At 35.3% G+C, this 118343-nt stretch overlaps 10 protein-coding genes, 1 non-coding gene and 2 pseudogenes across 25 annotated transcripts; 6 read left to right on the plus strand and 7 right to left on the minus strand.

Moving 5' to 3' along the window:
• Nucleotides 1-3517: 3517 nt before the first annotated feature.
• LOC142542844 (putative sodium/metabolite cotransporter BASS5, chloroplastic) lies at nt 3518-18164 on the minus strand. 7 transcript variants are annotated; one of them, XM_075649691.1, is made up of 9 exons: nt 18003-18164; nt 6509-6556; nt 6312-6412; nt 5826-5956; nt 5408-5601; nt 5093-5345; nt 4746-4999; nt 4440-4522; nt 3518-4347 (listed from the first exon to the last, which is right to left on the minus strand). In XM_075649691.1, exons 1-9 carry the CDS (start codon nt 18022-18024, stop codon nt 4273-4275), a joined length of 1161 nt encoding a protein of 386 aa, XP_075505806.1. In that variant the 5' UTR covers nt 18025-18164; the 3' UTR covers nt 3518-4272. The 7 variants fall into 7 exon arrangements, with proteins under 7 accessions (XP_075505806.1, XP_075505808.1, XP_075505807.1 ...); XM_075649692.1 differs by having other exon boundaries at nt 3520-4347; nt 6312-6403; XM_075649693.1 differs by lacking the exon at nt 5826-5956 and having other exon boundaries at nt 6312-6403; nt 6505-6556; nt 18003-18124.
• An 8376-nt stretch (nt 18165-26540) lies between these two features.
• Nucleotides 26541-27806, minus strand: LOC142541773 (uncharacterized; annotated as a pseudogene).
• A 4688-nt stretch (nt 27807-32494) lies between these two features.
• Nucleotides 32495-35771, plus strand: LOC142542845 (putative LRR receptor-like serine/threonine-protein kinase At1g12460). The gene is made up of 2 exons (XM_075649698.1): nt 32495-34072; nt 34161-35771. Exons 1-2 carry the CDS (start codon nt 32901-32903, stop codon nt 35638-35640), a joined length of 2652 nt encoding a protein of 883 aa, XP_075505813.1. The 5' UTR covers nt 32495-32900; the 3' UTR covers nt 35641-35771.
• Nucleotides 35772-42055: 6284 nt separating this feature from the next.
• Nucleotides 42056-48276, plus strand: LOC142542847 (protein TPX2-like). 4 transcript variants are annotated; one of them, XM_075649702.1, is made up of 17 exons: nt 42056-42468; nt 42889-43044; nt 44257-44346; nt 44578-44734; nt 44973-45081; nt 45526-45582; nt 45755-45852; nt 45972-46047; nt 46131-46190; nt 46302-46388; nt 46569-46621; nt 47008-47086; nt 47169-47234; nt 47311-47373; nt 47617-47694; nt 47774-47822; nt 47923-48276. In XM_075649702.1, exons 1-16 carry the CDS (start codon nt 42279-42281, stop codon nt 47819-47821), a joined length of 1467 nt encoding a protein of 488 aa, XP_075505817.1. In that variant the 5' UTR covers nt 42056-42278; the 3' UTR covers nt 47822; nt 47923-48276. The 4 variants fall into 4 exon arrangements, with proteins under 4 accessions (XP_075505817.1, XP_075505816.1, XP_075505818.1 ...); XM_075649701.1 differs by having other exon boundaries at nt 47774-48208; XM_075649703.1 differs by having other exon boundaries at nt 44266-44346; nt 47774-48208.
• An 84-nt stretch (nt 48277-48360) lies between these two features.
• LOC142542846 (guard cell S-type anion channel SLAC1-like) lies at nt 48361-51221 on the minus strand. Its single transcript, XM_075649699.1, has 3 exons — nt 50393-51221; nt 49185-49990; nt 48361-48889 (listed from the first exon to the last, which is right to left on the minus strand). The coding sequence occupies exons 1-3, from the start codon at nt 50903-50905 to the stop codon at nt 48532-48534; spliced, it is 1677 nt and encodes a 558-aa protein (XP_075505814.1). The 5' UTR covers nt 50906-51221; the 3' UTR covers nt 48361-48531.
• A 678-nt stretch (nt 51222-51899) lies between these two features.
• On the minus strand, nt 51900-52095 carry LOC142543979 (U2 spliceosomal RNA). The gene has a single exon (XR_012819949.1). It is a non-coding gene; the product is annotated as a U2 spliceosomal RNA (small nuclear RNA).
• A 1180-nt stretch (nt 52096-53275) lies between these two features.
• Nucleotides 53276-63609, plus strand: LOC142542848 (uncharacterized). 4 transcript variants are annotated; one of them, XM_075649706.1, is made up of 6 exons: nt 53276-53496; nt 58738-60420; nt 60523-60673; nt 60770-60917; nt 61008-61208; nt 61839-63609. In XM_075649706.1, the coding sequence occupies exons 1-6, from the start codon at nt 53406-53408 to the stop codon at nt 62061-62063; spliced, it is 2499 nt and encodes an 832-aa protein (XP_075505821.1). In that variant the 5' UTR covers nt 53276-53405; the 3' UTR covers nt 62064-63609. The 4 variants fall into 4 exon arrangements, with proteins under 4 accessions (XP_075505821.1, XP_075505820.1, XP_075505822.1 ...); XM_075649705.1 differs by having other exon boundaries at nt 53280-53496; nt 61008-61253; XM_075649707.1 differs by lacking the exon at nt 53276-53496 and adding an exon at nt 57637-57833 and having other exon boundaries at nt 61008-61253.
• Nucleotides 53870-55628, minus strand: LOC142542849 (putative sugar phosphate/phosphate translocator At1g12500). Its single transcript, XM_075649709.1, has one exon. It carries the CDS (start codon nt 55334-55336, stop codon nt 54281-54283), a length of 1056 nt encoding a protein of 351 aa, XP_075505824.1. The 5' UTR covers nt 55337-55628; the 3' UTR covers nt 53870-54280.
• Nucleotides 63610-64389: 780 nt separating the features above from the next.
• On the plus strand, nt 64390-72564 carry LOC142542850 (nudix hydrolase 14, chloroplastic). Its single transcript, XM_075649710.1, is given in 8 exon segments — nt 64390-64669; nt 69855-69960; nt 70451-70528; nt 70943-70990; nt 70992-71036; nt 71181-71273; nt 71528-71626; nt 72200-72564. Coding segments are annotated over 8 exon segments (948 nt in total). The 5' UTR covers nt 64390-64427; the 3' UTR covers nt 72437-72564.
• Nucleotides 72565-72908: 344 nt separating this feature from the next.
• LOC142542851 (copper chaperone for superoxide dismutase, chloroplastic) lies at nt 72909-75834 on the minus strand. Of its 3 annotated transcripts, none has more exons than XM_075649713.1 (6): nt 75505-75834; nt 75364-75390; nt 74436-74508; nt 74135-74269; nt 73736-73938; nt 72909-73341 (listed from the first exon to the last, which is right to left on the minus strand). In XM_075649713.1, the coding sequence occupies exons 1-6, from the start codon at nt 75772-75774 to the stop codon at nt 73078-73080; spliced, it is 972 nt and encodes a 323-aa protein (XP_075505828.1). In that variant the 5' UTR covers nt 75775-75834; the 3' UTR covers nt 72909-73077. The 3 variants fall into 3 exon arrangements, with proteins under 3 accessions (XP_075505828.1, XP_075505826.1, XP_075505827.1); XM_075649711.1 differs by having other exon boundaries at nt 73736-73953; nt 75505-75832; XM_075649712.1 differs by having other exon boundaries at nt 73736-73953; nt 75508-75830.
• A 1247-nt stretch (nt 75835-77081) lies between these two features.
• LOC142541500 (subtilisin-like protease) lies at nt 77082-79289 on the plus strand (annotated as a pseudogene).
• Nucleotides 79290-83689: 4400 nt separating this feature from the next.
• On the plus strand, nt 83690-86197 carry LOC142542852 (subtilisin-like protease). Its single transcript, XM_075649714.1, has one exon. It carries the CDS (start codon nt 83770-83772, stop codon nt 86026-86028), a length of 2259 nt encoding a protein of 752 aa, XP_075505829.1. The 5' UTR covers nt 83690-83769; the 3' UTR covers nt 86029-86197.
• A 10941-nt stretch (nt 86198-97138) lies between these two features.
• On the minus strand, nt 97139-98583 carry LOC142541501 (lignin-forming anionic peroxidase-like). Its single transcript, XM_075648030.1, has 3 exons — nt 98073-98583; nt 97768-97933; nt 97139-97681 (listed from the first exon to the last, which is right to left on the minus strand). Exons 1-3 carry the CDS (start codon nt 98487-98489, stop codon nt 97293-97295), a joined length of 972 nt encoding a protein of 323 aa, XP_075504145.1. The 5' UTR covers nt 98490-98583; the 3' UTR covers nt 97139-97292.
• Nucleotides 98584-118343: the final 19760 nt, after the last annotated feature.

The raw sequence follows: 118343 nt of genomic DNA on the forward strand, positions 1-118343 counted from the left end.
AATTTGAACCAAAAATCCACTCGTACAACCTTCACACATGCTAAAACAATTTTCCAACTTGGCTTTCCTCTTCATGCATGATTATGATTACATATAGATAGATGGGTCTGCAGAATTTAGTAATCATGACTATTTGTCTTATGCCATCATTACCATTCTTGAAAATTAAACACACCCCCCAACTTCATGTACAATCCCTGCGCACAACTTGCTGCATATTTAAGTAGACCGTTTTCATCCCGACTTATATTCTCGCTATATCTTGTTAGTTTCCATTCATCCAACAGTTAAACCTGCACAGATTCTTGAATTGAATCAGTATGTGCACTAGTTCCACTCAACGGTTACATCTTCACAGACATCTCTTTTCCTTGCGAAACCAGAAGCGGACTAGGGTTCACGTCCACAGGCTCACGAGGTATGTTATTTGCGACGGATACGAAGTAGTTGCTAACGAAGCGTTGTATTGAATTCGGAGTGAAAATATTCAGAAAAAAATAAATAAATAAGAAACATAGAATTGAATATGATTTTGTTAGTCTCTTTTTCTAATTTATATCACCACAAATTGTGGTTATGTATATAAATGGTAATTTGATTATGTATTCTTTTGATTAATATAGCATGGTCGTCTCACCAGACGAGTCGACGAGTCAACACTGTTTATATTTACTTATTTTATACAATGAATATATAATATTATTGATTAGGGGAAGGAAACAATGGGAAGAGAAGGTTGGAAGTGATATCCAATTAAGGAACATAAAGCTGTACATGGAGAACATCAGCATCCTCGAAGAGAACGAAAAATTAAGGAAGAAGGCCACTCTTCTCCACCAAGAGAACCTTGCTTTGGTGTCTGAATTTCAAGAGAAATTTTCCGGGAATAATATTAATCACGTGTCCATTAAAACTCCAATTAGCGATATCTCGATGATACAGAATATTAATGATATTAATTAATCATATTTAATCTTGTTTTCAGTAATTTTTCTTGATGTAATATTTTAATGCACTGTCCCCTTTGTATTTCTTCAGTTATTTCATAATAAGAGAGGGATTCGAGTTATTTTGGTTACCTTGATTTATTGTTTCAACCTTGAACAAATTAAATTATTGGTGGTGTTGCAAATTTAATGCATAAGGGACTGTTTATCTTCTGCTTATGAAAATATCTCGAAGAAATTAATTAAAGTCGTCAAATACCGACAGTATCAATAAAATATTAATATTTTTCTTCATGTTTTGTATTTTTTACATATTAGATTTTTCTTAAAAAAATAAAGAAAATGAATATCAAAAGTTTTTTTTTTCCGTAGCTTGGAAAGTAAATCATATTTAAAAACTTTGGCAATAAGTTAATTCAAAAAAATATTGATAGATGAAATCGAATTTTTAATCATTGATCTAACGATTAATTATTTCATCAACTCGGATATTTTTCATGCTCAAAAGTTAATTTTTATTCTTAAGATGTCTAAATTGTTGATTAATTTCATTTATAAACGTCAATATTATAAGGATTTCAGCAATTTTTTGTCTATGAAAAATTTTAATTTCCCACTCTATATATAATTTTCCATGTGGCATATAACAAAGAAAAATAATAGTTCTCTTTTTTAAAATATAAAATAATTGTTGTCTTGAATTAAATAAAGAATAGGTATTTTGTGAGACGATTTCACAAATATTTATCTGTGAGACGCATCAACCCTACCGATATTCACAATAAAAAGTAATACTCTTAGCATAAAAAGTAATACTCTTAGCATAAAAAATAATATTTTTTCATGATGACTCAAATAAAAGATCGTCTAATAAAATACGATTCGTGCGACCGTCTCACACAAATTTTTACCTTAAATAAGATATTATGATTTATAAGACAACCTTATCCAAAAGGCAAGGGCATCAAGAATTGAATTGAGAGGTTAATTGAAAAATGTGGAGATTTTGTATTTTTATAAATATTGTGTTTAAAATTAAATATATTTTTTAAAATTATAAATTTAAAAATATTTTATGTGACACTAAATTTCGTGGCACGGGTTTGATTTGATCATGACTCTCTGTCTAGAAGTGACTCACCTACTTCACCCAATCCTCCACCACCATTTAAGTGTACTAATTGTGATATATATTTTTGGAGTTTTCTTTCCAATAATATTTAATTGGGAAAAAACTTTTTTCATTTTTATCCGTGTTAGATTTTCAACTAATTTGGTCTTCTGATATCATTAGAGATCTAACCATTTCTTCCGAATCGAAAAGAATTCGTTACTCAATTAAATGGATAGATAATTAGATATGAGAATTTTCGAATATAGTGATAAAAGTGGATTTTAAAGAATTTTTACTAATATTTGATCCGAACATGTGGTTGAATCAATATATATTTTAAAATCTAAATGAAAGATAATATGAAATAGATTTTATACTCAATTAAATAAATAGGTAATCAGGTATGATGATAGTAGCAGATCATAAAGATTCCTACTAGTGGAAAATAATTATAGATAATAATGTGATGTTTGGGTAGGATATGAATATTTAATCATCGACTAGTACATGGATGAAGATGAAATTAAATGTACGATGGAAATGTAGATGAATATAATAAATGAGATGAGATGATGACAGATGATATAAAATTCTATCCAAAATTGGCTCATTCTATCATAATTAAATATCAGTCATTTATCTTTCATTTTCGACGATTTGATATTTATTTTTCAATTCTAATTAATATTTTTCATTCAAGAAGTTATATAACATTCCATACTCTAGTGTCACGTAGAAAACATACAACTGCAATTAAAAAAAAATTAAAAAAAAATGGAATAAAACTTAAATTCGTTAACATAAAAGACGGAATAAAATTGCAAAAAAACATCCAATACCAAATTTACAATTTTACCTATTTAATTTGTACTCGAAATTTTAAATATTGGACAAAAGATATCTAGCTCGCAAGCTTGATAGATCCACGTTCATGTTAATTAGCATAGAACATGAAAATTGAAGCTCAACATTATTTTTTTAAAATAATTTTCATCGATTATTCTTGTACTTCGGTATTTTTCTTTGTTTTGGGGAACATTATTTTTTAGTTCAAGGCGTGACACGAAAATGTTTTCTGCCTTTATTACTATTTTTTTAACACGAAATCGACAAAATGAAGCACTTTTATTTAGTGTAGAATGTATTCGATGAACCGTGCGAAATTCCTCGTGTTTGGTCGAAAGCCATTATTATAACGAGAGAGTGTTTTGAAAAATCAAACAAATTTGGACCAAAAACATTAACAACCTTTGTCAAACTAACAATCATACAGTGTAACCTTGTGTTCGTAAAACATAATTAACTTTTCCTTGACTTTATTGAACACACAGAGACGATAACTACAATATTATACAACACATGAACGTTGGTATTCAAATGATAATCTTATTGCAACAACACAGGCCGTAAAGCAAAAAACATTCGATCTTCTCCGAATGATCCCTTGCTGTTTTAGAACATGCATTACAGTGTAAAAGTCCAGAAGTTCAGTCAATACACTTGATTGATCAGCCCACAGCCATCATAAAGAAAAAACTTTGTGTGTCTAGGTACAGCTAAAGCTTGGGTTGTCATTTGAGACAAAAACCTCAGTTCGAATCCTATACAGATTTAAGTAACTAAAGATATTCCTTTTCATCAAACCAGACCGTCGAAAATAAAGAACACATCGATCCGATTCAAATATGAAATGTAAAATCTTGGAACTTTTTAACTGAATGCTGCATTAGCTACACAATGTCAAGATACATAGGCCGGAAATAGGGGTTTGTGGAGAACATCAGTCTGCCCACTTTTCAATATGTATAAGCTAGAGTAAACATGGGAAATCTAGCTGCTTCATTCTCATCCTTGCTAGTCCTACCCTGTCTGATGAATAATGAGAGTTGTACACATGATTCTCTTTAATGTCAAAACAACAAAAAAAACTGTGAAGACAGTCGTTTGGCATTCAAATGAAGTAGGTAGAAGTTTTCAGATGAAGGAGTCGATTATTTCACAGTCTATCATCTCCAGAGGGCACTTGAATGAAAATGGCAGTTGTGATGACAAGGGCGAATCATGCTTCACTTCTCAAATCAAATCACCAATCCGAAACTAGGAAAAATAACTGACTGGCTTTCAAATATTTGCTCTCGATTCTTCAAGGAGATTGCTGTCGAACAAACTCAAAAAAACTTTACTTATTAATACACCAATAGCTACTTAACCTCAATTGACAGCAGTTTCTTTCCTTTGAGCCCACAGCATGACGAGAGAAAATCCCATTAGTGACATTATTACCGTCTGTAAATTGTAATACTACGAGTTAGCCCCAGAAAAATAATCAAACATCATTGTGATTGTCACACTCTGCTATAATGCATATATAGACTTACAGAAATAGCAGGAGGTATGCTGACAAAAGGATCTTGGAAAAATTTATTTGCAAGTACAAGGGCCAAAAGACTGCTCTGCATGCCTGTAAAAAGAAGAACGAAATCACTTAGAAGTTAGACAACATCGATACTGTTATTGGAAAGCAGTGATTGCTAATGCTATCCCATGTGACTGTTTATGAAGCGATCGAAACATGACACTTAAACTGATATATAGTCAAATGTTTATTTTGTTGCAGTCGCTGACAAACGGTTTTATAACTGTAATCCGGCATTGATTAAATGATATCGTGCGGATGAAATAACCTGTTTCAAAGGATAGTGTTCTTTGCAGAGCTTTTACATCTGGAGAATCATGGAAAACAAGACCAGTGAAAGCGAATCCGGAAATGAATGCTGATGCATGAAATGCAATCACCAGCAGCAACACAGACAGCCCATGAGGAGACATGATCGACACTACATTGATAGCAAGTGGAGCTCCGACACAAAGAGCAGTCACAAAAACAGAAAGTGGAGGCAAAAATGTCCGAATTGCACTACAAATTCGGGGAAAGAATCTGCAGATTAAAGTTTATTAAGGTAAGAAACAAAATAATGCTGCTGATATCGAAGTTGATTTCAAGTGATAGCATACACGAATAAGCATTTACCTATTCAAAATTAGGCCAGTCAGAATCGGGGTTATCACAATTTGCATGATGTTGGAAACCATCCCCTTCACATCAACAGGTAGTTTTTTGCCGATAAGCAATAAGGACAAGAACGGGGTAACAAAAACAGCAGTAGCAGTTGATAGAGATGTCATGACGATGCTAAATGGGGCCATTGGTGGATCTGTAAGAAAAGTGGCGTAGTTGGAGAGTTGTGCTCCACTCACACAAGAAGTCAACATGATCCCAGCGGCTGATCCATACAACATTTAGTTTTATCGTCAATTTATCCGAAATAAGGTGCAGGAAATTCACCTAAGGAGGTTGGAAGACCAAATGCAGTCATTGAGATTGTGCCAAAAAGATACCCGAGAAGGGGTTTCACAACAAACTGTCCGACATAGCCAGCAAGAATGGTTGTTGGTCTGCTGAATGCTTCAAGAAAATACTTCTCGCTCGAGTTAACCCCAACTGCAAACATCAAAAAGCCTAATGCTGGAGCATAATACCTGAACAATTTAAACATGTGATCAAAAGCACAAGTTAAATAGATACAGCATTTTGTCATTTCATAATGAATGCAAAACTCCTAAGCCCGAAATAAATAGTTTGCAATTGTTTTATAGAAACCACGTAAGACAGAAACAACTATTCTTTTAGTAAGCATGCAGTGAAAACATGCGGATGGCATTGTATGAGTAACCAAATTCAGTCAACGAAAGGTAGGAAAAACCTGTTCGTGAACCACTTGAATGAAGGTGGGAATATAAGAGCCAAAACCGTACTTGCGATAACCACTTGAGGCAAGAAAGAATTTGTTCCCCTTAAAATGGTTATTACTGAACCTTCTTTGTTACTAAGCAGCTGAAACAAGTTAAAAAGATTAAACGTAAGAAGATCTGTTGTCTATCGGGGTAGTCAGCCGGTTCATTTTACTTAGTTGATTAAGGATGAACAACATGTTTAAAATAACCCGAAACAAGCTCATAATTGACAAGGCAGTAATCATTCGTTGATTCATTATAGTCCACAAGAACTAACACCCTCGGGTTTCATTCTACGAATTTCATTAGATATCAAGATTCACAACGAACTCATCACGTCGTTAGTTAAGGGATGCAGGAGTAATAAAAACTTCTTCTGACGAGATGCCAATCAATTTGAGATATTATGCAGTAAACCCAACTACTTTTGTGCTAGAACTACGATCAAGTGGTACCTGAGGAGACTGCGATGAACAATTAGAAGACAATTCTGGTGATAAACTATCCGGCACACACTTTCCGACCAACAATGATCTAGAAATCCCACCTAAATCAACTAAATTAATTCAACACATGCAACCGCACAATTGTTTCGGCACAGTAAACATAATAGATCAATGAAGCTAATATTTTTAAAAAATATGTAACTAACTTAAACATCCACAGCCCGGATGAATTGGGGACCTCGATAGACATAACCCTGCAAAAGAACTGAAATTCAATAAATAAAACAACAACCTAGTGTTAGACTTAATTTTGTCGTGGAGATACTAGCACAAAACCAGTAGATGCTGGCTTAAGTATAAAACCAGTAGATATAAATAAGAGAAAATCAGAAATACTTGTACCGCGCTAAAACCAGCAGCATCACTTATCAAGTACTGCTTAATCTACTTAACAAGTGACTTCTTAGCTACAACCAGAACTAGAAGGAATACATAACTTGAAATTAACACTAGCAGAATTTTGTGTATCTCAAGTCTTTAAATATTACCGTTGATCTATTAACGTGATACTAGCATTTATTGCTTCATTAAATGCCATTAAATGTTGTACGGGAACATTTAAGATGGCTTACCATTTTTGGTATGAACTGAGACTGATTGCTTTAATATATTCTGCAGGGTCCATTTTCAGCAATAAAATTGAACCACTGAAAAGTCAGAAGATCCGTTCAGATTTTAGAACGTTGGATGAAGCCTATATATGGAGACGAAGGACTTTTCAAGAAAAGAAGTGAACGAATCTCAATCAGAAAAATATCATTCGAGCATCGCTAGAACTTTTAGCTATCTCAAAAGCTCAACACTGAAAGAGCAGCACACGCTTCATTGCATATATTTGATCACTTGAGATCATATTGTGCTAGCTATTTTCATTATCTCTTCTTTAGCTATTCACTTCATTATCTCATTAATAGAAGAATCTGTAACTGGAAAAGAGTCCTTTCGAGAACTTAAGATCATTCAAGTAGTTGAGTTGTAAAACTAAGAGTTTCAGTAGGCGAAAGGTAAGTTCTGTTGAAATGGGTGTGTACAACTGTTGTACTGTATTCACCAAAGTCTTTTAGTGATACTTTCTGGAAATAGAAGAAGGGGAGACGTAGAAGATTCATCTTCGAACTTCCAGAAACAAACCATGTGCCATCTACTGTTTTTCTGTTTCATTATTTTTCACCCACTAACCAACAGATCGTTTCCACACATTATCTTGTGATTTGCTGGTCTTTAAACTTGAACAAAAATATGCTAGTATATTTAACAGGATTCTAGCACATCATTATCGAAAATCGATTAAGTTTGCCGTTGAGTTTATTCAACCCCCCTTCTAAACTCAACCCGATCCTCAACAAGTGGTATCAGAGCAGGTTATTCTTGTTCTGAAAAATATTTAACAGACATGGCTCATTTCAGCAAAATTCCAATGTTCTCAAAAGAAGACTTTGATGACTGAAAAATCAGAATGCAAGCTCATCTTGCGGCTCAAGATGATGACATGTGGTATGTCATCACAAATGGTCCATTAAAGATCTTAAAGCTAAATCCAGCTGTTGCTATCACCGAAGGTGCACCTCAGATGTTGGAAAAACCAAGATATGAATGGACAAGTGAGGACAAGAAGAAAGCCAATCTTGACAACGTTGCAAAGGACATTCTGTACAAGACACTCGACAAAAATACCTTCAGCAAAATCAAAATGTGCCATACTGCAAAGAAAATCTGGGAAAAATTGATTCAGATCTGTGAAGGAAACAAAGAAACTAAGGAAAACAAACTGTCTGTAGCCATGCAGAAGTTTGAGAATATGAAAATGAAGGCTGGAGAAACTATGAATGAATTTGATGAACGCTTCAGCAGTCTTGTCAATGAACTCTCAGCCCTTGGGAAAGATTTTGGCAACAGAGAAATTGCATTAAAGGTAATGAGAGCCCTACCCAGAGAGTGGGACGTCAAAACGATGGCAATGAGAGCTTCTAGGGATCTAAACAAGTTAGAACTGCACTGACTTGTTCTCAGATCTGAAGGCATATGAGTTTGAACTTGAAGTTCGAAGTGGAGAAGAGCCCTTAGCAATTCCACCAACTAAAGCTCTCGTAGCTACTGTTAACTCTACTGCTACAGTTGCCTCAAGTTCATCTTCTGCTACCGCTATAGAAAGCACTTCTGAGAGAAGCGCTGAACAGATAAGCAATGACGCAATGTCATTATTTGTTAAGAAGTTTTCCAGATTCATGAGAAAGAATCACAGAACATTTCAAAGTCCTAACCGCAATTTCAAAAAGGAATCACCATCTGGTGATATGGCATGTTTTAACTGCGGAAAAGTTGGACACTTCATTGCTGACTGTCCAAAACCAAAGAAAGATGACCAGAAGAAGAAGGGTGTCAAACGAAATGATAAAAAGACCATAAGAGACATGAAGGCAATGATTGCAGAAGAAAGTAAGTCCAAATGGGCAGACTTCAAGTTCCGAATCTTCTGGTTCTGAAAGCCATTCAAGTGACAGTGATGAAGATGAGATCAAATGTCTGATGGCAAATACTGAATCAACCTCGACATCCGGAGAGGTATTTGACTTTGACTCTGATGAATTTACACGCACTGATTTAGTCAAAGCATTACACGACATGGTAGAAGAGTATTCAAGACTTTCTCAATCATTCGAGAAAGTTAAGATTGAAAATCAGAACTTAAGAGATCAGAACAGTAAGTTAACTTGCTTGCAAGTAAACAGCTGTAATGATTTACAAGTTGAGATGAGAATTAAAAACTGAGAATGAAAGAGTAAAAGAAGATTACCAGACGATGCTTTCTGAAAACCAGAAGTTATCGCTACTGGTGAATGCTTGGAACAAGTCCTCTATTTCACTCAAAAAGATGCAAGAGTTACAAAAACAATCTGGAGACAGGAGTGGTCTCGGATTTTGTAATGATGAAGGCACTTCTGAAACGAATACTAAGCCAAAACTGGATATGTGCAAAGGGAAGTACATTCATTTTGTGAAATCCAGTGTGGTACAGAAACCAGAAGTACCTACTGCTTCAATTGAAAGGAATGTAAATCAGATGAACAAAAGGATGCATTATGGTCTGGGTTATGTTGAACCTAAGGAAAGAGTTGACCAGAGTTCTGGATCCAGTAGAGGATTCAACTCAGGAAGACAACCTCCTATGAAGGTTAAAAACTATCAGTACTACAAGTCTAGACCTGTTCAGAAGAGATACAGGCCAGACAACAGAAACAGAAGGGAAGAACAACATTCTAAGATGCATAATGTTAGAAATAACAGACCCTTTGTTGCACACACCTCCATGGATACCCGAAGTACAAAGATTGTACAAATGTGGGTTCCAAAGGGGCTAATAAGGCTTGGACCCAAGTAGATTGGGTATCAGATACTAAAATTTATGTTTGCAGATACAGGTGAAGAAAGCCAAGATCAGTAGCTCAACATGGTATTTGGACAGTGGATGTTCCAGACACATGACTGGACAGAAGAGTCTACTATCAGAAATAGTGAGTTGTACTGGACCAGAGATAACATTTGGGGACAACTCAAAAGGTAAAACCGTGGGTAAGGGTAAGATTATCCATGGTAATATCACTGTTAAGGATGTGTTCCTAGTTGAAAATCTTTGTTATAACTTGATCAGTATTAGTCAATTATGTGATAATGGATTTTCAGTAGCATTCCAGAAGCACACTTGCACAGTTAAAAATGCTGATGACTCTACTGTTTTGACCGGAGTTAGAAATGGCAACACCTATAAAATCTCATGGAACATAGATCATATCAGTGCTCCTACATGTTTAGTTGCATCTCTAAGTGATAAACACTGGCTGTGGCACAAGAGATTGAATCATCTGAATTTCAAGTCTATCAACAATCTCAAAAAGCAGAACTTAGTCGACGGATTGCCAGACATAAAATTTGTTAAGAATCATGTATGTTCTGCATGTCAACTTGGTAAGCAAGTAAGATCTAGTTTCAAAAATAAAGGCAGCAAATCATCCTCAAGATGTTTAGAATTATTGCATATGGACTTATTTGGTCCAATTTCTATGATGAGCTTAGGAGGAATGAGATACACCCTTGTTGTTGTTGATGATTTCTCTAGATTTACTTGGGTAATCTTTCTTGCTGGAAAAGATCAAACCAGTAGCCTCCTGATCAAACTTCTGAAAAAGATTCAAAATGAGAAATCAGTCTCTGTCATTAGAATCAGAAGTGATCGAGGTACTGAATTTACTAACAAGGCTCTTGAGATATATCTAGACGAACAGGGCATTCATCATGAATATTCAGCTGCCAGGACGCCTCAACAAAATGGAGTAGATGAGAGGAGAAACAGAACACTTATAGAAGCTGCTAGAACAATGCTAGCAGATGCAGACATCTCTCAGCGCTTCTGGGCAGAAGCTATTAATACTGCTTGCTACACACAAAACATAACAATGATCAACAAGATGAATAATCAGACTCCTTACGAAATATGGACAGGGAGTAAACCGAATGTATCTTATTTTCACGTTTTTGGTTGTAGATGCTTTGTGCATAATAATAGTAAAAATCATTTAGCTGCATTCGATTTAAAATCTGACGCATGATTATTTCTTGGATATTTAGCAGTTAGTAAGGCATTTAGAATTTTCAATAATAAAACACTCAATGTTGAAGAATCTATTCATGTTGTCTTTGTTGAAGACAGCAGTGCTACCGAGATTACTAACATATCTAATCTCAGTAACAGGTTAGACAGGGTTCATCTGGAACTAGATAGTGAAGATGATGCAGAATCAAGCATCAAGGATGTTCAAAATCCAGAACCAGACACTCATATTCCAGAACCAGCAGCTGACATTCCAGAACCAGCAGCTGACACTCCAGAACCAGCAGCTGATATTCCAAAACAATCTACTGCTTTATATAAAGATAATCTAAATCCTTTTATCTGGAGAAAATATCGTCCTCCATCTTTGGTGATTGGAAATCCAGCAGCTCCGCTAAGGACCAGAAGACAGATGATGAAGGAATACATGCATGCTGCTTTTATTTCTCAAGATGAACCAAAGAAGATTGAAGAAGCTCTTCTGGATCCCAATTGGATAGAAGCTATGCAAGAAGAGCTGAATCAATTTGAGAGGAATAAAGTTTGGTTTCTAGTACCTAGACCATCTCACCAAGCTGTCATTGGAACCCGGTGGGTATTCAGAAAAAAACTAAATGAAGAAGGAATAGTTATCAGAAACAAAGCAAGATTGGTTGCACAAGGATTCAGACAAGAAGAAGGAATAGACTATGATGAAACTTTTGCACCAGTAGCTAGGCTCGAAGCTATCAGAATATTTTTAGCCTTTGCTGCTTTCAAAAATTTCAAAGTGTATCAGATGGATGTGAAGAGTGCGTTCCTCAATGATCTACTACAAGAGGAAGTCTATGTTGAACAGCCTCCAGGTTTTTCTGATCACCTATTACCGAATCATGTTTTTAAATTACACAAAGCATTGTATGGTCTGAAACAAGCACCTAGGGCTTGGTACGACACACTTTCACAATTCTTTATTAACCATGATTTCACCGTTGGTACCGTGGACAAGACTTTGTTTACCCTAGTAAAAAAATAAACACATATTATTAGTTCAAATTTATGTTGATGATATTATATTTGGGTCAACTAACCCCAAATTATGTGCAAAGTTTGCTAAGTTAATGCAGGAACAGTTCGAGATGAGCATGATGGGAGAATTAACATTTTTCTTAGGACTTCAAATTAAGCAACTTGATACTGGAATCTTCATCAATCAAGCTAAGTATACAAAGGAACTTCTGAAAAAGTTTGGGATGGAAGCATGCTCTGCTGCTTCCACTCCTATGAGCTCGTCTACCAAACTTGATAAAGATGAAGGGGGAACTCCAGTAGAGGTAACTCAGTATCGTGGTCTTATTGGCTCATTGTTATATCTTACTGCCAGTAGACCCGATATTATGTTTGTTGTTTGCATATGTGCTAGATTTCAATCTAATCCTAAACAATCACATTTCATTGCTGGTAAAAGAATTTTAAAATATCTGAAAGGTACTCAAAATGTAGGCCTCTAGTATCCCAAGGACTCATCGTTTAATCTTATTGGATACTCAGATGCTGATTATGCAGGATGTAAACTGGATAGGAAAAGCACAAGTGGTTTTTTTCAATTTCTTGGTGACAGGTTGATCTCCTGGTTTAGCAAAAAGCAGACTTCTATAGCCACGTCTACTGCAGAAGCAGATTATCTTGCTGCTGGAAGCTGTTGTTCTCAAATGCTTTGGATACAACAACAACTTAAAGACTATGGAGTTCAAGCCTCTCAATCAGCCTATACTTTGTGACAATACCAGTGCAATTGCTATATCGCATAATCCAGTACTCCATTCCAGAACGAAGCACATTGATATCAGACATCATTTCATTAGAGATCATGTACAAAAGAAGGATATTCGTCTGGAATACATTCCTACTGATCAGCAAGCAGCAGACATATTTACCAAACCACTTCCTGAGAATAAGTTTTCGTATATTTGTAATGTTCTCGGATTAATTGATTTATCATAACTACTGTTTATTATCTTCTGTTTTCACGTGTCTTCTGTTTCTTTATTCTAATCCAGTAGAAATATTCAGAAATAAGAACAACACAAGAGGTATGGAAAAACAAAATCTTTTATTCATATAATCAGATGCATTACATTACAAGGGGTACAATTGAAGATATCGGCAGAATGATTACACAGATTATCCTACTAAGCTTTTAAGTATCATCTATCCACCAACACTCTCTTATTGCATTAGAATGCTTATGGAAGGGAATGATGCTGCAGCCTAATCCTAATAAGAGCAAACAATATTTTTGATTGTTCAAATTACAACTCCAGGAGTTTGATCCAAGGATCATTATATAAAGAACGATATCTTCAAACATCTTCTTAGAAAACGCAGCAATTTGTCTTCTGAACATTCTTGCTTCTGCTTCTGGATCAGACTCTGCTTCTTCATTCACATTAGTTTTCATTTGATCTTATGTACGATTAACTTTGTTTAACTTGTGCAGGTATTTATAGTGGTATTCAAGGGAGATAAAGATCCTTGCGACTGTTCATTATCAACGGTTCAGATTGAAAGTTTGCCAAGAGTCGTTTGGTGTTTAATATCCTTTATTACTGCATTAATTGAGGGGGAACATTGTTATGACATTTATATTAGAAACTGATTTGTCTTTTCGATAAAATAGTGTATCTACCAGAAGTTGTCGAAGTGCTGCATTTGTTTCAGCACTTTACCTTCTTCCAGTAGATATTATCATAAAACAACAAATCAGCTTCTGTTCTTTCAGCAACCGCCTCGGACAGCCCGCAAATTTTTTGTTACTAAATCTTTTTAAAATTTGAAATGAGTAGAGTAACTGACACTCCTAGTTTCTCTCTCTACCAACCATAAACATATCGACACGTGTCCCTATGTTTACTGACGGCTGTACATTTCATTCTTTTTAATCGTTCATTTTTCTCTTTCATTGCACTTTACGAATTCAGATCATTACTTTGCATCTACTGCTTTCTTGCATCTACTGTTAATCTACCTCAAATCTTTTTCAACTCAGAAATGGCCGCAGCTTATACTTTGAATGCTTATCAGGTGAACTTTGCATCTGTTCTCACTATTAAGGATGAGAACCTCGTTAAGATGTTCAAATCCTTGGAAAAATCTGGACTTCGCAAATTCCTGGAATCGCCTGCTATTATCTACAAGTCCGCTCTTCTGGATTTCTACGCCAAAGCAGAAGTTGTCGAGGGAAAGATTAATTACACACAGGGAGATGCATCAATCTCCATTGATGCTGCATTTCTCGGTTCCACCTTCTTTCTACCGATTTCTGGACCTTATGAGCTTTCGGATATCACAAAGGAAGAGATGTCTACTGCTTTGACAAACTTTTCAACCACTGGAGAAGAGCTTTCACCTTCCTGCTTCAAGAAGCTATTGAAAATTGAGTACCAGGTACTCGCTGATATCGTGGAAAAAGCCTTGTTGGTCAAGGCTGGAACTTTCGACAAACTGACCAAAGAGAAGGTTCAAGTGATGGTGGCCATCACTTCAGAAAAGAAAATGGATTGGGGTCGCTTTCTGTTTCGAATTATGAAAGATATGATTATAAGGAAAGGTACTGGATTTGCTGTGCAAATCTGTAAAATGTTGAAAGATGCTGGTTTTTCCAGAACAACAGAAGAGGATGGCTCTTCGGTCACCATGACTGATGCTGATAGTGTGCTCGCCTTAAGGCCAAAGCCAACAGTTGGTGAGTTTGTGGCTATAAAGAAGGAAATTGGGGAATCTCAGGCAGAGGGACAGAAGAAAATCAAAAGAAAAAGAGTTGAGGTTGTGTCTGATTCTGACAAAACGGAATCAGAAGAATCAGCAGCACCCACTCAACAAGCTTCACTACCTCCCACCCCATCCAAGAAGAAGCCTTGCACCACCATCCGCATCAAGAAAACAGCAGCTCTTGCTGAATTAGATATGTTCCTCTTCGACAAGTTTTTCCACAAGCTGTCCCATCCACCAAAGCAAAAACCATTGAATCAGGACCTTCAACTGCTCAATTTTTCAGACCAACTTCTGGTGTGGTCATTAGAGAATCTGCTTACTGGTTCTTCTGCTTTCAAACCAATAGTCCCTGCTACTTCTGGAAAAGGGAAAGGCAAGATTACCGAGTTGTCTCAGTCACCGGTGGCCACATCAACCATTCAAACAGCAATCGATCTTCATCTGGAAGAAATTGATAATTCAACCAGAGAAGACATGAAATTTTTTAATGATTGACTCAAGGTAAGAGTCTACCATCCAATCATCTTTTTGAACACTCCCGGTGTTTTTGCTCAAACTGTGAAAAATGAGAAAAAGGTTTTTGCTGCTGCCAAGACAAAAAATGTGATAGAAGCCATCAATCGCCGAAACTACATTCGGGATCAAGTCAAACAACAGAATATGGACACTGTTCTGAAAACGTTGAAGTCGAATTTTGACTCTACTGGTCCTACTGCGTTTCATGATCAGAACGTCATTCAACTTTTGTCAGAGCAGCTGACAATTTTGTTGTCTGAGCAAATTGTTACCAAGGAGAAGGCTTTTTCTCAGCCTTCAAAATTTAGTGTCAATATCGTCCCCGCAATTTTGAAGACTCAGTCAGTTGAGGAACCGGCCAAAGCTTCTTCTGAATTCAATGTCTCTAGTACTCCTGCACCTCAAGTAGCTCCTACTCAATCATCCTCACTTATTTCTGTTCATGATCTGGCATCGGTTGATGAAGTGATCGAATCGATTGTGCAGACTCAAGCAGCACAGGATGACTCACTGCCAGTTATTACTACTTCTGTTGATCCTCCTCCAGTCCAATCCATTCCAGAATCTGCTACTGTCACTGCTACTACTTCTTCATCTCTTCCAGAGCTTAAACATTTTTCATAAGCTCATCAAGGTGAAATGGCAACTCTGTTGCCTACTTCACCTTCTGCTGTTGAGCCGAGAGCTATTACTGAACCTGCTGCTGATTTGCAACAACCAGAAACAAGGCCAACAGATCCAACTACTGCTTCAGAAGGTCCCTCTGCCGAACCAGAACCAGCATTTATCACTCAAGCAGAAGTTGCACCGTCTACTGCTCTTATTATTTCTTCTCAGCATTCTCCTGAACGCATCGCCAGAATGGAAGATATCAAGCAACGTGCTCTTGTTGAATCTCCTTCACCTTCTGAGACCTCTGCTCTTGAACATGCCATGGAAACTCTTCAAAGAGGACTTCATAATCTATCTGAGATTATCAAACATCTCTCTTATGGACACAGTGAGCATAGCCGGTCACGTCAAATCTAGTCAAGAACGTATATCAAAAGAAGTCGCAAACACCAGTGACTCTTTGACGAGATTTTCTATCTAATTCAGTTTGTTCAAGAAGAATATTTTCCACAATCAAGGTCTCATTTTGATTGGTCAAAGTGATCTCATCAAGACCGTTTCTGATCATCACTCCTCAATTTCAGCAGTTTCTACCAAAGTCGAAGCCTTGGATTCGAAGCTGGAACTCCTTGATACCAAGATTGAATCTCAATTTCAATCTCTTACAAATATGTCAGACAGAGTTTCGAGCCAAGCACCATACTTGGAAATGCTGAATGCAGGAATCCAAACCCTCACAGGCCGAGTTGATGATCTAATCACTCAATTTAAGGATAGTGATGCCAAAAAAGGGGAAGACAATAGATTTGGAGATAGAACTGGAGCAAGTAGCAGCAGACCTCATTCTTCTGGAAGAGATCAAGATCCAGATGAAGCTATTTTCAGAGATATTGGAACAAATTAGTTTTATTTTCTTGTCTTGATTTTCTGGATACTAATTGCTTTTATCTGCTTCTCAATCTGTTCTACTAACGTTTTAAGGAATATCTAGGTTTTGGCATCACCACAAAGGGGGAAATTGTTAGACTTAATTTTGTTGTGGAGATGCTAGTACAAAACCAGTAGATATAAATAAGCAGAAAACCAGAAGCACTTGTACCGCGCTAAAACCAGTAGCAGCACTTATCAAGTACTGCTTAATTTACTTAACAAGTGACTTCTTAGCTAAAACCAGAACTAGAAGGAATACATAACTCGAAATTAACACTAGCAGAATTTTGTGTATCTCAAGTCTTTAAATATTACCGTTGATCTATTAACGTGATACTAGCATTTATTGCTTCATTAAATGCCATTAAATGTTGTACGAGAACATTTAAGACGGCTTACCATTTTTGGTATGAACTGAGACTGATTGCTTTAATGTATTCTGCAGGGTCCATTTTCAGCAGTAAAACTGAACCACTAAAAAGTCAAAAGAGCCGTTCAGATTTTAGAACGTTGGATGAAGCCTATATATGGAGACGAAGGACTTTTCAAGAAAAGAAGTGAACGAATCTCAATCAGAAAAATATCATTCGAGCATCGCTAGAACTTTCAGCTATCTCAAAAGCTCAACATTGAAAGAGCAGCACACGCTTCATTGCATACATTTGATCACTTGAGATCATATTGTGCTAGCTATTTTCATTATCTCTTCTTAAGCTATTCACTTCATTATCTCATTAATAGAAGAATCTGTAACTGGAAAAGAGTCCTTTCGAGAACTTAAGATCATTCAAGTAGTTGAGTTGTAAAACTAAGAGTTTCAGTAGGCGAAGGGTAAGTCCTGTTGAAGTGGGTGTGTACAACTACTGTACTGTATTCACCAAAAGTCTTTTAGTGATACCTTCTGGAAACAGAAGAAGGGGAGACGTAGAAGATTCATCTTCGAACTTCCAGAAACAAATCATGTACCATCTACTGTTTTTCTGTTTCATTATTTTTCACCCACTAACCAACAGATCGTTTCCGCACATTATCTTGTGATCTGCTGGTCTTTAAACTTGAACAAAAATCTGCTAGTATCTTTAACAGGATTCTAGCACATCATTATCGAAAATCGATTAAGTTTGCCGTTGAGTTTATTCAACCCCCTTCTAAACTCAACCCGATCCTCAACAACTAGTAATCAATTCTCTTCATAAAAGCGAGAAATCAAACAAGAAAAAGACCTGAAAGTTGGGAGTAAATCATCGGGGTAGAAGAAGCGGGAATCTTTGTGTGTCTGATCCTGACCCGGATAGTATCGAAGGAATAGAGGGCGTGGAAATGGTGATGCAGAAGCTTGATGTTGGCGCTCACTTTGGTGGAGGTTTCTCTCTCGAGAATGCAGAGTGAAAAAGTCGAATTAACGGCAATGATGTGTATATATATGTGTGTTTGTATATATAATTAATTTTTATAATAAAACATAAATATTTTTAAAAATGTAAAATGCATTGTATTAAATGTTATTATACAAATTATATAATCAATTTTTTCTATAAGATATGAAAATTGACAAAAACTTGTGTGAGACGTTTTTACTGATCGTATTTTTTTAGACAGATATCTTATTTGGGTCATTTATGAAAAAATATTAATTTTTATGCTAAGAGTATTACTTTTTATTGTGAATATTGGTAGGATTGACTCATCTCACATATAAAGATTCGTGAGAACGTCTCACAAGAGACCTACTCATGAAAATTTAGGTTAATTATAAATTTTATATTACGATTGATTTTATGTTTTTATTCAGAAGTTAAGTTTTTTCCACTAAAATTTTATGTATATGCTACTATTGTTAAAAATAGGCCTTTTTGGTGGGGCAGATATATAGGACAACTAGCTGAGGTTGCTTGAAAACTTTAATATCTAATAAATACCAAATTAAAGAAATTTACATAATTAAAATTTTGCATTAATATATAAACTTGAGTTTCATTTGATACATACAAATATGGATAATCAGTCTCATGGAGTTTATAAAATTGATATCACATTCTTTGAACTGGTCTTGTTCACCAAGTTGATTTTCAATCATATAACAAATTGTTTGTTCGTGAAATGTAATGATAAATTTTGTATGATATGAGAATAAAATATTGAAATATTTATATTATTTTATTAAATTTGATACGTATGTTTCATTTGGAGGAATGAATTTCGATAATAATTTTATCGTTAATAATAAAATAATATAAGTTCATCGTAACTAACATGGAATACTGTGTAAACATGCAAGAGGTGATTTTAATTTTATGGTTCTGCTTCTCTAAAACTACAAAATATATTTGAATTCATATATTTGAAATTCATCAATTCACATGAAATATAGTAATTAATTTTGGTATCATTGTATGTTTTTTATAAACCAAAACTATAATTTTTTTTCTCAAATTATAAAAAATTATATTTTTTAATAAAAATATCATTAAACTCATTTTTAGTACATTTTCATATTATCCATCTATCCATATCCTAATGATTTTTTTTAATCTATATTTGGAACTTTAAAAATAAATAATCATATCACTCATTACATAAATTTTTTTATGAAAAATATTTTAAAAAATTTAAATTTTAATACAATTTCTCAAATTTTAAAAAATTATTTAACACCAATTTATATATATGTGTGTGCGCGCATTACATGTGAAAGGGCAATAGTATACATGATAGAAGAGTATATATAACTTCTATTTTTAAAAACTCGATCCAAAAGTTTGATAATTAAAACAAATATATGAAAAGAATATTCTTGGGTATTCCTTTGGCTGCGACGAGGTTGATGGAGTCAAATTATAGTGTCTTGGTCAATGCTATCTCCAGAAAGATCACAGCGTGGTCGAAACACACTCTTTTCTATGCAGGGAAGTTGGAGTTGATTCGTTCGGTGGTCCAAAGTGTGGAGTGCTATTGGCTTTCGGTCTTGCCTATCACATGTGGGGTGATTGACAAGATTAATTCGGTTTGTAGGAGCTTTATGTGGACGAGCAAGCATCCTCCTATTGCATGGAGTAAGATTTGCTCGCCAATTGAGGATGGGGGTTTGGGTATTCGAGATCTTCGAGCTTGGAACAAGGCGCTTCTCACTAAGACCTTGTGGAATATTCACATTAAGAAGGATACATTGTGGGTTCGGTGAGTGCATCATTATTATTGGAATGATGTCATGGATTGGAGGTGAAGGAAGGATGATACTGTTCTCATTAAGAAGCTCGTGGAGATCCGTGATGAGCTTTTGGCTCGTGAGGGGAGTTGGGATGCAGTGGTGGCTAGATTGTCGATTTGGTTTGGTACGACGAGGGGTTTGTCGGAAGCCTACAAGGAATTTCTTACCAGGGGCAGGTAGATGGCCGTGGAAACCATTTTTTTGGAGACCACACATCTTACCTAAACACCGTTTCGTCCTGTGGGTTTTTGCTCATGAGAAGTGCTTGACAAAAGACAGACAACCCTATATCCTAGACAAGTCTTATGGTCTTTGTGGTACTGTAAATGAAACTGCACAGCATGTTTTCTTCGAATGTACAGCTTCTACACAGCTTTGAGTTAGATTATGGGAGTGGTTGGAAGTTTAGTGTATGGCGCGTTCTATGACAAGTTTACTTCGTCTTCTCCGCAGGATATTCAGAGGTACTACCATGCGTGCACGGAGGTGCCACTCGGGGATAGCTTCATTGGTTTATCACATTTGGAGTGCTCGTAACAGGGCACTTTTTGACGGTGAGAGGCCGGATGTGGAAGCTATCTTTTGAAAGATTTTGATTCATGTTCATCGAACGCTGGCTGCTGGATGATGTTCATATTTTGTCTCCCAGTATTTGGATTTCATTCTTGGGATATATCTATTTTTTGATATAATCATTTTCTTCGATTATGGTTTTTGAACACTGAATATGGGATCTCTGAGCATGCCCAGTGTATTTTGTATTCTCTTTATTTACCATATATGATATGTGTTCATATAAAAAAAACACATACGATTTCATCTTGAAATATTCTCCTTTGAATTAAACAATAAAATCAATTGAGCAGCTTTGGGTTCTGGTAATTTCTAAAAGAAGTTAATACACTTTCTTTTGCCCAAATGGCAAAAGAAATGAATGGTAATTTTCTTACTATATTTTTATGTCTCTGGAATATATTTGATTTTTTTTAAGAGAATGAAAAATGCATTTTCGAATCATGTGACTGATCATATTTTATTTAATTTCTGTAAAAAAAATTTATTTTATTCGGCTTTATTATCATGCAAAAAATTGTCATTTATTTTAGACCATGCCTATTTGATATTCTAATAATGTGTTGAATTAAAAATACCATATGATGTTGGTATATATTTTTGGGTGTAATAATTATTGTAGGACCGAGCGCTTACCGCTTTATCAAAAGCTATAACTAGTGATAATAGTGCAACTACAAATATTTTAAACTGCACAGCAGTACAAACGCTGTGTTTCGATTGCTCTATTCAGCAAGAATAATTATTGCACCCAACAGCTTTGGTAAAGTGGTAAACGTTCGGTCCTATAACTGGTCTCAGAGCGAAAGTTACGTGTTCGATTCTCATTCATTGCAATGAGTACAATTATTGAAAAAAATATTATAGAGTGCAATAATTATATTGCCAATTTTCAACCATCTTAAATTATTTTAAAAAGAATACCAAACAATCCCCTAAAGGCTTGGTTGCAATAAAATCGAGGGGAAAACTCTTTTTCATATAACTTTCTATGTTTTGAGTTTTAATCAACTAGATTTTTAAACTTTAGTTTTGATACATTGGCTTTACAATTTTTTAACTTTCAGTCTTATTTTGTCTGATTGTTGACATGACACCAAGAAATGCTGGAGTGACATCGAAGATTACTAGTTTGTCTTATATCACATCAGCAATTAGAACAAAATAACAAAAAATTAAAAATTATCATATCAAAACCCAAATTTGAAAATATAATGAGTTAAAACCTAAAATTGGACAAGCTAATGGACCAAAAAAATTATTTTTCTCTCGTGTCCTTCGACCCTACAGTAGGGTACTACCCTCATTGCAGATGGACAAGATGTATTCAATTTCACGTGAGACCCACATAATTTATCTGATCTCCACATGAAAAATCATGTGGTGACCAAATCTTGGTCATTTATATTCTTTCTGTATGATCGAATTTCTCCCTTTGACTTACTCGATTAACATCATTGGCATGAACATGGTCACTTAATCCCGACTCCACTCCTATAATTAGGAAAACAAGCTTGGCCTAGAGAGCTCGAAGAAAACTTAGAGCCTCAGAATTAAGTGATCAGGAGTCGAGACTGGTTTAATTCTTGTGTCACAATATTATTAGAGAAATATTTATTTGTTCGCACATTCCGAGCATTCAGTCATGTTGTCATATTCGTCTTCGAGGGTCGAAAAGCTGATATATATCCACTCCGCTCTATACATTCTATTGGTTTCAGCAATTTGCTCGGCGAGGAGCTAGACAACGTTCGGCAAGTTAATCTGCATGCAAGGTCTAAGCGTGAAATGTAAATGGATCGACTTCTTGAGTACTGTAGTAACCAGAAATGTTTCATTTCATGCATACGGAGTTTAGAGACTGATAATCCGTAGATTATAAGTCGTGGCCGAATACTCGCATCACGGTTCGGGATTCTGGTTAATGGAATGGGAATCCTCGAATTAGTTCGAGACGGGATGGGTATGAGATTACTATCCTGATCCCCAAACCCGTCCAAAAGTAATATCAATAATAAAAAAATAATAATATTATTATTAATATTGAGATCTACAATAATAAATAATAATAAATTTTGGTTTGAGAAAATCTACAAACTCGCACTCGCCTTGCCCCATCAATATTTTTGAAACGGAGAAGGAGGCGGAAGGGGAAGTTGATCCCTGTCTCCGAACCCGAAAAAACAGAGATCATGACGGGTTTAAGGGTGGGGGTGGGGATGGAATTCGGGGAAGGCAAACCCGCCCTCATCATCCCTACATGCTACATGCATATAAATCCGAGGGATTCACTATATTATCACCACAGCACGAGTGACTCAAACTATGGCACACATCCACCGAGTTCTACATTAAATTCAATTTTACTATTGTATTAGCCAAAAAATACATATTTTTCTAACTGGAAAAATCCTTTCTTAGTGAATATCGAAGCTCTCAATTTAATTTTTACAAATATCCTAGTATGATATACGTATGGTGATATCTCCGGTGGAAAAAAACTATTAATACAAACACTAACGTACCATAAAGATAAACTATTAAAAAATCATGCTCGAGTTCTATGTGATAGACATAAAAAAAAGTATTGTTAACCTCACACGACATATTTTTACAGTGTTTTCTTCAACCTCGCGCACCCGAATAGATGCATATTACACATTAACATTCATAGGTCACTTTCCTATGACATTGTGTGTCGTGTGCGGTAGTTTTTGAGATTAAGACCGAACAAAAATAAAATCGCAAAAGGTCTCGCTTCTCATTTGACTATGTTCTTTTTTCCCTTGTGCTAACGTATATGTTGAATACTATTCCTGTTTACTTTATTATTGACAGGCTATTTCATTTTTTGTCGTTTGATGTCATCTTTTTGTCTTGGATGATGGTGTCATGTTGACCCTTTAATGTGTTCCTCGAATATTGAAATATACCAATTCAAACTTTAAACATGATAGTATTATCATTAGCGCTTTGATTACAACTAAGACATTGTTTGATATGAACATTAGTTGATTATACGTCTATTTCGTTTAATCTTTGGTTTAAGTTTTATAATTTCATCGTCCTATATCCCACAAGTAAAATGGTATAAAATGTGTTGTAAATAGTTAGTAATACTATATATAACTATTCTCGCATTGGAAAGAAAAGAAGAATATGAAGAGTTAGTAAAAAAATGTACTCCAAATAAATTTAAATTAGGTCATCTCTAATGCAAAACTCTATTTTAAAGCAACTCTATTTTAAAATAGTGCAGGTTCTGCACCATATACAATATTCATCTCCAATTCATTTAGTTCAAATCTTACTCTAAAAAAGAATATTCTCAGAATATTTTTTTATTTGATTTATTTAATTTGTTTCTTATTAGTTATTAAATATGTATTTCTAAACTGGGTAAATTTGTGAAAAATCCTTATGTCAGTGTTTGAATTAAGATTCAGTACATAACCACAATTTTCTAAAAATCAGTATCTGATAATATTATACTTTTAGTTTTAACTCCCTACAAATCCAAATTATATTTTTACCATTTATTATTTAAATAAATATATTATTTTATCCACAAAAATTATATGTGTCTTCTCCATCTAAAATATAATTTTTTAAAAAATATTGTTTCTCAATTATCATGGAATAAGAGTAAATAATTATTTTGACATATAAAGTATCTATTATGGGGTTTTCAGATACTTGATTTCGCTCTTTGAATACTCCAAATGTATAAGAAAATACTATATTTTCGAGCAATCACCATAAATTCAGTTATTGTTGGTCTTTTTCATCAAAAATGCATTAGGATTACCTATTCATGTCATTTTAATTTTTTTTTAAAAAAAGCATAGGTCATCACTCATGAAATAAGATTAAGTATTTATTCTGACCTATAAAATACATATTTTGGAGTTCCAAATACTTGATTATACTTTGGAGTTCCAACTACTTGATTTAGCTCTTTTGAATACTCCAAATGTGTAAGAAAATACTGGATCTTCGAGCTATCACAATAAATTCAATAATTATTGGTCTTCTCATTGAAAATGCGTTAAGATGACTTATTCATGTTATCTAATTTTTTTATAAACACGGTTTCTTCACTCATTGTGGAATTAAAAAAATACTTATTTTGACCGATAAAATACCTATTTTGGGATTTCAATATTTGATTTGGCTATTTGATTATTCAAATATGTAATAAAATACTTGAATTTCAAGTAATATTAAGTGACTTTTGATGGTGTCGTTTGTTAAGTTAAAATGTGATACATAAATTGGTACAAAAAAATTTTAATTAGAGTTTACAAATACATGATTTTACTACCTAAATACTCATATCACATTATTTTGGGGATGCCAAAAATATAGTCTGAAGTTAATATTGAGTGACATTAATGATGACATTAGTGAAGTAAAAATGTAATACCTAAATTTATACAAATAAAACATAATTCGAGTCCACAAATACTTGATTTTACCCTTTAAATATTAAAATTCGATTATCTGAGGATGTCAAAATATATAGTTTGAAGTTAATAATGAGTGGTCTTTGATGATGAGATTTATGAATTAAAAATATGGTACCTAAATTTGTACAAATAGTACCTAATTCGATATCATATATACTTGATTTTACCATTTTAAGACACAATTTTTATTATTTTGGGATATAAAAAAATATAGTTTCAAGTAATATTGAGTGACTTTTGATGCGTCATTTATGAAGTTAAAATGTGATACCTAAATTAGTACAAAAAATATCTAGTTTGAGTGTATAAATACTTGATTTTATTCCCTAATTTAAGTATATAAATACTTAATTTTTTCTGAGTATATAAATACTGGATTTTATTCACTAAATAATCAGATATGAATATTTATGTGGTAAAATCAACTATTTGTAACTCGAATTAGGTTTTCCTTGCACCAATTTATGTATCACATTTTTACTTCACGAATGACACCATAGAAAATACTAACTTCAAACTATATTTTTTTGCATCATCAAATAATCAAATTTGAGTTTTAAATGATAAAATCAAGTATTTCTAGATTCGAATTAGATATTATTTGTACTAATTTAGGAATCACATTTTTACTTCACGAATATCATCATCAAAGACCACAATATTATCTTCAAATTATATATTTTGACATATAAATTAATTGATTTTTATTATTTAGGGAGTAAAATAAAGTATTGATATACTCGAAGTAGATACTTTTTATACTAATTTATGTATCACATTTTAACTTCACAAATGATACATCAAAAGACATTCAATATTACTTGAAACTGTATATTTTTATATCTTAAAATAATCAAAATTGAGTCTTAAAAGGATAAAATCAAATATATATGAAATCAAATTAGGTACTATTTGTACCAATTTAGGTAGCACATTTTTTATTCACAAATTTCATCATCAAAGGATACTCAATGTTAACTTCAAACTACATATTTTGACATACTCAAATAATCAAATTTGAGTATTTAAAAGATAAAATCAAGTATTTGTGGACTCGAATTATGTATTATTTGTATTAATATAGTATTACATTTTTACTTCACGAATGTCATCATCGGTGTATACTCAATATTAACTTCAAATTATATTTTGGCATCCCCAAATAATTGGATATGAGTATTTAGGGGGTAAAATCATATATTTATAAACTCTAATTAGATACTCTTTGTACCAATTTATGTATCATGTTTTAACTTCACAAATGACACCATCAAAATTCACTCAATATTACTTGAAACTCAAGTATTTTCTTACACATTTAAAGTATTCAAATAGCTAAATAAAATATTTGAAACCCCAAAATAGGTATTTTATTGGTCAAAATAAGTATTTTTTCTAATTCCATAATGAGTGAGAAACTATGTTTTTTCAAAAATGAGATGAACGACCATATTCATCCCATAAATTATCAATTAAAACATTTCATATTGCATAGTGAGCGTCTTTGTCTTTTATTTTTTATATCGAGCAAGAAATTCTCGAAATCTAATATGCTCATTGACAGTCATTTTTACAATCAGAATCGGTGCTTCCCTAGCATCTTGAATTGGTGCACTAAGATCATGTTCATCTTCGATTATCATATTGTGCATTATAATACATGCTTTCATTATTTCATTCAAATGATTTTTCTTCCGACCACGTGCTAGAGGTGTCACAATCGCAAATCGTGATTGAAGAACGTCAAATGAACGCTTTATATCTTCCCTGCATGACTCTTGTTTCATCGCAAAATATTGCTACTTTGGACCCCGCGGATCATGGATAGTTTGCACAATAGTTTTCCATTTTGGATAAATACTATCAGCTAAATAATATCCAGTGTCATATTCTTTTGTTCCAATAGTATAATGAGCTAGAGGAGCAATTCATTGTGCAAGATTGAAAAATAGACTGGAAGACTCTAAAACATTTACATCATTATTGGTTCCCGACATACCAAAATATGAATGTCATATCCAAAGATCGTAATCAGCTACAACTTCTAAAATGATTGTTGGAGAACCACTACGACCTGCATATCGTCCCGCCCAAGCCGTGGGGCAATTTTTCCACCTCCGATGCGTACAATCGAGAATTCCCAACATTCCAAAAAAATCTCGTTGTTTTCCAATATAGAAAAGTTTAGCAACATCATTGGCAGTAGGTGATATCAAGTATTGCTCCACAAAAACTTCCACTATAGCTCGACAAAAGCGCTCCGTACATTGAATTGCAGTAGATTCTCCTATTTGGATGTGTTCATCAGTAGCATCCGTACGTAAGTCATATGCTAGCATTCTCAATGAAGCAGTTGCTTTTTGATTGGTCGATAGCCCGAGCCGTCCCAAACTATCACTTCTTTGTATGAAATAAACATAATGATTCTTTACGACATCTACTATCCGAAGGAAAAGATTTTGAGACATTCGAAATCTTCGTTGGAACATTGCTTCATTATAGACTGGATTCTCAGCAAAATAGTCATTAAAAAACTTATGATCAGCAATTTCACGTTCGCGTCGGATGACTACGTGACTTGGAATTGTCCCTCCATGTGTGACTTCTTGTTCTTGTTGGATGATGTAGGCAGCAACTAAATCTTGTTCTCGAGCTGTAGTTGACAGTATTATTCTTCTTCTATTTTCAAAGTTTTCAACAAATTGAATATAATCTTCATTATCTGACAATGAAGATGACCTAGATGAGTTTGCATCAAATAGAGAATACATATTCATTTTTAATTTAGAAAGAAAGTAAAATATGTAGGAAAGTATGATACTATAGTTACATTATATAGATGTGACTTTGATTGTAGATGAGTGTGATTTGGTAGATGAGTTTGGTAGATGCATTTTGGACTGGTAGATGAGTTTGGACTTGTAAATACGTTTGTGACTAGTATATGAGTTTGGTAGATGTGTGTGAGTTTGGTAGATACATGTGGTAGATGTGTTTTTGACTGACAGATGAGTTAGGACTGGTAGATGAGTTTTGACTAGTAGATCGGTTTGAATTTGTAGATGAGTTTTGACTGGTAGATGAGTTTGGACTGATAGATGTGCTTTTGACTGGTAGGTCACCTTCCCACTATAAATAAACTTTTTGTTAGTTGATTAAATCGTAAACATTACAATCTACAACCGAAAATTCTCACTATTCAAAGAAATTCAATGGACTGCACTTTCCGAACAACTAGTTACACTATTGAAGAAGATAAATTCTCGTGTCATGTTTATCTTGACGTTTCGCAAAATCCTATCATCGGTATAAACCAATCCAAAGAACGATTTTGGAGTCGGATTGAAGAAGCTTTCAATGCTTGCAAATCGAATAACATGCAAGTATGCAATATCAGATCATTGCAATGTCGCATGCAAGTTATCCTCGGCGCTGTTATAAAATTATGTGGATGTGTTAGTATAATTGAAAAGCTGAAGCCGAGTGGCGCATCTGAAGAAGATATTGTAAATATTTATTATTATATTTACATGAATACTCTAAGTTTGTTTTTTATACGAGTAAGGTATTTCTGTGCAGTTGAACATGTCAAAGGATTTAATGATGCAAGATAAAAATTTAAATAAAGGATTCAAGTTTGATCATGTTTGGCCTATAATGAAAGATATGGAGAAATTTTCGACCAACGACAGTGCACTGATGCCAGTATCCAAACAACATGTCACAAATTTGAATTCATCACAGTCGGATACTCAAGAACCAGAATCTCCAATATCATGTTCCCCTGCAGTAAATTCATTTTCAATTAATTTAAACAGTGATGAGAATGCAGATTTCGAACTCACCTCGTGATAGTTGCTCACTAATCCACCAACAGAAGTCCATCGTACAAGCCTCTTTTGCTACTTTCATCACTTGGTAGTATTTTGTGTCCTTCCAGATCCGTTTGACAAACTCACAGAAGAATAATGAATGGCACGTAGAATCAGACTTTAAATGACAAAATGAGAAATTTCCACAAACCGACACATGACGGGAAACCAGATTCTGGTTTGTAGGTATGATGTCATGTGATACTCGCCATCAAAAAATACGTACCTTCCAAATGTTCGTTCGTAAAGGATTTGGATGAAAAAGTGTCTATTCCAAATGGTGTGTGTCTGAAAAGTTACATCATTTCTTAAATGTTGTGTATATATTATAAATACTAGTAAACTGTCACATACGTTGCGTGCTTGTACAATATTTGTTATAGTTCATTTAATTTATATTTAAATAAGTATCAAAATATAATTATAAGAAATAACTAGGACTACACTGCAAGTAGGAATTAAAAAAATAAATATAAAAAAGAATTGTATAAAATTTTAATACTTTATTAATATATATAATTATTAAAACAGATCATGACACCAAAAGTTAGTTACTCTTTGTGTCTCGAACTTAATAATATATTAGTGCATCGACGTATGCGTTGCGTGCATGTACAATATTTTTTTATAATTCATTTGGTTTATATTTAAATTAAGATCAAAATGTAATTATAAGAAATACTGAGGACTATACTGCAATTTTGATATATGAATTAAAAAAATAAATAGAAAAAAAATGAAAAACGATATAATTAGGAATTGTATCTATAACTTGATAATTAAGAACAAAATCTCTATCCGTTGAGCTAGATGTAGCTTACATTAAAATTTTAACATTTTAATAATATATACAAGGACATTGTGTTCACGCTCGAAATAAAATCAAATTCTGAATTACTTTTTATTCTCATACTTGCATTACATCTATATATTCATATACATTTATATGCAAGATACTCGTGCTCTACCATATTAATTATTTCGTGAAGTGATGATTTTATGTACATTTTAAAACCTTTGAAATGATACAAAATGTCATGATTCCACGCGCATAATGAATGCAAAAAATGCAGTTGAAACCATATTATAACAACCCATCAGAGTTTCTCTTCGCGTTTTCCAAAGTAAGCATTCTTTTTCCAACACTTTCGATTGTTTGTTTAGGGAAGATGAAGCAACATTGTGCAGCAATTCATTGTAAGTTTTGTTTGGCCTTATGTGAGAGGGAGGGACTATAGATCAAAAGGCTGCAACATGATCTCTACCTTGTGGGGATTACCAACTACCCTTCTGCCCCCTAACACTAATGCATATTATTTATGCATTTTCCAATCTTCATTATAATCACTATGCAGCACACCAATCGTGTCAACGTTTGTGTCCATCAATTAGATGACAATCACATATTGGATATAAAATTTTGATATACTTCATCACATCTAATATGTGAGTATCACCTTATTAATGGACATATATGTTGACACGATTTTTGGAAAACAGATATTTCGATCAAATTTCTAGTAATATTCTTCCAAAGAAAAAATTTGATATTGTTGGCAAAGAGTACTACTTGAAATGCATAAAATAATAAGTGATCGAATTAAATTGCACCATCCTCTTGCCCATTATTCTCATATCATTTTCAATCCCTTTCGGTTTCATATATTAAATTTCTTGTCTTCCAAACTTTGGGTGATGAAATAATTATGCATAATCTGAGGCAGTGGTGGTGGAGGTGAGGTTGTTGCAAGGAATAAATGCTACTTTTCTGTGATGAAACAGACATGACAATAAAAGCATATATGGTATAATATACACCCAAACTCTATGCAGACGAGAGTGAGTACTCTTGTTGCTTAATAAGCAAATTCACATCATCAACTCTTGTGTTTCATTTCTTAAAAAAGTAATTTTTTTATAAGAGATATTTGATGGTTAGCATGTTTAAATTCATCTTGAATTTGTTCGCATGCTCGTTATTATTATGATAACATTTATATCAAAACTTATTCCAATAAGTGATTTTTTATTTTTTTTATTTTTTGACCCCAAATGGATAGCTAGGATGGTAGGTTATACGGACATTCACAAAGAGATAAGATGTTCAAATTCTTCCCTGCCTTCTCAGTTTGAGTCCTGCAACACAAGGTTTGTCTAGTGTGGATTACGAGCTTAGTGTAGTTTGCAGGCTTTTGCATTGGTCTTTTAGATTTATCCAAATCGTACCAAAATAATAGCGACATTGGGTTCTCAAAATTTAAAAAATATATGTGTGAATTTTTATTGTTCTTTATCGGTAAACAAAAAAATTTATATTTGCGAAAATCACGTGTGACTGTCATTAGCCTCAAATAAGAAATTCAAGTTTTCATATTAATTTTTTTTCCAAACAGAACACATAAAACCATCATATTCCCCCAAATTATATTTACCACCCACCTTATTTTGCCATATATATGGTAGGAAATAAAGGCAACTACCAATACACTTGTTTATTATCAAAACCAATATAGCAATTAGTTACTTGAAATTTAAAGTGTCTCTCTTAACCTTTTCCCTCATGAAAATGCAATGTGGTCCTTTGGATTTAGCCTTATGAGAGAAATTGTAATTTTAGTTATAGGTTAACATGTTTTGCATCTTAGACTTTAATTTATCAAATTTTCGTTTTCGTCTAATAACTTGAAATTTTTTAATATTTTTTTACCGGAAGCAATTAAACTTATCGAATATTGCTTATTTGACATCAATACTTTTCTATGTGGTAAAATAGAGTGCATGTTACACATATTAAAATCATCTAAGCAATAATAAAAGAAAAAGATAAATTTTTTTCGTTATATTCTGAATATATAGATATTTTTTTGCTTTATTTTTCATCTTTGTTTTTGCTAAAATGAATGTTAATGTATGTAATATAAATTTTATTCTTAAATATAAGAGAATGTCAGTGTCAAATAAGATGTATATAATGGTTTTGGACGAAAAATGATCTAAACAAAATAAATATAAATAAAGATAAAAATCAAACTCCAATAATTTACAATATTAAAATCCAAAACAAATTAAAAATACAAAATTTCTTTTATTTACAATTGCACACTTTGCCACAATATTAATAACAAAGAGGAGGTAATTGATTAAAAAATGGTGCCTCGTGCTTAGGGCTGTAAACGAATCGAATCGAATTTTATGAAATTTTCAGTGTTCGAGCTCGAATTCGAATAAACATATTCGAAGCTCGATTCGAAACTCGAACTTTTATTATTTTCGATTCGAACTCGATTCGCACTGAGGCTCGAATTCGATTCGAACTCGAATAATATTATATATATTATATATTATAATATTATATATAAATATATATATATATATATATATATACTTAATAATATTTTATTTATTTTTTAAATATAATGCTAAAGTTCGCGAACAATCGAACAATATAATTTTAGCTCGAATTCGATTCGAAAAATATTCGAACATGTTCGAGTTCGGCTCGAATTCGATAATTTCAAATTCGAACCAAATATTATTCGAACCGGCTCGAAAAGTTCGTGAACGTGTTCGGTTCATTTACACCCCTGCTCGTGCTTCTCTTTACAGCCAGTCCACGCAATTTTTTATTGTCCATTTCAGCACTACACAAGCATGCCAGCGCAAACTCACAACTCTTCCGCTTTCTTCAGACTCGGCGAGCATTAAATTTAAGATTTTGACAACCCCCTCAAGCACAGACCACCCAAAGTTCCAAATTCAATGCTCACATAAGAGAGATCATCCCGCAATTGATTGCGTTAAGAAATTTTTGTTCCTAGCACTCACCAATGCAATTGAATTTCTTGAAGTTTTCCGGCAAGATTCAGCATTGGGAATGCTACCCATTAACAAAATATTGCCGAGGTTAATGAAGGAAAAAGCAAGGGAATTGAAGAGGCGGAGATCAGGGGGTTGCAGAACTGGATCCAGCTGATATAATGCTGAGGTTATGTAGGGAACATGAGAATACTAGGTACATATTTCTACTGCCTCGTTCTCCTTTTCGTGTTTTGGTCGCTTGAGTTTATAGTAGTTGAAGGGTCCACGATTACTGAAAAGGAGATTTTGCTTCAATTTAAGGGTAATATTTCGAATGACCCTTATGATAGTTTAAGGAGTTGGGATCCTAGTAAAAGCCCGTGTCAATATTATAGCGGTGTGTCTTGTAATTCAAATGGAAATGTGGTGAAGATTGTGTTGTGGGACACTGGTCTTGGTGGTGTGTTGTCTCCTGCATTATCTGGATTAAAGTTTTTGAAGACTTTGACCTTGTATGGAAATAAATTCACTGGCAATATTCCATTTGAGTACGGTGAGATTGATTCTTTGTGGAAGATCAACTTGAGTTCCAATGCTCTCTCTGGATCGATCCCAGAATTTCTTGGGGATTTACCTAACATAAGGCTTCTTGATTTATCAAGAAATTGGTACAATGGGGAGATTCCTTCGGCTTTGTTCAAGAAGTGTTACCACACCAAGTTCGTTTCTTTGGCACATAACAATCTTTCGGGGTCAATCCCTGTTTCTGTTGGTAATTGTTTGAATCTTGAAGGGGTAGATTTGTCTTTTAATGGTCTCAGCGGAGGATTGCCTTCAGAAATTTGTGACATTCCGGGAATGATGTACTTATCTGTGAGGAGTAATTTGCTATCAGGAAGTGTTCGAGACCAAGTTTCAAAGTGTGAAAGCTTGGAACTCTTGGATCTTGGTAGCAATATGTTTACCGGACTCACACCCTTCGAGGTTCTTGGATTGGCAAATATTACGTATTTCAACGTGTCCTGGAATGGTTTTCAGGGGGAGATTCCAAATGTAGAAGCTTGCTCTGGGTCATTGGAAGTTTTTGATGTTTCTGGGAATGATTTATATGGTGAAATTCCCGCAGGCATCACTAAATGCAGTGGCCTTAAGTATTTAGATTTGGGTTATAATAAGCTTAATGGAAGCATACCAGCTGACATTGCTAATATGAAGAAGCTCTTGGTAATTCGATTGGCGTCTAACTCGATAGATGGGACGATTCCTACACAATTTGGTAGTATAGAATGGCTTGAAGTGCTTGATTTACATAGCCTCGAACTTGGTGGTGAAATCCCTGATGAAATCAGCAAATGCCAGTTTCTTCTTGAGCTGTGAGTCCAATCCCATTTTCACATTATCTGTCTATATCTTACAGTTTTATTTTATTTTGACTGACAGAACTTTTAAATATAATTGCAGGGATGTCTCTGGAAATTATTTGGAGGGAGAGATTCCGCAAAATCTTGATAACATGACATACCTCTTGATTCTCGACTTACATCATAACCGTCTTAATGGAACAATACCATTGAACCTTGGAAATTTGTCTAATTTACATGCTTTAGATTTGTCCGAAAATATGCTCTCTGGTCCAGTACCTTCAACGCTCGAAAATCTGAAAAACTTAACTCATTTCAATGTCTCTTACAACAATCTTTCTGGTTCCATCCCTTCCTTTCAAACAATCCAAAGCTTCGGATCCTCCTCTTTTTCCCACAATCCAGGTCTTTGTGGTGCTCCATTAGAGAACACATGCTCTAGTGGTGCTCCTCCTGCATCATCAAGGAAACCGAAGCTCAGTGTTTCTTCAATTATAGCTATAGTTGCTGCAGCCTTGATTGCAACTGGTGTTTGTGTGATCACTGTTATTAACATGAAGGCTCGTGGGAGAAGAAGAGAAGATGAAACTATGGTTGTGGAGAGCACTCCATTAGCTTCATCGGACTCGAATGTCATTATCGGTAAATTGGTCCTCTTCAGTAAAAATTTACCCGCAAAGTATGAGGATTGGGAAGCTGGCACAAAAGCATTGCTCGACAAGGAATGTTTAATCGGTGGAGGTTCCATTGGATCTGTGTACAAAACAACTTTTGAAGGTGGCGTTTCGATTGCAGTGAAGAAACTTGAGACACTGGGACGAATCAGGAACCAAGATGAATTCGAGCATGAAATAGGACGTCTAGGAAACCTTCAACACCCTAACCTTGTTGAGGTTCAAGGCTATTATTGGTCATCAAGCATGCAATTAATTTTGTCTGAATTCGTTCAGAATGGGAATCTTTATGATAACTTACATGGACTCAGCTACCCTGGTACCAGCACTGGTGCCGGTAATCCTGAGTTAAATTGGTCCAAAAGATTTCGCATAGCAGTCGGAACAGCTCGAGCTCTAGCCTATCTTCACAATGATTGCAAGCCTCCGGTTCTTCATCTCAATATCAAATCAACTAATATTCTTTTAGATGAAAACTACAAGGCCAAGATTTCTGATTATGGCTTGGCGAAGCTGCTCCCTCTGTTGGATAGTTATGGACTCACGAAAGTTCACAATGCCGTGGGATATATTGCACCAGAACTCGCTCAAAGTTCCAGGCTCAGTGATAAATGTGACGTTTACAGTTTTGGAGTCATTCTGTTGGAGTTGGTTACTGGAAGGAAGCCAGTGGAAAGCCCAACTGTCAATGAGGTAGTGATATTGTGTGACTATGTGCGAGCTTCGATCGAACAAGGCTCAGCTTCAGACTGTTTCGATAGACGTTTGAGGGGGTTTACAGAAAACGAGCTGATTCAGGTTATGAAGTTGGGACTAATTTGCACTTATGAATCTCCTTCAAGGAGACCAAGCATGGCCGAGGTTGTTCAGGTTCTTGAGTCTATAAGAAATGGTTCAGAGTCATAAACAGTAACGAGGGCAACATTTACTTATTTGAATGGTACAAAGAAATCTAAAATTCTTTTGAATTTATTCTGAAGTTACTGTCATTGATTGTTTGTAATTGGCAATAATATTATTCCATTTTTTGTAGCCTATTAACCGAATTCTCCAACAAAGTGGTCTATTTTTACTTTTTGGTTTTGCTTTCCTGTAATGTTTACATCATAGAATTTTCTGAGTGTGACTAATTGCATTTAGATATATGGATTTGACGTTAGGGATTTCAAATATATAAACAAATTTATTGGTTTGTTTTGACAGATATAGAATTTGAGAGAGTATTTGAATTAAGGGACTCCATATTTAAATCCGCTGTAATGATTAAAAAATAGTTTGAATTTAAATTCATTATTAAATGAATTTACCTTGACAAAACAATATAGTTGTTATTATAGATTTGAAATCATTAACTTCAGATTTGTCGTCAATCCAATTGCAAATTATGATCGCAATTATTTTATTTTGTGTTTGGATTGATGAACTTGATTTGATAGAGAGACTTGATTTCAAGAATTGAAGGGAAATATTTATTCTTAATTTTAATTGATACATCTTATTGATTTATTTCCTTAATATTATCTATTCCTTGTTGATTTTGAATGAGTATAATATTTAATTATGATTTTGTCTTTCTAGATAATTATGTTAAGATTTAATTGTGATATAATATCTTCCCTGAATTTAATTTCCTATTGATAAGATTATGTGGAATATTGGGTTTTATTTTTCTAGATATTATCTTTGTGATAAATATCTTCTAGATATAATATTTATGATAATGATTTACATGATATGGTATTATTGATTTGTTTCTAATAGAATTCTTGTTTACCATATCTTATAGATTTCTTTATGGAAGATAAACTCTAGGAGAGATGAAAGCTATACATAAGATGTGATCAACGTGAGGTGATAGAGGGCGAATAGAGAGAAGAGTGTAGAGAGAGACGAAGAAAAATTCAGAGAGTTTTAGTGGAAGAGATTTTTCGTGGAAGAGTTTTTCGTGGGAGATTTTCGTGCTGCTTCTCCTCTCTCGGTTAATATTCACTCACGTGTGCACGTTCAGGAATTCAGAGAAAACCTATTCAAGAGACGTGGTGTGAAGAGCGTGATAGAGTGTTGCTCTGAATGTTGAGAACATCTGAGGACAACATCTGGGAAGAAGTTGGCCGAAGATTGCTTCTCGTAGATTTACCTTTTTGGATCACGTTTTTTGCTTTCTTGTTTTAGTTTTATTCTGATTGTTTGTTTTAGAAAGCATTTGTTTTCTCAACTTGTTGAGGAAATTGATTTTTGTCATAATCACTAGTGTTAGGTTTTTGTGAACGATTGATTTTTCTAGTGATTAATTTTTGTCATAAGGCACCGCACAAGTATTTATACTTGTGCAAATTTAATCTAGTTCATTTAGTTATTGAAAGTGAATTTGTGTTGTAAAATATAATATTCCGCTGCATGTTGTCCGAGATGTTGTAACATCTGGCACAACACTTAATTCTTATAAAACACAAATTTACTATTTTACATCGTATATTGATACTTTTATCATTTTGAGCATCTGTCGGACAAAATAATCCTAACAAGAATGATTTAAAAATGAATTTAAAATGACACATATCTTGAGAGTATTTGAAATCCATCATAATTACCATGAAAAATGTATGATTTGATATGATGTGGATTGAAATTCACTTTAGTATACTCGTGGAGATGAATTTGAAATTCATGGGTTTCGATTGATTTTATTGTTAACAATGAAACAATAGATTAAATTTTAAATTCATATATTACTTATTATATATTAGTAATACATACTAATAATATAAAGTAGAATGAATTTTAAATGACACTATTATTGAGTGAACTTGAAATTCATTTTTATTAACATGAAATATTAAATAAACATGTAAGAAGTATATTTGAGTTTATAATCTTATTATTTAAACAACAAATATACATTTGAATACATAAATTTAAATTTCATCCGTTCAAATATAACCTTGAATTTTGTCGATACAATCAATTCAAAAAATTTGAAATCCGCCCCCTCAAAAACATCCTGTCGAGCACAAACTGATTATCAATTAATCCCAAAGGAGTTCGTTCCCAGAATGAGCCGATATGCTTCCCCGTAAGCTCACAGCTTATATGTTTTAGACCGAGGCCTAACTAAATTCGAAATTGATCCTAAAATAATTTTATCCAATATTTTTTTAGCATTATTTGAAACCAGCAATAACAATTCTATTTTTTTTTTTAAAAAAACCCAAAAATAATTCTTCGGTTAAATTAAAATTTGTAATTTTAATATGTTTATTTTAGTTTTAATCCTATAATTTGTGGATAGTTAGTTTTCATCCATTAGTTTGGATATTTTTGTTGTTTTGATCTTTTTTTTGCTGAAAATAATTAACCTCGTCGAATATTGTTTATTTGACACCGATGTTCTCCTATATAGCTGTTGTTGCGAGAATAAACCTACATTACACATGCTAAAATAAATCTAAACAAAAACAAAGAAGAAAGCTAAAAGAAAACACCAATCAATAAATATTTCAAGAAGAAAAAACTCGTCTTTTTTATTTTTTCTTAGATAAATTTTAATACGTATATATCAGTTTTACTCTTGTATATGAGTTATATAGAAGAATGTCAATATCAAATAAACAATATTTAATGGATTCGACGAAAAAAACCAAAACAAAAAAATCAAATTATTATATAAAAATCAAACATTGACAAATTATACAAGTAAAATAAAAAATAAACTAATTTACATAACTAAAACTATAATTTGTAGTATTAAGGTTTTTCCACCGCAAATATATTATTGTAAAATTAAATAATCCTACTACTGTCCATTAATTTATTTCATGAAACGAAAGAAGAGTCAAGTGGTCAACCAGGAGCCCAAATTTCCAAAAGAGCACGAAGAAAGGAAAGGCTACGTATTAAAAATAGAAGAACGGAAAAGGCTGCCAATCTGATTCCTAAGCAATTAATGAAATCGTTAACGGACTTGGAAAATAAATAAATGAAACCCTATTCAATTATTTAATTTCTGCTCCAAATTCAATGAGCATTAATATCTTCGAGTACAAATTTGTTAGATTGGAGAGTGTCGAGTCACTCCAAAGAAAAACAACACCACCAACACCAACAGGTCAAACATAAATAATTTATACATTATAAATAGTACAATGTACGTCTAATTCACACCATTCAAGAATAAATGCTTACGGTGACATTCATAAATGTCATCATGTTCAATATTTAGTGACATTTAAGTTTTAGTGACACCTCCAACAAATGTCATCTATTCCAATGTCGTCTTAAACTTACTGACATTTTTTAATGTCATTATAAGATGTTAATGACAACTTCATACGTGTTACTAATTATTCATATAATGACAATTTTAAATGTCAGGAAAACTCATGTTTAAATACATTTATAGATGCCTTGTTATTATAGTAATAATGACAAATTTATATGTCAGTTAAAATCATTTATAATGACAACTAAAAGCGTCGTGTATGTTATTTATAGTGACAATAACAAATGTGGGAAAATTTGGGTTGGATAAATATAGGAGGAGGGAAAATTAGATAAAATAAATGTGAGAATAAAAAAACATATTAGATTAGTTATCCTGATAGTTTTAATTGATGTCATTTTTTATATGGAGGGAGACAATTATTTTCCCTCCTCCAATATTTATCTAACCCAAATATTCTCACACTTATTTATAGTGAAATTTTTTAGTTTTTTAACGATTTTTTACGATGTGGGAAAAGTAATTGTTTCCCTCCATATAAAAGATGACATCAATTAAAAATGTCATGATAACTAATCTAATATGTTTTTTTATTTTACACATTATTACTTTTTTACAAGTGTCATTATTAAGTATTTGTAACAACATTTAATTAAAAGTGTCTACAAAAAAGTGTCACAATAGCCATTTATTGTTGTAGTGACATATAAGTTTTTGCCTATCAATATTTACTTTTTATTATAAATATCAGTAAGATTGACCCGTCTCACAGATAAAAATTCGTTAGATCATCTCATAAGAGACATGCTTTAACTTCAAAGCTTGTCTGAAATGCTTCCCTTTGTCCAAAAACGGAAAAAAAAAGCCCAACATAGGTTAACCACACTAATTAAGTTTAAGTCGATTAACAAAAGTTTGGATGAAACACAAATCAATGATTTCATCAGTGAGTGATGATGTTATTGTACAATCAACCTTTTAAAGCAAAAACAAAATCGATTAATAAAGACTTCAAAATTGTTGGCATTCGAAGTTTTATGTAAAATTCCCAACGTAGTTCGTCTCCTACATTAAAAAAAAAAAAAAAAAAAATCATGGTTCCATAAGTGCATGGAATCAGCTGTCCTTGAGTACAAATCACGAGGAAAAGCACAGATAAAAACAATTTCTGTCAGTGTCAAACTGTGTCCATGCATATTTAATTAAAAGAAAAAGAATCCTATGCATTTTAAAATTTCGATGATGACAAACTAATTCAACCGTAAACATGTTGACTTGCTTGAAAATAAATGGTAAACATGCAATTGCAGTTGATTAATGCCGACGGATTAAAGTTGAGAGATTATTAGTTTCCATCAATAATGTGTTCTAATTACTTTCCCTATGGGACGATTGCTGTGCATATCAAGAATGTAAACGAACCAAACCGTTCGTGAGCTATTCGAAGCTCGATTCGATAAGGAGCTCGTTTAATGAGGCTCGTTAAGATAAACGAACCAAGTTCAAGCTCTACAATATTCGGCTCGTTAGCTCGTGAACATGTTCGTTAATAAATTCATAAGTAATATCTTAGATGAAAAATAATAATTTTGATATTTAATTTATTGATTTAACACATTAATTATGAAGTATATATAAAAATCTAATTAAATTTATTTATTATAATAAATTGACAAATTTTAATATGAATATTATATTTTTTCTAAATGTATAGTTTATTTTTTAATGAATGTAATGAATATTTAAATGTAATTCATATTTATTGAGCTCGTTTAGGTTCGATAAAAGCCTGAATAAGCTCGTGAGCCATGAATATATTTGTTAAATAAAGCTCGATCTCGGCTCGATTATAAACAAGTCAAACTCAAACATTCAAGAGTTCGGCTCGGCTCGACTCGATTACATCCCTAGTGCATATACACAATGCTACCAACTTTATTGCGCGATACCTAATCACCTTTCTTTTGGAAATAGAGCATGCAAGACACCAAACAACTTCCACTTATTACTCAACCAATAAATAAAAGATTAGCTAAATTTTTTGTTTCGGTTAAACGGATCAACTCATTTCATAGTTAAAGTGCAAAATCAAAACGATCTGTATAACAAAATTGGTTTTTGAGATGATTTAATAGGAGTTTTTGTGTAAATAAAATATGATTATAAATGTTGTAGTTCATATTTAACTTTTGTTGGATAGTAATATTACTTAATTTAATTTATATTTAAAGTGAAAAATAATATTTTTCATTATCAATTCGGGTAGGAAATCTGTTTCACAAAACTGATATGTGAGATGATCTAATAAGAAGTTTGTATAAATAAAATATGATTATAGGCGTTGTAGTTCACATTTTTTTTGTTCGATATCAATATTAGTTTCGCAATAATTATGATTAATTTAATTCATATTTTTTTTGCGTTCAGATTGAATGATTTTGATTTAAATGTTAATTTGAAATGAATTTTTATTGAAATTAATTTAAAATATATTATAATGACTCAAACAATAACAATTTTCTCAAACAATAACAATTTTGTGATTTGAAATTTATTGTCAAATAGATTATACAAATCAATAGATGTGTTATCATGTATTTCATTTTCTCGGAAGAAAAGTCATAAAATGACATTAAATAAATATAATTTCAAATTTCTCAATCCGAATAAATTCTTATTATAGAAAAAAGAGTATGTCTCTTGTGAGACTGACTCACGAATATTTATGTGAGACGGGTCAATCCTACCGATATTTACAATAAAAAGTAATACTCTTAGTATAAAAATTAATATTTTTTTATGGATGACCCAAATAAGATATCCGTATCACAAAAATACGACCCGTGAGACCGTCTCACACAAGTTTTTGCATAGAAAAATATATGTTAAAAATTATTTAAAAACAACTGTGTGAATTTTAGTTTTTTAATTTTAAAATAATTTGAACATGCAAATTAAAAGAAAGAGCTATTGGTTGTCTACACCTTAATAATGATCTAAATTAATTCAATAAACTCTTGCAAGGGACAAAATGGTCAGGTGACGAATACGATACAGTCGGATCCGACCATACCCGTGATGTTGCCCCAATTATTCAAATTTCCGGATCCTGAAGCTCCCTTCCCTCTCTCTCTGTTCGCCCAAAAACTGAAAATACTGTGCTACGCACCACAGTCCAAATTTCCATTATTTCGAGTTTCAAATAATCGATTCTCCAGTTCTCTGTTTTTCTGAATCCAGTCACTGTCTCTATGCCCTCAGGTACTTTTTTGATTCTCGAGCTGAAGTGATTTCTGCACTCGTGTTGCGTGGAGGAAGGCTAGAAATGGAGGAAGAAATGGTGGAGGATGCTGCGAATGATGATATGGTGGAGTACAGTTTCACGGCGTATGAGATTGACCTGGACTATGAGTATGATGCCGCTCGCTTCTTCGACTTCTGCCGAGCCGAGTCGAGTCTGGAGGCGCGCCAAGCTGAAGTCTGGTTCGACTTCGCCGGAAGCTATCCTCCTTCTCGTAACATTCTTCTTTGTCTCCGCACCAAATTTTTGCTTTTCAAGTCTGACGAGATGCTCGGTTCTTTTTTTTATGGTTCACACCTCGCGCTGGAAATGGAATTTTTTGGTTTTCATCTACTTTTTTCCCTAAAAATAATTAATTAATTCGGATAATTCGGAGTATGAGGCACTGACCTCTGCGTGACACTGTTGTATAGGGTTAATTGTTTGTTTTGTGATGAAGTGCGTGAACATCAGAGCGGCATTTTCATCAGCTTGTGATACTGTAATCTGGACTTTTAATTAATTTTTAAACTTTTTGGGTGTATGACAATTATAAGATTTTGGAGAGTCTTTTCCATCAGTTTTAGCTATAGAATGCTTGCTATGTTATGTATTAAGTCGAAATTAACTAACCTTTGGCAGTTTTCTTTTGCAGCTTTTGTGGCAATGTTGGTACCTAGAGATGAAATGTCGATGGAAGATATTAGTATCTCCCCCAGTGCTAAAGATGTCGAGAACATGCACTATTCTGAGGGTGACTCTGATATTGAGGGGGTGCATGAAACTTCTGTTGTGGACATGAACTACCGAGGTTCGTTTAATCATGTTTTCATCAGACATATTTTGTTTGCAACAAGAATTACGTTAATAAAACTAATATAGAACCTTGTGCATCTATTAGCTGACTCTTTGTAATGTGGATTGAAGTTTACCTCCAGTGCATACTAATGAGATTCCAAATTCATAGGTTCCTGCCAACAGTTAAACCTTTTTTAGGTGACTAGAGGAAAAATTGGTAGTTTTCTAAGTCTAGCTGCTATTTTTTTTTATTATTGATTCCCGATACACTTGGTGTAATAATCTATCCTTTAGACAATTGTAAAATTAGCTCAGCATTAGGAATTTCAGTATCTCTGTTAACCGCAAATCACAAATGTATCTATATATACCACCACGTGATGAGACTGCGTACTTCCTTTTGATTCAACTTTTATGTGGCATCCACCTAATTTCGAGACCTGCTTAGTTCAAATCTACCAGTTCTATGGCTGCTCAAATCTACCAGTTCCATGGCTGCTATAGATTTTTCAACTTGATTGTAACAGGAAAACCTTACTCCTTTCTTCATATCAAAGTTCACCCTAAGCTCACAAAGAGTTTAAGATTTGTAAGGTGTAAGCCGGAGTGCACCCCATATTCTGATATAGGGGATACAGCTGCAACTTAAACAGATCAAGGAGATCAATACATCATGTTGCTACTCTGTAATCTATTACAATGTGAACATTTAAGCAAAAGATGATTGGGGGGAAATGGGATTTAAGAGTGTAAAATGGCCTGAAAGTTCAGTGTTGGAGATGCCTCGTGGTATTGTTTTTTTGCTCTGTTGTGCTTGATGTAAAGTTACATGCTTGCATATGTAGATCTAGCCAAATCATGTGGTGAGGTATGTTGCCCTCTTGATCATCTCCTTTGGAATATGTTTAATTATGTATCCCTTCATATTGCCAAGGAAGAAGATTTGCATCAGCCTGCTATGGCTTTTTATCTGCTTAGCAAACAAGATTTTCATGCACCTGTCTTTAATTATATAATTTGCAACATGAAGAGTGTTTTAGTTAAAATAGAAGATGTGGTATATTCTCCCCGTTCTAGCATAAAAGGATGGACTGGAGAGTGAGTTTTTTTTTTTTTTGGTTACTTCTTTTTTTTCCATTCAGATGACAAGACTCTGTCATTCAATTAATTATATCTTGATATTGATGTTATTTTGTTGACATTTTAATATAACTTCATCATCTAGATGTTAAAGGGCAAAACAATGGAAATTGCACCACTCTACAAGTTGGTAGCGATCAGAAGTTTCAGGATCCACACAAAAACTTACCCTCAGGTCTTCTTTCTGCCTTGTTTTTCATTTAATAGAAAAAGTCTCAATTTTATTTTCTGTTGTTCTTCTAGTATTTTACCCATGCTTTTTTTTCCGCAATTTAGCTCCAAATGAATTGGTTATCCTCTCTAAATGAAGAATCTCGGAAGATCCCCTTGCATAAATGGTTTAGACTTTTGTTTTCTGTCATTGACATACTTTTCGATGTCTTCTCGTAATGATATATTTGTGCAGGATTAACCTTTTATAATCACATGGTGGACAATAGTACATCAAAAACAGAAACCAAGTTGTCGAAGAAGCCATCTTTCCCAAGGACTTCAACTCTTATGAAGCCAACGGCAAGCCAATTGGCCAAGCAAAATGGTCCTTTCCTGACTGGTTATCCTAGGTGATGATGATTCCTCATTAATGCAAAAATAAATTGATGTCTCCAGACTCACAGCACTTTCAGTTTCAGTATTTTGTTTTGTGTTGCCAAGTAGAACTGCATTTTGCTACGTTGTTTGACCTTAAAGATAATCAGATCATTCAAGTGTCGAACAATTGTCGGTCATAGGAATCCACCACTTAGGGGCATTTCATGTTTCATGATTGGTTTATGATATTATTTTTTGTTCAAATTCCAGGTCAAATGCATCATTCATGGAGAAAATGTCCAAAAGCTTAGGTAGCACATCTATGGTTGAGAATCAAGCTGCAAAAAGACAAAAGCTTGAGAACGGTCTTCTTCGCAAGGTATGGATAAATTTCTTGTTAGATAGCTAGTTCAGTTTTTTTTTTCTTCACTTGCTTTTTATTGCTCTTTTTAAAGATGGATACCCTTGATGTCCTGTTATCGAAAGTAATAGTGAATTTTCATGCAATTTTGCCTCTTTTGCGTGAATGTTAATTAGTATTTAGTAACTATTATTTTAAAAGGTGCAAATGGATTTCTCTGGGAATATCGAACATCCACATTATTTTACTTAGATTTAAATTATTTTAGCTTCTGTTGGTGACAGAATCTTCCCCTTCGAATACTTCATCTGTATTGATTTCTCTTGTCTGTCTTGTTTCTGCCAAAGCCGACGCTGTTTAGGCTACTTTGTCTGCTTGATAAGTTCACAAACAGCGTAGTGACTATATGAAATTATTTCTTTCTTTTTAAGGCTTCTGAAACTTTATCACCTTTCATTATAGGTCGTGGATACAATGCAGCTGCAGCAAACTAGTTATGTCCATAAGGCACCAAATCGGGTTTGTTAAATGTATTTGAAAGAATAAAATAACTGCAGAAAGTACATTGTGCAGCTTCATGTCTGCTGTTATCTTCTTGATCTATGAACTGTTGATATATGAAATGAACTTAGGGCCTACAATTGAATTACTGCAAAGATGTGGATCTAAGTTCTTTTAAATGATTTGACAGGATGGATCACTAGTTGGAAACAGAACTCATTCTAAAGGAAGAAACACAATTCCTAGAGAACCAGATCTTGAGACAGCACGCAGGGCTCTAAGAACGAGGTTGATTTGGTCAATTCATGCAGCATTTGTATTCTTAAGTTTATGTGCGCTAAGGTGCCATAGAGTGAAATTTTACTCTAATGGGGTTTTGAGAGTCCTGCTCGATGGTTGAGTTTCAGGTCAAAACATAATAAAGAAGCCGAAAATGGGCCAACATATTTTCCTAGATTCAAAGCTCTTCCTCTAAACAGAAAAGTTGGTATCTTTATTATCTTCTATAAGGGTCGGCCAGTTTCAGATTATAAAATGGTGATCAGATCCATATCTTACATTTTCAGATTCTTGAGGCACCTTCGCTTCTTCCAAAGAGAAACCCTCCTTGTCTGACAGATTTTCAAGTGAGTTGTAAAAACAGAGTTCTGTTCAGCATATTCTTGTCAAGGTGTTTATGTATAATCGAACTGACACGCATATGTGGATGTTGAATTTTCCTTGCGACTTACATTTAGGAATTTAACTTGAAAACGTCAGAGAGGGCTATGCTCCACAGCCCAGCAGTTCCAAAATCAACAGTCACGTGCCAACAGTCTGCCAAGGTTACTAAAATTAATGCAATCAATTTATTAATGCTATTGATTTATCAATATCAATATGCTTTTCGTTGTTCTTTGAGGTTTCGTATTGATTAGGGTAGACTTATCTTAAATCTAGTACGATGCACAAACATCAATTTTAGTTGAGATTAGGCGGTGTTCATTTCTGTCTAATTGTTGCAGGCCTCACATAGATATACGGTGACCTCAGAACGTGGAAACCGAGAACTTGCTAGGTAGTACGATCTGATTTTCAGTTTTGTTCTCTTTATGCCATGGACTCTTTTACCCTGCGACATGATCATCACCGTGACTTACTTTCCTAGTTCTTGATATGATATTCAGTGATTATTTTATATGGTGGAAGTGACTGTTCAACATTTTTTTCACTCTTGTTGATCATTTTCCTAGGTTAGGCTTGTTTCTTATGGTTATTCATGGGCATTGTCATCGTATTCTTATTAACCAGTGCATACTGTTTTCTTCATCAGAATGCCTGTTTGTCAGATCTTTGGATATTTTAATGTTTTTACTACTTTTGACGTTTGTTTCGGTATTTCAAATGTTTCGTGGCCACCTTTACCGTTTTTTTCACAATAAATGTTTGTGCTTTACTTTTCAGACTCAGCCTTATGAATGCTTCAAAGCCAGAGGCTTGTGGGTCATCCCATGGCTTAAAAGCTCTTTCCCTTAACAAGAAGGTAATGCCTTAGGAAAAAAATGTTAAACCTGTATATTTTTGCAAGCACTAAGGGTTTATTCATATTATTATTTCGGTCTTAGATATTGAGAAGCAAGGAGGATAGTGGAATTTTCCACAATAGTAAGAAGGAATCAAATGTGCCTTCGGTAATTACCATGAAATTCCTGTTCTAAATATAAGTGATGTGTAAAAGTGGAATAACTTGTCTTGCCTACATCACAGGAGTTCAATTTTCCCACAGACAGGAGGTGTCATCATAATCCTCCAATCGATCTATTCAGCAAGGTGAACTTATGAATAACTATCTGCTTGGTTTACACTCATCCAGCTCCTTACCACTGCTTCATTAGAACTGTTTTCAAGATGCATTTATGAATTGCTGCTCTGAATTGCTAGACTGTCAGTCTGCATCTCCTGCTCTCATTCTTCAGCAATTCATATTACTGCAAAGTAATTCTAATTTAATCAACCAATTGAATCATGGAAGAACCGTGCATTATGACTTCACAGTTTTCTTTTTGCAAACAGCTCTCTCTTGCACCTGAAACACAACTGAGTACCATTCTTGGGTCCCAACTAGCTCGGTCTACCAGCATATCAACCAAGGTTCCTTGATGTCTTTTTATCATGTTAAGAAAAAACACGATTTTGATATTTCTTTATGAAGAAATTGATTTGTTAACAGGGTTCAAAAGAGAACAGATGGATGGGGTTGCTTCCAGCAAGGAAATGAGGTAATATATGGCCCCTTTAGCTTCACTTAAAAATGTCATATTCAGTTCTTGTGCTTTTGACTTTTGGCTTTCACTTGACTAATTATATAATTCGGCACAGAGTTGTCTTCCTGTTAAACAATGACAGATTAAACAACCATCAAAACTAGAACCAGTGTTCTAAATGGCGGTCGACTAAAAAGCTGCCTCGACCGCCCTCGCCTTTGTCTAAAGCAGTCTCTATAGGCGGTCCAAGGGTATACGACGGGCGAGCAGGTGGTCTCGAAATACTCAACCATATTATAATAGCAATTTTGATTACCACACAAATGCTAATATTTGGCATAGGACCATTTTTGACTTTGGATCATTCAGCAATATAATCCTTTTTATTTTTTACTATTTTTTAGAAAGAACTGTATAACTGGAATATCTTGTTCGATGTTCAATAAAGTCTACGTTGCAGTTGCCTCAATTTGCCATTGTTCTGTGGACTAACGGTTTCGTGCTCTTATGAAACACACAGTTTGAATGGATAATGATACAGTAAGATAATTATATTAATGACCATATTCGTTGTGACAATTTTTCCTTTCGTTGATTTACTTCTTCCAATTCTTAACCTATCAATGAAATGAGGATCCACAATATTTTGTGACCATACATTTCCCCTATGTGTTTCATCTTTTATTACACTGATTAGATATTTGACACCTTTGTCTTGCTTTGCTTATTCCTCGACTTCATTATCCTTGTCAACTGAGTTGTTTCCATTAGCTGAACCATACGACAGGGGCATATTCTTGGTCCATCGTCTTATATCATACGTCTTTTTTACTGGTTTCTTCTCCCTCCCTACTTTTCTCTTTGTTATGGCGATGGCCAGGTCGTTAGGGAACAATGTTTTCCATACCAAAGCATGCAGAATAGTTGAAAAGAACAATGTAAACACTATTGTTGATGACAGAAATGAAAGTGTCAAAGCTAGTCCTTGGCTTATTACAGAAGGGACTTGTTCTGCATATTTGATTGCTGCTATTGAAGCCGTTGTCATTGGAAAGGTGTAGGACCACCATGCCACTGAAAACCTGTCAATACCATAAGATGTTAGAAGTATATATATAATTGTCACATCATAATTCAAAAGTATAATGTTGAGGCTAGATTGTTATAATTTGATACATTTCATCAATTAATTAGCCCTTTAAGATTATTACCGAATTAAATAAACAATTTCTGATGCATTAACCTACTATTAACCAATTTCTAATTTTTTGATTAAATTTAAAAGTCTGTCTTTCTGATGGCAATTTTAAATGTCAATCTACCGACGTCATTAACAAAACTCGATTATAATAAATTTTGTAAGATTTATTTGATTACCTGAATCCCCTGAAAAAGTTGATTCTCACAATCAGTGAGCAATAGAGAAACAAAGCGATGAAGTAACAAGTCCTGGCCAAGCAATCAAATTCACCATAAATTGCCCTCCATGCAATGCTTGCTGCGGCTGGAGTAGCAATGAACATAGAATAAACAGGGTGCAGCTCCTTAGGCAACACTTCACTTGTAGGTAATCTTTGATACAAAGTCACAAAAACAACAAGATAATGTGCGAACCCTATAGCCCACAAGAACTTCCCTGCCTCCTCCCACCCCACTTTGGCTGCCAAAATCGCCCCAATGAAGTTGCCCACAACCGAAAGATGCGAAGAAGGATTTGCAACTTTACACAGACGACGTTTCCCCCCTGAAAGCCATTGTCCGTATATTTTCAGGTCAAGAAATATGATAGGTGCAATGAACACGCACCAGATGACGGGATGCAGTATGTTTGGTGCCACAACGGGTGGAGCACCGATGGCTAAGAACATGCATACGATCCAAGGAGCGAAGAAGAAGTTGACTCGGACAGGATGGAAGTATTCTCTTTTCACAGCTTCGAAATAAAATATGCATTTTAGTGTGTACGTGATGAATACTAGAAGAAGCACAAGTAAGGCTAATAGCCAGATCGATAAGTTGATCAAGGGTGAAATGTGGAGGAATTTGGTGGCTGGACTTGTTGATAGAGAAAGCCAAAGAATGGCCTGGCTGCTTAAGCCCAGACATATACCAAAGCAGCCGATAGGGAACCGTAGGAGGAAGGGCCATTTTTCATCCTTGGGTAGAAGTATGTCCTCGGATTCCTGCAAGAGAAGTGTGTTAAAAATTATTACAAGTAAACTAAACCTTTTGGCAAAAATTTCAATGCATCATAAAAAATTATATAACTTAACATATACAAAAAAACATAGGCAATAATCTTGTCCCTTTGCCGCAAGTTTTTGTATGAAATGAGACTAAAAAACTACATGTGGAAGAATTTCGTTTGGGAAACTAGGATGACCAAAGTTTATCTTTTTTTCGTTTCTTCCTTTATATCTGCAAAGTTGGATGAAAGGGTTGTCACTTGTCAACCAAAAAAATATGTTAGTCAAAGGTTTCAGACAGAACGAGGAACGACTGATTCTATGTGTATAATCGAATTAGATATGCCATTGTCTCTTCCGAACAAATAAAAAAACAGAAGCACAATTATGTATATACACCTTGATTTGGTCTAGTTCAGGTCCCGTAAGAGCAGCAAAGTATCTTCCAGCGGGCACACTTTCCTCAACGGATTCATCAATCCCACCTAATCCATCACTTTGCTCAACGTTAGCCCCACTGTCCATTCTAAATGGCAACCTCGAATTCTGCCTAACGATACCAGATCTTGTTCTGAAAATATTGAAGTCCCCTTTCTTTCTTTCTGCACAACCAAATCCTCCAAAGCTATTCCCGCTTCTTTCCAATGATTGCCTATCCTTTTGCTCTCTGTTGAAAGCCGAAAAACCGGTTTCCAGGGAAACTTGCCTGCTGAAACTCCGGTATGGCCTCTTCCATTCTCGAATTTTGATTGGTTTGTTGAACTGTTTTTCTTCTTTTGCATACCCCGTTTTTGCTGTATTATTTTGTTGATGTTCTTGCTCTTGTAGTTGTTCTTCTTCTTCTTCTGGCACCTCATGGATATCAACAAATTTTGCATCAGGGGATCTTGGGAAGGTACTTACCATTTCCATGTTATATGATCTCAATTCCTGTTGTGTCCAAGTTTCACATATCAGTGATCACTATATATTATTGAATATCCAAATGGGGATCACGAGAATAAGGATCTTGGTGGTGGTTGATTACTTGTAATTCCGAAGAGAAGTTAATGGTTTCTAATTTTGGTGCCAAAAGTGGCTTTATTGTAATGGTTATCTCGTGAATGAAAACCATCTGTGGTTCAGAAGTATGGCAGCAAATACAGGTGATCCCTTTTATCTTCTATTTGCTGTAAAGCTAGGGGAGGGAGTTTTCCATTCCACGGGTTTGAATGCTACATATGCAGCCAAGCTTGTGGCAAGTAACATCTTTGAAAGCTATGCACACGATATATAATTTATATTTTATGGCTGTGGCCCGTGGCCGTTCTTTGTGTTTCGCAACATTTTTCTACTTCAAATATACAACATATTTTTCATCTCTTTCATTTAATATTTAATATTTCGCGAGACTCTCGGAACAACTGTATTTGGTGGTATATAAAGTAAACGTACGATAATACTAGATTACAACACAGAGTAAATCTATCATTTCATCTTGTTAAACATGTCAGTTTCTCAACAAATTTTGGCCAATGAGAAAGTGCAGATGGTGGTCAAAGGTTTGGGGGACAAGGAAGTAGACGTAGTAATATGTTTTTTGGTTTGTTTCCTATAGATTTTTCATATCTAACAATGTGACGAACCGTCGCATCTTCTTCCATTTTTGTTGTATGTAAATATTCTACTCGCCCATGTATATTTATTTACTTTCTAAATAATATTGGTTATTTTAATAATCTACAAATCTTGCTGTTTTCTGCATGTCTTGGGCTAAATTTGCAACACGTCTATTCAATTTTCTACTAATTTTTTTGTTGCCAATATAACACATTATACAGCCCAGCCCTGTTTGGTTGACTTCCACAATTGGTGGTTAAGTTGGTTTCCTAACCCTAGGTACAATTTTAATTTCAGACTAGATTTGATGGGGTGCGCCAGGCCAAGACAATAGTGCAACGCCCAAGCGACGCGCGAAAGCCCAGGCAGCAAGCTACCTTTGTGGGCCTTCCCCCTAAAAAAATAAATTTAATATCGTGTGAGCCATTGGCCCACGTATCAGATATTAAACTGATAAGAACAGATACTACACTTGATCTTAGCCAAAAGGCCGAGAAAGGTATGAACTTCTAAGGTCGTGGATTTCCGTTATTATAGGCATTTTCCCTCTCTGCTGCTACACATCTATCGATGTGGGATATGAAGCTGCCTTATCCAATTACATTTCCGTACTATTGCCTATGGGCCGCACCAAAATCCGAATGACACAATTTCATGTATTTCTTCTTTTTTCTTTTAGCCCATGTTTTTGGGAAATTTTTTTCCCAGTTTAATTTTATTGCAATTCTAATAAGTGGATTTGATTAATGGAAAAATTCTCGAGTTTTAGCTTTAAATACTTAAAAGAAGTTTTAAATTTTTACCTATTTTTAAATTTTAAATGTGTTACGCATTAAAGTATATATCATATTTTAAAGTTTCCATTTAGCATCGAATTTCTGGATGGAATATCCCAATTTATCCAAATTTTGTTATCAATTTTTTGTCCTACTTTTTTTGTGTCTTTAGAGAAGAGGGATTGTAATTTGATCAAATCAAACGAGGTATTAATTAACATTGTATGTGGGAGCATGAAATTCAGTTTATTTGTGTACTGAAAAAAATGAGATTTATTTAGGATTGCACTCATAATCATTTTTTTTTTAAAAATACCACTCAATAAATATTGTGAGCAAAAATTGTACAACATATTGTGAGCTGGATATCGAGTTGCTATCCTCCCATGTGAACATTGTACCACCGACAGGTGCCCGCAGAGGGAAACCAGAGGAAACCATGAAAAAAGTGAAACAAATAATTATCTATTTTTAGCAACACAATGGAACAGGCCAGCCTAACATTGGACAGCGCTCTTGAATTCTCTCTTGAATTGGAAATGCAATGGCCAATTTTAAAATCTAAACCAGACCAACTTTTGAATAACTTTAATGCTCTTGCTAACCTTTCCAAGTTTCCAACAAGATTCATCCCCTTTCAGTAAATGGTGATGGTTAACCAGGTGATGTAATTCATAAACTTTAAGACTGCATAACACAGAAAATTTCAATCATACAAGTGAAGTTTGGAATGTCAAGGGTCGCAGGTTACAACAGTGAATACAGATGGACATAGTTAAGTCTCTGGTTTTGAGTTAGCCAAATGTGGTGTATGATCAGAGAGAAAAAAATAAGTATTAAGTGTTGCTTCAATCCGGCAAGAAAGGGGTTGGAATAGAGATGCCAGGTAGCTAAGATCTCTTATTTGACTTGAGCCACACATTTAGTATCAACAGATAGATTGAAAAAAACACGTGTTCACCATCATTTTCAAAAAAACACTTTGAAACATGAACTCAATTCAACATTTTGAAGAAATATGTTGAATCAACCTGCTCATGAATCTTCCTAGATTCCAAGAATTTGATCGAAATTCCATAATGAGAATCCAGACTGTTACCGCCAACAAAAGGACAAGATCACAGAACGGTCAGCTTTTTGTTTCTGAGAGAATTATTTTTGCAATCGTTTGTTCTTTCATCCCTCTATTTTTACTGTTTAATGTTAACGTCCAAGTCACCTAGTTCCTTCACCGCTTGAACACCAGTTGGTTGAATTAATGCCTCTGTTCCGGAACTAACTGTGGTGGTTATTTGTTGAAAACAAGTGAATACGGATCCCCGATCTTTCCATCATTTGATTCCATTTAAATTCATAATCTTCATCAACCTCAACAATACAAAAGACCAGTAACTAGGGGAGAGTCAAAGTTTAGCAACAATAAGATATAGAAATTAAAATTCGCGTTAACAAGATTAGAATCAACCACAGCTTAGTAGAAAAAATTTGCTTGCAAGTGCAATAATGATGAAGAGATTCACAACTATATCCTCCAGGTAAAGAAAGATAGGTCTATGGCAAAACAACGTTGTTTACAATTTTAGTTGGGCTAGTTATAATCAATAATACCAAAAGAATCGAGTCTTTATCCGTGTTCTAATATCGTTCAAAAAAGAACGAATGGAATGACATAAAGGGAAAGAAAAAGAGAAAACTTTATCCTCTTAAACCAACCCATATCAGAACAAATATGTAAAGGAACGCAAAAGAGGTAGGAGCATTAACAGAAAACCCTTTTCCGAACACCTGCTTTCCTAGACAACTAATTATCTTTACTTTTGTCTTGGAATCGAGCTTTAAATCAAAGGCAAAAAAAGGGTCACATTGGTAAAACAAAGATTTCAACATTATCACTTCAATTTAACATTTCCTATCAATGAACCGTAGCTTTGGATCTCTTCTTGGCCTCACTGTAAAGAACCACTCCCATTATGGTAACTGCAAATCCGGTTATCCCCATTACCGTTACCGGATTCCTGAATATCAAGACCGATACAACAGCGGCCACCGCTGCCTTGGCATTCCCCAACACTTGCAATGTCAATGCGCTTGTGTGTTTCGTGACCAAGAAATTGGTTAAGTTAACCAAATACGCGATTGTAGCATTGGCAACCAACAAAAACACCATATATCCATCTACACTGGCCTTCTCCACCGTTACTGCAATTACATTTCCTTCTATATACAAAGTAAATGGCAGCAAAATCAATGCTGCCATTGGAGCCATATACAACAACAAATTCATAGAATGCAATTTTTCACCTTCAGAAGTCAATAATATCCCTTGAACAACAGATTTTAAAGCCCTGCCAGCAGTAGAGCCAACGCACACCAAGAACCCAAAAAGATGAAACAAAGGCTCACTATTACTAGCCAAGACAATTCCCAAAACCACAGGGAGAAGGGCAAAATACACCTCAGCAGATTCCTTCTTACAAGTGATCACAAAAGCAAATATGGCCGTAAAAAAAGGCGTGGTAGCCCCAATAGCCTGATTGAACGACACCGGAAGGTACCTCAAAGAAGTATTACCGCAAACAACAGAGAAACAGAATATGACACTCAAAGCAAAGATCTTGAAAAACTGTTTCCTGCTGTGTATTTGCTGGAAGGGCACGATTTCAAGCCATTTAATTGCCAACAAGCTATAAGTAGCACATGACAACATGTGCAGCATGGTCAAGAAAATAGGGTACCTATACCCGTAGAAGCTGAGGAGGTACTTATTGAGTAAGAGGACACCAATGTTCGAGAAATACCAAGACGCAATAATGGCGGCCGTCGTAATATTGGGAGAGATCAAAGATGCATATTGCTGCTGGCGGATTTCCGCAGTTGGGGTCACCGGAATATCCAAAACTTGATCGTTGCTGGGTTCCAGCCGTGGATTGCTGCCCCTTCTCGTCGTCCATGACTGTGCCTCCACCATTACAAAAGAAGATCACTTTCTTTCACCCAGCGCGCACACACCCACACGAAGAGAAGTGTGCGTATAGAGTATAGTACGCGTTTCTTGGGCGTTAACCACAATGGGTATCGATCTTCGTGGTGTTAGATACAGTGCATGACTGTAACCCTGAGAAGAGGAATCGTGTTCAAGGGGTTTAGTGTGTGATTCTGATGCTGAGATCTGAGTGTGGGATAAGATTGGCTGATGATGACGAAAGGTGAGGTGGTTTGAACTTATTGTACGGTGGAGATTTAGATTTATTAGCAGGGAGAATAAGGACCGTTGGATGAAGAATGGAGAAATGGAAATGATTAGATTTAGGCTGAGGCGGGGCCAGTGAGTGTCGGTATAACAAATGAAGTTTTGCGTCGCATTTTGAGAAATCTAGGTTTATTATCATTACTTGAAGATGATAATTTAAAAAAATGATGTATAAAAACTAGTAATCGAATTTTGTGACATCAATTAAATTTGATAAAAATTTATGTGAGATGATCTCACATATCATATTTTGTGACACAGATATCTTATTTGGATCATCCATGAGAATGTATTATTTTTTATACTAAGATTATTAATTTTTATTGTAAATATCGGTAGGGTTGACCCGTCTCATAAATAAAGATTCGTGAAACCGTCTCACAATAGATCTACTCATTAAATTTTTTCTCCTGATTTTTTCCCAGTTTGTATCAAAATACAAAGATTATCTATCATATGAAAGTAAATTTTTTAATTTAATAAAAAGACAAAAACTTGTATGATACGATCTCACAGGTCGTATTTTGTGAGACATATATCTTATTTGGGTCATCCATGAAAAAGTATTACATTTTATGCTAAGAGTATTACTTTTAATTGTGAATATCGATAGGGTTAACCCGTCTCACAGATAAAGATTCATGAGACCGTCTCACAAGATACATACTTTAATAAAAAAAATCTCATAAAAATATATTTTAGAAAAATTATAAGTTATAAATAACTACCATATCTCGTCCAGTTTTCAAAATTCAAAACTTTCATAAAAATACATTTTAGTACGTGTATGACTAATCTATAACTACCATATCTTTTAAAAAAAGGTAATATAATCAATATATTTTATCTATATTTTTTGTATAAATATAATTTAACGCCTAAACTTTTAAATGTGTCAATTTGTATTTGGAAGTGTCCATGTTCCATGGGTTTTAGGTCAACTATTTTCGTTAATTCTCAGTTGCGTGTGTCTTTTCTTCTTTTTTTGGGCAATTGATTTTTTCATCAATTCAATTAATTTATCGAACAATAGATTTTTTTTATATAAAATTTTAGATTTCAAATCATAATATATAACGTAAAATATAATGGTTTTAATATGTTTTGAAATAAATAACTCAGTTTTGTATAATTTACTCAACATATATAGTTAACTCGACTGCTACTTGATTTTTTTTTAATTTAAATTTAAATATTAATACTAAATGACCGAACTAATATCGATTCGTCTTTAGTCAAATAGTAACGACTATAAATTAGCATCTGTTGGTGAATTTATTGATAAGTATGAAGCTTATAATTTAAAACGCAATGTTTCATGAGTCAATGTTATGAAACATATATTCGATCCGATCAAATTCATAAAATATTTCTTTTTTATCTCAAAATTATTACTTTCATGATAAGTATAAATCATGTTGATTGATTTCACGAATATAGATATGAGAGATCGTTATAATAATATTTAATAATAAAAAGATTTAAGATAAGCTTCACATAATATACAAAAGAGGAGGTCTCTTGTGAGACGATCTCACGAATCTTTATCTGTGAGACGGGTCAATCCTACCAATATTCACAATAAAAAGTAATATTTTTTTATGGATGACTCAAATAATAGATCTATTTCACAAAATACGACTCGTGAGATCATAAATATTGTCTATAAAATAATGGATCGATGTAAATAAATTAAGGAAGACGCAATGGCCCCTCAAAAAACATGTGAAACATAGTTGCTGGACAATGGTCAAAGTACCAACGCTATGACGTACAATATCGTCTATGAATATAAGAAATTATAATTTATTATAGAATCAAAAGGGTGACATATTTAGTCATGTAATTAAATATAATAATATTTTGATGATTAATTCAATTAAATGGTCATAAAATTTAACATTATATTAATCATTTAGTTATATAATTAAAACGAGAATAATTAAAATGGAACATTTACAAATAATTAATAGAATATAAAAATTGTATAGTTAACAGGATATCGGTAACTGGATCCGCGCGCCAGCCAATTTATTGTGGAGCCGGGTTTATCTAGGCTTTGTCAGATCAATTGCAGTTCAGCTTTGCGGGAATTTTCTTTTTCTCCATAGTCGTCTTCTCTCTTCGACAATTTCGTCTCTCGTACCCCATCCAGTTGCTGCGGTGATTTTGCTCGTCTCTTCCAGCAACAATTGCTGGGTGGGCTTGAATTAAGGCAAGTCTTCCTAACGGGGGAGGTTGTGTATCTGTCGAAATATACATGTGTCGTCAGTAGTTTGATAAAATGCCCGAACGAGGAAGTACTCCTCAGTTATATGAAATTGAGTAAATGCTTGCCATTCGAAACCATCTTTGCTTTTAACTGGATTTGATGTTAATTTACTTTGGTTCGACTATATTTGTGCCGCCGATAATTTCTTGGGCTTTTACAATTGAAAGCGGTTTTTGGTTTTCACTTGTCTTAATCCCGGAGTTTTGTTCCCTTTGAAACGTTTTTACATTTTGTGTATGCCCGTAGATCTTTTGACAACATTTTTAACTCTCGAGGCGTTCTTTGTAAAAGGCTAAAAGCAGATGCAATTTACAAATATCAGTTCTTTAAGTTTGTGAATTTCGAATGCGTGATGCTTGTATAAATTTTTTGGTTGCTAAAAGTATAAAACAGAGAGGCATGTGGTGGCGTTACCTGAACTTGGAATTGGTGAAAAGTACAGCGAAATGTTCTTAAGTCTGGTTTTATGATGAAAATTTATGTTGTACGGCAATTAAATATTGTTTATTTATTCGTCTTAGCTGATGCAAATTTTGATCCACTTTTTAATTTCTTGTCACTAATTATTTCATTGCCGGTTATGGAGGAAAGATAAGAGTTCTCAGTTTTACCCCCTTCATCTTTGAAAATATTGACATTAGGACAATGAATAACACCCAAGTTGATTCTATATGGCTATTGCATGACTCACAAGCTAATATTTTGCATATTAAATCTCTTGTAATTGCTCGTGCTTCAACATTTACTCTTATTTAGAAAACAAATATATGACAGGAATCACAGACGAAAACCTATGTTCTAAGTTTATTTAATGAAAAATTTTAAATTCTTTTTTTGCACGTTGTAGGTATTGTGGTCAAGGATACTTATTTTCACACTTCAGATCTTCAAATGGCAAAGCAGTCTCAATATTTTTTCCTTGAAGAATGGCTGCGGAATACCATCATAACTGGTAACAACAAGAGTGGTTTGGTACATCCCTCTTCTTTCTCCGCCCAGGCAATAATTCAAGCTTGGGCTGATATCAGAGATTCACTTCAACGTCAATCCTTTAATGCTCATCACCTCCAAGCTTTAAAATTACTCATCAGTTCTCAAGCATCTCTTCACGTTGCAGATCCACAAGCTAAACTTCTCCTTTCTATTTTATCCTTGCAAAATCTGTCTTTGCCCCAAGAAACTTATCTCCTATTCTTTAGGCTTCTTTATATTTGGTTGAGGAAATCCAGACAGTCTTCTCAGGTTGTTGAATCTGCTATTGACATTTTGTTGCACCTTTTATCTTTTCAATCTCATTCTGACAGAAGCCCCCGTTTCTTATCTGAAGGGATTCTCCTCCTAGGTGCCATTTCTTTCCAAACATCTTTAACTGATAAATCCAAAAGGGTCTGCTTGGAGTTTCTTTGTAAGTTACTGGAAGAAGATTGCAGAGATATATTATTGTCTGATGAGCTTGTCTCCAATGTTCTTGCGGGGATTGGTTATGCTCTCTCCTCTTCCATGAGCATATATTTTGGAAAAATTCTAGATATTTTGTTTCGAATTTGGGGTCAAGAAGATGGCCCCTCTGGCACTATTTCTCAGGGCCTCATGCTACTACATTTGATTGAGTGGGTTCTTTCTAATTCCTTGAGGTCACAGTCCTTGGATAAAATTGATCTCGTAAAAGGGGTTTTAGAAACTGTTGTCCCATCTCATTCTTCATTTGCTGTAGTCATGGCTGCCGCTGGGACATTGAGGGCTATCAATAGATCTGGTCTTAGTGGTTTTATGCATCTTGCTAATGCTGCTGAGGGACGAATTGAAATCTTGGCAAGAGATTTGGTTTCTAGAACCGAATGTATTTGCCATTCTGAAAACAATCCAAAGCTTAATCTACTTTTGCAGTGTATAGCACTTGCTTTGGCTCGAAGTGGTTCTGTCGCCTACCGCGATTCTCTGCTTGTGTCCCTTTCATTGGCACTATTGACTGAAATATTTCCTTTGCAGCGAATCTATGATAAAGTTGTCAAACTCCCTAAGGAAAATTTAAGTTTGGTGCTTAATGAGATCGAAGAACATATTAGTAGTGTCATTTTCAAGGAAGCTGGAACAATAACTCGTATTTTGTGCAACCAGTATGCCTCAGCCAATGAGGATACCCAGGGTTTTGTAGAGAATCTCATTTGGGATTATTGTCAGAAAATCTACCTGTGGCACCGACAGGCGACTCTGGTTCTTCTGGGCTGCCAGGATAAGTTGATCAGTGAACTAGAGAAAATTTCCGAATCTACTTTTCTCATGGTAGTAGTTTTCTCCCTAGGGGTAACAAAACACAGGCTAGACTCAAGAGTAAACCAAGAAATTCAATTACAGATTTCAGTGAGAATTTTGATTGCATTTTCTTGTATGGAATATTTCCGCCGAATGCGTTTGCCAGAGTACATGGATACAATTAGAGCCGTGATTGTTAGCGTTCAGGAGAATGAATCAGCTTGTGTCTCGTTTGTGGAGTCTATTCCTTCATATGATGATTTGATACACAATCATGGTATTAATTTTGATCTTTGCAAGTAACCTTTGTTTTACCCATTTTCTTATCATCAGCTGTCAGCAGTCCTGCCACCTATAATTAATACTACATGCCTTGCAGGTTCTTCCAAAATGGCGAAGTTGCAGTCTGTCTGGTCCACAGATGAGGTTCAGACCGCTCGTATCATATTTTATATGCGTGTTATTCCTACATGTATTGAACAGTTACCAGCCCCTGTATTCAGGAAGGTTGTAGCTCCGACCATGTTCCTGTATCCTTTGTTGGACCTCTAAGTTTTTAATTGTATGTAAACTTGTCAATATCTAATTTTTATGGCCATTGGTTCCTTACATATTTATCTTGTCAGCTTTTTGGGACATCCCAATGGAAAAGTTGCCAGATATGCGCATTCGATGTTCGTAGCTTTTATATCTTCAGGTAAAGATCCCAGTCAGAATGAAAGAGATTCACTGAAGGAGCAACTCGTTTATTATTACATGCAGAGATCTCTAGAGGTATTGAAACTCTTGTAATCCACATGCTTGTTGAAATTGACTTTAGTCATAATTAAGGTTTCTGTTTGGTCAATCAAATTGGCAATATAGGCATTTCCTGGAATTACACCATTTGAGGGAATGGCTTCTGGAGTTGTTGCTCTTGTCAGATATCTTCCTGCTGGTTGTCCATCTATATTTTATTGTATCAACTGTCTTGTGGAAAAAGTTAATACCCTCTGCAGTGCAGTCAACCGTGAAGACATTGATCTTTGGAAGCACTGGGAAGGAGAACTGGAACCTTCAAAAAAGGTGCTAGATCTGCTTTTACGACTACTCTCCCTTGTTGATATACAGGTAGAACTAAACTTTTATGCTGTTTTATTGGATTGTGCTGGTGTTGGGTAAAAAATTATAGGTTCTGTTCACATGCTTGGTTTCTCTCCTATTTTACTTGTAGATTTTGGTGCTGGAGAAGGTGTGGTTAACGTCCCATTTGGTTTTTAATTGTAATGTAATTACATGTAATTTAGAATGAGAGCATCTTCTTGTGAGATAGTGTATACAATTCTCGATTCATCTCTGGTTTTGAAAAGTTATTTGAATTAGACAAATCATCTTTGGTTCAAATGAATGGCCGAAAATATTAAAGTTATTTATTTACCAGAAATGAACATTTTCATCTCTTGATGCAGTGCCTTGTTAATTTCGCTGATCAAGAAACAAATTATGAATTAATAGCAAGCATCTTGAGTTAGGCTTTCAATTTCACTTTTTCATGTTGTGTAAGTTTGTAACTTAGGATCTCGATCCTGGCAACCTTGACTTCAACCTTCGAGTATTATTAATTGTTCCCTTTGTTTCGTTCTGAAACTTCTACCTCGTTTAGTCTGTTTATTTTGGCCTTCAAAGGTGGTAAAATCCAGAGATTCCTTATTTCAGGTTCTCCCTAGTTTAATGAAGTTGTTGGCCCAGCTGATTGTCCAGCTACCTGTGAATGGACAGAACATGCTCCTGAATCAGTTGTATCAACAAATTGCAGAATCTGATGATGTTATAAGGAAGCCAGCATTGATTTCATGGCTGCAGTCTCTGTCTTACCTTTGTTCTCAAGCTGTTGCCAAAAAAGAACCTGATTTGGTTGGAGAAATAACCTCACGGCTCTAGGCATTGATGTGCAATGGTCACTTCACCATAAATGACTTCAGATTGAGATTTAGGAAGACAAATTCATGGTGGATTATACTTGGTCCCATTTGAAGATTACCTTGTTTTATTCATTAGAAAAGCATATTAGCCCAAGATGATTAACAAATTGTAGGATTGGATGTAGTGGTTTGAAAATTCTTGTAGGAATGTAACAAGAGAAAGCACTGCATGACGTGGAGCACATATATCTAGGCTCGTTCTAAGAGCAATTGAGATCTTTTCCTATTAACTTCATGAAGATCTGGAATTTCTTTGGAGCTTTCTGTTATGGGACTATACAGGATGGGACTATACAGGGACGCCCTTCCATTTTTTGGCAGTTGGGGATCAAGCTAGGGAACTTTGAGGTCAAATTTGAATTCTGCACAGGAAATTTCACTAGCCAAATACACCCCCAAAGCGCTAGGTATCTGTGTACCATTATCAGAGACTCCAACTTTTACGTTGGAATTATTCAGCAAGGAAACACCTGTCCAAGATATCCGCGTGAGTGTTCATGGATGTGAAGACTTTTTTTCCCTTTTATAGGATCAGTTGAAAACCTGGTGGTGTTATTTTGGTGCAGCTCGTAGCCATTCGCTTTGGAGTTGACATCACCGAGAGCACGATAATTTCTCCATTTTTAGGGACCAAAAAAGTATGGGATTTTTGGAGCTTGGTGATCAAGAATGTGACTCATTTTTGCATGTGGAACCTGCTGATAGACAACCCAGGCAAGCACATCCATTTCTTATTTCTCAATCTTGGAGCATGCATCTTCAATTCTTCATAAATGGGAGATTGGTGTGAAGCTTGATGCAAATGCAGTAGAAAGTAAACACCATGGCAGACGTTCTTGGAAATTACAGGTGTAACGAACTTATAATGGTCTGAAATGTAACCGTCGTTTTTGTGGTTAAATAGGAACACTTTTATAGGCTTAGCCGTTCTATGGTCATTCCAATGGTCCTCGTATGTCATATCCCATGTTCAAGTTGCCATCCTCAAGATCCAGTTTAGTGAAGTAAATTATGATTGCTGCTCCATTGATCTATTCGGTTTGTCATTGGCAGTCCATGGCGTATCATTCTCCCAATGCCAATTGAACTAAGCTTGAAATACCTGCTATGTCGAATTTGCCTTCAGCCTGCTCTTAGATTTTATAGAGAATAGCCTCTTCATGATGGCACTACGAAGCAGTCTGCACGAGCAAGCAAGAAGCTATCAGCGCCGAGTTTAATGTTGTGCAAAGGTAACAATGTTCCCATCTTCCGTAGCCTTTTCTGGCTCCTAGCAGTGGCGTGGATGTGCTGTGCAAGTAGTTTTGTCGGGTTGAACTCAATCTTGAAATTCCCTCTTATCCCATTTACTTTGTATTCGGTGAAGTTAATTTTTCAAACAAAGTTTGGCATAAACATATAACATTTTATTTTGGTGTCAAGTGTATAACAAATTACCTTTTATGCTCTTGTGCTTATATCCATCCATGCCTATCCATCTATATCTATTATTTGTGAATTTACCATATTGGTCTCATTTTTGTTTTTTCCCATCACCTTCCTAGTGTTGTTTATGTGAATTTATTGGTAGGATCATCAATTTCAATTTCAATTAGCTAGGTCTAATAAATGGCTTTGACCACTATAGTCTATATTTAACGGTGTTCGGTTTTAATTCATTGTTGTATTATTTCCCATCCATGTGTAGTTTACGTATAAACATGATAATAAATATAAGATTATTAATTATTAATTAACTATTAATAATCTATAAATTAGTATTGATTAATTAAATGATTTGCAATTATGACCTTGTACTAACTGGTTAGCTTTCAATGATTTTTTTTTTAAAAAAACCAAGTGAATAATTGGATTTTGGCTTTCAATTAGTAAAAAAAAAATCAACCCTGGTGCCTGTTCTAAAAAGTTTAGGTATTTCTAATGGTTCGTTAACGTGGAAAAACACATTTTAAATCTTTATATTTTCCACTAAAATAAATTTGATCTCTAAACAGTTTTAACTAATACTTTGGTTTCTAAATTTTTAAAAACTCAACATAGTTTGTCTACATAAAAATGGATTGATTTAATTCTTTGTTTTTACTCGAAAAAGATAATTCAAGATAAAATAGGTATTTTGTGAGATCGTCTCACGAATTTTATTCACAATAAAAAGTAATACTCTTAACATAAAAAGTAATACCTTTCATGAATGATCCGAATAATATATCTATCTCACAAAATTCGATCCATAAAACCATCTCATACACAATTTTGCTTTCAAATAACCCTTCAAAATGTTCAAAATGTAAGTCATCCACGATATTATTATTTTGATAATAGAATGTTTCTTCTTCCCTCGAAGCCTTTTACCGTTTCCAGGAGCATCAAATTCCTCAATTCCATCGCGAATTTCCCCACTTCCTCCTCCCTTCCCACTCGCAATCTTCACAGAACTCGACCTTTCTGTGCAAAAATGGCGGAAACGGAGTCTGCCTCATCCCATTTGACCATCAACCTCCCGACCCAGCTCGACCAACCCGTTACCATCGTGGCTGCCGCTGGTGTCTGTGACTCTGATTTCAGGTCTACTAAATTTAGTGTTTTTACTACTAAGATATAAATGTTGATGCTGTTGATCTCCAACCTCGAATGATTAGCCTTTTGAAGTCGGTTGCAACCGACACTTGAGATATGCAGGGCAGAACATATAGTTTTTGGGTTTGAGCTGAAATTATAGAATTGGGACCAACAATAGGTTTTATTAACAAAATGAGGGTTCAAAAGTGTATCCAAAACACTTATCAAACCAAATAACTAAAACTACGTATGCAGTGTTTGTGAAGCCGAATAACTGTTTGATGAACAACACTCTGATCAGCACCGTGATTAGATGTTGAGTTTGCGTGTCTTCAACACTTCACGCCAACACAACAATAGGCCTCGACTTGAGCACTTGATTTATTCGATGTAAATCTTTAATTCTCGTGATTGCTCTTCTGGGGCGTCCCTCAATCTCGACTTCTCTCTTATTTATAAGCTTCTTTGTCTCAAAGACAAGACTTTTATCAGAAAATAAATTCTTTTAATACTCTATCTAAAGTTCTTATCATATATATGTACAGTCTAGAATGACAAAACTCTATCATTTAATAAACACAATATTATCAAAAGGAAAATTTAATTAAAGAATAAATTTTATTCTTTTCATAATTGAATAATAAGCTAAAAAAATCTAGATAATCAATCAAATACTACTTATTTTGTCATTATGACATGTTAGGGATGAAAAGAGTTCAATAATAAGAAATTTATCATCAAATGACAAAGAAAAATGGTAATTCAAGAAATATTCACAAAATCACCCAACTTTTAATGAAATTTCCAAGAAAATTAGAAATAAGACGAGAAAACTCAAGGCAAAATCTTAGATTTTTCAGAATTTTTTTCCTAATTTCAGAGGATTTTTTAGATTGTTCCGAAAAATTTCCTATTTGATTTAGAGGATCAAGCTAAAGTTGAGAAAATTTCTTCACTCATTCTTTGTAAGTTTCGGTGGTAAGTCGCAAGTCTAATCGGTTCATTGCCTAACAATAAATATTTTTTTGGCCCCTCTCAAAATTGGGCTGTGTCATCTTTTGAGCATTCCCTCAGGTCCGGTTATGAATATATGGAAGGTGTTCGACTAGAAATGAAGTAAATCTTGGTTGAGGATTTAAAAGAAATTCTTGTTTTGTGCTAGAGCATCTAGTTTAAGTTGGTTAGTAAAAATAGAGTCTCTCTGTATCTCAAATGTGTAACTTGCTAATTATTTAAAATCTACTTTGGTACAACTTTAGTTAAGATTTTGTGGTTGATTTTTGAATATAGAAGTTTGTCCTGTGTTACTTGCATCTTGAAGCTCAATTTGGTTAATCTACCCTCCTTTAAAATAAGAGGTAACTTCATTTTAAATATAACAGAGTGCTGATATTTCATATTTTGGACCTATATTATACCATAAATTTGAGTGGATGTGTGATTATTTTTCTCATTGATGGATGGATAGAACATACAATGGTGCTGACAGAAGTGCAGTTCTGTGGTGCCTCACAACCTGTTGTCACTGAATTCCGTTATTCAATCGGTTTAGTGCCAACAATATTCTTTCATTCTTTTTTTTATAAGAAACAATATTTTATTAATAATAACGTAAGAAAGATTACATCAGTGGACTAGTGGTCCACTGTCATCAAGAAGCACATAATGTCAAGTTTATCTTAATGATATACATATTCCCAATCTCTCATCAAATCTAAAATCAAAACATTCTTAAAATCTTGATGGTTTCCAATCCACATTGCAATGTTAATCTTTATTTTTTCCCAGCATTTTTCTGCATTCTCTTCTTTGTCTTCAAAAATTCTTCGATTTCTTTCCAACCACACAGTCCAGCATATGCAATGCACCACCATTTGCCAAAAAAGTCTTCCCCTGGTACCAGTAATGTGCCCCAAATCCATATAGAATAAATCCTTTGTTGACTTAGGAATTACCCAAACCAATCGAAGGTCTTGCAAAGCTCTAGCCCACAATTTGTATGTGAATGAACAGTGGATGAGCATATGATCCTGCGTGTCTGTTTCTTTTCTGCACAACACACACCAGTTTGGGCACAAAGCAATTGAGGGCCATCTTTTTTGAATCCTCTCCGAGGTTGGTAGCTTACCCTGAGTTGCTATCTAAGAAAATATCTGGATCTTTTTTGGGACGGGAACTTTCCAAATTACATGGAAAAGAGGAAAATCTGGAAAGCGAGTATGTGGAAAAAACGAATCATAGAAGGATCTGACAGAGAAAGTACCCGAAGAATCCCCTCTCCACTCGAGATAGTCATCTACCCCTTCAACTAACCTAAAAGAATCTAAAACCCTTAATAACTTGGATAACTGAACAATCTCCTCCTCTCTCACGACTCTCCTAAAATGAAAATCGCAGGAATTGGTAGACGAGACATTATCGAAGTGGACAAAATGAGCTATAGGTCGATTGTGAAATGTTGATATTTGAAATAAAGCTGGAAAAATATCTTTAAAAGAAGAATCCCCCCACCAACAATCTTCCCAAAATCTGACCTTATTACCTCCTCTCACCCTAACTGACATTCTCAGCTTAAAAGTCGGGTATAATCGGGAAATAAACTTCCATGGGCACCTTAACGTTACGTTTCTTGCTAACCCCGCATCCCACCCATTTTCTTGCAACCCATATTTACTTACAATAATTTTCTTCCACAATGTCCCTCCTTCCTCAAAAAATCTCCACCAACACTTTCCCAGCAATGCCTTGTTTCTCAATATAATATTCCCAACACCCAAGCCTCTTTTTTCTTTCGGTTTACACACATGTTTCCACGCGACCAAGTGACTATGAACATCTCCATCCGCTCCATCCCGTAAAAAATTTCTTGAAATTTTCTCCATCGATTCCGCTATACCTCTAGGGACCCTGAATAGAGACATATAATAGATTGGAATAGAATTCAAAACCGACAAAATCAGTGTTAATCTTCCACCTCTCGACAAGAAAGCTTTCTTCCAACTTGCCAATTTTTTCGACATCTTAGCCACGACGGGATCCCAAAATGAAGCTTGTAACAGATTGCCACCCAAAGACACGCCCAAGTACTTAATAGGCCACATCTCCTTGCCACATCCCACTTGTTGTGCTAACATTTCAACTTCTCCTTGATCACGGTGAATACCCAACAAAGCAGTTTTTTTCCAATTGATTTTTAATCCAGACATTTCACAAAACTCTCTTACCACTTGCACCAGGAACCTGATGTGATCTTCATTCTGCACAAAGAACAGTGTGTCGTCCGCAAACTGAATGTGAGATATCTCTATCTTGTTTCTACCCACGTCGATCCCTCTTATTAGATTCCTTTCCTTTGCTTTGTTGATCAATCTCCCCAACACATCAACTATCAAATTGAACAAAAAAAGAGACAATTGATCTCCTTGTCTAAGACCTTTAAACGCCCTAAATTTACCTCTCGGTTTCCCATTAATCATGACAGAGAATGAAACATTCGACTCACAACCTTTCATCCAAGATCTCCATCTTCTTCCAAATCCCTTTTTCATCAGAACAAAATCCAAAAAATCCCAGCTCACATTGTCATAAGCCTTTTCGAAATCAACCTTCAAAACCCATCCCCTCTTTTTCTTTCTTCTCCCCTCTTCGAGCAATTCATTCGCTATGAGGCCACAATCTAGGATTTGTCTTCCTTCAACGAAAGCATTCTGAGATTAAGATATAGTATATGCTATCATATTCTTAATTCTCGCTGTTAGAACTTTCGCTATGATCTTATACAGACTTTTAGTCAGGCTTATGGGTCTAAAATCCTTCACTTTGTTCGATTCAGCTTTCTTTCGTATCAAACAAATATATGTTTCATTAGTAGCTCCATTTATGATCCCGCTTTGAAAGAACTCATCAAAAACCTTCATTAAATCTCGTTTGACTATATCCCAACAATCTTGAAAAAAAGCCAAAGTAAATCCATCTCCCCCCGGACTCTTCCATCCATCACACTGAAAGACCGCTTTCTTAACCTCCTCTTCCGTGAAATTTTTTTCTAACTCTCGACTTAAATCATCTTCCATGGGGCACCACTCCACTCCTTCAATACCCCAACATCTCGTTTCTGTCGAACTGTACAATTCCTTAAAGAAATTTAAAATAATTGAGACAATTTCATCCTCATCTGTTGTAATTGTAACCATCATTTCTTTCCAATTTGTCAATGGTTGCCTTGCTCTTCCGTTGATTTAGAAGTGAATGAAAAAATTTTGTGTTTTGATCCCCCTCAGTAATCCATTTGACCTTGCTCTTCTGATAATAGATTTGATTCTTACGATGTATCAACTCTTCTAGCAACGATTTTGTTTTTTTTCGATTGACATCTCTAGTGGTAAGTCGCAAGTCTACTCGGTTCATTGCCTAACAATAAATATTTTTTTGACCCCTCTCAAAATTGGGCTGTGTCATCTTTTGAGCATTCCCTGAGGTTCGGTTATGAAAATATGGAAGGTGTTCGACTAGAAATGAAGTAAATCTTGGTTGAGGATTTAAAAGAAATTCTTGTTTTGTTCTAGAGCATCTAGTTTAAGTTGGTTAGTAAAAATAGTCTCTCTCTGTATCTCAAATGTGTAACTTGCTAATTATTTAAAATCTACTTTGGTACAACTTTAGTTAAGATTTTGTTGTTGATTTTTGAATATAGAAGTTTGTCCTGTGTTACTTGCATCTTGAAGCTCAATTTGGTGAATCTACCCTCCTTTAAAATAAGAGGTAACTTCATTTTAAATATAACAGAGTGCTGATATTTCATATTTTGGACCTATATTATACCATAAATTTGAGTGGATGTGTGATTATTTTTCTCATTGATGGATGGATAGAACATACAATGGTGCTGACAGAAGTGCAGTTCTGTGGTGCCTCACAACCTGTTGTCACTGAATTCCGTTATTCAATCGGTTTAGTGCCAACAATATTCTTTCATTCTAATATCTCACCTAACACGAAATTGAATGAAAATTCCATTATCATGCTTTATTAATTTCAAGTGTTAATTGAGTGGGCTCTTTCGCGATGCTTGTTTAGTAGAGATGGTCCGCTCTGGTTTGTTGATCACTTCAGATAAATATAACTTGCTTTTTCCTCAATAGATGGCATAATGGCTGCTCGCCTGGTTTGATCGAGTTATCCACTGTTGCAGGAATGCCATTGAATCCTCCTTATTTAAACAATGGTTGAAAAACATACAAATGGAAACAGGACTTTTGGCTAATGGAGCCATGTCATTAAAGAAAGTGCTCATTCAGGTAGTTACTCAGATAGGCTTTCTAGATGGCAGAGCCAAGGAATATTTTTTAAGCAATATTACTTGCACCTACTCCTTTGTATTGAATGTGTTTTAAAGGAGTTGACTGATTGTTTGAACTATATTACTTTGTACTAACATGTAATGATATAATGTTAATGGCTCCATCCAAAAATGATTCTAGATTAATTCCTTGAATGTAATGAATGCTATAGAGACAAGGTAGGTATTGATGCCGTGTGCCTTCTATTCTTTGAAAGGCTACTCTAATTTTGGTTTAACTATGGTAAAATGTGAGGTGGAAGTGATAATATCTGTTGGTGGCAGTCCCAGGTTGTGATTGCATTCTTGGTAATCAAGCACTTGTATAATCCTTGTGACTTCGCGTACAAGAAGTTCATATTAAATGCTGGGAAACGTTGTAGGTGTTATGGACCTTTGCAGCTCATTATTCTCAAGATGTCTCACTTCTTTTCATGTTGCTGCAACAGAGTGTAGATATGTTCGGCAGTCGTTTGGGTTTTTTGAAGTTCAAAGCTGATGTAATTGATAAGGAAACGGGTAAAAAGGTATTTCACATTCACGCATTTAGATTGCTCCCAACTCATCCAACTGAATGATTACTCATATCTAAAATTGTCATTCCCCACATTTTTCATTTATGTTCCTATAATACTATTTTAGTGACAGTGCAGGATGGATTTAGATGGTCGATGACAAACCAGCTGAGATTGTTAGCCATGAGAACCTTCAATCGGCTGTTGTATTAGTTATTGATTTTGTGGGTATTAGGTTTAGAGAAATATTGAGTAGGAGGCTCTCAGCTCCTCTGTTTTCTTTTATATATCCCCATCTTAACAAATATATGATGTTGTGTCAATAGATTTTTTCGTTTATGGTCCTTTTCTAATTATTCAGAGGTGCTTCTCTATTTATTTGTCACTTAGAACCTTGCAGATTCATTCATTCACAAATTTGGACAGGTTCCTGGAATTGTTTTTGCTCGAGGACCTGCTGTGGCAGTGCTAATTCCTTTTGGACTCAGATGAAGAGACCTACGCTGTGCTGACAGAACAGGTAGTTCAGCTTATTTTAGTTTCTTTTTTTGGTAATGAAAAATTATTTTAGTTATTGTTAAGTCGTAACTGGTGATAAAACTTTATTTTAATTATTGTTAAGTTTTAACTCTCTCAACTCCGATTCAATTGAATATATTGGAAGGTTAGAGTCCCTGTTGGAAGGCTTATTTTAGAATTACCTGCCGGAATGTTGGATGATGACAAGGGTGATATAACTGGAACAGCCATTCGCGAGGTCTCTCTCTCACACACACGTGCGCATGCACATCTACAGCTCTCTTATGAATTGCTTGATGAATTTCAATTTGATGGACTTTAAATCATTGCATTTCAACCATCTCAATTTTAAGGTTTAATGATCAACAACATTATGTGCTCATGTTTCCTCATGGTTCATTCAAAACCATGATGGCTAACACGCAAAAATTCCTATACTCTTCAGGATGATATGGTTTCAAATTTCACATCTTTGTTCAGATGTCTTAACAGGTTGAGGAAGAGACTGGGTTACAATTAAATCTCAATGATGTAATTGATCTCACAGCTTTTCTGGATCCATCAACTGGATGCCGAGTTTTTCCTTCACCGGTATTGCCCTTACTATATTTGCCATCTATACGTTTTTAAGGGCGTAAAATTCATTTTAGTATACGAGATATTGATTATTAACATATTGTTAAACTAGCTATTGGTTAAATTTTATGCAAATCATCATTTTTAAAGAAATAAAGGTGTATTAGAGAGACGGGAAAAAAGTGTATTAGAAAGATTTCTCAATAGAATCTGTCTCGAAACTACTGCATGATTTCATGGCTGCCCTGTTAATTATCTTCATATTCAGTATTGGACTATTACTTGGTGTCATTGTTTATAGAACTATAGAAGTTTTAGAGATGTTCGAAAGAGGAAGAAACAAAGAATTGTGCATCCTTGAATTTCTTGATAGGTTTTCCAGATGTTGAGCCTTACTTTCTCTATGGATAGTCTTGCAATTAATGTGAGGAGTATTCGTTGTAGATACTGCCGCCAAATGTAATATGAAGATTAATATATACGTTTTCTAAGTGATGATATTTGAGCTAGCTATGTATCACATTTGATTCAAGTTATTATTTCATGTCTCTCTCTGTATGGCTGCTAAACCAACTCTTTTGGTAGTAGGGTGGGTGCGATGAGGATCTTGGTCTATTTCTGTATAGAGGAAGAGTCGATAAAGACATAATTAAACAGCTGCAAGGGAAGCAAACGGGTCTTAGAGATCACGGGGAACTGATAAAGGTACATGTAGTTCCCTACAAAACTCTATGGCGGATGACATCCGATGCCAAAGTACTTATGGCGATTGCGCTGTACGAAATGGCCAAAAGGGATGGGTTCTTGCCCCCTCTCAGAAATTGAACATGTATAAACTGAAATAGTTGTTGCTTTTCTTTTTCATTGTTTCTTTGCTACGACTGGTTATAAAGAGAGCCCCTTTTGTGAATCTTTATTTTTATTATATTAAATATCTGCAGGAGTTGCGTTGATTTAATTATTTACCCCTTGGGACTTGAGATGGTTTTAAGTATGAAAACATGAACTTATCAATGGTTTCAGGTAAGTGAATATTTTGGAGAGAGTGATTATATAAGAATATATTATTTAGAAATGAGGTTTTTTCCCCAGAAAAAAACGCATGTGATATGACTTCGGATATATGGCCAACTTTGATCGTATCAAGTAAACTTTGAGAAAGCGGTAGAAGTTCAAAAAACCAGAGATAACATACGCTAAAATAATCTGTGAAGGATATTATTGACTGCGATTTAAAAAAATCTTCAAATTATATACATTCATAAATGCATATATTATATTACGAGTTACTACTAGATTTGCATAAAATAATATTAAAAATTCTCAAATTTGGTACAACCAAACTTCTTTCATCATCCCTGTATACAAATATACACTGATGATTTTCAAATAAAAGTTACATAAGTCGTGAAAGAGTAAAGTATGGAACTCTAAAAGCACAAAATGTAAGCGGCTATATCGAAAGATTAGACCTTGCTTGGTACAAAATCAGCATTAGTTGCTTCCCAAATAGTTGTACCATCACAAGTGCACAACTTTTTGTAGTTCTCACCGACTCCAGCACTTCGAGCCACCACCGCGGCTGCTAGACCATCATCCGACCTATCTTCAGATTCATACACTGCTATGGAACGTCCGATAAGATCAGCTACTCTCAACTTTTCTTTAACACCCGAAAAAAAGGCATCGCCCTTAACATCAACATTTAGTGTTCCCAGGTCACCAAGTGGCTGAAAAAACAAGAAAACAGATAACAAAAATTCAAGAATGTCCATGAAATAAAAAAGAAACAATAACATACATGATACATCATCAATGGAGAGCCTATAAATTTTATTATATCCCTTACAAATACGCAAAGACAATTTATTTCTCGGTGTTCTCATTGATCCAAAATAAATATTTATTCAATTGCAGAGCTACCACAGCCAAGAAAGCACCTCTTAGTGTACTTTAAACCTGGTGAACGAGACAAGTCCAAAAAAGGGGGGAAAAACCTGGTGAACAAGAATATCTGGCACATTTGGGAAGAATTTAAAATGCAAAATTGCAAAAAATAAAGAAAACTCAGGCCTCATGCATTTATCAAGTAATATCTCAGTGGTATGAAACAAAATCACAAACCTCTTTATCATAGTTTGTCGGATTGAACACTTTCCCAGTGCTTGCTGCTCCCATGGTCAAATCACCAAATTCATTAATAGACCAACCGTGTTTTCCAGGTGCCAAACCGCTGAAGGTAGCTTCAATTTTAGCCAATTCCAAATTCACCTGAGCTAAACGAACTACTCCAAAAATAACTGGACCTTTGAACTCAGCAACAGCAGCTGAAACGAGAAAATCTCCACCACAAAAAAAAGAGAAAAAAGAAAGTCACCTCTTTGTACAATAAATCTTTGATGCTGCATACATATGAGAATCATGAAGACAAAAAATTCCCGAGACACAATTATTCATGATAGATATTAATTCCAAAACAACAATGGGAAAGATTCAAATTTGAAAGAGACGGTTCACAGTCACCTTCAGGAGTTCCTTGTCCAATTAATCGTGCTTTCCGCCCAGTTTGCTCCAATGCTTCAGTCAAGATCTTCACAGGTGAAGTTGCAAGAACTCGCACAACTTGATTAGTTAAGTCCACATCAATATTTTTAACACCTACAAATACAAGTTTAGGAATGACCAGCAGCTATTGTTTAATTGCCCTCAACATTGGAAGAAGCTACAAAAGTTAAATGACCAGCAGCTATTGTTTAATTGCCCTCAACATTGGAAGAAGATACAAAAGTTAAACTATAACGTAAAAAATAATGTTAGCCCTCACCATCAACAGTCTGAAGTTTAGTCTTGACCGATTTAACACATCCCTCACATGACATATCCACCATAAATTCAGTCTGTGCAGACATTAGCAATAAAACAGTTACACATCTGTAGTAAATAATTACATTACCACCAACAGGCACAGTTATATAGTTATATTATTTGCATAAATATTTAACTGTCAATAATAGAGACAAACACCAAAATACCCAATTTTTCCCACTCAATTCCAGCACATACACAGACATAAAGCAAAGAGATGTGGATATCAAATCCACATCTAGAACACCTCTTCCAGAGGACTAAAATGTCGATTGTATAATACAATTAAATATTCTTGGATAACTAACTTCAATCCCTGAGCAATTTCATTTCAGATTGGAAATCCATACACTTGAACAACTAAATATCACTAGCCCACGAGCAAATATATCTACTCGAAGATATGGTCAAGGTCTCAAACAATAGATTACAGGGGATCTCATATTTATCAATGAGAGAATGCATTCATTGACAAGCAGTTCAACAATCATCTTATAACTTCGATACTTGGTGGCAGAAGAATAAAATTGATACCTTTAAATTGTCGTTGATTCAGCGGAGCAATCAAATGAAAAAACATTAAATTTTATTTACAATTGAGAAAAGCCTAAAATGTTAAAGTTCAGAAAAATCACACCCCTCCCCAGGTTCCCTGTATCAAATCATACATACTTTTCTAAGGTTCAATGGGGTGACCATCAGAAATATTGTCTACCTTAAAAAAATATCGAATACGATGTAAAAAGATGGACATTTTACCCTCAAAATCTTAGCTGTAACACGAGGTATGTTATTGTAGTCAAAAGAACAATTGCTTACGATTTATCAAACCACAGAGCTGGGAGCAACAATTTAATCAGAACTAAGACCAAAAGATTATAACTCACCATCAGCTCCGGTATTGCGGCACCATTCTGCAGGCAAAATCAAGAGAAAAAAACCCAACATAAAGCTTTAAACTTTTCTGCTAAAAAATGCGCTTACAAAACCAAAGCCATCAACTTTACCCCCTAAATCAAAGATATTACTACCTTGGACCTTGGGTTCTGATCCATTTCAACAGTAGCGGAAGGCGGATGCCCAAAACTCTTCAAAGGACACGATTCTTCGAGCCTGTAATTCGGATTCAAAGAAAAACTGAGCGATCCAAAAGATAAGTTTTTGGATGCCCTTTTGAGAGAAGAAGAGCTTGAAAATGAAGAGGAAGAGAAGGAATAGACTGCGGCAGCCGCTGGGACTGCGGCGGCCGCTGCTATGGCTGTTGTTTTTGCTGTCAAAATTGACCGCAAAAAAGCCATTTTCCAGCCTTTTATGAGCTGCGAGTCTTTTGTTTCCTCATTTCTAAAAATTTCACTTAAGGTATGCACGTTTACGTTTTTCCAGAAATTTTTAGGTGAAATTTTATACACAATTTTTATATGCTACATATATATATCGAACAACGCATACATTATGTATATATAAAATAATGATTATTACGACATGAATCAGATATCATAGTCATGAGTAAATTATATGAATAACATTACTTATCTAAATTGATATAATATTTTTGTAAAAAACTCATTTGTGTTATATATTCAGACTACTAAAAGTCTCAACATTTATATATTAGTATAGATTTGTATATATAAAATGTGATTTTTGAATTTTTAAACTCGATTAGATATTGTAGTTATGAATAAAGTATATGAAAAATATTATTTATCTAAATGAATAGAGTATTTTCGTAAAAATTAATTGGTGTCACAAATTCAAATCACTAAGCTCTTCAACTTTTATGATTAGTATTATGTAGACTAGCGAACGACGCACACTTGATGTATGTGTAAAATAAGTACTATAATGTGTATAAATCATGATCATGATAATTAATAAATCGAGTTGATTCATAAATTTTTGTTATATTTTTTTATTATTATTTGGATAACGATAATGTAATTAGTTAAATATATAATTCGTACAAATGATATATAAATTTTTAAAATTTTAAAGTGAATAAGATATTGTATTTATGAGTAAATTATATAAAAAAATATTAGTTATATAATTGAATATAGTATCGTCGTAAAAACTAATTGGTGTCACAACGTCAGACTACTCAAAACCTCAACATTTATATAATATAAAATAATAAATATACTATATTAACTGAATTTAAACTTAAAAGACCAACTAACTTAGATATATTGATGATTTTTTTTATACTCTCTAGAATATCATTTAACCATATAATTCTATATTTTACTTCTCTTTTCATCATATTTTCTTTCCTAATTTTCAATTTAAAAATTGATAACTTTTATTTTAAAATTTAATATTTTCTATGGATTACACGTATTTCGTGTGTCATATGCAATTTGAACTCAAAAACCTCTAGGCCAAAGAACCATTTGTGACACGTTTTATGTTTTAAATGTCTTTATTATGAAAATTTGTTTTGCTCATATAAATATATTATATTTTAACTTATCTGGTCTCTCTATTAATTAATAAAATTAATTTCAGTTTAATAATTTATTATTCTGTGGGCCATCTCTCGGAAGATTCTGAATAAAAGCAATAGAGGATATATAATATGTTTAGGCAATAAATAAAATCAACTTGCCGGAAGGTCACTTTCCAGGGCAATCACGGGCTCTGGAAAGCTGGTATAGTTCATTTTTGGATGGAATACAGGATCTGAATAGGACGCCGTCTCGTATGGTGTATATGTATCGAAACGTGATCACAGGATTTGCAGCTAAGTTATATCCAAATGAAGTTAAGGAAATGGAGAAGAAAGAAGGCTTTTTGCATGCCAGGCGTCAAGAAAAATACTCTTTACATACAACTCGCAGTCCGAACTTTTTGGGATTGTATCAGAATCTTGGTACTTGGCCTACCTCGAACTATGGAAAGGGTGTGATTATAGGAGTAGTGGACTCCGGAATAACACCTGGACATCCATCGTTCAGCGGTGAAAACGTTCCCCCACCGCCTGCGAAATAGAAGGGGAAATGTGAACTGAATAAAATTTCATGCAACAACAAGCTAATTGGTGCCAGGAATTTTGCAAGCGATGATCCTGGGCCACCTGTCGACTATGATGGGCATGGAACTCACACAGCCAGCACAGCTGCCGGAAACTTTGTCCCTGATGCCGACATATTTGGCCAAGCCAATGGCACAGCATCTGGCATGGCTCCTTTGGCAAACCTTGCCATTTACAAAGCATGTGGCTACGACTGTTACAACAGCGACATATTAGCCGCAATGGATACGGCAATAGAGGACGGTGTCGACATTCTTTCTGTTTCTCTTGGTGCAGATCTTGTTCCATTTTATCGAGATGTTATAGCATTGGGTGCATTTTCCGCCATGAAGAAGGGAATCTTTGTAAGCTGCTCAGGTGGTAACAGTGGCCCCAATAAATTTTCAGTATCTAATGCTGCTCCCTGGATTCTTACAGTTGGTGCAAGTACAATCGACAGAAAAATAGTTGCTACAGCATTGCTCGGAAACAAAGAGAAATTTGAAGGTCAGACTCTGTACCAGCCGAAGAATTTTCATTCTAGGTTCTGGCCATTAATTTTTCCAGGCATCAGGGGGGACAAAAAATTCAGAAGTGCATCATTATGTCTGCCTGGAGCATTGGACGACATTGATGTGAAGGGAAAGATAGTATTATGTGAGATAGGTGGACCAATAGATGGAGTAGAGAAAGGGCATGTAGTTCGAGATTCTGGTGGGGCAGGGATGATCCTGGTGAATGAAAAACCCGATGGATACACCACTTTTGCTGATCCTCATGTGCTTCCAGCTATAGACATTACTTACGCTTCGGGAGAAAGGATTAAATCATATATAAACTCAACTTTATCTCCAACGGCTACCATTTTATTCAAAGGGACCGTGATTGGAGACAAAACGGTTCCGAGTGTTGCATATTTTTCCTCCAGGGGCCCCAATCTCGCAAGTCCAGGGATCCTGAAACCCGATATTATCGGCCCTGGTTTGAATATTCTTGCAGCATGGTCTGAATCGGTGGACCAGAACAAGAACGAACGGGCAACTTTTAACATGATTTCCGGAACTTCAATGTCCTGCCCTCACCTTAGTGGCATCGCGGCCCTGATCAAAAGTTCACTTCCTGATTGATCTCCTGCAATGATTAAGTCAGCCATCATGACATCTACCACCCAAACAAACCTTAACGAAAGGCGTATTCTTGATGAAAGAAACAAATCTGCCGACGTATTTGCCATTGGAGCCGGACATGTGAACCCAACTAGAGCACTGGATCCAGGGCTTGTTTACGATATTTCGACCCGTGATTATATCTCTTACTTGTGTTATATCTACAATGAAAAACAAGCCGCAATCATCGTGCAACAGAAAATCGATTGCAGTGGACCTAAGTACAAAGGCTTGCCTGAAGCAGAGCTGAACTATCCGTCAGTTTCTTTGGAACTAAGATATCACGAAAGACCTGTATATTCCAGGACTGTGACAAACGTTGGCGATGCAAATTCAGCGTATCATGTCAAAATTGAAAGAGTACCAAAAGTGAACTTGACCGTGGAACCTGAGGTACTCACCTTTACGAAGGTGAAAGAAAGGAAGACATATAAGATTTATTTTAGTAGACACGAGTTCAAGGAGATTTGAGTCTTACGTTGAAGGTTCCATTACGTGGGTTTCTCCCAAATACTCGGTTAGAATTCCGATTTCTGTAAAATTGGTATCGTGAACCACAAAAATTGTATATTAAAGATACGTTTTTATTGGTCTTGTATGTCTCTTATTTTTTTCTTGGTAATAAGGTTAGAATTTCCATATCATGTAATTTGAAATTAATATTATTTTTAACATTGATTTTAAATTAATCTCGATTCACACATATAACTATAAGAAGTTTAAAAAAACTATCTAGCTCGGCTCAGAGTAGTTGTTATGGTAAGTTTGCACGGGTTTACGATAAATTAATGAGTGTTACCGTTAAGATTGTGATTGGACATAATTCATTTCCAAAGTTATCTCAAGGAAGACGATTGACCAAATTATATATGCAACTTACAGAAATTTTAAACAATCGATGTGAGACACGTAACTGACCAAGTTAATATATGTAAATTTAAGAGATTTTATCTAAACGATATGCGACAAGTAACACACTCACTCACGTCTAATAATGAATATCAATGAATATCTGGAGCGTGAAGTTTATAAGTATCCCAACTACGAGCAGCCCAACAAATAACGATGAAACATGAGCTCTGATATCACGCTAAGATTACAGCTTGAACATAGTTATTTACATGTGAAGTTTTAATACTAAGACCAAGACATGCCGCCACCGCGTAATTTATGAACGTTTTAAAGCTTTAATTTGTCTTTTATCCCAAGTGGAATCCTGCCATTGCTGCTTTAAATTGAGCTGTGCCATTTCAATTATTCACCCAAAAAAAAAAATATGAATATATTTTCTTAAAATTTTTAATCTTTACCATTAATTTTGCAGTTCCCAGTGTACACCACCTCATAAATTTTGGTATCGTTATAGCTTGAATCAAAATTTAAATTTACAAGCATATGCAGAGTTGCAGTTCATTTTTCTTTTCCCTGATTTTGCAGTGTACAACCATCACGGTCATATATCTGTAGCAGCATATATCTGCTGGCCGCCTGGAAAGAATATGGATAGCAATTATCTTCAATTCTTATGTTTTCTGCCGGCATTTTCTTCTCAAGTCCAGAATACAGACAGGACCATATAAATATCCTGGCAGGGAAATTTTGAAGAACCAAATCCAGGCTCCTAGCTTTTGAATATGGCAGTGCGAGTCACTTTATTGTATGCTCTCATTTCAATTTTTGTTAGCTTCCCTGATTCATAATTCGGCAATGGATTCCCCGCCAGGGTCGAAAAAAGTGAGCTCAAGACATACGTGAAGAAAAGAAACCCGAGGGCCGTGTAGTCTCTACCCAATCCGAGGACGTGAAAACCTATCACGAGTCGTTTCTGCCTGTTATGGCTATCGGTTCATCCGAGGAGCAAAGCTAGAAATTGCTCTACTCCTACCAGAATGTTATCAGTGGTTTCTAGTCAAGACTTACCGCTGAAGAGCTTGAGCCCATGAAGGAGAAAGATGGGTTTGTTTCAGCAAGCCCCTAAAGGATTCTACATCCTCTAACAACACATTCTCCCAAGTTTCTTGGATTGCACCTAGAAACAGGATTTTGGAAACAGTCACATTTTGGCAAGTGTCATCATAGGAGTTCTTGACACACCGATATTCCCAGTCATCCTTCGTTTAGCAGTGAAGGCATGCCACCTCCAACTGCTAAATGGAAGGGTAAGTGTGAATTCAAGGCAACAGTGTGCAACTAGAAGCTTATTGGGGCAAGATAATTTGATGTGGGATCTATGAACTCGAAAATGTGCAGCCGAGTTCAGTCTTGTACGAAGCCCAAGAATTCGAAAATTTGAACACATTCAACGACTTTGTAACAGCCTATAATGGTCAATTTTAAAAAATGCAGCAACATTCAGATTGTAATAGCCACTTTGCATCCATTTAACACCATTTTTAGCAAGCCTATGACGACGAATTTGACCCAAACTTGTAACATCTCAATGGTGATTGAATATGGCCTTAAAAGTGATGATCAATGGCCTTAAAATCCTGTCCATTCAGCTGACCATTCTCTCCCTATAAGTACCACCTTGAAGATCCCACAAATCACACCAAAAACCTCACTAGAATTCAAGCAAAGAGGCTGCCAAATTCAAAGCATTCAGGAGAATTTTCTTCAAAGCATTTCTGTCAAAGTTTTGCCCATTTTCGAGCAATTTTTTTCTATTCAAGTCCAAGCAAAGTAAAGTCCGAGCTCGAAGAAGTTTCTGTCCAACTTTCGAGACAAAAAACTCAAATTTTCCAACAAGTGGAGCATAATTTGGTAAATGGACTTATGTTTTAAAATAAAAATGTATGTTATATCTCGATCGTGCATAATATGTTTTCTTCTGCTATTCGACCTTGTTCAGCCCATTTGATTTGATAAGTAAGTTCATTTCCCATTTGATTTGATAGTCACAAACATGTTACAAGTTCAAGAGAACTAATATGATTCAAAATAAAGATGGTTAAGGAAAATATTCCGAAACATGATAAGTTACAACAAGTTATTATCCTGATACAATGAGTAATAATAACCGATATACGACATCATCTTTTAGAGAAATTATATATTGAACCATAGAAATGAGATGAAGTTCAATGATATAAATATATATACAAGGTTATGTTATGATTCTGCCATGTTCCATAAGTTTTAAGTTCTATATATATACGTGTACATTATATTATTTATATGTTCAATCGACCCATATTTGTTGAGTATTTATCAAAATACTCACCCCTCACACTCTTCTCCTCATATAAGAATGAAAAATAATTAGATGAAGAGGAATAAGAAACTTTTTTGGGCTGGTGATAAATATCAAGCTAAACATCATGCAATTGTTTTAGTTTTTCTTTAGTTAAATTGTAATTGCTTATCCACTTTACGCATTTTGACTTCAGCATTGTAAAGACAATGAACTATTTTATGAAATAGACTTGTTTTAGTTATTTGATTATCACGAATCTTGCTGTTTTATAACGTTAAACAACACCGCTGTTATGTGCTCCGGAAATGGGGCGTGACACATGCCTCATCATGCACATGTACAAGGAAGGGAATTAGGCCGCGGATTATTTGGCTCTTGAGGCTCATATTTTGTCAAAGCTATTTACGCTATAAAAAGTCCTAGTTGGAGTAATTCATTGGAGGTTTGGATTAGTCCACCCCCACTTTTTGAGTTATATACAGGTTGGGGTGTTGGGGTCTGCCAAACCCTCAAACCCAGCCTGATGGTGTTTTTTAACCCAAAAAAAAAAAAAGAAGACTTGTATCTATGATATCTTTGCTGGAAAATTTCCACATAATTTGGCGAGTATGATATTGATAGACTAGCAACCTCGTCATTAAATTAAGATTAGTTGACTTTATTGACCAATGTAATAAAAAATCGATAGTCGATCGAGAATGTTATCTCTTAAAATTTAAATAGTTTATATCAGTTGGCTAGCTAAGACTAATCCTCAAAAATAACATAATCAAGGTGGGGTTGAATTCCTCAAAGTTGATTAAGAAATTAGACATCGCCTGCTTGCTTATTTTAATTGAAAAAGGGAAAATTGTGCTTAAAATTCACACCCCCATCTTTTAATAGGCAAAAACTTGCGCGAGACGGTCTCACGGGTCGTATTTTGTGAGACGGATCTCTTATTTGGGTCATCCATGAAAAAAAGTATTTAATTACTTGGAGATTTGAAATTAGTTCTCAAATGAATTTACCCAAACAAATTAATTGATTTGTCAATCCAATTGCAAGATAACGAATAATTGCATAAAAAGAAAAGGTCAATAATTGCATGCCTTTAAAGTCTAATGTTTTTTTAATGGGAAATTCCATTTATTTTCAAGTGACCTCTCTTTGTTTCATTTCTTAATGATGCAATTTGAATTAGTACAAAATATGTACCGCATACGCGTGTTTATACTCGTAACCGAAATTAATTGGACACGGTCACCAGTAGATTATTTATATTCAATCTAGTAATATTTTCACAAAAACACATATGAAAGAGTCTTACAAGTCAATTTTATGAGATGAATATTCTATTTGGATCACTCATAAAATATTATTAATTTTTATACCAAAAATATTAATTACTTTTTATTGTAAATATGAGATGATTGACCCGTCTCACGGAAAAAAAATCAGTGAGATCGTCTTATAAGAGACTTATTCCAATATTTTAGAACCCTACTAATTAGACTGACTCACTTTGGAATATAAATTCCACTAAAACTAAGGTTGAACCAAATGATTCAAGCTCGAATTCTAATATTTCTAATTCGAGTCAGAATTAAGTTGAATATTCAAAGCCAACTCAAGATCAGGCTCGAATACAAAGATAAATGCAGCATCCACGAGTTCGGACGGGTTAGTTCGCCTAGCTATCCCCTTGACCTTGTGAAAATTGATGCAAAAGCATCTGACCAAGTCGATTCCTTCAGCGACATAGTCACAGGAACAAGTCTTGGTCGGCAATGAAGTTGGAGTACTTAGTTATGTAATAATAACATTGAAAACTCAAAATTAAGGACGAAGCACTTATATAAATAGTTGACAAATCCAAAACTAAACACCAATTGCATTGGAAACCAAAGTTTCAATTACCAATAAAGGAATTAAAAACATGAGCTTCCTGTTATTTGTTACCTTTATTTGCATACTGAATTTCAGTTCATCAACAACATTTGCTCAAGATTTACCAGGTGAAAACAATTTGGAGACTTACATAGTTCGTGTCGAGGAACCTGATGCACAGCTTTCCTCTGAAGCAGGCAGCTTCGACTGGGACAAATGGTACCGGTCGTTCTTGCCAACCACCATGGCAACGTCCTCAACCAGTGGAGACCGAATGGTTTACACATATCATCACGTGTTTAAGGGCTTTTCTGCTAGATTATCTGCAGATGAAGTGAAAGAAATGGAAAATAAGGAGGGATTTATATCAGCACGTCCCCAAAGAAAATTGTCCTTGGATACAACTCATTCGCCTAACTTCTTGGGGTTGAACCAGAACATGGGGTTCTGGAGAGTTTCCAATTATGGCAAAGGTGTGATCATTGGAGTAGTGGACACTGGAATTTTACCGGAACACCCTTCCTTTAGCGATGAAGGGATGCCACCTCCACCAGCGAAATGGAAGGGGAAGTGTGAGTTCAATCACACAACATGCAACAATAAGATTATTGGAGCTCGGTACCTTGGGAAGCCTCTTAACGAGAGTCCACTAGATGATGATGGCCATGGCACGCATGTCGCGGGAACTGCTGCCGGAAACTTTGTGAAAGGAGCAAACTTTTTCGGCAGTGCTAATGGGACAGCATCTGGCATCGCGCCACTTGCTCATTTAGCCATTTACAAGGTTTGTTACTTATCTTGTTCAGACAGTGATATTCTTGCTGGGATGGACTTTGCTATTGAGGATGGAGTAGATGTGCTTTCTATCTCTATTGGAGGATTCTCTTTTGGTTTCTACGACGATGACATAGCGATTGGGGCATTTAGTGCTATGGAGAAGGGGATCTTGGTTAGCTGCTCAGCTGGAAATAATGGCCCGAGTGATAGAACAGTACATAATTCGGCCCCTTGGATTCTAACCGTAGGTGCAAGTACTACGGACAGAAAGATAAGGGCTACTGCAGTCCTTGGAAACAATGAACAGTTTGATGGCCAGTCCGCTTTTCAGCCAACGGATTTCCCAACGACACCGTTGCCTCTTGTATATGCCGGGACGATTAACAAAAGTGATTCTTTAGCTCCATTTTGCGACCCGGAATCATTGAACAGAACATCCCTCCTCAAGGGAAAAATAGTGGTGTGCGAATTAGGCATAGTAACAGCGACTGAAAAGGGAGAAGCAGTGAAGAATGCTGGAGCGGCTGCCATGATTGTGGTGAATAATGCACGGTATGCGAATACAACATTTTCAGAATTCTATGGCCTTCCAGCAGCTTATGTCAGTTATGCAGATGGGTTGACCATCAAGACTTACATAAATTCAACTTCCACACCCACGGCCACAATTTTATTCAAAGGTACTGTAATTGGAGATGATCGAGCCCCAGTGGTCGCGGCTTTCTCTTCGAGAGGGCCAAATCGGGTTAGCCTCGGCATCCTTAAACCTGACATTTTAGGCCCTGGAGTCAACATTCTCGCAGCATGGCCTACCTCAGTTGAAAATATCACAAACACAAAGTCCACATTCAACATAATATCTGGTACCTCAATGTCCTGCCCACACCTCAGTGGTGTCGCGGCGTTGCTCAAAAGCGTGCACCCTGATTGGTCTCCAGCAGCCATAAAGTCAGCAATCATGACTACAGCTGATGTCGTAAATCTCGCCAAGAATCCAATCGAGGACGAGACATTTCTTCCTGCAGACATCTTTGCCACTGGATCAGGACATGTCAATCCCTCCAGAGCAAACGATCCAGGACTGATTTATGATATCCAACCGAAAGATTACATCCCTTATCTATGTGGTTTAAACTATACAAACAGACAAGTCGGGGTTATTCTTCAACGCAGGGTAGATTGCCTGGTGGAATCAAGTATACCGGAAGCGCAGCTCAACTATCCTTCATTTTCTCTCACTTTTCCATCATTCAATATTTCAACACCTCAGACATATTCAAGAATGGTGACAAATGTTGGTGAGCCGAACTCATCTTACGTCGTTGAGATTGTCCCACCTCCCGGAATCGAAGTCCTTGTTCAACCGGCTAAGCTCGATTTCTCAGAGTTTAACCAGAAACTGCAATATCAAGTGACGTTTACACGATTGAATATTACGACCTCAAACATCACATTTGTCCAACAAGGTTTCTTGAAGTGGAGTTCAACCAGGTATTCGGTCAGGAGTCCTATCGCGGTTATGATGCGTTAACAGATCCCGGAAGATTGCATCAAATTCTTTCCAACATAACTACATATTGCATGCATTTGATGGATTCTTTATGATATACGAGTTGCTTGCGGCTTGGTATCAGTTTATTTACTAGAATAAGAAGACATGAACTTATGTAATAATAATTTAATCTGCAAAATGACTGCATATATACGACACATTTCTTCATTCAGAATTTGCCTCAAAAGCCATTACGAACATGAGTAGTTATCTTGTCAGATGGTCTCACGAATCTTTATCTATGAGACGGGTCAACCCTACCGAAATTCACAATAAAAAGTATTACTCTTAGCATAAAAAATAATATTTTTCATGGATAACTCAAATAAGAGATTCGTCTCACAAAAAACGACCCGTGAAACTGTCTCACACAAGTTTTTGCCTACGAACATTTGGCGATTCCGATCTACGTACAGTCCTTTAATGTGAATGCTGATCAAAATAATAAATAAAGAAAATAATTTTTATAATTCACAAACTTTGTCTATTTTGGGTTTTCGTACATTAATTTTTCAGATTTTGGTTTTAATATATTAAATTAGATTTAAGCTTTCAGGCCTACTTTGCTAGAGTGTTGACGTGATATCGAAAAATACTGACATGATATCAAAAATTGTTCACGTATCTAATATCACGTCATCAATTGAATTAAATAACCAAAAATTAATTTACCATAACTAAATTTTGAAAAGTTAGTAGATCAAAACATAAAATCAGACAAGATAATCTTACATCATGGTAAATTTATATGTATAATATACCCTTAGGCATACATGTTTCACATAGACATGATCATGTAGAAGCCATACATGTTTTAATAAATTGTGTACTCCATATGTCACGCCCTGGGACAGGGGTTGGTTGACACCGGCGTTGCTCTCAAATTTACATTCGAAAACAACAAGCCTCAGAAGTACAAAATTCAGAAACCAGTCTTTTATTCATAATAATCATTTTCTGATACAAACTCAATGATAAATGTTTTACAGCGGAAATGTAAAACCAGAAAATACAATGTCTGAACAGATGCAGCGGAATATAAATCAGAACTAAGAACAACGATCTTCATCACCAGCCCCAAAACTGAAGTTGCTCCTCTTCTTCTAACAACTCTTCATCGTTCTTATCTGAGATGAGTTTGGTGGGTGAGTGATATGATTGTCACTCAGTAAGCGGGGGTGGAAATAACTCCCAGTTTTCGAAATCATTTTCATACAGAAATAGTAATACGAATGATATACATAAATTCTCATTTTCATAACAGAAATCAGTATTCAGTATTCGGAAATCAGTAATTAGTATTCAGTAATCAGGAATCAGAAGTTTAACAAGTAAGCACTGAGCACGTTCGTGAATTTCATGGATAAACTGATATCAGTCCCCTATATGTTCTTTCCTCTAAGGAGTGAGGCCAGTAATCAGTACTCAGTAATGTTCAGAATATATATTCCTACCATTAGTTCACTAAGTTTCAGTGCTTAAAAATCAGATATCAGAAATCAAGAATATACTTTTGCTTTAAAAACAGAAATCATCAAACGGGTTTCAAGATATTTATACATAGCTCACTTACAGTAATTTGCTAAAAGTGTTTCGGTTGAAGTCTGAAATCTGCTTCTTCTTGCTACTGGTTTCTGCTGCTCGAAAATCAGCACTCTTTTAGCTCGAAAATTCAAGTGATAATCTCAAGATTTGGGTAACCCATTTCAGAGGTTTGAGAGTGTTATATATAGGCAAAATTCTGACTGTTAGCCTTCCAATTAATGGCCATAATCTGCCATTAACAATCTTTATTCCGTTTTAAATGCTTCAGTTATAAGTCATGGCTGAATTAGTAACTGTCTGCTGGAATTTCGTGCTGCTGCTGCTGGATTCTAATCTGCTGGAAAAATACCAGCTTCTGAAATATTAGCTTCTGCTGGAATTTTTAGCTTCTGCTGAAATTTGCTAGCTGCTGCTACTGCTGGAATTTCAGGTTCTCACATCTCTCCCTCCTTATGAGAAGTTTCGTCCTCGAAACTTGGCTATGCATGATCTTCAAAGAGGTAAGGGTATTGTTCTCGCATCTTTTCTTCCAACTCCCAAGTAGATTCTCTTTCGGTGTGATTGGACCATTGTACTTTGACATATGGAATAGTTCGTCGCCTCAGTACTTGGTCTTTGTTATCCACAATTCGAATCGGAATTTCTTCATATTTCAGCTCTTCATTTAGATTGCCCTCAACCAACAGTGGTCCAGCTTCAAGAATATGACTAGGATCGGAAATATATCTCCTCAGCTGCGAAACGTGGAATACATTATGAATTCTTGACATGTCGGGTGGAAGTGCTAATCTATAAGCAAGTGTTCCCACTTTCTCAAGAATTTCAAATGGTCCGACGTATCTGGGATTCAGTTTCCCAGCCTTATTGAATCGTATTACACCCTTCATGGGTGACACTTTCACATATGTCTTTTCTCCAATTTCAAATTCCACAGGTCGTCTTTTCTGATCAGCCCAGCTTTTCTGTCGATCTTGTGCAGTTTTTAATCTCTCCTTGATCAAAGCGACTTTATCCACTGTTTCTTGAATCATTTCGGGACCAACAATGGCTTTTTCCCCTACCTCATCCCAATACAGTGGCGATCGACACTTTCGTCCATACAGAGCTTCGTATGGTGCCATTTCAATACTGCTGTGGTAACTATTATTGTACGCGAACTCAATTAGGGGCAGATGTTCGCTCCAATTACCACTGAAATCTAGAGCACATGCTCTCAGCATATCTTCTAGAGTTTGAATTGTTCTCTCTGTTTGGCCATCGGTCTGAGGATGATAGGCCGTGCTAAGAGTAACCTTAGTCCCCATAGCTTGTTGAAAGCTCTTCCAAATCTAGATGTAAATCTAGGATCTCTGTCTGATAATATGCTAGCTGGTACTCCATGTAATCGCAAGATTTCGTTCATGTACAAGGTGGCTAGCTTGTCCAAATTATAATTCATACGGACAGGTAGGAAATGCGTAGATTTTGTGAGTCTATCTACGATTACCCATATTCCGTCATGACCTTGTCTCGTCTTTGGTAAACCCACTACGAAATCCATAGAAATATGATCTCATTTCCATTCTGAAATTTCTAGAGGTTGCAGAAGTCCTTTAGGTCTTTGGTGCTCTTCCTTGACTTGCTGGCACACATGACACTTGGAAACAAACATTGCCACGTCTTTCTTCATTCCACTCCACCAAAAATTTTGCTTCAAATCTCTGTACATCTTGGTACTGCCAGGATGGACTGAAAATTTCGACTTATGTGCCTCAGACATTACTTCTTGTCGAAGGTTATCGATGTCTAGGTACGCACTAATCGTCCTTTCATCCACAAGATTCCTTTGTTATCCGTCTCGAAATCTGGTGATTTCCCTTCTTTAACTTGCTCTTTTAGTTTCACCAACGCAGGATCTCTATCCTGACTTATCTTGATGGTCTCTCGAAGACATGGTTGTGCTGAAAGTGATGTCAGGATCACCTTACTTATATTCTTTCGACTTAAAGCATCTGCTACCTTGTTGGCTTTGTCTGGATGGTAGCTTATTGTCAAGTCGTAATCCTTCATGAGTTCGATCCATCGTCTTTGTCTCATATTTAGTTCCTTTTGTGTGAACAAACATTTGAGACTTTGGTGATCGATGAAAATCTCACACTTGGCTCCATAAAGATAATGTCTCCAAATCTTTAGTGCAAATACCACTGCAGCTAGTTCGAGGTCATGCGTTGGGTAATTTTGTTCATACGGTTTCAACTGCCTTGATGCGTATGCAATCACCCTTCCCTCTTGCATGAGTACACATCCTAAACCTTCTTTAGATGCATCACTGTAGATGGTGAAGTCTTTGCCTTCAGTTGGCAATACTAACACCGGAGTTGAGATAGGCTTCTTCTTCAAAGTCTCGAAGCTTTGCTCACAATCTTCACTCCATTGAAATTTAGAGTTCTTCTGTGTGAGTTTGGTGAGAGGTATTGCTATTGAAGAGAATCCTTCAACAAATTTTCGATAATAGCCTACTAGTCCCAAGAAACTTCTAATTTCTGTCACTGACTTTGGTCTCGGCCAATCTGAGATTGCTTCTACTTTCTTAGGGTCCACAGCTACTCCTGCTGCTGATACGATGTGACCCAAGAATGTGACGCTTTCTAGCCAAAATTCGCATTTCTTGAACTTGGCGTATAGCTCTTTTTCTCTCAGCGTCTGGAGGGTGAGACGAAGATGTTCCTTGTGGTCTTCTTCACTTGATGAATATACTAGAATATCGTCGATGAATACCACAACAAACTTGTCAAGAAATGGCTTGAAAACTCTGTTCATGAGATCCATGAATACTGCCGGAGCGTTTGTTAACCCGAACGGCATCACTGTGAACTCATAGTGTCCATATCTTGTTCTGAAGGCTATCTTCGGAATATCGTCTGATTTGACCTTGAGTTGGTGATAGCCTGACCTTAAGTCGAGCTTGGAAAAGACCGTAGCTCCCTTGAGTTGGTCAAACAAGTCATCTATCCTTGGAAGCGGATACTTATTCTTGATTGTGATCTTATTCAGTTCTATGTAATCGATACACAATCTCATGCTTCCGTCCTTCTTCTATACGAACAGGACAGGAGCTCCCCACGGAGATGCGTTTGGTCGAATTTGCTTCTTATCCAACAATTCTTGAAGTTGTTCTTTGAGTTCTTTCAACTCTGCTGGAGCCATACGGTATGGTGCTTTTGAGATTGGTGTAGCCCTATGAATCAAGTTCGGGGATTGTGCCAGGGAGTTCTTCGGGAAAGACGTCCGAAAATTCCTGAATAACTGGAATATCCTCTATCTTTAGAGTAACTTTTTTATTTACCTCGCTGATCGATCATTGCTAGTTAAACTTTCTAGGTCTGAGAAGTAGAAAGGAAGGATTTCTGTTCCTTATCTTTACCACGAAGTACGATTTCTTCTTGAATTGGGGTTTGACATTCTTACTCCGACAATCTACCATTACATGATTCTTGTCCAACCAATCAATTCCCAAAGTACACTGTATAAGATCGGCACTGAATATATGCGTATCCATACTTATTTTATTCTATCTTAAAATTAACACGATTAATAACTCAAATCTTGAAACCAATATAGAATCTTAGAATATAACTCCTTATCAGCCGATTGCTTCAAGTCCCAATAATTATAACTTAATTAAAATTTCTTTCAACCTTGAACGGAAGAAACTAAATCCTCAGACAATTCTTCTTTTACTAAATCTTTCCTTAATCAAGACTATAAGTCTAGCATATTTTAACAAGTTTCATTGGAGGTCCTTTACTTAGCATCCCAAATTTAATGTACATATCATTAATTATTGACACAAAATTTTTTTTTCTACATCTGAATTTTAAAGCTTATATAATCCTTATCTCATATTTCATAAATAATATATTATCCGCGAGTCAAACAATTCATCTTAAGTCAGAAGCTTATCTTCGATAGGTAAATTCCCAAAAATGTAAGTCAACTTATATCAGATAGGTACATTCCCAATATGATTCAACTTATCTTGGTACATTTCCAAAGAATGTTACACTTCTTTCTTTTCGTATGATAATACCAATCTAGTCTACCTTATCATATCTCCATTATCACTGTTCTTTTTCCACTACATCTATATGTACTTCTTCTTCTCTAAGTTCTTAATGTAGCTACTCTGATCAGTCATAATCTTCATCTAAAACAGGAGAGTGAATGTTCAGAATTGATCTCAAGAGTACAGGTTGAGTTATAAACAATTACTGGAATGAACAAAATCAGTACTGTCTATGCATTCAATGAAAGAAAATAGCTCAAAATTTTTTAGTCTCAGAATTCCGTGAAAAATTTACTAAAAATCCTTCACATCAAGAACATGAATGGTACCAAGTTTGGTGTAAAAATGCAAAGCCGTTTGGAAATGAAAATTCCTCAAAGTTTCGAAAAGTTGGAAAATTTTACGGAAATGATGATATCACTATCTTAACGAAGGATTTTGGGGTTCGTCGACGGTGCTACAACAATTGAATGGTTCTCGGTTAGGTTCTCCTCGTCGAGAGCTTTCCAACGCCTACTTTTAATAGTAAAAATTCCTCCTGGATCAAAAGTTATGGCCGTTTGAAGTTTGCGCGAAAAACACCTCAACTTCCATGCCATTTGCAAGGTCTACTGCATGCGCCTACTGAAATTCGCGGTCTACTGCAATTCTGATGCTACTGCAATCAGTCTGCTGCTTTTCCAGCACTGTTAGAACCAATCTGCTGCATTCCGAGTCTACTGACCCAGTCTTCTGCATTCAGATCTGCTGGTTTCCGTCTACTGGTTCTGATTTCGGGCTACTGGTTTTGGGTCTACTGGTTTCCATCTACTGATTTCGGGCTACTGGTTTTGGGTCTACTGGTTTCCATCTACTGGTTCTGGTTTCGGGCTACTGATTTCCTTTACTGATTTTTCCCAACTGTACGTAGTTAGTCTATATTTTCAGTATTTTATTACAGTAGTAAATTTTCAGAAGTCTATTATAGTAGCTTATTTCGGTAACTTTCAAGAATTAATTTCAGAACTCTATCAGAACTTATTATTTCTAGTTCCTCCTCCCCAAATTATGAAACCTGGTTTGCTCTGATACCACTTCAATGTCACGTCCCGGGACAGGGGTTGGTTGACACCGACGTTGCTCTCAAATTTACATTCGAAAACAACAAGTCTCAGAAGTACAAAATTCAGAAATCAGTCTTTTATTTATAATAATCATTGTCTGATACAAACTCAATGAACATTTACAGCGGAAATGTAAAACCAGAAAATACAATGTCTGAACAGATGCAGCGGAATATAAATCAGAACTAAGAACAACGATCTTCATCACCAACCCCAACACTGAAGTTGCTCCTCTTCTTCTAACAACTCTTCATCGTTCTTATCTGAGATGAGTTTGGTGGATGAGTGATATGATTGTCACTCAGTAAGCGGGGGCGGGAATAACTCTCAGTTTTCGAAATCATTTTCATACAGAAACAATAATACGAATGATATACAGAAATTCTCATTTTCATAACAGAAATCAGTATCAGTATTCGGAAATCAGTAATTAGTATTCAGTAATCAGGAATCAGAAGTTTAACAAGTAAGCACTGAGCACGTTCGTGAATTTCATGGCTAAACTGATCTCAGTCCCCTATATGTTCTCTCCTCTAAGGGGTGAGGCCAGTAATCAGTAATCAGTAATCAGTAATTAGTAATCAGTAATGTTCAGAATATATATTCCTACCATTAGTTCACTAAGTTTCAGTGCTTAAAAAATCAGATATCAGAAATCAAGAATATACTTTTGCTTTAAAAACAGAAATCATCAAACGAGTTTCAAGATATTTATACATAAGCCCACTTACAGTAATTTGCTAAAAGTGTTTCGGTTGAAGTATGAAATCTGCTTCTTCTTGCTACTGTTTTCTGCTGCTCGAAAATCAGCACTCTCTTAGCTCGAAAATTCAAGTGATAATCTCAAGATTTGTGTAACCCATTTCAGAGGTTTGAGAGTATTATATATAGGCAAAATTCTGACTGTTAGCCTCCCAATTAATGACCATAATCTGCCATTAACAATCTTTATTTCGTTTTAAATGCTTCAGTTACAAGTCATGGCTGAATTAGTAACTGTATGCTGGAATTTCGTGCTGCTACTGCTGGATTCTAATCTGTTGGAAAAATTACCGGCTTCTGAAATATTAGCTTCTGCTGGAACTTTTAGCTTCTGCTGAAATTTACTAGCTGCTGCTACTGCTGGAATTTTAGGTTCTCACACCATATATAGTATTTTTCCAATTAATAATTATTTTTTTCTAGAAGATATAAGTGTGTTGTATTTTCTTTAATACATTATAAATTTATTATTTTTATCAGTAATTTTATACTATTTTTGAAATTTTATAGATAATTTTTTTACATATCTTTCTGCACTTTGCGTATGTGATTTTGGCTGTTTTAGCCATTGTGTTAAACATTTAAACTTTTTTTGTTGCAAATATAACATAAATTCAAATTAGATGAGATGATATATAATATTTATCTTATCATCGAATACACGTAAAGAAATTAAATGACATTATTAACATTAATATATTTTATCTAAAAATAAATTTTTACGTGGATAGATAAATTGATTAATTAATTATTTATTTTTTTAATAGTTTAATAGTCATCATAGTCATGATTTCTACATGCAGAATTTAAAATAATATTTATGCGAAATGTAAAAAAATTATATAGTGAAACTTGTATTTATTAAACAATATTTATTATGGAAAATAAATATTTTGGTCAGTAACTTGGCTCTCTTTTGTTTTTTGTCCATGAACTTTCCTATTTTTAGTTCTGGTTCAATAACTTCTAAATTTTAACTATATTAGTTCATCTACCACCAGAAAGTTATTTTTTGTCAGAAAACGCTTGTTACACGATTACTAAAGCTAAAGCTACCAAAAATTTGTGAATTTCTTGATTTTGAAGGGAAATCGATTTATTTGGAAGCAATTTAACATTAAAAAAATCGAACAAATCAAACAAATTCTATGCATTCTACCAGAATCATCTCATGATTGTGACAAAAAAATGTGTTTTAACCATTATCTAATCAGCATTTTTTGATGAAATCGAACATTTCAGTTGTAGATAGACCAAAATAGCCGAAGTTGAGAAGTTATTGTATCAAAATAAAAAAAAAAAACCTAAAAAGTTAGTGGACCAGTTTAAAAAAACAAATTAGTGGGAAAAAATATTTTTTCCATATTAGAACATTAGAATAAGACACCGATATGAGAAAAAAATCTTTCGAGATGCCAAATGCGTGTGTTTGTGTAATATACTTTGTGTTCTCTCTTAAAATAAAATTATAAATGATGGAACATTTTAAATAATTTCTACACCTTTAAAATAGGAGTTGAAGTTTAGAATAATTGTGTTGTTTTAAGTATAAGTATAAAGGGTAAATGAATCGACTCATATCGAATATTTAAAAAAATGTAAGATTCGAATTAAGTATAATATTGAGTTTGAGCTCGATACGAAGCTTGAAATTTTTTAGATTTTTTTGGCTCGAGTTCTACTCAAATTGAAGTTCAAATTCGCGTTCGGCTTGAAATATTCGAACCTCTATTCAGACTAAGGTTCAATAATGAAGGTTCAAAAACTCGAAACGTCCGAAAAACTCGAAATGTATATATATTTAATATATAATAATATTATATTAATATAATATTAAGGCTTGCGAATTATCGAACAAAATAATTTTGGTTTAAGTTCGGCTCAAAAAAATTTCGAATATGTTCGAGTTTGGCTCGAGTTCGATAACTTTGAATATGAATCAAATAATTATAGAGGCGGCTCGAAAGCTCGATTTGTTTATACCCCTAAGTACAACACAAAAAAACTTCACCGACCACACGGAAGTTAGTTTCTCTAAGGTTGTACTTGGATTCATGAATTTCATATCCATGGATTTCAAGTGTCAAATGTATTTAGATAAGAAAGACCATGAACTGCAAATCCATCACTTGAATATATATTAGGAGTGTAAAAGAATATAATCGAAATGAATATTAGTAAAAATTTAAGGTTCAGATCTGGTTCGAATTAAGTATATCGAGTTCGAGCTATATTTGAAGCTTGAAAATTTTAGACTTTTTGGCTCGAGTTCGACTCAAAATGAAGTTCGAATTTGCGTTAGGCTCAAAATGTTAGAACCTATCTACGAGCTATTCTGACTATTGCTCGGATATCAAGGTCCGAGAATGAAGGATCGAAAGCTCGAAACGTCTGAAAAGCTAGCTCGGAACGAAAAGCTCAAAGTGTATATATATTCAATATATAATAATATTATATTAATCAAATATTAAGGCTCGCGAACTATCGAATAAAATAATTTTGGCTGGAGTTCGGCTCGAAAAAAGTTTCGAACATGTTCGAATTCGGCTTGAGTTCGATAAATTCAAATACAAATCAAATATTTATCAAGACTCGATTCGTTTACACCCTAACGTATATAATGTTTCAAATTAATTATAATGAATTTCAAATTCATCCAATATTGATATAATTTGAATTCATTCTATTTGTGTAACTAAGTTATGAAATGATATATTATTTCATTGTTAACAATAAAACTATAATCGAAATCTATAGATTTCAATTTCATCTTCCCTAGATCCCCTTTAAAAGTCTCTATCATAAAAAATACTTGTATTTCGGCACATATATTGAGTAGGTAAAATAATATTATATATATATATATATATATATATATGTATGTATGTATATATGTATGTATATATATTAGTTAGAAATAAAAAGTAAAAAAACTAATAATTGACTTATATCTAATATAAATAAAAAAACCTAATAAATTAACATTATCATAATAAATTTTATAATTTCAAAGTTGTTGCTTGAGTTCATATTTCTTATCTGTTCATATGCCGACAGTGCTTGCATGATTTATTTATTTTTACCTAATTGTATATATTATATGATATGATAATTGAGCCCTTGATTTTGTGAGTCAAGTCAAATATCAATTTTTGAGGTTAATCGAGTGATACTAATAATTTTATTGAGATTTATATAAATCATTTATATAATTATCATATTATATAATATATAAAATTAAATAAAAATATTTATTTGATTTTAATTTCTACCTACAAGTTAAATGAGAGAACGATAAGGTTTATGATTTTTATATATTGAGAGCAATTAAGTCATTTGTGGTATTTTTATCATTAGATTAAAATTATCATATCTCATAAAAGAGATATTTTATCCTTATATAAAATTATTTATCACGGGCCCATGATATAAGCCCATGATTATATCATGGGCTATCTAAAAAGGTATCAAACGTTAGCTAAGGAGGATTATTTATCAATCCCTTTCTTATCCGGTGTACCAGACTATACGTTACATGATTAACAAATAAGGAACTAAAGCGCATCATTAGAATGATTAATAATATCATTCCAAAAAATATCCAACAGATATATAACACCCTAATTGTGGGAGCGTGAAATTTATTACGATACAAAGAAGATAGATGACTTTTAGATATTACAACACACACACACACATATAAATTGATGATTAACTATAACAAATTAAGAGTAACAAGAAATTTAAAACAATCTACGCGCTTTTGCTACAAATATGCTTGGACTTGGTTAATTAATAGCGCCACAAGTCCTTCTTACGATCCCATTTGGTGCAAGTAATGGCTGAATCTCCCCCATCTTTATCATGGCAGCAGCGAAATCAGCAGCGAAAGCTCTTGGATTCCTGCTGTACTCAAGGACGATGCTGTTTGTTGATGCGGAAGTGAAAAGAACCTGATCGGATTGAAGAAGACCCTTTCTCTGTACCAAATTCCTGAAGTAGTTGTTATCGAATGAATTTGGTGTCACCAAATCAAGTGGAGCCAGATTGGTGTCACCACCTGTTCGAGGGCATTGGCGCCTTCGAGTGCTAGCAAAGCCAGGATCAATATCGGTTGCGTTGCTGTATATTCTTGACCGAAACAAAAAGCATTGGGCTTGGCCGAGTGTATGTGATCCTACAAGCATTAATATGCCATACTTCCGAAAGTATAGTATATGCAATATGTACATGCATGTACATAAAACTAACTAGATCGTATACCTGACAGTGCAATCATGTCTCTTGTGTTAAGTCCCTTAACAGCGAAGGCGGAAATAAGGGTGTTGGCATCAGAAAAAGGACTGGGAAGATCGGTGTTTGCTTGAGCACGGTTCGCGGTGGTGGAGTCCTTTCTTCCGAGCTTCACATCCCACGTCGGACCACCAACCTGCATGCATGTATTTTCATTTTTTAAAAATTAAGCATGTATGAATTTGTTCTTTCGAAAACACTATTTACCTAGCTAGATGTAGTAACTATATATAGTTTATACGAGAAAGTATATTTATATGTATATAAATTCTTACAGCAACTGAGGCATCACGTGCTGCTAAGGTGAGTATGTCCGCACATGAAACTACACCAGGGCATATGCGCTCCACCTCACGCTTAGCGTCCTCTATGATGTTGTATCCTCTTGCAGAATTTATATTGGGAAAGGCTGTTTTCTCACTCTGAATAGAAGGCGTCTCATCTAGCAGAATCGATGCATCGCAGCCCTGAACAAAACAATCGTGAAAGTGGAGCCGAATGAGTGAGGCTGCCATGCGACGCTCCGCCGATACTGCCCGTCTGACGGATGTTCGAATCGTAGCAAGTGCATTTGGGCATGTTTTTTTATAAAAAATTGTGGATAGTTGTGCTTCACATGAAATGCTAGAGAGTAAAAACAAGATCGATGTAAGGGAAAAAAGAGTGCAAAATGAACTCGTAAAGCTACCCATTATTAGAAATTTGAGATTTTTGATTGGGGAAATTATTTATCCACTCAGATTAAGAATCAAAATATTGATTGCAATTGAGGTTGATGGAGATGATGGGTTTCTTGGCAACTATTTATAGGACAAATTAAAAGTAAAAAAATAAAATAAAAAGAATTGTTGTTCACTGTTGACTTCTACCACGCGTATAAATACGTACCTGCCATACCTTTTTTTTAAAAAAAAAATTCCTGCTTTTTATATTCGCAATTGCATGTTAAAATTCAACTGATCAATCCCATTTGATTTGGTCGTTGTTCGAGGGAATTTAATTAGATTATGTAATCTAAATCATTGAAAAATATATCTATGTCCGTATCTACGTCTCTCATATTAATTCAGCTGAGGTACTGATTTGAACAATAAAGGAATAATTTTTATAAAATAAATAAATAAAAACTTTTATTTCAACCCTAGATTGTAATGCAAACGAATACTCAAATCCATTTTATCTGAAGCATATTAATTGAATGAACAAGTCTCTCATGAGACAGTCTCAATGATCTTTATTTGTGAAATGAGTTAATCCTGCCTATATTTACATTAAAGAGTACTCAAAAGTAATATTTTTCTATGAGTGATCTAAATGCAAGATTCGTCTCACAAAATTGACCTATGAGATCGTCTCACAAGAATTTTTGTATAATTTGAATTTAACCTGATAATGCGAAAATACATCCAAATATCCTGAAATAACTAATACAATTTACGTTACCAAGTACCAATAATTCAGAAAATACATGCATGAGTGTGTATATAGAAACAACTTGCAATGGAGGTAGGTGAAAGAAAAAAAAAGTTTAAGTTCCCAAAATATTTTATATTTTAGAATGCTCAAATAGAATAGTCAAATTAACTTCAATTTTATCGAATTAAACCAAAATATACATTATTCAAAGTCTTTCAAATCCATACATTTACTAATCATGATTTTATCCAAAAAATTTATTTCTTGTTTCCAAGTGTTTATTCTTTAATCTCTCCATTACTTGTATACATGTGAACTTGTAATTAATATATGTTATAAACTTACCTTAGTTTCAAATTTTGTTTTATTTGTTCGCCAAAAAAATAAATAGTATGTCTTTTGTGAGACGATCTCACGAATCTTTATTTGTGAGACGGGTCAACCCTACCGATATTCACAATAAAAAGTAATACATTTTCATGGATAACCAAAATAAGAGATTCGTCTCACAAAATACGATCTGTGATACAGTTTCACACAAATTTTTGTCAAAAATAAATACCTTCCATTTGTGTCGTTCTAATAATCTATTTTGGGCCTTTCATGTCAGCATTATGGCAAAAAAATAGATTAAAAGTGGGAACAAAAAAAAAGACATGACCAAAATCTAAGATAATTTAATTTACAATAACGGTTTGAAAATTTTTCCTCTACTAAATTACTGTAATTAAAAACAATTTATCTTATGCATGTTATTCTGTTTTTGACTTCATATAAAAGTCAAATGTAAGTTGGCATATTACGTCATGAGATAATATTATTTTTCAAGTAGTTGAATAAAGAAACCAAGCTGTTTTTTTGACGTTTGATTTTCTTCTCTTATCGGCCGGGGAAACAGTCAAATGTCCATAACTTTCACGCAAATCCGATTTACAGCTCGACTACAGCATTATTAAATATAAATTGTACTCAAAATTATAATTATTAATATACAATAAATCAATTAATTTTAAAAATAATTATTGTTGCTCACCATTCTCCAACAAAATTAGACTGTAATAACTACAAGAAAAATATGGATCGGTTCTACTCCAAAATAGAGACCGATTAACGATCGATTTGGTTGGTATCAATAACCTTAGTTGCTAATTATGAGAGACCGATACCATGAACCGATCTCTAAATTAGTTACCATATTTACGTCGTCGGTCTCTAAAATAGAGATCGATATTTTTTATGTGGTTTCTACTTTAGATATCGAATAATTAAAGTCAGTCTCTAATTTTGAGACCGATTCATAAGTCAGTCGCTAAATGAGAGACTGAATCCGTACAATAATCTCTAAGTTTGAGACTGGATTTATGATATCAGTCTCTAAATTAGAGATCGCTTTTCCGCGTTCATGTTTTATTGTTATTTACACCAATTCAAACAATCACAACACAATCAATATGCATAATCAGTCAATATTACCATCCAAAAAGCACAACACAATATTAACATCAACACTACTTCAAACCACAACTTATCAATACCAAAATTAATACAAATATTTATATCAACTATTCAAGTGTGAAATATCCCAAAACAAGTGTCAATTCATTCTACAAAATGATCAACCACTTCCAAATTTTTCCAAGTCAATCTATTCGAAACTCAAACTTTAACTACTGGGATGGTGTTTAAGGGGTTTGAGTCTCATCAGAATCTAAAATGGGTGAAGAAAAGTCTGGAAAAGCAGAAGCACAATCTAGTGTTTGAGAAAACACCATACGAGCCATAAATTCAGGGGCGGAGCCAGTGTGCGCCCGGATAGTCCAAAAATTTTTAAAAAATTTTATATGTAAATTTTTGTATAATTTTGGATAAATTTGAAATTAATCAGGGTAGATTAATTTAAAATATTAAGGATTTTAGAGTTTAAAATTCTAGCCCGAGTAGAATCGGATTCCTGGCTCTGCCACTGCATAAATCCACGCATCTTTTCCTCCAATTTCATAACTCGAGTCCTCAAATATGCGTTCTCTGACCTCAACTCTTGTATCTCAACAGATGAGCTACTTGGACGAACCCTTCTGGTAGAAGCAGACATCGCACGAGGAAAGACAAATTTTGCTTGGAAGTCAAGTCCATAAATGCATCTTTTCTTCATTTCTTCAACAACCTTGTAATATATGTCGTTTATGGTATCATGTGATGGAGTATGTGGCTCCTCCGCCTCTGCAGTAGCTTGAGATATCTTGGAAATTCTTATAGTCATATTATCCTATGTAAAAAAAAATTTGAGCGTGTGATATACCAACTATTCTCAACTACTTAACATTAAATTTTATATTTAATGAAGAAAAGTATATATTATACTCACTCACAATCAACCTCACAGTTAGGAAATTTTTCTCAATCGTTTTAAACTGAAATTAAAGAAAAATATCCCAAAGAGTTCAACAAATATCCAAACACCATCAGACTAGCTAGTTATTTTTCACACATTTTCAATTGTATTTTAATTTTAAAAATTTATTATATATTTCATCTAAAATTTATGTAATAATAGGTCCATCGACCTTAATAAAATAATATATATATATATAAATTTATAAATCAAGGAACATTACAATATTCGTCAGGTCTCCTGACAATCAAAAAGCAAGTTTATATTGAAATTCAATTATTTTAAGCACTAAAATCGCAAAGAGATGAACATTGCAATTTTCCCTCAAACCACAACAAGTTTGAGCAGTTTATTTCATCCATTAATGCTTGAAAAATTGCAACAAATTTATTACAAATGAGAGCATACATGATAATTAATCTTTTGGTTTTTTCGGCTAATTACGAGGATTTTTTTTATAATCATGAAATAATTGTAATCGAAGTCGTCGTGTTACAGAAGTCGTCCATGTTTACGGAATCGCATAATAATTTATTATTTTGGGTGCTTTCGTGATCTTAGACGTAGTCGAATATTAATTTTAAATAAGTTTACAAATTATATTAGCGAAAAAACAAAAAGTCCAAAAACCGATGACTGCAAAAGTCGTAGAGTTCAGCTGTTAATCTTTACATATTATAGGGTCGGACCGTTAGATTTAAAATTTTCTTGAGTTTCGTTATTTACACTGATTTGCTGACTAGATTATCTAGTCCGTTTTTTTGTATCCAAAATTATAATTTTTTATAACAATGCAATTTCAATATTTTAAAATATAATTATCCATTATCCGGACAATTGTGTTTATTTCTCAATAAAAATGATCTATAATTTTTTTGTCGAAGTCCAGTTTATCGGCTGAGAAATTATTTCCTCATCACCAAATCTCAGGATTTATTGTAAAATTATTGAAGTGGTTTTCAGACAATTGGTTGATGACAAAATAGGTTTTCAATTAAGATCTTATGGTTTTAAGTTAAAATTAATTTAGGATACCCGCGCGGCTGTAATGTTGAATTAAATTCATAATTAATACATAGTTATTTACCCATATATTTTAATAATTTTATTATATTTAGTTATGTTGTTATTATTTTTTAGTTTTATTTGATTATCAAATCTATGATATTTTCAGAGATTTCAAAAGAATACTCAAATTTATACTAGCAATTCATTAGTACAACATGACACTTAATTTATTATTCAAACCATATAAATCGAACCGAATTAACCAAACGATAATAAAAGAAAATCAAACCAAACCGAAATATAACGGTTTGGTTTCCGAATCAGGGATTTGGAAACTCAGAGACCGTAAAATCGAAACAAAATTTACCAAAACTAAATCAAACCGATCGTTGCACATCTCTAGCTTTACCAATAAATTTGGATGATCGGAGTGATATCAAATCAATGCTCGAGTTGGCACACCGGCCTCAATTAAGTATAAGGAAATATCCATATGATAGCGTCAGCAAAGCGTCATCAAATTCCAAATATCAACCATTATGGGCTACATAATACCAAACATAACATCGTGCTCAAAACCCTAGAATCAAAATAAAATGATATAAAGGTATCCAAGGATCATAGCTCAACGTGCATGTCATGTATCGATGTATGTATAAAATGATGTATGTCAAAAAAATATTTATTTTTTACATCGATCTACCAATCATGAATGTCATGTATGTCATCAACTTAACAAATAATGCATATAGTCACATATATTTTCAGTCAAATCAATCAATCATATATCATATGACACATATACCTGTCGTATGTTACTCGGTCGCAAAATACCTCAATTCTCCGTCCCCAGTTCACTGTAGCTCTATCTGATATTAAGATTTCAATACGAAAAATCAATATATTCAATCAATAAATTCATTCAAATGCAACTCTAATAATGTAATGGCCGAGATCTGATGTGTAGTTAATCTGAAATGATTCGTTGATTAATTGTAATGTGATCATAGACGGAACGAATCAGACTGGGATATCAGAAAAGGAGATTGAATTATGATTTGAGGATGATATGACATTGAAGAGGACATGGGATAGTATGAACAAAGGTTGAAAACCAGTAGGCATCACGCACATGCGCGGAGAGAGGCGCGCATATGCACGAGATACTACGCGCGAGGACAGAACACCTCGCGCATATGCGCGAGGTAAGTACTTGGAGTGATTGCCGAGACAGTAAGTCTCGCGCATATGCGCGAGACATGACGCGCATATGCGCGAGCAAGTGTTGTCCAAGAAGCCGAGTCCAGAGAGTTGGGCGCATATGCGCGGAGATGCGTCGCGCATATGCGCCAGCTGTTGCGAAGCCAAACGCCGAGACCAGTAGGTCTCGCGCATATGCGCCGATGACGGTCGCGCATATGCGCGAGACGTGCAAGGCAAAGAACGAGCCACTTGCCCTCACCATGCAAGATATAAATACAATTTGCCTTCATTTCTTCAAACAGCAGCAAAAGAAACCGAAAAGGACTCCAAGGAAGAAGCTTTCACTTTCGTAAATTTAAATTGAGATTGTGCGAGATCCGCCCGTCTGATTTTGAATCCGACTTCAGTACAGTGTTCCTATCGACGCAGGCTACAATTGGACGTAAGTTTTATTACGTTTTGTCATGTCTTGAAAGTATGATATTACCAGAATCGAATGTGATTCATATATGATGTTCTTAACATGTTAGACATCATAGAATCGAAGTCAGATTGAGAAACAAATTGATTATGGAATTGTTATGATTTTTCAGAGTGTATCGATTGATATCAGACAAATTTGGATGATCAATTAATTACAGATTGTGTTGGATGTTGGTTATGGATTGTAATTAATATCTGTTGAGATTGTATTGACCGGGATATCGGGATTGTGCGGTTATGCCGTTGATTTTGAATTAAATCCAGATTAATCAGATTGGTATTGATTTGAGTAGTATATTGATACGGTACTATTGATATTGTCATTGCCAGATTGAGGGTTGACAGACTTTGAATTCTAGACAGGAACGACATTAGAATTGCAATATAAAGAAAGGTATAAATAAATGTTGATTCTGGATTGCACTACTCGAGTTAGATTTGACTTGAGTTTCCCAAAATCACATACTGAATGATTATTGCATTTGATATTTGCAATGCTTGATATTGATATGCTTATTCTATTGATTTATAGCAAAGCATGAGTTAGAGTTGGGCAGATCCGCCTAGTCTTTGGCAGAACCGCCAAGTCACTGGACTTTTGGATATATATCGATAGACTGAGGAGAAGACCGACTCCTATTGCAGATCTTCAATATAGACAGCCAAAGTCTGGGACTAAGAAAGTACCACCATCTAGCTGGGGTAAAGTAGATGGGAGAACGTTGCGTTCTTATTCAGATCGGGATCCCTAGATTAGGATGAGTCGAGTCAGAGTCTAGGAGTCACATAGTGTGATTCAGAGATTGTATTGATACATGTTTTGCAGATTTGATACATGTTATTGATATGTGTTTCATGCTTTTACATATGCTTTTATATGACTGCATGTTTACATTGTTTATACTGTGATATATATCTCACCGGAGTTATCCGACTGTTGTCGTGTTTGTATGTGTGCATGACAACAGGTGGGACAGGTTCATGGTCGAGGAGATGAAGAGAGATCGTGATTAGAGTGGAGACTACCGACTTTGATTAGAGATAGGGTTTAAACACTTGATTTGTAGTCGTTAAACCTTAATTTGAATGACTGTATATAGTACAAGACTTGTACTTTAATACTGACATGTATATTAGAATGTATTCCATTACGTTCCGCATTTAATACTATATTTTAAAAAGAAAAAAAAATTAGACCCTGTTTATTATAATTGATTAAGTTGTCCCAATGATGATTAAAAATATGATTAGCGTCCAGGTCCCCACAACAGGTGATATCAGAGCGATAGATCCTTTAGACTGAGATAGGAGCTAGTGAGCGAGGTAGAATGAGTTTTCTTTCCTTGCTTGTGATTGCTAGCATGTGTTACTGCTTTATATAATACATGTTTACTTGACTATCTGATTTGATTTGTAACGTGTATTATTAAGAATGAATCAGAAGCGATTCTTGATCAGCAGTAAGATGATCAGAGGAGGACTGAAACAGGTTTGTTGTATTTGGTTACTAACCCTTTTGGTAATCAGATATGCCTCCCCGAAGAATACCAGAACAGGGTAGTACTTCGAATCCTCCAATGGATGTTACAGCAACACTGATGGAAACACTGTTGAAGAGGTTTCAGTCATTTAAACCGCCAACCCTGAAAGGAACAGAGACTTCTGTCGATTGTGAGAGCTGGTTAGATGACATAGAAATGCTGTTTGATTCGTTGGATTACACAGATGAGCGGAGAGTGAAACTGATAGGGCACCAGTTGCATGATGTTGCAAAGAACTGGTGGATTACAACAAAGCGGGCCTTGGAGCATCGAGGTACAGTTAATACCTGGAATGTATTTAGAATTGAGTTTTATCAGAGATTCTTTCCAATGTCGTACAGGAAAGATAAGGGACCAGAATTTGCAAACTTGAGACAGGGTCAATTGAACATTGAGGAGTATGTGACCAAGTTTTCTACCTTGTTGCGATTTGCTCCACATGTGGGTGAGAATGAAGAAGCTATTGCTGATCAGTTCATCAATGATTTGAATCCTGAGATCTTTACATTGGTGAACATAGGGCGACCGAATAATTTCACTGATATCCTTAACCGAGCCAAAGGAGCAGAAGCTGGTCTGATTAGACAGAAAAGAGCTTCCTATGTTCCTCCAGCACCGAGACCATAGCAACCACCTCCCAGATTTGAGGGTGGCAGCAGCAGTGGTGGAAAGAAGGACTTCTTGAAAGCTAGAGGAAAGCAATTCAAGAAGGCAGGGAGCAGTTCATCTAGCTCTGGTGGTTCTCGACAGAGCCAGAGCTATACTGGAGTGTACTGCCGAACTTGCGGATGGAGACATCCGACTAAGCAATGCCAGGGAGTGACTGGTAGTTGCAACATCTGCAAACAGCAGGGACGCTTTGCTAGGGTGTGTCCGCAAAGAGGTTCCCAAAGATCTCAGGGAGCCGAATCATCTGAATCAGCGGCACAAACTGATAGACGACCCACTGCTGTTCATTCGTTTCAGCCAGCCCCAGCTCAGTCACAGCAGAGGCCCGGAGGTAGCCAGACAGTGAGCCAGCCTCCTAGACAGCAGGCCAGAGTATTCGCTTTGACAGAGGAGCAGGCTCAGGAGGCACCCGATGATGTTGTTGCAGGTAACTGTTTTATTTCTGGTTACCCTGCTTATGTATTGATTGATACCGGTGCTTCTCATACATTTATTTCTGAGAAATTTGCATTGAGTCATGCTCTGCCTATTGAGTCATTATCGTCTGTAGTGTCTGTTTCTTCTCCGTTGGGGACATGTTTAATATCAGTGAATTCTGTAAAACATTGCATACTACAGTATGACGGGCATGAGATTGAGTTAGATTGCATTGTACTTGGATTGTCTGATTTTGACTGTATTATCGGGATTGATATGCTGACCAAGTACAGAGCGACCGTGGATTGTTTCCACAAGATTTTGAGATTCAGACCAGATATGGCTGATGAGTGGAAATTCTACGGTAAGGGTTCTAGATCTAGAATTCCTTTGATATCCGTATTGTCTATGACTCGACTGTTATAGAAAGGAGCAGAGGGATTCCTTGTCTATTCAGTTGACTTACTGAAATCGAGTCCATCATTGGCAGACCTGCCAGTGGTGTGTGAGTTTGCTGACGTCTTCCCAGACGAGATTCCGGGTTTGCCTCCGATTCGAGAGATCGACTTCAACATTGAATTGATGCCAGGTACAGTTCCAATTTCAAGGGCTCCGTATAGAATGGCACCGATTGAATTGAAAGAGTTGAAAGAATAGTTGGAAGATTTACTGGCCAAGGGATACATCAGATCGAGTGTTTCGCCTTGGGGTGCTCCAGTATTATTTGTGAGGAAGAAAGACGGTTCTATGAGACTCTGTATTGACTACCGGCAACTGAATAAGGCTACGGTAAAGAACAAATACCAGTTGCCTCGCATTGATGATTTGTTTGATCAGTTGCAGGGTTCATCTGTATATTCCAAGATCGATCTAAGATCTGGATATCATCAGCTGAGAGTTAGGGATTCTGATATCTCGAAGACAGCATTCAGAACCAGGTATGGACATTATGAGTTTATTGTCATGCCGTTTGGGTTGATGAATGCTCCAGCTGTGTTTATGGGTCTGATGAACCGTGTGTTTCAGAAATATTTCGATGATTTTGTTATTATATTCATTGATGACATTTTGATATATTCGAAGAATATGATTGAGCATGTTGATCATCTGAGAACTGGGTTGAAAATTTTGAGAGCTCAGAAATTATATGCTAAACTGTCGAAATGCGAGTTTTGGTTGAGACAAGTTGTATTTCTGGGGCATATTATATCCGAAGACGGTATATCTGTTGATCCCAGTAAAGTTGAGGCAGTGATTTCTTGGCCGAGACCGACATCAGTGCCCGAGATTCGCAGTTATATGGGTCTGGCAGGATATTATCGTCGATTTATTAAAGATTTCTCGAGTATTGCCAAGCCTATTACTCAGTTGACTCAGAAGAATGCTCCATTTGTTTGGTCTGAAGAATGTGAGACCAGTTTTCTTGAATTGAAGAAAAGATTGACCAGTGCTCCGATCTTGACGATTCCATCAGGTACTGGTGACTTTGTGGTTTATTGTGATGCATCTCATCGAGGATTGAGTTGTATTCTGATGCAACGAGGACATGTGATTGCTTATGCCTCGAGACAGTTGAAACCACACGAGACTCGTTACCCAATTCATGATCTTGAATTGGCGGCCATTGTATTTGCTTTGAAGATATGGCGATACTATCTCTATGGCGAGAAATTTGAAATCTATTCTGATCACAAGAGCTTGAAATACCTGTTTTCACAGTCAGAATTGAATATGAGACAGCGTAGATGGCTTGATTTGTTAAAGGATTTCGATTGTGAAATCAAGTACTATCCAGGGAAGTCTAATGCAGCAGCCGACGCCTTGAGTCGAAAGGTATGTGCTCTATCCTTATCGACGATAGGTATTTCGAATTTGATTGAAGATTGCTGTTTGTCTGGATTAGCATTTGATACCGATAGTAGACCATTGAGACTTGCTTCGATTCAAATGGAACCAGATTTGATTGTTCGCATTAAAGAAGCACATAAAAATGATCAGAATGTTCAGAAGTCGATTGAGATGGTCAGAGTAGGACATCAGTCTGAGTATCAGGTACATGATCATATTTTGTATGTGAATAACCGTCTTGTAGTGCCAGATGTTTTAGATTTGAAACAACAGATTTTATCAGAAGCGCACTGCAGTCGATTCAGTATTCATCCTGGTGGCAGAAAGATGTATAATGATTTGAAATGACAGTTTTGGTGAAAACAGATGAAAGCTGATATTGCTGAATTTGTATCCAAATGTCTGAATTGTCAGCAGGTGAAAGCAGAAAGAAAGAAACCAGGAGGACTGTTACAGAGTCTAGCTATTCCTAAATGAAAATGAGATCACATTTCCATGGATTTTGTGACGAAGCTACCGAGATCCTCCCGAGGTTGTGATGCGATTTGGGTCGTGATTGACAGATTGACCAAATCAGCATGCTTTATTCCGTACAAGATGACGTATCGACATGACCAGATGACAGAGATTTATGTCAGAGAGGTAGTCAGATTGCACGGAGTGCCAAAGTCGATTGTTTCAGACCGTGATTCTCGGTTTACTTCGCACTTCTGGCAGAGTTTACAGCAGGCTCTAGGTACGAAGTTGCACCTGAGTACCGCATATCATCCACAGACCGACGGACAGTCAGAGCGGACTATCCAGACATTGGAAGATATGCTAAGAGCTGTAGTGCTTGATTTTAGCACTAATTGGCAAGAATCTTTGCCACTTTGTGAATTCTTGTACAATAACAGCTATCAGACGAGTATTGAGATGGCTCCTTTCGAAGCGTTGTACGGTAAGAAATGCAGATCCCCTCTGTATTGGGATGATATCTCTGAGGTTCCTGAGATTGGACTTGATATGATCAGAGATATGACGGAAAAAGTGAAGCAGATACAGAAAAGAATGAAGGCAGCACAAGATAGACAAGCCAAATATGCCAACATCAGACGACGACCGTTGGTATTTGAGATAGGATACCGAGTATTTCTGAAGATTTCACCTTTCAGGGGAGTTGTCAGATTTGGCAAGAAAGGTAAGCTGTCTCCACGATATATTGGGCCGTACGAGATTCTCGAGAAGATAGGAGATCGTGCCTATTGACTCGCCTTGCCGCCTTCTTTATCAGGGATACATGATGTCTTTCATGTATCATTATTGAGGAAATATCTCTCTGATGCTTCACATATTATTCAGCCAGACGAGGCCGAACTTGATGAGACATTGAGCTATTTTGAAAAGCCGATTCAGATTCTTGATCGGAAGGAAAACAGCTCAGAACAAAGACTATTTCACTTGTGAAAGTTCAGTGGAGTCGTCATGGCGTTGAAGAAGCTATTTGGGAAACTGAGTCAGACATGAGACAGAGGTTCCCAGAATTATTTCACTAATGTGAGTATTCTTATTTAGCTTCTATTCTCCATTCCTTATTGTATCTGAGTTGATATTTAATTAATTACCTGTGATTTCGGGGACGAAATCGGATCTTAGAGGGGGAGAATTGTAATGGCCGAGATTTGATGTGTAGTTAATCTGAAATGATTCATTGATTAATTGTAATGTGATCATAGACGGAACGAATCAGACTGGGATATCAGAAAAGGAGATTGAATTATGATTTGAGGATGATATGACATTGAAGAGGACATGGGATATCATGAACAAAGGTTGAAAACCAGTAGGCATCACGCACATGCGCGGAGAGAGGCGCGCATATGCGCGAGATACTACGCACGAGGACAGAACACATCGCGCATATGCGCGAGAAAGGGCGCGCATATGCGCGAGGCAAGTACTTGGAGTGATTGCCGAGACAGTAAGTCTCGCGCATATGCGCGAGACATGACGCGCATATGCGCGAGCAAGTGTTGTCCAAGAAGCCGAGTCCAGGGAGTTGGGCGCATATGCGCGGAGATGCGTCGCGCATATGCGCCAGCTGTTGCGAAGCCAAACGCCGAGACCAGTAGGTCTCGCGCATATGCGCCGATGACGGTCGCGCATATGCGCGAGACGTGCAAGGCAAAGAACGAGCCACTTGCCCTCACCATGCAAGATATAAATACACTTTGCCTTCATTTCTTCAAACAGCAGCAAAAGAAACCGAAAAGGACTCCAAGGAAGAAGCTTTCACTTTCGTAAATTTAAATTGAGATTGTGCGAGATCCGCCCGTCTGATTTTGAATCCGACTTCAGTACAGTGTTCATATCGACGCAGGCTACAATTAGACGTAAGTTTTATTACGTTTTGTCATTTCTTGAAAGTATGATATTAACAGAATCGAATGTGATTCATATATGATGTTCTTCACATGTTAGAATCATAGAATCGAAGTCAGATTGGGAAACAGATTGATTATGGAATTGTTATGATTTTTCAGAGTGTATCGATTGATATCAGACAAATTTAGATTATCAATTAATTACATATTGTGTTGGATGTTGGTTACGGATTGTAATTAATATCTGTTGAGATTGTATTGACCGGGATATCGGGATTGTGCGATTATGCCGTTGATTTTTAATTAAATCCAGATTAATCATATTGGTATTGATTTGAGCAGTATATTGATACGGTACTATTGATATTGTCATTGCCAGATTGAGGGTTGACAAACTTTGAATTCCAGACAGGAACGACATCAGAATTTCAATATAAAGAAAGGTATAAATAAATGTTGATTTTGGATTGCACTACTCGAGTTAGATTTGACTTGAGTTTCTCAAAATCACATACTGAATGATTATTGCATTTGATATTTGCAATGCTTGATATTGATATGCTTATTCTATTGATTTATAGCAAAGCATGAGTTAGAATTGGGCAGATCCGCCTAGTCTTTGGCAGAACCGCCAAGTCACTGGACTTTTGGATATATATCGATAGACTGAGGAGAAGACCGACTCCTATTGCAGATCTTCAATATAGACAGCCAAAGTCTGGGACTAAGAAAGTACCACCATCTAGCTGGGGTAAAGTAGATGGGAGAACGTTGTGTTCTTATTCAGATCGGGATCCCTAGATTAGGATGAGTCGAGTCAGAGTCTAGGAGTCACATAGTGTGATTCAGAGATTGTATTGATACATGTTTTGCAGATTTGATACATGTTATTGATATGTGTTTCATGCTTTTACATATGCTTTTATATGACTGCATGTTTACATTGTTTATACTGGGATATATATCTCACCGGAGTTATCCGGCTGTTGTCGTGTTTGTATGTGTGCATGACAACAGGTGGGACAGGTTCAGGGTCGAGGAGATGAAGAGAGACCGTGATTAGAGTGGAGACTACAGACTTTGATTAGAGATAGGGTTTAAACACTTGATTTGTAGTCGTTAAACCTTAATTTGAATGATCTTATATAGTACAAGACTTGTACTTTAATACTGACATGTATATTAGAATGTATTCCATTACGTTTCGCATTTAATACTGTATTTTAAAAAGAAAAAAAAATTAGACCATGTTTATTTTAATTGATTAAGTTGTCCCAATGATGATTAAGAATATGATTAGCGTCCGGGTCCCCACAAATAGCGTATTTAAATGTATCAATTCTTTCTACGATATTCAGTTTAACCTTTAATTATTAAGATAATTATATCGCATTATAAATCCTAATAACTTATTGATATACAATCATTAATATACATCTATTCATTTACAATAAAATTTTCAAGTTCCAGAATTGTTTTGAAACTTTGAAAATTTATATAAAATTGAAATCATAACATAATTTAATTCCGAATTTGAAAGTTAGTTTCTTGTCGGCTATTCTGTCACATATATTGATTCAAATTCAAATACATGTTATTACAGCAATTCAATAAATAAAAGTTTTGATATAATATGCCACAAACTTAGCCATTCTAAGTACACATGTGGCCTTTGTCCCTCGACTCCGCCTTTGCGACTATAGCAAAGCAGAATTAAGAGCGACATTGGGTGGTTAAATACGTAAGAAACACAAGTAAGTTGAAAATTTTGTAGAGAGAGAAAATACACTCTGGGTTGTGTGGAGAAATGAATTGTTGAGTTCTTGCTTCTGCTTGTTTTACAAATGGTATCTCACTCCTATATATTTATGTCCCCTACAATCTAGATTCTTTATTCTTTAATACTACTCTATATAATATAGTGTTTTTGAGTAGTCTATACCTTCTTTCAAATCTCCATATTTTTCTAGATTTCCTCATGAGCTTCTACATTTTCCACAACATATATGATATCATTCCACATGGGCCTATAATGTTCAAATCTTATCCACAATATGTTCTATATAATTATGTATGAACCTAGAGCATTCATGTTGTAAGGCCCATTGGCCTACTCCTTTTGGGTCCTGCAATCATAGTCCTCATGATAGCCCTTGGAAATTTACACATAGAACTCCCCACACCTGGCTGTGGAGTACGTGCCTCCTCAGTCTCGAACCCAAGACTTCTGTCCAGGCCATAAGTACTTGGATTAAAGAGTACTAGATCAATTAACTTATGGCCTGGATAGAAGTCTTGTGTTTGAGACTGGGAGGTACGTACTCCACAGCCAGGTGTGGAGTTCTGTGAATAAAGTTTCATGGACTATCATGAGGGCTGTGATTGCAAGATCCAAAAGAGGTAGGTCCATGGGCTTACACATGTCCCATCCACAATGTTCTAGGTTCCACAAGAACCTCGAATCTTCATGACTTGTCCACAATGTTTTAGTTCATTCCGCATGAACAAGGAACCTTCAAATCTTTCCTCTTTCTCAACTTCTCTAGAATATTTTGTTGCCTTCAATGGAATGCTAGAGTGCTCAAGAAAGTTCTGGATGCTACCAAGCCTCTCTGACAACTTCTTTGCCAAAATCCTGGCATCTTGATAACAAGCAGATTTGGAAACTATGAAGATGAAAGAAGGTGATACACATTTCACACAAAAAGTAACCAGAAATCTGTGCTTGATATCAAGCATGGAAGAATTTGAAGAGCATGAGATCGTGTGATGCTTAGTGAATGATTTGTGTGTTGCGCACAACAATTGCAAGAGTTAAAAAGAAGCTATAGAAATGTGTGCAGCCCTTTGCAGAATCAACCGTCAATCAAAAGTCCGGAGGAGAAAGGAAATGACGCATGATTCATACATATCAAAATGCTTAATTATTTTACAACTCAATCGAAATAACATAATTTTAAATCCAAATAACAATGGATAATCTTCTCCCGGTAGAACACTTAGTCTCGTCTAATTTAATCTCCGGTCTTCTGACTCATCCAACCTAAGATTACACCGTGGCGATACAGTTGTCTAAGATAAAAGCAAGAACTTGATCAAACTAATTGCTCAATGCATAAATATGAGTATACACACCTATCATGTAAGGACCGTGTATCGTATTATCGTAAATCCTATGTTGATTATCGATAATTATGAAATTGTCATGTAATTATGTATATGATGTATATCATGACAATGAAAGTGAGAAAATAGGTATTGAATATGAATGGACGTTGTAAGAGCTCGAGTGGAGAAGCCGGACGCCAATACAATACAAAACCAACATTTTGTACAGAACATATGGCACCCGAGCGGTAGGAAATGACCGCCCAAGCGCCAGTGTAGCACAAAAATTATGCTCTGACAGAACTTTCCGCGCCCGAGCGGTAGTTTTTGACCGCCCGAGCGCGGTGCAATGGTTACTCGGGGGCAGAACATCTCGCGCTCGGGCGCGAGAATTCTACCGCCCGAGCGCAAGAGCGGTGGTGATAAGACTGAAGTTTTTTTCTTCTTTCTTTCTTCACTTTTACTCAGCAACTTTCGAGAAAGAGTTGGGAAAATCGATTTCTTTCGTCCGAATCGACTTAGAAACGCTGTTCAAACGCGAAACAAATTATATATTCAGAATCTTCGCGTCAAGAGCTTCCTTTTGAGGTAAATTTCTTCTAGTTTCAGCAGCTCTAAATATGAAAGTGCTGAAATATCATGTATTTGAAGTCGAGATTCCTGTATGTGGTAGAATAACCGACAAAAAACTTGTATCCGAAGTCGGAATTGAATTATGTTATGATTTTGATTTGATATGAATTTTCAAAGTTTCAAAAGATATTTGGAACTTATATTATTGATTTTGGATCATGTTATTGATTGAAATGAATATGTTATTGATGTAGATAGATTATTATACTGATATCTTCAAGCTACATCAACTGGGACGAAGTATTGAGGTATGTTGCGACCGGGTAACATACGACAGGTATCTGTATTATATGATATATGTTGGATTGGTTTGATTGATTGGAATGAGAATATATGTCTATATGCCTTATTTGTTGAGTTTATGTGGCATACATGACATTGTGATTTGAATATCGATGTATAAAATAAATGTTTTGTTAACACACATCGTTTGATGCATACATCGATACATGACATGCACGTTGAGCTATGATCCTCTGATACCCTGATATGATTTGATTGGATTCTGGGGTTTGTGAACACAATGCTATGTTTGGTATTACATGACCCTTAAAACATAGACATTTGTGGCCCCGACGATTGATTGAGATTAGGGATTTGATGACGCTTTGTCGACGCTATCATACGAGTATCCCTGATTGAGGCCGGTGTGCCAGCCCGAGCATTGATTTGATAGCGATTCGTTTGATTCTGACATGTGCTCAGTGGATGGGCATTTGACCTGATACCTCCACGACATACATGCATTGCATACCATATATCATTGTTTAGATACTTGTGGTATATATGATGGTTGTTCCATACGGAGCTTTGCTCACCCCAAGGGGGGCTGTTGTTGTCTTTGTGTGTGGACAATGGCAGGTACTCCAGGATATCAGGAGGCCGGAGAGGGTACTTCTGGAGGGAATCACAGTTTGGGCTGAGGTTTTATGTTTTGTTTCCAGTATATATATATGTATCTATATATCGGGGCATGTCCCGAGGATATGAGTTGTTTGTATATGATTGGTTTTGATTATGTGTGGGCGAGTTGTATGACATGAGATAAAATACTATTTTTAGTATTCAAATATCTGATTTGGGCTCATTGTAAAGAAAATTTAAACTCGTTTTCTGCTATAATTAATTAACCCTAATCAGATTGTGTTGTTATAACGATTAGGAGCTAAGGGCCCCACACAGAGTGGTATCAGAGCATAGCTGGGAATGCTCGATTGAGTCTTGTGTACACTGGAATAGGCACAAATGAATTGTGCGTATGTGTTTGATTTATTTATATTACTTGCTCCTACTTGATTTAGTTTGAGTAAGTTATTGATGAGATTGATGATATGAGATGATGATGATGTAAAATTGATATTGATTTGTGATATTCATCCTCTGATTTGTAGATGGATCACATAAATGAAACTGCGAGTAGCAGTACTGAGAGGATAATTGGGCAATTTGAAGGATTGTCCATGGATATAGTGATGGCTCGATTCCAGGATCTGAAACCACCGAGGTTCTTTGGCACTGAGAGTGCATAAAGAGCAGAGGCTTGGTTAAAGGATATCGAGCATTTGTTTAATATTGTTGAATATTCCAAGGCTCGGAGACTGAAACTTGCTCTCTATCAATTGAAAGACCGAGCAAAATCTTGGTGGGAAGCCGCTGAGATTGGATTGAAAGAAGCCGGGATTGAAGCCACATGGGATGTCTTCAAGGCCCAGTTTTTGGAACAGTATTCCCCTCCTTCTTATTATACTGCTCAGGAGAATGAATTTAATAGTCTGCAGCAGGGAATGATGACTGTTGCGGAGTACGCTTAGAAGTTTTCTACTCTGTTGAAGTATGCATCTCACGTAGCTGGGAATGCAAAAGCAAAATATAACAGGTTTGTAAATGGATTGCATCCTGCTTTATATACTTTTGTTGTTTCTGGTTTGCCTACCAGCTACGCAGAGGCGGTTGAACGAGCCAAGGCAGCCGAGTCTAGACTCAGGCGAGGAGGTCCACATTATACTCCTCCACCACCAGTGTCAGCTCAGCAGCCTACATTGCGCCCGAAAGGTAAAAAGTTCAAGAAGACTGATACTGTTTCTTCGTCTTCTTCGAGTTCAAGTGGATCCCAGAGAGGGAGTCCTGTGATTGCTCCTTATTGTAGTCATTGTGGGGGTAAACATACTATCGAGCAGTGTCGAGGTATGTTTGGTACTTGTTATCAGTGTGGGCAGGAAGGCCATTTCTTTTGAGTATGTCCGAACAGGGGTACGACTTCTTCTCAACCCCAGCCAGGATTTAGAGGTGGCCCCACCATGATGAGACCTGCTGTTCCTGTTCCAACTTTTCAGCAGTCGAGTGTCCCACGATATCGAGGACCAGGTGGTCAGACTGCTCAAGTTCCTCCTCAAGTAAGAGTGTATGCTATGACGGAGGATCAGGCGAAGGAAGCTCCTGGTGGTGTGATTGCAGGTATTTGCATGCTTTGCGATTATCCTGCACGTATTTTATTTGATACAGGAGCATCTCATTCATTCATATCTCATGCATTTGTTGCATCTCACGGTATTGAGTGTACCCCATTGTATGATACATTATCGATAGCCACGCCAGCAGGAAAGATTATTTTGTCTGAGCAAGTTGTGCATAATTGTGTATTGATATATGAGGATAATGTGGTATTTCTGAATTTGATTGTCCTCCCAATGCACGACTTTGATTGTATTGTTGGCATGAATATCTTGACGACAAATCGAGCTACTGTTGATTGTTTTCATGGAGTGGTTAGATTTCGATCAATTGATGGACCCAAGTGGAATTTTTATGGCAAAGGATCCCAAGCCAAAATTTCATTGGTATCATCCTTGGAAATGTCTCGACTGTTGACTAGCGGGGATGAAGGTTATCTTATCTACGCTATTGATGTCTCTAAGAAGGAGTTTTCTTTATCTGAGATTCATGTTGCGAAAGAGTTTCCAGATGTATTTCCCGATGAGATTCCTGATTTTCCTCCTCATCGAGAAGTTGAGTTTAGTATTGATCTTGTGGCGGGGACTGCTCCCATATCTAAAACTCCCTATCGCATGGCACCATTGGAATTGAAAGAATTGAAAGAACAATTACAGGATCTTCTCGATAAGGGATATATTGGACCGAGTGTATCACCTTGGGGAGCTCCAGTTTTATTTGTTCGAAAGAAAGATGGTACTATGCGAATGTGTATCGATTATAGGCAATTGAATCGGGTTGCTGTGAAAAACAAGTACCCACTTCCTCGTATTGATGATTTATTTGATCAGCTTCAGGGTACTTCTGTTTACTCTTAGATTGATCTTCGTTCTGGGTATCATCAAGTACGAGTTCGAGACGAAGATGTGCCCAAAACTGCTTTTCGTACGAGGTATGGCCACTATGAGTTTTTGGTTATGCCTTTTGGTCTCACGAATGCTCCTGCTGTCTTTATGGATCTAATGACGTCTTTCG

Source organism: Primulina tabacum, chromosome 4, assembly GCF_025594145.1.
Source record: "Primulina tabacum isolate GXHZ01 chromosome 4, ASM2559414v2, whole genome shotgun sequence".
Lineage (NCBI taxonomy): Eukaryota > Viridiplantae > Streptophyta > Magnoliopsida > Lamiales > Gesneriaceae > Primulina > Primulina tabacum.

What these genes read in the sequence shown, in the direction of transcription:
- LOC142542844 (XM_075649691.1), bottom strand. Translation starts at nt 18,024, where the DNA reads ATGATTTACTCCCAACTTTCAG. An exon ending in TTCAAGTGGTTCACGAACAG is followed by an intron (nt 5,602 to 5,825) that starts GTTTTTCCTACC and finishes TAAATTGTTCAG; the next exon opens with GTATTATGCTCCAGCATTAG. An exon ending in AACACTATCCTTTGAAACAG is followed by an intron (nt 4,523 to 4,745) that starts GTTATTTCATCC and finishes TTCTTTTTACAG; the next exon opens with GCATGCAGAGCAGTCTTTTG.
- LOC142542845 (XM_075649698.1), top strand. Translation starts at nt 32,901, where the DNA reads ATGAGAATACTAGGTACATATTTCTACTGCCTCGTTCTCCTTTTCGTG. An exon ending in TGCCAGTTTCTTCTTGAGCT is followed by an intron (nt 34,073 to 34,160) that starts GTGAGTCCAATC and finishes ATATAATTGCAG; the next exon opens with GGATGTCTCTGGAAATTATT.
- LOC142542847 (XM_075649702.1), top strand. Translation starts at nt 42,279, where the DNA reads ATGGAGGAAGAAATGGTGGAGGATGCTGCGAATGATGATATGGTGGAG. An exon ending in CGGAAGCTATCCTCCTTCTC is followed by an intron (nt 42,469 to 42,888) that starts GTAACATTCTTC and finishes TTTCTTTTGCAG; the next exon opens with CTTTTGTGGCAATGTTGGTA. An exon ending in CGCAGGGCTCTAAGAACGAG is followed by an intron (nt 45,853 to 45,971) that starts GTTGATTTGGTC and finishes GTTGAGTTTCAG; the next exon opens with GTCAAAACATAATAAAGAAG.
- LOC142542846 (XM_075649699.1), bottom strand. Translation starts at nt 50,905, where the DNA reads ATGGAAATGGTAAGTACCTTCCCAAGATCCCCTGATGCAAAATTTGTT. An exon ending in CTGAACTAGACCAAATCAAG is followed by an intron (nt 49,991 to 50,392) that starts GTGTATATACAT and finishes CTTCTCTTGCAG; the next exon opens with GAATCCGAGGACATACTTCT. An exon ending in AACTTTTTCAGGGGATTCAG is followed by an intron (nt 48,890 to 49,184) that starts GTAATCAAATAA and finishes TGGTATTGACAG; the next exon opens with GTTTTCAGTGGCATGGTGGT.
- LOC142542848 (XM_075649705.1), top strand. Translation starts at nt 53,406, where the DNA reads ATGAATCTTCCTAGATTCCAAGAATTTGATCGAAATTCCATAATGAGA. An exon ending in TGATTTGATACACAATCATG is followed by an intron (nt 60,421 to 60,522) that starts GTATTAATTTTG and finishes CATGCCTTGCAG; the next exon opens with GTTCTTCCAAAATGGCGAAG. An exon ending in ACATGCAGAGATCTCTAGAG is followed by an intron (nt 60,918 to 61,007) that starts GTATTGAAACTC and finishes TTGGCAATATAG; the next exon opens with GCATTTCCTGGAATTACACC.
- LOC142542849 (XM_075649709.1), bottom strand. Translation starts at nt 55,336, where the DNA reads ATGGTGGAGGCACAGTCATGGACGACGAGAAGGGGCAGCAATCCACGG.
- LOC142542851 (XM_075649711.1), bottom strand. Translation starts at nt 75,774, where the DNA reads ATGGCTTTTTTGCGGTCAATTTTGACAGCAAAAACAACAGCCATAGCA. An exon ending in AGAACCCAAGGTCCAAGGTA is followed by an intron (nt 75,391 to 75,504) that starts GTAATATCTTTG and finishes TTTTGCCTGCAG; the next exon opens with AATGGTGCCGCAATACCGGA. An exon ending in TGGACAAGGAACTCCTGAAG is followed by an intron (nt 73,954 to 74,134) that starts GTGACTGTGAAC and finishes TTTGTGGTGGAG; the next exon opens with ATTTTCTCGTTTCAGCTGCT.
- LOC142542852 (XM_075649714.1), top strand. Translation starts at nt 83,770, where the DNA reads ATGAGCTTCCTGTTATTTGTTACCTTTATTTGCATACTGAATTTCAGT.
- LOC142541501 (XM_075648030.1), bottom strand. Translation starts at nt 98,489, where the DNA reads ATGGGTAGCTTTACGAGTTCATTTTGCACTCTTTTTTCCCTTACATCG. An exon ending in CACGTGATGCCTCAGTTGCT is followed by an intron (nt 97,934 to 98,072) that starts GTAAGAATTTAT and finishes ACATGCATGCAG; the next exon opens with GTTGGTGGTCCGACGTGGGA. An exon ending in AGACATGATTGCACTGTCAG is followed by an intron (nt 97,682 to 97,767) that starts GTATACGATCTA and finishes TAATGCTTGTAG; the next exon opens with GATCACATACACTCGGCCAA.